Source organism: Pseudochaenichthys georgianus, chromosome 13, assembly GCF_902827115.2.
Source record: "Pseudochaenichthys georgianus chromosome 13, fPseGeo1.2, whole genome shotgun sequence".
Lineage (NCBI taxonomy): Eukaryota > Metazoa > Chordata > Actinopteri > Perciformes > Channichthyidae > Pseudochaenichthys > Pseudochaenichthys georgianus.
The window spans coordinates 19,293,748-19,412,436 of NC_047515.1; the positions used below are offsets into that span (position 1 = coordinate 19,293,748).

At 42.4% G+C, this 118,689-nt stretch overlaps 3 protein-coding genes across 3 annotated transcripts; 2 read left to right on the forward strand and 1 right to left on the reverse strand.

Annotated features, from left to right (window-relative positions):
* Window positions 1-6,380: 6,380 nt before the first annotated feature.
* On the forward strand, window positions 6,381-10,743 carry LOC117457311 (multidrug and toxin extrusion protein 1-like). Its single transcript, XM_034097309.2, has 17 exons — window positions 6,381-6,528; window positions 6,672-6,773; window positions 6,988-7,056; window positions 7,144-7,292; window positions 7,770-7,812; window positions 7,928-7,972; window positions 8,082-8,179; window positions 8,265-8,362; window positions 8,456-8,569; window positions 8,666-8,733; window positions 8,882-8,990; window positions 9,095-9,170; window positions 9,261-9,330; window positions 9,418-9,550; window positions 9,678-9,772; window positions 9,892-9,966; window positions 10,150-10,743. Exons 1-17 carry the CDS (start codon window positions 6,403-6,405, stop codon window positions 10,447-10,449), a joined length of 1,770 nt encoding a protein of 589 aa, XP_033953200.1. The 5' UTR covers window positions 6,381-6,402; the 3' UTR covers window positions 10,450-10,743.
* Window positions 10,744-15,950: 5,207 nt separating this feature from the next.
* Window positions 15,951-20,517, forward strand: LOC117457312 (multidrug and toxin extrusion protein 1-like). The gene is made up of 17 exons (XM_034097311.2): window positions 15,951-16,322; window positions 16,693-16,794; window positions 16,971-17,039; window positions 17,127-17,275; window positions 17,597-17,639; window positions 17,764-17,808; window positions 17,925-18,022; window positions 18,107-18,204; window positions 18,320-18,433; window positions 18,523-18,590; window positions 18,743-18,851; window positions 18,936-19,011; window positions 19,102-19,171; window positions 19,345-19,477; window positions 19,565-19,659; window positions 19,767-19,859; window positions 20,033-20,517. Exons 1-17 carry the CDS (start codon window positions 16,215-16,217, stop codon window positions 20,330-20,332), a joined length of 1,770 nt encoding a protein of 589 aa, XP_033953202.1. The 5' UTR covers window positions 15,951-16,214; the 3' UTR covers window positions 20,333-20,517.
* On the reverse strand, window positions 20,507-53,206 carry LOC117457313 (multidrug and toxin extrusion protein 1-like). Its single transcript, XM_034097313.1, has 17 exons — window positions 52,989-53,206; window positions 43,885-43,986; window positions 43,726-43,794; window positions 43,493-43,641; window positions 41,876-41,918; window positions 28,752-28,796; window positions 27,590-27,687; window positions 27,401-27,498; window positions 24,837-24,950; window positions 24,684-24,751; window positions 24,463-24,571; window positions 24,103-24,178; window positions 22,632-22,701; window positions 22,383-22,515; window positions 22,165-22,259; window positions 22,027-22,069; window positions 20,507-21,051 (listed from the first exon to the last, which is right to left on the reverse strand). The coding sequence occupies exons 1-17, from the start codon at window positions 53,118-53,120 to the stop codon at window positions 20,831-20,833; spliced, it is 1,665 nt and encodes a 554-aa protein (XP_033953204.1). The 5' UTR covers window positions 53,121-53,206; the 3' UTR covers window positions 20,507-20,830.
* Window positions 53,207-118,689: the final 65,483 nt, after the last annotated feature.

Below are 118,689 nucleotides of genomic sequence, written 5' to 3' on the forward strand. Positions count from 1 at the left end.
TCCATACCACTTTTTGTCCATGGCCCCAAATACATCCTGAAAAAGAAGGAAACCCTACTGTTGATGAATTTCTTGTTTGCTAATGCAAAATTAGCGATCTGGAAAAGTAGGAAGAACCAACTTGCTGGAGTGGGATGGACGGATGCAGTGCTCTGTCTGAGGGGGCTGGTGGCAGCGCGTCTGAGGGTGGAGCATGCGTACTATACGCTGATCAATCACCTGCAGGGGTTTCTGGATGTGTGGGCTGTGGGGCGGGTTCTGTGCTCGCTGGGGGAGAATGACTCTCTCATATTGAAGTTTTAAAGGATAGGTGTAGTTTTTGTTTTTAAAGTGTGTAAAAGAGGATGTTTTTAAATGGGTAAAACGCTTTTCAAATGATATTTATTTGGTAGTCATGAAAATCTGTTTATTTATTTGATTGTGTAATGTTTTAGTTTTGTTCCGACTCTGTTGCAGGGTGGGTGTATGTTTAAAACAAATGCAAATAAAATTTGTTTTAAAAATCAAAATCTTCTTCTTCTTCTTCTTCTCTACCTTCAGCAGTCCACAGCAACCCAGCTTCTGCTTACCTTCCTCCTCTAGCAGCTAACCCCGTAGCAACAGCACCTCACCCAGTAACCCAAGGGGCCATGCTACATGCTAACCCATTAGCCGACTCTTACCCAGTACCTTCTTTCCCAACTGGTCTTTCCTTTCCCCCCATCCCTTCCCCCATGTTTTTCCTCCCCGTGCAACCAGCTACACTCTAGCCACAGCAACACCACCCATCCGCTGTCTGTGTCTGACATGTCGCAGCTCATGTCAACCTTTCTCTCATCCCTGTGCTCACAGGCTTCACAAAGATCCCCTTGCATATACATCCCTTCATCCCTCCATCCCTTCTTCTTCTCTACCTTCAGTGACCCTCGCAGTGAGCAGACGCTCCGGTCTCTCTCTCTCTGACCCTCGCAGCGAGCAGACGCTCCGGTCTTTCCCTCTGACCCTCGCAGTGAGTAGACGCTCCGGTCTCTCTCGCTCTGACCCTCGCAGCGAGTAGACGCTCCGGTCTCTCTCTCTGACCCTCGCAGTGAGCAGACGCTCCGGTCTTTCTCTCTGACCCTCGCAGCGAGTAGACGCTCCGTTCTCTCTCTCTCTCTGACCCTCGCAGCGAGCAGACGCTCCGGTCTCTCTCGCTCTGACCCTCACAGCGAGCAGACGCTCCGGTATTTCTCTCTGACCCTCGCAGTGAGCAGACGCTCCGGTCTCTCCCTCTCTGAACCTCACAGCGAGTAGACGCTCCGGTCTTTCTCTCTGACACTCGCAGCGAGTAGACGCTCCGGTCTCTCTCTCTCTGATCCTCGCAGTGAGCAGACGCTCCGGTCTCTCTCTCTGACCCTTGCAGTGAGTAGACGCTCCGGTCTCTCTCGCTCTGACCCTCGCAGCGAGTAGACGCTCCGGTCTATCTCGCTCTGACCCTCGCAGTGAGTAGACGCTCCGGTTTCTCTCTCTGACCCTCGCAGTGAGCAGACGCTCCGGTCTTTCTCTCTGACCCTCGCTGCGAGTAGACGCTCCGGTCTTTCTCTCTGACCCTCGCAGTGAGCAGACGCTCCGGTCTCTCCCTCTCTGACCCTCACAGCGAGTAGACGCTCCGGTCTTTCTCTCTGACCCTCGCAGTGAGCAGACGCTCCGGTCTCTCCCTCTCTGACCCTCACAGCGAGTAGACGCTCTGGTCTTTCTCTCTGACCCTCACAGCGAGTAGACGCTCCGGTCTTTCTCTCTGACCCTCGCAGTGAGCAGACGCTCCGGTCTCTCCCTCTCTGACCCTCACAGCGAGTAGACGCTCCGGTCTTTCTCTCTGACCCTCACAGTGAGTAAACGCTCCGGTCTTTCTCTCTGATCCTCGCAGTGAGCAGACGCTCCGGTCTCTCTCTCTGACCCTTGCAGTGAGCAGACGCTCCGGTCTTTCTCTCTGACCCTCGCAGCGAGCAGACGCTCCGGTCTCTCTCTCTGACTCTTGCAGTGAGCAGACGCTCCGGTCTTTCTCTCTCTGATCCTCGCAGTGAGCAGATGCTCCGGTCTTTCTCTCTGACCCTTGCAGTGAGCAGACGTTCCGGTCTCTCTCTCTGACCCTCGCAGTGAGCAGACGCTCCGGTCTTTCTCTCTGACCCTCGCAGCGAGTAGACGCTCCGGTCTCTCTCGCTCTGACCCTCGCAGCGAGCAGACGCTCCGGTCTTTCTCTCTGACCCTCGCAGTGAGCAGACGCTCCGGTCTCTCCCTCTCTGACCCTCACAGCGAGTAGACGCTCCGGTCTTTCTCTCTGACCCTCGCAGTGAGCAGATGCTCCGTTCTTTCTCTCTGACCATCGCAGCGAGTAGACGCTCCGGTCTCTCTCTCTCTGACCCTCGCAGTGAGCAGACGCTCCGGTCTCTCTCTCTGACCCTTGCAGCTAGCAGACGCTCCGGTCTTTCTCTCTGACCCTCGCAGTGAGTAGACGCTCCGGTCTCTCTCGCTCTGACCCTCGCAGCGAGTAGACGCTCCGGTCTCTCTCTCTCTGACCCTCGCAGCGAGTAGACGCTCCGGTCTCTCTCTCTGACCCTCGCAGCGAGTAGACGCTCCGGTCTCTCTCTCTCTGACCCTCGCAGCGAGCAGACGCTACGGTCTCTCTCTCTCTGACCCTCGCCGCGAGTAGACGCTCCGGTCTCTCTCTCAGGAAAAACAATACAAATAATCAAATAAACGTCGCTAGCCAAGCCGCCGGCCGCATCAAGCAGTTCAACCAGGGAACATACCGGGGCGCTCCGGACTCCGAGCGTTACTGCCGCTTCTTTGCATCACACGCATCCCTCTCTAGCCAATTATGCGGAGCCCCCTCCCACCCGGTCTTAGCATGCTTAGTCAGCTCTCCACCATCTCAAACACCTCACTCACTTTCCTCTCCATCACGCAACGCCTCAGACTTTAACCGTCTATCACCCGCAGGGTGGCAGGATGGTGTGCAACAATTTCAATGACCTAGGCTGCTCTTTTTCTTGCTGCCGCCTCATGCACATCTGCTCTTTCTGCGGCGGCGCTCATGCCATAAGCATCTGCCCTCACAACCCAACTACATCAGCAGATTGACTAGCACGGCACCTCAGGCCATTCGATAGTCCCCAAACAACCACAGACTCCCATATGTGCTCCATCTTCTCAACGACTTTTTCACGGTCACTCCACCATCCTCACCCCCCTGTCACGGGCTGAGCACACTCATACAAATATTTCGCAGACCTTGGCATTCCTCTGTCTGAAGAGAAAACCTCAGGGCCTACAACCTCCATTGAGTTTCTAGGCATCACCCTGGACTTAATGTCTTTCCAGGCTTCTCTATCCTCAGAGAAAGTACAGCGCATCACCCTCCTCTTGTCAAACTACTTACAGGCAGACAGATGCACGAAACGGCAGCTGTTAGCCCTCCACGGCAAACGACTCATATTCACACTCCGGAGTAAAACGGATCAGCTGGGAATTTCTTTCCCCATCCACATCTTCCGCCTGAACTCGTATCCCAGCCATACGAGCCACTAACCAAATACCTCAGCGCAAGGTACGATGCATACGCAACGCCTCAACACCCACTCTTTCTCACCGAAACAGGGAAAACGGCCACACGTTTCTGGTTCCAGAAACACTTCCACAACGTCTTGCTTAATTTGGGGATATGCTCAGAATACTATTCGAGCCATTCCTTCCGCATTGGCGCAGCGTCCACAGCAGCTAGACCAGGCATCTCTTATCCAACCATCTAGGCCCTCGGCCGCTCGTCATCCCAAGCGTATCACGCTTACATCCGCAACAATCTCAATGATCTCAGACACGCACACGCTTAAGTCAGCTGCTTTAATCCGACTCTTTTGCGGGCCCGTAATCAGCCCACGCAGATCATGCCGGAGACGGAACCCCCACTCTGAGTCTCCCACTGAACGGACCACAGCTCATCCTCCCAGATCATCCCTTCACCCCCCTCATATCATTCACATGTTACTTCAATAAACTTACAAACATCACACTGTTGTGGCGTGGTTCCGGCTAGTGAAATGAGGTTACATTGTTAACATAGGTTCAGGAGCATGGCCACGCCTAAAACTCCACCTCGAACCACAGCCACCCCTATTTATATCCGGCAAAACTTCCGGCCACTGCTTGTCTCCATCCTTTCAACCCACCCTCCCTCTCCCTTCTACCCATACAGTTCCCCTTCCGACTCACACCGAGCGATACATCCATCCATCCATCCCTTCTTCCCTCCCTCAACATCCCTACATCCCTACAGCTCCCCATCCCTACATCCCTCATCCCTTCTTCTCAACATCCCTTCATCCCTACATCCCTCATCCCTACATCCCTCATCCCAATATCCCTCACCCCTTCACCCCTCATCCCTACATCCCTCATCCCTTCATCCCTCATCCCTACATCCCTTCATCCCTTCATCCCAACATCCCTCATCCCAACATCCCTCATCCCTACATCCCTCATCCCTACATCCCTACATCCCTCCATCCCTCATCCCTTCATCCCAACATCCTCTGCCCGTCAACATTTATATGTAAACTGTGCATATTTATATACTGTATATACTAACATTTTAATTCCAGGTATTGTCTGGGGGCCCGTAATCAGCCAACGCAGATCATGCCGGAGACGGAACCCCCACTCTGAGTCTCCCACTGCACGGACCACAGCTCGTCCTCCCAGATCATCCCTTCACCCCCCTCATATCATTCACATGTTACTTCAATAAACTTACAAACATCACACTGTTGTGGCGTGGTTCTTGCTAGTGAACGTATCTCAAATAAATGAACAATATATCATATCAAGATATAAATGAACATCAAAAGATTCCAAAGTATACAAGAAAACAACTCTGAGAAAGAATAGTGAGAGTGAGAAGATGAAGCTATGAGAGGGAAGCAGAGATACGAGGTGCCATCCGATGGACTGAGAAAACACAAAGGCAAGAGCAGTGTTACGGAAAATAGCAAGTGACAGATGCAAATCACTGGCGCTGCAGCACATGGTATTTGTCATTGCAACAGGCTGATTGATTCAGCCAACTTAAAGCCCAGGAGGCTGTGGGGTGTCACACTGAGGGGGGCCTCACAGACAACGCGCAGGGAACAGAAATGTCACGTTAGGCTTCCCTGTTAGCAGAGATGCATTAACAGCCAGAAGTCACTCACCTTTTGCATCGTTTCACAGATCATTATTATTGTTGCACCATCATTATGCCAAAAACTAAATGTTTTGGAAAAGTGTGATCATACATTTAAAATCTAAATCATCAATTTCTGCTCTCACAACGTTGAATAGCCAGTCTCATGAAAGAGGGGTGTAACGACTTTCCAGTGTGACCTAAACAGTTGGTCTGAGTCTTCTTGTAACACTGTATACCAAGGATTGAAGGGTTCATCCTAAAGTTGTGTATGGAAATCAGGGATGCACCACAGAGATTCATCAAACCAGCACGAAAGCTGAATCACCAAAAGCAGAATCCCCTACACTTTAGACTAGAGCATCATTGTATGTTGCCCACAGTCTATTATTTGTAGAGCACTTCTAGAAAGCCTGAGTTATAATCAACAAAAGTCTACTGTAATCTTATTTCCACACACTTATTTGAGGCACAACAGTCAAGTGCAAACATGTTTTCTAGAAAAAAGGAATTCTACATCCACTGATACATGCAATCACTCTGCCACAGAAGGCTAGTTGAATGTTTTGTTGTGCCTGATATCAGCAGTGGCTGCATCTCATTTCAGATTGAGCCAGAGCTCTGAATGGTTAACCTTTACTGCGCTCCAGTAGGATGCATAACCATATGACGTGTTAATGTTTTATATCCCTACTTTAATGAACATGTCAACCTGAATTGATGGAGACGGATTGGCCAGATTTTTACTTCTTAAAATTAAACCTGTGCCAGTCATTTATATGCAAGGGAGGCTCTTGAATATTCAGACTCTCACACCTTCTGTCTGTTCACAAATAATATTTGACAACACTGAGGTAGAACAAAGGCAGATTATGGTTATTTAATATGCTTCCCACAAGTGCATCTGTGGCCATGTAATCATTCACTCAAACACAAACACAAAAGGACATTCTAACTGCATTTTAATTTGAGATATAATTGTGTATGTCATTTAGGTGCGTCCCTTGAATCCACCTTGTGGAGTTGTGCCTTGTGGGTCATAAAAGGAACTCTGTAAGTATTGTAATTATTTTATTTTTGCCTTATATGTTACCATGTCTAACCAACACGTGCATTCGTGAAACCAACCACAAGCAACCTAATGAGTTACTATTTAAAGGTTTTGAAATACTTTGTACAACATTGATGAATTCTGTCCCTGGAGAGCATCAAGACAAGTCTGGACAATGTCCAGCCGTGCAGACATGGAGGGGTCCAGTGACAAGCTGTTCTGCTGCAGGTGGGTGCGCTACAGGATTCCTCTGGCCCACAGAGAGGAACTGTACCACATCCTGAGGATGATAGGGCCTCTGGTAAGGATTCATTTAAGTTTTGGTTTGAAATGTAAGGAAATAGCTAATGTTTCTTAGTTTAAAAAAAAGCTGAAGCATGGCTTTCAAACAATGTGAGCTAGTAACTGCAACAAGTGAACCATTGTCGATGTTTGTCTTTCTAGCTGCTCTCTCGAATCCTCAACTACCTGTTGCCATTTGTGGTTACAATGTTCTGTGGGCGTCTGGGAAATGAAGTGATGGCTGGCTATGGATTAGCTTGTGCTGTAAGTGGTCAATTATATGCTCCACAGACTTAATGAAATGTCTAATTTCAAGGTAGAAATTTGAAATTTTAGAACTACAAACAAAATATAGATCTTACAATCCTCTCCAAACCTGATGATTTAATCAATATGTTTTATAGTTACTTGTATAATAATAATATTGGTTACATAAGAATCCTCAAGTGTAAGACTCATTCCAGTATGTTAATTTCAGACCATTAATGTCACCACTGCAGCAACAGGAACTGGTCTGGGGCTGGCGTGTGACACTTTGGTGTCTCAGGTTTGCCCAATGAATATTTTCCTCCAGACGTGAACTGTTTATTACACCCTTTTCTAAAATGTTTAACATGGTCTGTTCTGTTTGCAGACATTTGGTGGTAAGAATCTGCGTCGGGTGGGAGTGATCCTGCAGCGGGGTATCATCATCCTGCTGTTGTTCTGTCTGCCCTGCTGGGGTCTGCTCATTAATGCTCAGGCCATCCTATTGTGCATGGGCCAGAGCCCTGAAGTGACCAGGTAACTAACAGCACCAAACACATGGAAAACTCATTTCCAACACAAGACCCTTTCCTGTAGTGTGTTATATATGTGCTTCTTGCATGTAAATGGTCAGAAGCTGCCAAGATCCCAAAGTGCAGGCCAGAGGGAGTTTGTTTTCTGCAATCCCCCGCCTCCTAGCCTCCATTGGATTCCTTTGTTTTATTCCATAGCATAATGACATCACTATGTAACTCGTGCTTCTGTCGAGTGGTGCAGTGATCACGTATTTTGGAAGGCCAGACCCGAAAGTTAGCATGGCAAGGTATTCTTCGACAAAAAGCATTGGCCATTAGATTTCCGCATATTGAACAACAAACTTCGTGGCCAACACACATTTAGGATACTTACACGTTATGTTAAGCAGGATAATCTCAACATATTAACACCACTTTGTGATTTCTGAAGCATTTAGAGTCTTTGTCTCTTCACTGTCTCTACACTTTTTGATTTCAGAATAGCCCAGCTGTATATTACAGCCTTTCTTCCTGCCGTACCAGTGAGTTGTAATTTTCACCTTTATGAGCAAACTACATACAAATCACTGATGTAGGGATACTGTTATCCTTCAAATCTGTCAAAAGAGCTTACAAATATATTTTGTTTTCTTATAGGCAATGTTTCTCCATCAGCTTCAGGTGTCTTATTTGCAGAACCAGGTGCGCCAATGTTATTTGATTTAAAAAAATGAAAACATGTTGTTATTTAATGTAATTACGGAAGGGAAAGGTATAAGTGCTCCTCATCATCTGCTGTTTGTGTACTCAGGGTATAATATTGCCACAAATGTACACTGCTGCTTTGGCAAACATAGCAAACCTGGTGACAAACTACATCTTCATTTACTGGCTGGATCTGGGTGTAAGGTAAGTGTCCTCACATATTTCAGTTTGAATCAATTTCAACAATCAAACACACTGATATCACCTTGTCTGTGTGCATGTCTTACAGCGGATCTGCAGCAGCCAATGCTCTGTCTCAGATTTACATCTGTGGATTTCTGTTTGCTTACATTCGCTGGAAGAAGCTCCATGTAGAAACATGGGGAGGTGCGGATTTCATTTTCATGATTTCCCCATGCATCACTCTGTACACTCTATCTTTTCCCCTCTTGATATCTCAGTCTCTCTCTCCCCCTGCAGGCTGGTCTGTAGAATCGCTGCACGAGTGGGGCTCCTACATGAAACTGGCTGTTCCCAGTACAATGATGACATGTTTCGAGTGGTGGGTTTATGAGTTTGGTGGATTCTTTGCAGGTAATGCAAATATATTAATAACTGCTTTGAACCTATTATTTGAGAAGTAAACAGTGATATTTCATCAAAGCCTTTGTCTTTGTTTCTTTTGATCAGGAATGCTGGGTGAAGACGAGCTGGCAGCCCAACATGTTGTGAATATGGTGGCTTTCATCACCTACATGGTACTAACTACAACTCATTAAGATGTATAAAGCATTATATTCTTATTGTAAAGGTACTCATAAACTAACGTTTTTTTTTATCTTTTGAGCACTCTCAATGGCCCACTGTTTTGTGTTCATACTTTCTGATTCCTAAATGAATCCATAGTTCCCTCTAGGTATTCAAGCTGCAGCATGCGCCCGAGTGGGAAATGCCCTCGGTGCGGGAGACACTGCCAGGGCCATCCTCACCAGCAAGATCTCTTTCGCTCTTTCAGGTCAGTTATTAAAATGTTCTGTTGTTGAAGCCTATATTGGTAAATAGCCTTTCATTTCTTCAACATTTGACTGTTTGACAGATTTCACTGCCCCTCTTTTCCAGCAAGCATCGCAGTTGTTGAAGGTATTGTGCTCGGCTCTACTAAAACAGTGATTGGCTACATCTTTACCTCTGATGAGTGAGAACTGCACTCACTATTCAATAACTACATTATAGTTGATAGAGTAAATCTGCTGCATGAAAGATACAATCTCAATTATCGTTTCAGGAAGATCATAGGTCTTGTTTCACATTTGATGGATGCTTACTGTTTCCTTCAATTCTTTGATGGTCTTGTGGTAAGTCTACAAGCCTGCACAATAGTAGTATGATGCCAAAATAAGTCATATATGTGAAACATGAAATGTTGTTTTTCCGCATCCTAGTGTGTGTGCACAGGCGTCTTCTTGGGTACGGGAAGACAGATGATACCAGCTGTGGCCAACTTCATTGGATACTACCTTATAGGACTTTCACTGAGCGTCACTCTAATGTTTGTTGCGAAATTAGGAATTTTAGGTAATCATAATAAATTATTGTTGTTTGTTATTAACACAATCATCCATGACAAATAATAACATGGGTATTAATAGCAGGTTATTATAAATGAAGCCTTTTGTGCACTAAGTCTTATTTTTCTCTCCAGGTTTTTGGCTAGGACTGCTCATTTGTGTTGTCATACAATCCACATTCTACATTATTGTCATCTCTAAGTTCAACTGGAAGCGGATGACAGAGGAGGTATGCAATTGACCAATGATAAATAATAATTAGCTGTCAAGACATGCAAAAGTTGTTTTAGTTCTACAGCATCAGCTGCCAAGACAAATTGGCAGTTATGTTCTTCATCTTTTCTTCAGGCTGTGAAACGAGCTCAAAAAAAGGCACACATTACAATACCGGATCTGTCAGACAACGGAACGAGTAATGGAAACGTAAGTTAGGCCTACGTTTTATTCTTTAACTACCAACCTAAATGTTTTGCTATTAACTATTTCCTATAGGACAGTGAAATCCAAGAAACCAAATATCTGATAATCTCTCTTTAAATCTCACTGTGCTTGTTCTCTATGCAACTCAATTAAATAAAAAACAACGGGCAATGTCTTTCTCCAAAGTCAGTGGACGGCTATGTGTCTGTGAGCTCCGGTTGCCATGACGGGAACACAGAGACAGAGAGGGGACATGTGGTCCAGCAGCTGAAGGGTGGACGTCTCTCCGCTACACAGCTGATCCTCAGACGAAGCCCCGTTATGTTTGCGGCAGTTTCACTTCTGGCTGTGGGAGCAAGCGTGCACTTCCTGGTGCCTTTGCCAGATATGCTGCATTCAGAGGCCAACTTTACTTTGGACTGGACCAATACGACATATACCCCTGATGAAATGTTCTCCACTGCACTGGTCCCAATAGAAGGCTAACCCTAAGATCCTATCATACAATCATTGTTTGTGCATAATGTCATAAAGCATTAAAACTCATTATCTGTGAGAAAATCGACTAAAATAGTGGCAGATTTTATGAAAAATGCAGTAAGTGAAAGGTTGAACTAATATTTTGATTCAAGAGATACAATAATTATTTGAAAATAGCAGTAAACATTTGTTACAGTCCTTCTTCCTTTTATCTGCAAGTGAACAAGGTTTAAATTGATCTTTAGACCATCCCTCTTGTCATGGCAAAAATAAAAGTGGTGTTTGTTGAAATGTTAACAATGTTGTTGAATAATTAAGTTTCAGTATTTATTTACCCTTGGAGTAAAATAAGTCGAAGTAACATACTGTAATGTTCCACAGGAGTCAGAGACAGGAGTGTAGTTCTTTGGTTTAATAACTCACTGGGAACAGGGCAGAGAACGTTCAATACATGCAGAACAGGTCACAACTTCATCAGCAGCACTACTAAACTCTTTAACTTCCAACTCCAAGAGTGGGGTCAACGTCATACGCTGGCCAGCCCTCCCCCTCTGCTCCCCCAACCACAGACCTGCACACTGACCAGCATTACTGAGCACCTCTGTGATTGGCTGAGAGATGGGAGATGGTAGACTGACACACAGAGCACCCTATACAGGTTATATACAGGGTGGTTACAATACTGTAAGTGTTCCCATCTTAATACTAAATGCTTATATTGTACTGATGGTGGGTGAAAATCAACCCGATATCAAGGCAAGACGTGAACATGTGATGATTTACCATGGGAGACGTGAAGATGTCACGATTTCGTCCCTTCAAACGTGACAGTTACACGGTATTGTTAACCCATGTTAACCATTGGAGAAATAACCGGAAATGCCAAGTAAATGCTACCCCGACGGTCGGTTGTTATTGTCAATATTAATATAATAATGATTTATTTTGTAATAGCCACACTCGATTACGCCAATTTTCTTGTTACCCCAGCTGGTCGACACCTCTTTTAGCAGAAACAAAGGCTACATTGATCCACGTCACGTTTTCAGTTTTGGCGGCAGTTCTTCCTGTTTGTCTAGAAGTCTTCTCAGCAGGGCTCTATAAATAGAGAACTACGGCAGATATGTAATATTTAATGCAGCCGAACCGTGTATTACAATGCTGTTATGTGATGACTTTCAAAGAGAAAAGCAAGCACACTCGGAATAAAGTTTTATTTTGTTTTTAAAAAACGTTTTCAGATTTCACATCACATAAATCCCAAATCCCAGCATGCATTGCGGCTAAACCATCCAATCATCGAGCTGAGGATCTTGCCTACGTCAGTTTCCGGTTTCATTTATCACCGATGTATTTTGTTATACACACATTCCTTCACATTTACATTTTAATTTGCATTAAAGTATTTCGTGAGGCCTTCTAACATGTTTTTAAATATAACTACGGTTGTAGTTGAAGAGTTTGTAAATTAACATGAACCGAAGCTGTTGCCTGGCAACTCAATCGCACAACGTCACGTCCGTTAATTCCACATCCACACGCATGGATTAACATTGATTTAATACATTAATTTAGCCTTTGTTTCTGCTAAAAGAGGTGTCGACCAGCTGGGGCAACAAGAAAATTGGCGTAATCGAGTGTGAATATTAAAAAATAAATCATTATTATATTAATATTGACAATAACAACCGACCGTCGGGGTAGCATTTGCTTGGCATTTCCGGTTATTTCTCCAATGGTTAACATGGGTTAACAATACCGTGTAACTGTCACGTTTGAAGGGACGCAATCGTGACATCTTCACGTCTCCCAGCATGGTAAATCGTCACATGTTCACGTCTTGCCGTGATATCGGGTTGGTGAAAATACTTGTTTGCAATTTAGATTCAATTATGACTTATCAGAGCTTTGGGTGATATTGTTGTGGCAGCTTAAATAATATTTCCCCGGTTATTCTTAGGTTATGTTGCAAAATCCACAAACACAGTATTTGTCTTACATATCTTTAAAGCATGCACGCATGACGCCCCTTTATATGAGAGCCCTATTTGCTACATACAGACTTATAAATACAACAAAAAACAAATAAAACAGCTCCTTGCTATAACCACATTCCAGAAGCAGGTTCTCCCAAGCAGGAAATCACATCACCCTCCACAGCAGGGAATCTAACAAATGGGTGACCTGAGGACTGAGGGTCGGTTCCTGCTTTTCCCATACTACAGAAGTCCTGTCTCACACATACGACCAAAGTTAATGATTATCTGCAGTGTAATAAATGCATTATATCTTACAGGTTACCACATATTTACCAATGATAAGAATAAGAGCCTCATTGAATCTCATGACTGGCCTGTTTTCAGAGCAGATAAATGCAAGTGCTGGCCTAAAGTAGGTTGGTTTAGCATAAGTGGCTACACAAAGTATGTTATTAAGCTAATTTTAAGAGCAACAAAAGCCTCAAATTCAAATTGGCTCAGAGCTAGCTGGAATTTCAGGACAACAAAGACTAGAGCAACTGGTTACCTTCAACATAATCAAAACAGCACAGCAAAGACAACATCATTTGATAACAGAACTGTCTATGAGTATAGGCGTAGCCCTCTAAGGCTATCGCTATTGGGTAATCCGCTGCGCACCCATATTTTATACTATATTTTTAGAATATAGTTGTAATATAGTCAAGACAAAACATGCTTATGACATGCTCAAAAACTGATATTTCTTAAATCTGTATTCAAATGTAGTTCCCTCTGTCAGCAATGTATCAACAACTACACACACATTTCTATCAGTATTTCTCTGTGTTGTGGTTGACATGATGATGACTGTTAGAGGGAGAGGCTGAGCATCACCATGAAATGTGAAAATTTACTTGATTAACTTGGTGCGCTGAGAACTGCGCACAAGCCGAGCTCATAAGCCGAGGCCCCCTGCACAATGTGAGGCCCCATGGGACGGCCCTGCATAGCACCAAGTCTCACGGCATTTCGTGTTATAGTCACGAAATGTATTTAATCTATTGATTCGTGTTCACCAACACAATTTTTGCATTTTTTTTGTGTCACACAGAACGATTTTAAAAACAATGTATTTATATTGGTAGTATGTTTCGTGCCTGCACCACGTCTTTTTGTCCGGTCGGGTCTTGGAATACCGGAAGCTGTGGGGTTCATAAAAACATTTTCTTACTCAATATCTTACCCTGATCCTAACCCTATCCCTTTTATTTTAAACTGTATAATGTCTGAGTTTTTTTGCCGTCCGCGAAGAAAAGAAATGGGGCTCAGAGCCTCAGAATACTGAAATCTGTATTTTTTGTCATCCTTTTTTCCTTCTAATTTGTTTTTATTTGGTGCAGGCACGAAACATACTACCAATATAAATACATTGCTTTTAAAATCGTTCTGGGACACGAAGAAAATGGCAAAATCGTGTTGGTATACACAAATCAATAGATGAATTTCGTGACTACATCACGAAATGCTGTGAGACTGTGATAGCACAGCATTAGCACAGCCACGAAACATGGCTTAGCAAACGGTTGTGAACTTGTGACAATCTGATAATTACTGGATCCCAAAGAAGAGACTGGCACATGTAAGGATCTTTAGGAGTTTAATAGAAAAATGCAAACAAAAAGGATGGCAGTAAAGGAGGGGAGCTGGCTGTTAGTAGAAAGAGTCTCCAGTGAGCAGAGAGAGTCGTCCAAGAAAAAACACTAGAGGATCTGGAGACACAGGGCTTAGGGCTGCAGAGAGGCCCTCTGGATCGTCCAACAACATGTAATTATCTGGCAGATTCGTCGAGTGAGGACCGGGCTTTTATGGAGCAGGTTGATGAGGTGAGTGGAAACAGGTTTGCCTTATCTGTAGCCAGGTGATTGCCAACCACACCCACTGCCACACACACAAGTCCTGCAGAGAAGGAGAACACAGAAGTGATGGGGGAGAGAGCAAACACAAAGGAAAAAACGCAACAAAAGCAATGCAGAGATATAATATTACTAAGATAATTTAATTGTTGATTTTCCGTTTGTATTCATGGTTTTGAAAAGCCATCCTGCCATGTTGCAGATGTCCCAGAGGCCATGTTTGTAGTCTTCTCTTGTTAACCATTATGATTCAATAGGAAATTATATTCATCTGGATTTGTGAAGAATAATATGAGTCGACAGGAGGGTGAGAGTTAGTGGGGCAATGATTCTCAACATGACAACCATACGTTTTCCACATTTTAATTTCTTGCATAAAACAATATTATAAGAACAACAGGGCAAAGTATGGAGATGCACTTATAGTATTCCATCTTGGATTCACTTTGCACTGGGGTTTTATTTCCTTCGAATTGATTGTTTGTGTTGTAAAATGATGATACATTTTCCTTGTACTATTGTAACTCTGTACATCCCTAAATATAAGTCACTGTTGAGATCTCCATCAAAAATATTTTTTCAAAACGTTTTACGATTGAATGAACTAGCACGTCCTTCCTTTCCCCCTCTTGAGCCACATTCCACCGTTCATTGTCATTCTTTTCCTGCAGTTTTTTTATCCTATCCAAGTCACCTCCCTCCTGAATAGATCATTACCCTCCAACTGCATTACCTTCGCTGCCCTCCTTCTTACCGGTTCTCACGCCTTTAATAAATCAATTCACAATAATCCTTTTTCCATTTACACCTGTTTGCTATTTGGTCAAAGTTGCAATTTGACTGTTGCTTCTTGCCATAAGCTTTTGAGTTATCTTGTAACATGGAACTGTGGGACTGCCTTCTTGGTTTTGAACTTTACCCGACTTGTTTCTCTGTGAGCTTTGGTATCTTCTACTTTAATCAATACACTGGTCCCATCAGCCTGAGTCATTCATACGCATTGACAATGAATCATTTAACTCTAACACTCTGTCATCCATTATCATTCATAACCACTTGTGCTATTTTGTTGCCAAAAATAAAATTAAAAGAAAGTAAATTAAAAAGAAAGATTAAAATGAAAGTGTGGGGTTTTAAAAGTTGACCATGTAAAGTTTAATATAGCTCCTCATGTTCCAAAAATGTAATTATTTTTAAAAGTATTCATGTAAGCGCCACGTCAAGGAAAACCATATACATAAAGGGCTGGGTGGACCATCCTTATTATACTTTAGTTTATGTTCAAATGCAGTCTCCACTTTGTCCAATACTAAACAAATTAATCAAAACAGTCCGAAAGAAATGTCTCCTAAATGTCTTTTTTTACAATCCCTGTCAAACACTTTTCTTGAGCATAAAGTTTGGTCACAGCATTTATTAAATGAAACTATTATCTCTAATCCCATACTTCATTTATGTTATGAGTTTCATTTCAATTAACTTTTAGACATTTACAAAACACGTGAAAAGAATGAATGATCACATCATCACAATCAATGCCAACCGTCTATAGTCTGCCATTGTGTACATGTTTAATCTTTGGAGTAATGGTAAACCTGAGCCGTGAATCATTGACCCAAACCATGTTGTAGGCAGTGCATTACTTTTGATTTGTTTAACCAAGATCAAAACATTCTTGCTTTCAAGTCTTTGTCTTTGTTGCGACTGCAAGCTTTGTTCTGGTTTTTCACAATCAGCGTTGTTTCAGCTGGTGTTGGCTTGATTCCAGAGCAGCTGTGACAGCAACAAATATTTCTGTCCTCTCCAACATCCTGGAGGGCCACGAAGACAAGACAAGACAAGACGGACAGAAGAGACAGATAATCCAGGAGAAGGACCTGCAATACTGCCAGCAGACATGGAGGGGTCCAGTGACAGGAATTTAATCTGCAGGTGGGTGCACCGCAGGGTTCCTGCGGCCCACAGAGAGGAACTGTACCACATCCTGAGGATGACAGGGCCTCTGGTAAGGCACTGTTTTCATACCTTTTTCTGTCGCTAAGGGATTGAGGCTGTTATTGCTAAAATGTTGATGAAAAGATTGATGAGCATTTTTACTTTGCCAAAGAATAGTTTAAAATGTCAGGCAAACAGCTCTGAGACTGAGGAGCAGAAATCAATTGGCCTGAAACATTGTTGGCAGGTTTTACACAGAGGCTGCGAGGTGGCTGCAAGATGCCAAAGATTTGTCAGTTTGTTTTGTCATTTGTCAAGCGCGGCCTGAGAGTCATGCTAATTAATTGCAACTTGTATTTACTGAAATGTACCATAGTATCATCTGTGAGCTAGTACTGTAACTGCATCAAGTGAACCATTGTCAATGTTTGTCTTTCTAGCTGCTCTCTCGAATCCTCAAATACCTGTTGCCATTTGTGGTTACAATTTTCTCTGGGCGTCTGGGAAATGAAGTGATGGCTGGCTATGGATTAGCTTGTGCTGTAAGTGCTAATCATGCTTGATTTGTGCAAGTTATCAAGAGAATAAGAAAATGATGATTCAATCAATAGTATTTGTAGTATTTTTACTTGTATGATTCATATTAATATTGCTTGCATCTGAGTCTTTGAGTGTACAAAAGACTCATTCAATCAAGTATGTTTCATATTCATTTCAGACCATTAATGTCACCACTGCAGCAACAGGAACTGGTCTGGGGCTGGCGTGTGACACTTTGGTGTCTCAGGTTTGCCCAATGAATATTTTCCTCCAGACGCCAACTGTTTATTACACCCTTTTCTAAAATGTTTAACATGGTCTGTTCTGTTTGCAGACATTTGGTGGTAAGAATCTGCGTCGGGTGGGAGTGATCCTGCAGCGGGGCATCATCATCCTGCTGTTGTTCTGTCTGCCCTGCTGGGGTCTGCTCATTAATGCTCAGGCCATCCTATTGTGCATGGGCCAGAGCACTGAAGTGACCAGGTAACTAACAGCACCAAACATGAAGTGATACTATTGCTATTGGTGGGGGAAGGTTTAAACCCCCATTCACTGGAATCAGTTTTCCAAATGTTAAACAAATGACCAATTGTATGAAGTATATATCACAGTTTAATTGCAAAACATATTTAAAGGTTTTAAAATGTGTCTTTAAAGCTGTATTATTGATCTTTGGCCACAAGGAAACAGGATAACACTATCATCCTAATGGTGGCAGGATATCAAATAGATTGAATGATATTGATCAGTGTCATTGATTGATAAGTGCCTGTTTGTTTTTTAATTAAAATATCTTGATTTCAGAATAGCCCAAGTGTATATTACAAGCTTCCTTCCTGCAGTACCAGTAAGTCTTACCTTTTCTCTAACCTTTCAGCTGAATATTACACACGTTTCCATTATTTTCCAGTTTTTTCAGCTCCATAAGCTGTAAAATAAATAAGAAACAACTTAATCATGTTTCTCTGTAGGCAATGTTTCTACAACTTCTTCAAGTGTCTTACCTGCAGAACCAGGTGCATTTATGTTCTAAACCATGTATGATGTTTCAGTTTATAAAACCGTAGTAAATCTTTTTCAATATGATTCAATAAGTGTTCCTCATTGCATCATCTGCTGTTTGTGTACTCAGGGTATAATACTACCACAAATGTACGCTGCTGCTATGGCAAACATAGCAAACTTGGTGACAAACTACATCTTAATATACTGGCTGGATCTGGGTGTAGGGTAAGTGTCCTCACATATTTCAGTTTGAATCTGATGTCAACTATAACACACTGATATCACCTTGTCTGTGTGCATGTCTTACAGCGGATCTGCAGCAGCCAATGCTCTGTCTCAGATTTACATATGTGGATTTCTGTTTGCTTACATTCGCTGGAAGAAGCTCCATGTAAAAACATGGGGAGGTGAGGGACAGTTATATTTGGAAGATAGTTGTGGTGACCTTACGATCTCATGGAACAATTTGTTGATCTTCCAAGTTTTTTCCCTGTTCACAACTATGTCTCTCTCCCCCTGCAGGCTGGTCTGTAGAATCGCTGCAGCACTGGGGCTCCTTCATGAAACTGGCCATTCCCAGTACAATGATGAAGTGCTTTGAGTGGTGGCTTTATGAGTTTGGTGGATTCTTTGCAGGTAACACAACTAATATATATTAGTAAGACATTTGATTTTATGAAACTAGATTACATTCTTAAATCGTGATTCTTGTCTCTGATAATCAGGAATGCTGGGTGAAGACCAGCTGGCAGCCCAACATGCTGTGATAATGGTGGCTTACATCACCTACATGGTACTAACCACAACTCAGAGCATTATATTCTTACTTTTAAACTTTCTGTAAACATATTTGATCTCAAAGAATGTTCAATTTGAGTCAGCGTACTTCCAAAGACTCTAAAGAGCCGACTCTTTTTAACACTTTTTCTTTAAATAAATCCATAGTTCCCTCTAGGTATTCAAGCTGCAGCATGCGCCCGAGTGGGAAATGCCCTTGGTGCGGGAGACACTGCCAGGGCCCTCCTCACCAGCAAGATCTCTTTCGCTTTTGCAGGTCAGTTATAAAAAATGTTGTTAATCTGTATTTCATTTCTTTAACATTTTACATTTGACAGATTTCACTGCCCCTCTTTTCCAGCAAGCATCGCAGTTGTTGAAGGTGTTGTGCTCGGCTCTACTAAAACAGTGATTGGCTACATCTTTACCTCTGATGAGTGAGAACTGCACTCACTATTCAATAACTACATTATAGTTGATAGAGTAAATCTGCTGCATGAAAGATACAATCTCAATTATCGTTTCAGGAAGATCATAGGTCTGGTTTCGCACTTGATGAATGCTTACTGTTTCCTTCAGTTATTTGATGGTATTGTGGTGAGTCGACCATTTTTTGTTAGTTAAGCATACATAGTATATTACCAGATTATATTTGCATTGTGCGAGCATAACCAGGCAAATATAATTTATTTGAGCTATCCCGAAAATACAATATCTCGGCCAATGGAGAGACTGCTTAATAATTTGAGATATTTTTATTTACATCCTAGTGTGTGTGCACAGGCATCTTCTTGGGAACAGGCAAACAGAAGATTCCTGCTGTGGCCAACTTCCTTGGATACTACGGCATAGCACTTCCAATCGGCATTACTTTGACCTTTGTTGCAAAAATGGGAATAATTGGTAATTACATGAAGTGACCTTTTACTTACTAAAAAAACATTCACTTGAAACCTTCTCTTCCCATAACAGACACATTTTTCTTTGCAGGTTTTTGGCTGGGACTATTAATTTGTGTCGTTTTATTATCCACCTTCTACACCATTGTCATCTTCAAGCTCAACTGGAAGACAATTACAGAGGAGGCACGTTCAGTAGCGTCTCATGATTTGGACTTACTTACACATTTTGCATTTAAAACCTATTGTAAGGTTTTGAGAGATGTAAAGTTGTTGTTTGTATTTGTTTGCAGGCTGTGGAGCGAGCACAGAAAAACACTCCCATGACTTTATTAAGCACGGATGCCCAGTTAGACACTGCGGGTGACAACACTGATTACCAGAGAGTGAGTAATGTGAATGTAAAGTGGCCAAACCCAACAATTAATCTATATTTATTTTCAAAGCCTGCTTCCTCTTGTTATCAATTGACATATTTGCTATCTTTGGCTAGTTTGACACTGCTCGCCATCTATATGACTCAACCAAGTAAAATAACGGGCAATGTCTTTCTCCAAAGTCAGTGGACGGCTACATGTCTGTGAGCTCCGGTTGCCATGACGGGAACACAGAGACAGAGAGGGGACATGTGGTCCAGCAGCTGAAGGGTGGACGTCTCTCCACTACACAGCTGATCCTCAGACGAGGCCCCGTTATGTTTGCGGCAGTTTCACTTCTGGCTGTGGGAGCAAGCGTGCACTTCCTGGTGCCTTTGCCAGATATGCTGCATTCAGAGGCCAACTTTACTTTGGACTGGACCAATACGACATATACCCCTGATGAAATGTTCTCCACTGCACTGGTCCCAATAGAAGGATAACCATAAGATCATTAATCACTAAATCATTGTTCCCACTCGATGTCATAAAATATTATGAATTCTTGGCAATGGATGAAATAATATTTTCCTTTACGCAATTAAATTATTAATGGATAATTACATATTTATGTTACATCTGCACTTGTGTCTCCAAAAGTCCAAATAAAATGTTGATTCCAAGAATACCACAAAACTTTATTTATTAAATACAAATGTTTTGGCAATGTCTGTAGTTTGACTTAATTTATTTGACAGAATGTGTTTGTGAGAGGATTCACTAGAGACCGTAGCAGATGCAAAGGGTCATCTAGTAAAATAATGACTCAAGAGTTATGTATTGCATTCATTACTTTCTGCCCGCCTGCACCTGTGACTGTCTTCTGCATGTTCTTCTTTGGCGATACAGTACAAACATCCGCATCAGACGGTGCAGCAGTGCCTTAGGGGTTACCTCGAATACGTCGAGTTGATGAATAGAATAGAAGACTTTGCTCACAATCATGTAACCAAGTTATTGATCAGCAGGTTAATAAGGATTCCAGCATTCAGGATGAATAGCATGACAGCCAGAACCAGGCCTCTGCGCAGAAGCAGAGTTCTGAGAGACAACTCCTCCTCCCCCGGACTCACTGCGGCGCCCGCCGCCTCGAGGTCCACCAGCTCCACGGTGTCTGTTCCTGCACTGTCCTGTGAGTCCCCTGGATCCTCTGGTTGTGGACCTGGACGTACAACATATAAACATATATAAACTTTCTAACTTAGAAAAATATTTCATCTGACATTTTGTGTTTTACGTTCAACTCTTCCTATTTTGCGTTAACATTTGATGCAAGATTCTAGTTTTTATTGATTCCTAACTTAGTTTAATACGTTACAGCAGGGGTGTCCAAACTACGGAGCGGGGGCCAAATGCGGCCTGCGGACCATTTTGAATCTGCCCTCAGCAAATAAAAAAAGTATAATGAAATATGGCCCACAAATGAAACTTGTGCTTGTCTTATATTGTACTTCTTAAATATAAATGTAAACATATATTACACAGTAGTATTCATGTGTTAATAAGACCACTTTTCAAATACATTCAGTCAATTAAAGTTGGAAACATTTTCTAACATATCTTAGTTGATAAGAAAAAAGCCCATTGACTTATTTACATAACAAGCTTGAAATACACCCTTCCTATTTATCCTTATTATAATCACTCTGAGGCTTCTGTTGTAAGGGATGATATGCCAACACTCACAAGCATCATTTAGCTACATTTGATTGATTTTGCTAACTTATAACTGAACTTATGAGGCAATATAGTCTAGTGAGTGGCCCAGCCCTTCGTATATTTTTCTGTACATGTATGTGGCCCTCGGTGAAAAAAGTTTGGACACCCCTGCGTTACAGTAACTTCTATTGAGATGACAGCAGCATGTTTAATATATGGGATTCGTCATTTCACAGCTAATTGCTGAAGATTAATTATCTATATAGGGCTGACTCTATTTAACAATTGTTAAATAGTTAAAGTCATATATGAAGCATTGCTAAATGACCTAAACTATATAAATACTGTGTATATATACTAGGTATATTGTTGAAGATGTCCCCTGCACCTGTCACTTTGAGCATGTTTCAACATTTTTCTCAAGCCATTTCAAGAACAGTAGACAGGGAGACTCTAGCAGTGTTGTGTGGAGTCTTACTTGTGTCTGTAGAGCTCCCAACCACTCCTGCTCTGAGTTGAGCCTGCAAGAAAACAATGTATGAATGTTTATTCATAAATACCTTTTACAATGCGAAGATTTATTAGACTCTGAATGTGAAGACTCTTAATTCCTTACCTCTGTTGTAATTGTATTCCAGTTCATTCTTAACAAATAAGAAGATAGGAATATGACCTGCAGAAAGCCACAGGTAAGAAGGCCTATCCATAGTCCTGAGGGAATAAAGCATTTCTCACACTTAAAAAAAGACACCGGTTTAAAAACTTTAAAAGAACCAGTTAGCATCATTGTGGCAACAAAAAGCTGAAGGCTCAAAAACATGCTGTACATCTTACCAATGATTCCCAATTTGGCTGCAAACATCAGTGGCACACCAATGGGAAAACCGACACCATAAAATCCCAAAATGTTACAAATGGCTCCAATCTTCTGTTTACCTGCTCCTCTTAAAATGCCTCCCAAGGAAGCCTAGCCACGCACACAGAATGAAGAGATGGTGAGACAGGAAAGAAAGCACCTGGTATTTTGCAAAGGCAATCTATAGGTGTATCATAAAATATTGTTTGCATTTCCGTAATACTTACTGATAGTGCATCTATGATCATGAATGGAGCATATATAGACAAAACATCAGTAACCCTTTGCCGGATTTGTCTGAAAGAAGTGAGACTCAAATGTTCAGTGTGTGGGAGGTAAAAATGACATCATGAGTTGAATATATTTTAGATACAATTTGAACTCTTATTCTAATGTAGTATTTTGCCAAATGTATGACATTTCTGTCAGGATTCTCTTGATATTTCACGTTTTTAGTTTTGTATGTTCTTGGTTTGGGTTTATTTTGCTGTTCGGTTCTCCCTGTCATGTTTTCCTCCTTGTCTGATCCCTCTCTCTGTGTTTTTCCTCCTGTCATTAGTTTACCTGGTGTGTCTAATTGTCTGATTGTGTTCACCTGTCGCCCTTGTGTTTCTCCTCCCCTGCCCGGCTGTTTCTCGTCTTGTGATTACCCCTCCCTGTCTTGTCTTTTCCTGTGTTCAGTGTTGGTTCGTCTTTTGTTTGTGAATGAGTTCACCGATGAGAGTTCTGTTTTGTCCAAGTTATTTTTATTTATCCTTGAAATAAAGGCATTCTTCAGCGTTATCTGCATCTGGGTCCCATTTGCTTCACTCACCGTAACAATTTCCTTAACATCAGTTTCCTCAAAATGTTTTTTTTCTAGAATCCGAGCCATAAATCTCTTCTTCAGTAGCTGTACATACAACAAGCTTATATTCTGAAGATTTTTAAAGAGGGGTTTCTACCATAGGTTTCTATAATGAATAGCCTGATTTAACATTTTATTCTTAAAGATGGTGAACAATGATTTTTTTAAACTGGCTTTCATAAGAAGAGATATCCAAACATGTTCTCTGTAATATGGAGTGGTGGAAATAGTTCTCAGTTCCTTTACTTACTGTCGTCTTAAAATACTCAAGTAAAAATCCTGAAATTAAGTATTGAAGTATTATTATTAAAGTACTTTGTGTTTTAAAGGTAAAAACACATACTCTCTTTTACAGTGTTGTAGAATAATATGATTCTTATAAATGTCAAATCATATTAATAATGTAGTTTGGCAAAGTGGAGCCAATTTTAGAATAAAAAATAGACGTGTTGTATCAAGTGTTTTAATACATCTAGTAGAGTAAAAAGTACAATATTTGCCTCTGAAATGTAGTAGAGTAAAAGCATAGCATTAAATGAAAATACTCAAGCAAAGTATGATAGCATAAAAATAACTATTTTAAACCTTTCAATTCAGTTGTGGTGTCATAGTGATAATGAGCAAAACATTTCCTTCAAGTTAATATTTAAAGGAATATGTAGACAAAGTTCACTGTTTTCTTTGTAGAGAATAGATGATATACTGTAATAGTGAAAGGTCATTTAGGAGACCGATTATCTCCCTCATACAAAAGTTTACTCTGTGTTTGTTAACATAACACCCCGAGTTATTTTTTAAACAAAAGTAAAGAATATGGTTGTGGTTGCAAAGGTTTTTGTTTTTTTACTCACTCATCATCTGAAAAGACATATGACATCTGACCCTTCAAGCTGCCAAGGAGAATTGACCAACATATAGACATGGACCCTGTGTTAAAGAGTAACACACCTTATTTTCCACAGGTTTCATCATTTTAAAGAAAGTTTATTTTCTGTAAATATACTGAGAATCTTGTGACAATAATTAGCTCTGCTAGCCATTTGAAAACGTTTTGGCTCAAGGCATGCTATTCCAGGTCAAAGGCAACCTTGTAGTATTTCTTTAGTGAAATAACAGTTCTAAATATAAATTATTCTACAATTATCTTGACTTAAAATACATTTGTATAAGATATTATAAACCACATTAATAGTTTTGAAGAGCATACTGACCTGCACAGAATAATGTCAGTTTAGCAGACAGTTTAGCCTGCTCTGTGTCTCCGCCTCCCAGCGCTTGTCCAACTCTTACATTGCCAGCTATACTGAAACCCAAAGGGAACTAATAACAAAATACTACGTTAAAATGCTGTGACACTGCGTGTAAAAATTGGTCATTCATTTGACACCATAACCGTTTATGCAGATTCAGTCATTTTTAGAGGACAGATTACCATATATGCAATATTTGCCAGTTGGTACACAATTGATTGAGCCCCAAGCTCCAGCTCACTTATTAGACCTGTGAATGACAAACAGACGTTAGATTTCTTACTAACTTTAGTTCACACAAATGCTTTAAACCACAAAGTGGACTGTAGCATTACCTGCCAAAAGGCTTCCAATCTCATACGACCACCACTCAACACACGTCATGACCATGCTGGGGATGGCCAAGTACATGTATGAGCCCCAGTCCTGCAGGCACTCTTTGGTCCAGCCTGTTTGGAAGAATAACAAATCAATAAATAATTCAATCTCTCAATCATTTCATCTTTGAGTCGGTCTGATCAACTATGATATAAATTATCTTAACTTCCGATAAAAAATGTAAAAGCAAATAATTAATTAGGAAAAAACAGCAAGACACAGTAAAGGGTTCCTTTGCAGTATGCAGAAAGGCTGAAATATTAAATAAAACAGAGAGAATATGGGGAAATTGATACTTCTCTTCATAAATTAAAGAACGTAACCACACTATCCTTCACTTTATTGACGTTCTTTTATTTTTACAATATGTCAATAACTGTCACAAGATGCTTCTGAAACAACATATTGCACATACAGCCTTGAATCTGTCTCTTAATATAGTAGGAAGTGTTATGTTGTCTTGGAGGACTTCTATCATAATTCGATGTTTGCTTTCCATATATTGTAACAGTCAAATAAGAAATGCAATAATCATTATTATTTCCAAACTATGTATAATCTCAACACTTTGTTTCTTCTGAGCTACAATCCTGAGATTTCTTCAACCCTGGAATGATCCATTAGCATCTGCTAATGATTTGTTGGGCCTCTTATATGTCCTGATCGGTTTATTTTCTGTTTTATTTTTGAGTAGTCACAGTCTGTCAGTTTCCTGTTTGACTTTGAAAGGTGTTCCCCTCCTCTCTCATGTCTGTATTTGCTTCCTGTCTCTGTGTTTTACCTCCTGTTTGATTGTCTGATTGTGTTCACCTGATTGTGTTGCCCCTGAGTTTCACTTGCCCTCTCCAGCTGTGTCTTGTCTTGTGTATTTAGTCTTGCTTTCCCTTGTGTTCCTTGTCAGTTCGTCGTCGTTTTTCGTGTGGTTTGGTTGTCATTTTCTGGATTTCCATGGTCTGCCCTCCCGTGTCTCCCGAGTGTTCCCGTTTAGTTCTTTCTTTCTTTGTTTCTTTTCTTTTTGTTCCACCTCGCCTGCTCCTGCCATTTTTTTGTAAGTACAGCTTTCATTTAATAAACGTAGCTTTGTGTTCCTGTCCTTACAGTATATCTGCCTCCCCTGTGTGTTCTGCATTTGGGTCCGCACTCTTGCCAAACCCTGTCAGTCTATAGAGGCTTCTCAATACTCAAATTTCCCCTCCTCGACTCCCCTCCTCGACTCCCCTCCTCGAGACTTAGTCCCGCCCACAGGAGATGCGAGCGGAGGACCGAGGAGGGGAACCGGGGAAAGAGGAGGGGAAGCAGCAGACGTTTAAAGAAATGAGAACTCCTCTCCTCTGAGCGGTCATATTAAAGCGACGTCCGTTCATTATTACGTGGCAACAGCTGCATCAGCTGTCGAGTGTTTTGTCATATTTTATAATCTCTGTTAGATCAGCTGAACATTGTTCCCCCACATATTTACCTTGAATTCATTGAGAGTGCGGTATAATGAGACAATAACAGGCTACAGATGCGGACACACACACACAAATATATTTATATAAATATATGCAATTTAAAGTATGAGAGCACTCTCATAATAACGTAACACAATCAGAGACTGGATATATCCCCCCCCCCCCCCCTCTCTCTCTGGTCGCTGAAATGGGGAATTGAAATTACGGGCCAAAAGTTGTATTTGCAAGTATTAAAAGTAAGCAGAGGACACCAAACCAACTGAGACCTGTCTGTCCGCCGCATCTGCGCACACACTGTACCACACACACACCTACACACTGTACAGGACATACCTACACACTGTACCACACACACACACACACACACACACACACACACACACACACACACACACACACACACACACACACACACACACACACACACACACACACACACACACACACACACACACACACACACACACACACACACACACACACACACACACACACACACACACTGTACCATACACACCTAAGCTCCTAAAGCATAATCAGGCTACAGCCGTTGTGTATTTTAGTATGTGAAGCACTAAATGTTCTTAGAAAAATATCGACTCTTTGTTTGTATATATCTACTAAACTAAAGCAAATAAAGAGAGTAGGTCTGTTATACTGAGTGATATTTATTTTACACACTGCTCTGCTTTCTGCAGGACCTCACAGCTGTTCTCACTGTAAACATCGCGTTGCGATGAGAGCAGTTTCTAAAATAATATCCAGGGGATGCATGCAGAGCTGTCATTGGCTGAGATAAGTCCGGCCGTGTGTCACGCCTCCACCGTTCCCGGAAATGCATCCGCGGAGGAGCCGTGGAGGAACCATCAGTGTATCCTCGGTTATAGCTCCTCCAGAGAGCCTCCTCGACGCTCGATCCTCGGTCCTCGGTGTGCATTTAGAGAAATGAGACGTCCTTCAAAATGGCGCGCTGAAATTCATTTCCGGGTCACTACCGGAGGACCGAGGAGTCGAGGAGTCGAGGAGGGGAAATTTGAGTATTGAGAAGCCTCTTATGTGTTACTCACCTCCCCAGGTGGGCTTATGAAGACCTTTCCAAATGATATAAGCAAACAGAGTTGTAGCCATGCAGTATTGGGATATGGCGTTGGCAGCAGCAGAACCACTGTAAAGAGTATTTCATAGCAAAATATTGGTTTTGTGGAAGAAAAAAAGCAATATTGGCATTACTAAACAAGTCAATAGGCAATACTCACGCTATTCCCTGATGTAATACAAAGATGAAGATATACTGGATGACAGCATTGAGAATGTTGACTATAAGACCTGTGATTACCGGCGGCCATATGATGCTCTGAGAGAAGAGCCACATATAATATAAATGACATAGTCTTGTTAGACATTGGCAAAGTGAGAACACAAAGATTACTACAGGAGAAGGGTTGTCCTACACTGAGTCATCATCCCATCACAGAAGTATGATTAACAAATGATACCTTGTACCTGATAAAGAGCATTTGTAACTTTTAAATGTAAAGGGACCATTTTATAGCGTTGTTGAGTCCTTGAGATGCAGAATGTACAGGTTTTGAACTCAGCACCTGGACAGGAAAGATGTGAATTTGATTTACCAAAGTCAATAAATGCAAAACAAAACCTTGGTCCAAATGTAGATTTGATACACATTCATTTGCCCTGACCTCATTTTCATCATAATTCGGACGCTGACCTCTAATATCACATTAACTTGCAACCTGGTGCAACTCTGTATTACTGCAATAGAAGTCTGACGAATAGCATTTCAGCTAATATCCTTGTAGTGGCCAATTGTCCAAAGAAAATCCATGTTCAAAGGCCACTTAGTCTAGGAGGCGAGCTCGAGTATTGACTCGCGTATATTCAAAAAATCAGATACCTTGCTCATTCCATTCAGGTGCTTTATTGAGAGGTTCAATAGATCAGCTGGCGGCCCACTGCTGACGTGCAACATTTGTACGTATTTTAAACAAATAAACAAACAAAATCCATTGGTCATACGGATGTGTGCGGTCAAAAACTTTTTCCAACTGCCTCTCTAGACTTCCTGCTGTGTCATGCTGGCAGCGTCATTTATACCTGAGCACGCCCCTACTATTGCTTTGTATAAATAATAACAAAATATAAACTAGAGCTGTCCATAAGCAAGATGACACGTTACAAAAACAGTATAATAATAATTCATAGTTATTCAGCTCATTTAAGTTAAATGAAAGAATATTCAATTGGCTCACAAAACCATAATCATTACCATAAAATAATGTGCCTAAATGGCTCTTACAATCCTTTTTGGATACATTTTGGCTTTATGACTTCTCTTTCATGTAATCAGCCTGTCTTGTTCTTAATTCATCTCATCAGATAGTTATCTAATGAACTTACCTGGTTTTGCAGATAACTTGTTTGTAATGCATACATGAATGTAGCCTACAACAAAGAAGGAAATATCTCAATTATATATTTGGACACACACGCACACACACACACACACACACACACACACACACACGCACACACACGCACACGCACACGCACACACACACTGAACAAAAATATAAATGCAACACTTTTGTTTTTGCTCCCATTTTTCATGAGATGAACTCAAAGATCTAAAACATTTTCTATATACACAAAATAACCATTTATCTCAAATATTGTTCACAAATCTGAACAAATCTGTGATAGTGAGCACTTCTCCTTTGCCGAGATAATCCATCCCACCTCACAGGTGTGGCATATCAAGATGCTGATTAGACAGCATGATTATTGCACAGGTGTGCCTTAGGCTGGCCACAATAAAAGGCCACTCTGAAATGTTCAGTTTTATCACACAGCACAATGCCACAGATGTTGCAAGTTTTGAGGGAGCATGCAATTGGCATGCTGACAGCAGGAATGTCCACCAGAGCTGTTGCCCGTGAATTGAATGTTCATTTCTCTACCATAAGCCGTCTCCAAAGGCGTTTCAGAGAATTTGGCAGTACATCCAACCGGCCTTACAACCGCAGACCACGTGTAACCACACCAGCCCAGGACCTCCACATCCAGCATGTTCACCTCCAAGATCGTCTGAGACCAGCCACTCGGACAGCTGCTGCAACAATCGGTTTGTATAACCAAAGAATTTCTGCACAAACTGTCAGAAACCATCTCAGGGAAGCTCATCTGCATGCTCGTCGTCCTCATCGGGGTCTCGACCTGACTCCGGTTCGTCGTCGTAACCGACTTGAGTGGGCAAATGCTCACATTCGATGGCGTCTGGCACGTTGGAGAGGTGTTCTCTTCACGGATGAATCCCGGTTTTCACTGTTCAGGGCAGATGGCAGACAGCGTGTGTGGCGTCGTGTGGGTGAGCGGTTTTCTGATGTCAATGTTGTGAATCGAGTGACCCATGGTGGTGGTGGGGTTATGGTATGGGCAGGCGTATGTTATGGACGATGAACACAGGTGCATTTTATTGATGGCATTGTGAATGCACAGAGATACCGTGACGAGATCCTGAGGCCCATTGTTGTGCCATTCATCCACGACCATCACCTCATTTTGCAGCATGATAATGCACGGCCCCATGTTGCAAGGATCTGTACACAATTCCTGGAGGCTGAAAACATCCCAGTTCTTGTATGGCCAGCATACTCACCGGACATGTCACCCATTGAGCATGTTTGGGATGCTCTGGATCGGAGTATACGACAGCGTGTTCCAGTTCCTGCCAATATCCAGCAACTTCGCACAGCCATTGAAGAGGAGTGGACCAACATTCCACAGGCCACAATCAACAACCTGATCAACTCTATGCGAAGGAGATGTGTTGCACTGCGTGAGGCAAATGGTGGTCACACCAGATACTGACTGGTTTTCGGACCCCCCCCAATAAAGCAAAACTGCACGTTTCAGAGTGGCCTTTTATTGTGGCCAGCCTAAGGCACACCTGTGCAATAATCATGCTGTCTAATCAGCATCTTGATATGCCACACCTGTGAGGTGGGATGGATTATCTCGGCAAAGGAGAAGTGCTCACTATCACAGATTTTTTCAGATTTGTGAACAATATTTGAGAGATGTGGATATTTTGTGTATATAGAAAATGTTTTAGATCTTTGAGTTCATCTCATGAAAAATGGGAGCAAAAACAAAAGTTTTCCGTTTATATTTTTGTTCAGTGTATATATATTAGGGTGGTCCTTCGTGAGAGGTACATTTTCGAATTCATTTATTTTAAGCTCCAACCACCGGAATTTGTTATCATAGTCAAGAAAACTCTCCTGGTGAATTGTATTCAGATTCCAACAGCATTTACCCCTCCCTCATCAACCTTGAAGTTTAGTAGCTGTGTGGCAGCCCAGCAGGAGCACTAAGTCGGACAATGTATTAAGATTAAGATTTTTGTTATAGTTTCCATCCATCCATCTTCTCCCGGGGGTAGCAGTTCCAGCAGAGAGCCCTAAACTTTCTTTTCCCTGGCGACATCAACCAGCTCTGACTGAGGGATCCCAAGGCGCTCCCAGGCCAGCGAAGAGATATAATCCCTCCACCTGGTCCTAGGTCTACCCCTTGGTCTCTTCCCAGCTGGACGTGCCTGGAACACCTCCCTAGGGAGGCACCCAGGTGGCATCCTAACTAGGTGCCCGAACCACCTCAACTGGCTCCTTTCGACGCGAAGGAGGAGCGGCTCAACTCCGAGTCCCTCCCTGATGACCGAACTTCTCACCTTATCCCTAAGGGAGACACCAGCCACCCTGCGGAGAAAACCCATCTCGGCCGCTTGTATCCGCGATCTCGTTCTTTCGGTCATGACCATAGGTGAGGGTAGGAACGAAAATGGCCCGGTAGACAGAGAGCTTTGCCTTCTGGCTCAGCTCCCTTTTCGTCACAACGGTGCGGTAAAGCGACTGCAGTACCGCTCCCGCTGCTCCGATTCTCCGGCCCATCTCACGCTCCATTGTTCCCTCACTCGAGAACAAGACCCCGAGATACTTGAACTCCTTCACTTGGGGTAAGGACTCATTCCCTACTTGGAGTGGACAGTCCATCGGTTTCCTGCTGAGAACCATGGCCTCAGATTTGGAGGTGCTGATCCTCATCCCAGCCGCTTCACACTCGGTTGCGAACCGATCCAGTGAGTGCTGAAGGTCGCAGACCGATGAAGCCATTAGAACCACATCATCTGCAAAAAGCAGTGGTGCAATCCTTAGTCCACCGAACTGCAGACCCCCTCCCCCATGACTATGCCTCGAAATCCGATCCATGTATATTACAAACAGGATTGGTGACAAAGCGCAGCCCTGGCGGAGGCCAACCCTCACCGGAAATGGGTCCGACTTACTGCCGAGGACCCGGACACAGCTCTCGCTTTGAGAGTACAGAGATTGGATGGCCCTGAGTAGAGACCCCCTCACCCCATACTCCCGCAGCACCTCCCACAGTAACTCCCTGGGAACTCGGTCATACGCCTTCTCCAAGTCTACAAAACACATGTAGACCGGATAAGCGTACTTCCAGGCCCCCTCCAGGATCCTTGCGAGTAAAAAGCTGATCCGTCGTTCCACGACCAGGATGGAATCCGCATTGTTCCTCCTCAATCTGAGGTTCGACAATCGGCCTGACCCTCCTTTCGAGTACCTTAGAGTAAACTTTCCCGGGGAGGCTGAGTAGTGTGATGCCTCTGTAATTGGCACACACCCTCTGATCTCCCTTTTTAAAAAGGGGAACCACCACCCCGGTCTGCCACTCCTTCGGTACTGTTTCCGACTTCCACGCAACGTTGATGAGACGTGTCAAACATGACAGTCCCTCAACACCCAGAGCCTTCAGAATTTCCGGGCGGATCTCATCCGCCCCCGGGGCTTTGCCACTGTGGAGTTGTTTGACAACCTCAGTGACCTCCCCCCGGGAGATTGGTGTTGATCCCCCGTCATACTCCAGCTCTGCCTCTAACATAGAGGGCGGAGTTGTCGGGTTCAGGAGTTCCTCAAAGTGTTCCTTCCAACGCCCTAACACTCCATCAGTTGAGGTCAACAACGTCCCATCCTTACTGTACACAGCTTGGATGGTTCCCTGCTTCCCCCTCCTGAGATGTCGGACAGTTTTCCAGAACAGCTTTGGTGCCGCCCGAAAGTCCTTCTCCATGTCTTCTCCGAACTTCTCCCACACCCGCTGCTTTGCCTCGGCCACGGATGAGGCTGCTGCCCTTCGGGCCTGTCGGTACCTTGCAACTGCCTCGGGAGTCCCCCGGGATAACAAATCCCTGAAGGCCTCCTTTTTCAGTGTTATAGTTTAATACATTTAATTGTGTAATGAGGTAACCATTTATACAACTACATTGCACTGATTTGTCCACTCATTGCACTGATTTGTCTTATGTTGTCGTTATTCATTATTCACTGTTTTGTCTTGTCTGCACTTGTGAAAAAATTGTTTCCACTGTCGCACTTTTAATGCCACACTATGTTCCTATTTGTATTCATTGCAAAGATGGTATTCAACGGTATCTGAATCTAAATAAAACACTGTATGTTGCTGTGTGTTAAAAGCTAACATTTTGGGAATAAATGGCACTTGTTTTCAAGGATTGATTTTATTGATTTTCATTTTTTATTTTCATTTGAATCCTTATAAACTATATTTATTCCCAGATAAAAAGTGTCTCTCTGGGATCCTCTGGGTGAAACTTCAAGGTCGATACATACCCATACACCCAGACCCACTGGCAGAGGAGGTGGCACTGGTCTCCTGCTCTCTCCCAAATGGAGCTTTTCCCTCTTCAAGCTACCTAACTTCACTCCTTCCACCTTTGAATTCCATGCCGTCACAGTAACCCATCCTATACAATTAACCATTGTTGTTCTCTACCGTCCACCAGGCGCCTTGGGGGACTTCTTGGAGGAATTAGATCATCTCCTCTCACACATCCCTGAAACTGGTCCTCCCGCTATACTTCTCGGAGACTTCAACCTCCAGACGGGGAAGATAGACGGACTAACATCTCTGTTAACCGCCTTTGCTTTCTTACTGTCTCCGTCCCCACCAACTCATAAAGCTGGCAATGTCCTTGATCTCATATTCTCAAGGAACTGCGCTACTATCTAACCTATCTGTAAACCCGCTCCACACATCCGATCACTTCTTCATTTCATTCTCTCTACCCCTTTCCAAACATAACAAACTAATCTCTTCTCATCCTGCACCTGTCCGCCGTAACCTTTGTTCCCTCTCCCCCTCTACCTTTGCCTCATCGGTGCTCTCAGCTCTCCCTTCCTCTGACTCGTTCAAATTGCTGCCTCCAAACTCTGCTGCAGAAACTCTCCTCTCTACTCTCTCATCCTCTCTGCACTCTCTCTGTCCTCTCACATCTCGGCAGGCTCGTCAGTCCCCTCCTGCTCCCTGGCTAAATGATGCACTGCGTGCTAATAGAACCGTCTTTCGGGCAGCAGAGCGGAAATGGTGGAAATCCAAACACCGTGACGACCTCCTAACCTATCAGGCTCTCCTCTCCTCTTTCTCTGCTTCGATCTCTCAGGCAAAAAGCACTTTCTTTCAAGATAAGATCCAATCTTCCTATTCCAATCCCAAAAAACTATTTTCCATCTTCTCCTCCCTCCTGGACCCCCCCCAAAGCCCCTTCCCCCTCCTCCCTTCTATCAATCGACTTTGTTAACCACTTTGAAAAAAAGGTTGATGATATTCGCTCTTCTTTTTCTGACTCACCTCTACTCACCGCTGGGTCACCAGACCCTCCTTTCACCCACACACTGACCTCCTTTTCCCCTCTCTCTCCAAGTGAGGTTCTTACCCTCATTACCTCTGCCCGCCCTACCACCTGTCCTCTGGACCCTATCCCTTCAAACCTCCTTCAGACTATCGCTCCTGATATTCTACCGTTTCTCACCCATTTCATCAACACTTCTCTAACTTCTGGTCACTTTCCAAACAGTCTCAAGGAGGCAAGAGTAAACCTTCTCCTAAAGAAACCCACTCTCAACCTGTCAGATGTTATAAACTACAGGCCTGTCTCTCTCCTCCCGTTCCTGTCTAAAATACTTGAACGTGCTGTCTTTAAACAACTCTCCTGCTATCTCCATCAGAACAACCTTCTGGATCCGCACCAGTCTGGTTTCAAGGCAGGTCACTCCACAGAAACTGCCCTCCTTGCTGTCACTGAGGAACTGCACACTGCTAAAGCAGCCTCCCTCTCCTCTGTCATCATCCTTTTGGACCTGTCTGCTGCATTCGACACGGTGAACCATCAGATCCTCCTTCGCACTCTCCAAGAACTTGGAGTTTCAGGCTCTGCACTTTCCCTCCTCACCTCATACCTCAAAGACCGCACCTACAGGGTTACTTGGAGAGGGTCCGAGTCCGACCCTTGTCAATTAACTACAGGGGTCCCTCAGGGCTCTGTTCTTGGTTCCCTCCTCTTCTCCTTGTACACAAACTCGCTCGGATCAGTCATTAGCCCGCATGGTTTTTCATACCACTGCTACGCTGACGACACCCAATTAATTCTGTCCTTTCCCCGCTCAGAGACCCAGGTCATCGCACGCATCTCTGCTTGTCTAGCTGACATCTCTCAGTGGGTCTGATCATCACCTCAAGCTCAACCTTGACAAGACTGAACTGCTTTTCCTTCCGGGAAAAGATTGTCCCACTCTTGACCTAACAATCAACATTGGCACCTCTGTTGTTTCCCCGACTCAGACTGCAAGGAATCTGGGTGTGACCCTAGATAACAAACTGTCCTTCACTGCAAACATAGCTGCTACAACCCGCTGCTGCAGATACACGCTTTACAACATCAGGAGGATGCGTCCCCAGCTGACCCAGAAAGCGACGCAGGTTCTGGTCTAGGCTCTCGTCATCTCACGCCTAGACTACTGCAACTCCCTCCTGGCTGGTCTACCTGCATGTGCCATCCGACCTCTGCAGCTCATCCAGAATGCAGCTGCTCGCCTGGTCTTCAACCGTCCTAAATTCTCTCACACCACGCCGCTCCTCCGCTCCCTCCACTGGCTTCCGATAACTTCTAGAATCCACTTCAAGACAATGGTACTTGCGTACCATGCTGCGAATGGATCTGGCCCTTCCTACATCCAGGACATGGTTAAACCGTACACCCCAGCACGTGCACTCCGCTCTGCATCAACCAAACGGCTCGCTGCACCATCGCTGCGAAGGGGACCCAAGTTCCCATCAGCAAAAACACGTGGGTTTGCTATCCTAGCTCCAAAATGGTGGAATGAGCTCCCCATTGACATCAGGACAGCAGATAGCTTACACACCTTCCGGCGCAGACTGAAAACTCATCTCTTTCGACTCCACTTCGAGCGATAGAACTATTAACAAAGCACTTATATACTAATAAAGGGCTGGCTTATCTAAAGCCAGTTGAGTAGCACTTGAAATCAGGGTTCTTACACCTTTTCCAAAGTCAAATTCAAGCACTTTTCAAGCATTTTCAAGGTGCATTTTCCAGCTTTTCAAGCATCTTACAGCTGTTGTAAATTACATATTTATATACACATACTCAAATGATTATTTCCCTACCTCACATTAAATCAGATGTTCTTTATGCTATAAACAACCACATGTGTGTTTCGTGATAGCATTCTACACGAGGATGAAAAATTAAAGAAAAGAAAACTAAGTTTAATATTTCAAAATTAGTGATCTGTACGTAGACTGGGCCTCCCATATAACCTGGCTGAGCCGATATACAACAATCAGCCAAATAACTTTTCAATACATTATTGATTAATTGTTGAGGTACTTTTAGGTTGGTAGTGAACGCAAGTCAGAGGTACATGGTGTACTTCTACTCCACTGCAGTTCAGAGGTACATGGTGTACTTCTACTTCTCTACAGTTCAGAGGTACATGGTGTACCTCTACTCCTCTACAGTTCAGAGGTACATGGTGTACTTCTACTGCACAACAGTTCAGAGGTACATGGTGTACTTCTACTCCACTACAGTTCAGAGGTACATGGTGTACTTCTACTGCACTACATGTATTTAACACCTTTAGTTACTTCACAGATGTGGATGAATGATGTGAAATATAATCAAGTGTTGAATCAGACTTTAGTTCCACCTGGAGTAAATCCACAAGCTCCCCTGCAGTCTACAAAGTCATTCAGACTAGCTGCACCTTCACCAGCTCTGAGAACACTTTCATGATCAATCATTATAAAACATATCATATATATTATTCTGAAATGGACCAATCTGCACAATCACTACTTTTACTGTCGCTACTTTCACTATATTTTGATGAGAATACTTTTCTACTTTCACTTGAGGAACATTTTGAATGCAGGACTTTTACTGTAACAGAGTATTCCTACACTCTGGTACTTCTACTTTTACTAAGTACAAGATCTGAGTACTTCTACTTTTACTCAAGTACAAGATCTGAGTACTTCTACTTTTACTAAGTACAAGATCTGAGTACTTCTACTTTTACTCAAGTACAAGATCTGAGTACTTCTACTTTTACTCAAGAACAAGATCTGAGTACTTCTACTTTTACTCAAGTACACGATCTGAGTACTTCTACTTTTACTCAAGTACAAGATCTGAGTACTTCTACTTTTACTAAGTACAATATCTGAGTACTTATAATTTCACTACAAGATCTGAGTACTTCTACTTTTACTCAAGTACAATATCTGAGTACTTCTACTTTTACTCAAACACTATCTGAGTACTTGTACTTTTACTCAAGTACAACATCTGAGTACTTATTCCACCTCTGGTAGCGTATTAGCCTGAATTGTAGCCACAAAATCACGCAGAGACTCACAATGGTAACAAGTGGAAAATAATATTTACAAATGTGTCCAATGATTTTAGGTAATGTTGACTACTCAAGACTCCTGACTTATACATCTTCAAAGGAAGACTGTGTTCATTCTACAATTACATGGGATTAAAACAAAATGTAGTTTTACTTTACAAATGTAACATGCAACGTTAGCCTAATCTAAAATGCTCTTCTACGGCGTACCTTTCATGTTGCTCGTCAGCGCAGACTCTCGCATCGTTATTTGTTGCAAACTTTGCTGTAGCGGAGGCCTGTATCCACCTGCTCCACCTGTCGTGCTCTACGGTGCCAAGGACGTTTTACCACGGGGATATCGCTGAGAGACCGGAGCGCCTCTATGCCTCGAGCTGGTCCTGCTTCGCCTATCCTGCTGTAGGCCTACTGAGCAGGTTCTGCACCGGGGATATCGCGAGGAGAACGGAGCGCCTCCACATTTCGAGCCTGCTTGCACGCCTATCCGGATGCTCTGCTGGTCTGGGAAAATGGCCCATATCGGGATTCTGCTGTGCCTGTTAACTGTTTTGGACTATGAGAAGATCTCTAGTCATTCTGAGAAGACTACTGGATTCAGGTCTGTTCTGCCACCTGCAGTGGGCATCCCCTGCAAAGGTTCGGATGTGTTACACAAACAATTACCGGTTGCCTTGTCACAGACAATCTGCTCGACAAAATATGTTTGTCTTTTTTATTTTCCTGCGATGATGGTTCTTCAGGACTGCTTCTTAAGCTCTAATCACACTCTCGCAAACTTTTCCGGTGTTTCTAAATTAGATGACAATGTATGTGTGTCATTTAAGAGGAAAAGATGCCTGGTTTTTTTGTTGTTATTACTGTCAGGAAATGTACAACCTAACCCTGGTCCGCCCAGTAGTAATAGTCAGATCGCTACTCCTGCTGATTTTAAAGCTAGGTCTGGGTTGGGTTTCATCCACTTGAATGTGCGCAGTCTGTTAGGTAAACTAGATTTTGTCCGTATCTGGGCAAAATCGACTGACGCTGACGTCATTGTCTTATATGAAACATGGCTAAATAAGTCTATTTTGGCCTCTGACATTGCCTTAAATGGTTTTAATGTGTATCGTACCAACCGGCCTAATAAAGGTGGTGGCGTTGCAATTTATGTTAAGAATAAGTTCAGTGTAACCACATTAATTTCCAAATCGATCAGTAAGCAATTTGAATTGTTAGCCTTAAATATAGAAGTGGCAAAGGGTCAACAGGTCATGGTGGTGGGCTGCTACAGACCCCCCTCAGCTGTCAAAGACTCCTTGTCTTCACTAGCAAATCTTTTATCACAACTAGACTACAAGGAAATAGTGCTACTTGGAGATTTTAACTGGGACTGGTTAACTGCAGTGTCAGAGGATTTTAAAAACCTTTGTATCTCTTTAAATGTTACTCAGATTGTGGACAGTCCTACTCGCCCAAATATTAAGTCCCCTAATAAATCCTCCCTAATTGATCTCATTTTAACTAATGTTCCCCATAAATATTCTTCTGTGGGAGTATTTGCAAATGATCTGAGCGATCACGGTGTTGTAGCCACAATTAGGGACACTAAGGTCCAAAAGGTTAAACCTCGCATTATCATCAAGAGAGACATAAAACATTTTGTGGAGCAGGGTTTTGTGCATGATCTGTTTGATTTTGATTGGGGTAAAATCGATCTGTGTGCTGATGTTGAAACCGCATGGTCTTATTTTTATCTTGGTTTTATGGAGATCATTGATAGACATGCACCCCTGCGTACATTTAGAGTAAAGGGACGAGACAATCCTTGGTTTTCTGCTGAGCTGTCTAGTCTCCTTCATGAGAGAAACAAGGCCTGGGCAAAGGCTAGGAAATCAGGCTCAGAGATAGAATGGCTGCATTTTAGGCAGCTAAGGAATAGCTTCACTTCAAATGTAAAAAGTGCAAAGTCGAAGTACTATTTGTCAGTTACCACAGAAAACCTAAATAATCCTAGGAAATTTTGGAAAGCAATAAAATCGATATCAACCGGTGAGATCCGTAATGAGCTACCTCCGTGCCTTACCACAGCATCTGGCCCTATATCGGACAGGGCTACTATGCTAAATTGCTTTAATGAGCATTTTGTGTCCTGTGGTTCTCTATTTGATTCTGTCACTAACTCTGCTTCTGTAAACACCACAGTCTGTGACTCTGAACAACGTGGTCTGGAAAACCCTTTCAGTTTTACCCCTTTTACTGTTGATGTTGTTCATGAAGCCTTATCTAAGCTAGATCCTAGGAAACCAGCTGGCCCGGACAACTTAGAACCTTTCTTTTTAAAGATAGCTGCAGACTTTATTGCTCCACCTCTTACTTCTCTTTTTAACCTCTCCCTCAGCACAAATACAATTCCAAAAGTATGGAAGTCTGCTTATGTCTTGCCTTTACTGAAAGGAGGGGAGGCAACTATTTTAAATAACTATAGGCCAATCTCTAAATTGTCAGTTCTGGCTAAGGTTCTTGAACGCCTAGTGAGTGAACAGGTAAAGGAGTTTTTATGTACAAATGACATCCTGTCTAAACATCAGTCAGGATTCAGAAAGAAACACAGCACCATCACTGCCACAATGAAAGTGGTGAATGACATTACTAGTATTTTAGATAATAAGCAGAGTTGTGCAGCTCTGTTTATTGACCTTTCCAAAGCATTTGACACTGTTGATCATCGCATCTTAAAGCAGAGGCTACTCAGTATTGGCCTATCCAGCCTTGCAGTGGGGTGGTTTGTGAAGTACCTCTCTGAAAGGTCCCAATGTGTTCATTTTGATGGACTGTCTTCTGAGTGGTTAAACATTTCTAATGGTGTACCACAAGGTTCTGTTTTAGGACCACTTTTATTCTCCATATATATTAACAGCGTAGGTGAGAATGTGGATGAAGCTACTTTACATTTTTATGCGGATGATACTGTGGTGTATTGTGCAGGTCCCACCATTAAGGAGGCTGTTGTTAAATTACAGGCTGTTTTTAACACTATTCAGACTCAGTTCTCTGAACTAAAGCTTCTTTTAAATGTGGATAAAACCAAGGTAATGCTCTTTTCAAAAGCAAAAAAGACACCAGAGCCTGTTTTAGATATTGTAACTACGCAAGGAACAAAACTTGAAGTTGTTGCCTGTTACAAATACCTTGGTATCTGGCTTGATGATTGTCTCTCTTTTAAACTTCATGTCAATAACCTGCTAAAAAAACTGAGGGTTAGGCTAGGGTTCTTTTTCAGAAACAAGTCCTGTTTCTTGCTTGAGGCCAGGAAAAGGCTAGTCACTGTGACCTTTTTACCTGTGCTGGACTATGGGGATCTGGTCTATATGAATGCACCTGCCAATTGCCTGGTCAAGTTAGATGCTGCGTATCACAGTGCACTGAGATTTGTGACAAACTGTAAAGCATTAACCCATCACTGTACCCTGTATGCAAGGGCTGGTTTGCTTTCACTAACTGTACGGAGGCTCAGTCACTGATACATTTTTATATACAAAGCCATGCTAGGGAAACTTCCATCTTATATCTGCTCCCTGATCTCACGGAGAATTGTAAGTGGCTACTGCCTGAGATCGAATGCTGTGGTTTTATTAAATGTGCCAACTGCTAGGACTGTCTTAGGGAAGACAGCTTTTAGATGCGCAGCTCCTCTGTCTTGGAATAGTCTGCAAATTAAATGGAAACTGAACAATCTGGTGCCACTAAATGTTTTTAAAGCTCGGTTGGATGCTAGTCAATCAGAAGCTATTGGTACCTGTTTATGTGGATAATTATGTAAATGATGCTGGATGATGTCCTTTTGTTGTTCTGTTTATGCTTTTATGTTTCATGTGAACTACTTGAACAGGTCTCCCTTGGAAAAGAGATCAATGATCTCAATGGGATTTTATCTGTATAAATAAAGGTTTGAAATGAAATGAAATGAGGAGGCTACTCGTGGGCTTGACCCTACTCTTAGCCATGGCTTGTATTGGTCTTCTGCTAGCCAACGCTCGTTGAAACGGCAACCTCCTGGCACACTGTCATCTATCACTCTCATCAGAATGCCCAGGTCACACGTAACACAAACACTTGCAGGTCGCGCGCATAGCGCGGGAAGGCCGCAGCGGAGCTGTTTTATGTAGGAAGCAATTCTTTTCTTTTAATCTAAAAAGCGAACTATTCAGTCAGACAGCAATTTTTTGTAAAAGTAAAGCATTTACATTTTCAAGCACTTTATCTCAATTTCAAGCACCATTCCCAAAATTCAAGCACTTTCCCAACCTTGAAAACAGCATGTCAAATTTCAAGCATTTTCAAGGATTTCAAGCACCCGTACGAACCCTGTGAAATGTTTTTGCTCTATGAAGCCTGATGTACTTATATGATTCTGTTTTCTTCAAGTTTGTATTTTGTTGGTCGAACGCACTTATTGTAAGTCGCTTTGGATAAAAGCGTCAGCTAAATGTAATGTAATGTAATGTCGATGAGGGAGGGGTAAATGTTGATTGCGGAAAGAATTCACCAGGAGAGTTTTCTCGACTAATAGAATGAATTCTGGGGGTTGGAGCTTAGACTTTCCGACTTTCAATTTTAAGGACCACCCTAATATATATAATATATATATTATATATATATATATATATATATAGAAAAATGTTATTTTTGAATGCAGACAGGATAGGTTTATACTAAGAGGTTAGAAATACTCACAGGAAGAGCTGGCAAAAAGATCTTCACATACAACTGGGACACCCTAGAAAAAAATCTTATTTCAATATCAACATTAAATATACTTTGAAATATACAGTGGAGAAAATAAGTATTTCATCGCTTGCTGATTTTGTAAGTTTACCCACTTACAAAGAAATGAAAAGTCTATAATTGTAATGGTAGGTTTATTTGACTAATGAGAGAGAGAATATCAAAAGAAAATCCAGAAATTGACATTATATAAAAGATGTATTTGTATTTAACTGTGGGAAGTAAGTATTTGATCCCCTTGCAACAAACAAGAATTATGAATCCCACAGACCGGTTACATAAGTCCTGTTTCTTTTTAAAATGTACTGTTAATATCAAATTGTTACCTGTATAAAAGACACCTGTCCACAGAATCAATCAATCAGATTCCAACCTCTCCACCATGGGCAAGACTAAAGAGCTGTCTAAGGACCTCAGGGACAAGATTGACCCTGAGGTCCGCACCCTCTGATGACTGCACAAGGCTGGAATGGGCTACAAGACCTTCAGAAAGCAGCTTGGTGAGAAGGAGACAACTGTTGGTGCGATTATTCGGAAATGGAAGAAAGACAAAATGAGCATCAATCGCCCTCAGTCGGGTGACACAATATATCGCCCCATGGGGTATCAATGATCATGAGAAAGGTGAGGGATCAGCCAAGAACTACACGGGAGGAACTTGTTAATGATCTCAAGGCAGCTGGGACCACAGTCACCAAGAAAACTATTGGTAACACACTACTGGGACGGGTGGCGCAGTGGTCTGTGCGTTTGATCATCAGATCAAGGGGGTGTTGGGGAACTCCAGTTCGAAACCCGCTCCCGCCCCACTGCGTCAGGCCGTTGTGTCCTTGGGCAAGACACTTCACCCGAATTTGCTCCTGTGGGTATTGTCCACAGTAGATGACCATGATCTGTATGTGTAATGTGTATTTGTAAAGGGCTTTGAGAGTCTTTGATAAAGCGCTATAATAAATATAAGGATTATTATTATTATTACACCATAATGCAGCGCCTGCAAGGCGGAAGAGAGATGCTGACTATAACCTCCAGAACACCACCCCCACTGTCAAGCATGGAGGTGGAAACATTATGCTTTGGGGAGGTTTCTCTGCTAAGGGGACAGGACGACTTCACTGCATCGAGGAGAGGATGTACGTGTACCGGAAAAATATTGGCTGATAGCCTCCTTCCGTCAGCCAGGACACTGAAAATGGGTCATGGATGGGTCTTCCAGTAGGACAATAAACCTAAACTACAAGACCTCTGCCCAACAAGGGTGTCTACTGTACACCAAGTACTAAGACATGTTTTGCATGGGGATCAAATACTTATTTCTCACAGTTAAATGCAAATCAATTTGTATCTTTTATATAATGTCAATTTCTGGATTTTCTTTTTTATATTCTCTCTCTCATTAGTAAAAGAAAACTATAACATTATAGACTATTAATGTCTTTGTAAGTGGGCAAACTAACAAAATCTGCAGGGCATCAAAAACGTATTTCCTCCACTGTATACTCTTTTCTTACAATAAATAAAGAACAAGAAGAATAAAACAACAAACTAAAGCAGTTCACAGCTTACCTGGCTACCTCTGGCTCTTGTTTGACAGCCAAAAGAAGGGCCTCTGTGTTGATGAGAATTGCCCAACATGGGAAACAAGCCAGTAACAAAATGAGGATTGCCCTCTGAAGAATGACTCCAATCCTCAGAAGGTTTTGGCTCCCATAAGTCTAAAAACAGAAAGTATTTTAATTGTTCAGTCGATACTTATCACACCTGATGAAAAATATTATATGTCAGGCTAAAGCTCATACCTGAGAAATCAAAGTATCACATGCTGAAGCCAAACCGCTTCCAACAGATATACCTATAACATTAATAACCTGAGGATTTAACCAAAACATTAGTGGATGATTTCGGTTTTATTTATTGGTTTACCTTTCACTGGAAAAACATTACTGTACTGTACTTACTGATGTAGCCAAAGACACCCCTGCCAGCTCCACCGTACCCAGATGGCCACAGAAAATAGCACTTACAAAACCCAATGTATAAGCCATAAGATGGGACAAGACCTGTTGAGAAAAATAAAAATTAATCAAAAGTAACTAAGACAACAAACACATACTCAGTGTAGTAGTTTACACTGTTGAAGTGAACTGTGAAGACCACTGAGACAAATGTAACATTTGTGATATTGGGCTATATAAATAAACATTGATTGATTGATTGATTGTTGGGGAGTGTTTCAGCTACCTTCAACTTTGAGTAAGTTAAATTACCTTTTTGCCTGCAAACTATTTTGGGCCTTTTTAAATAAATGTTTTACTACATTTTACCATCGAGCCTATTATTTAGTCCATGGGTCTTCAACAGGTGGACTGTGACTATAGGGCATCCTCAGAGTTAGCTACTGTAAAGAAGCTAACTCTTTTTAAATCGTATTCCCTGTGTTGTGGTACGTGTGAGCAGTGTTATACAGTATGTGGTGTTTGCTGGTATCCTCAAACGATGTCAGACTTGCTGTTGAAGACATCATATTTCCATTTCGTATAGTGGGCAACACCACTCAAAACACCAGAGCAGAGGACATAAATGATCATGTGACATTTTCCAGCAGTGCTGATAAAATGAATATCAGTGAAACCCTGGACAGGTCTTTTAGTTAGGGTTGCCAACCGTCCCGTATTAGCCGGGACGCCCCGTATTTGAGCCAAAAGGGGCGTGTCCCGTACGGGACCATGTTTGTCCCGGACTCCCGTGTAAAGGGAAAAATAAAAAATATTTTTCTGTTTGCGCGCAATGCAGTGGCCCTTTCTCATTTCATCAAATCCCCCTCCTCGATCCCTCTGTCCTCTGGTAGTGACCCGGAAATGAATTTCAGCGCGCCATGTTGAAGGACATCTCATTTCTCTAAATGCACTTCGAGGACCGAGGATCGAGCGTCGAGGAGGCTCTCTGGAGGAGCTATAACCGAGGATACACTGATGGGTCCTCCACGGTCCTCCACGGCTCCTTCGTGGATGTATTTCCGGGAACAGAGATGTGACGCACGGCCGGACTTATCTCAGCCAATGACAGCTCTGCATGCATCCCCTGGATATTATTTTATTAACTGCTTTCATCGCGACGCAATGTTTACAGTGAGAACAGCTGTGAGGTCCGTGCAGAAAGCAGAGCAGTGTGTATAATATATATCACTCAGTATAACAGGCCTACTCTTTTTATTTGCTTTAGTTTAGTAGATATCTACAAAGAGTCGATATTTAAAAAAAATTCTAAAACCATTTAGTGCTTCACATAATAAAATACACAACGGCTGTAGCCTGTTTTAGGAACTGTATGTGCGTGTGTGTGTGGTGTGTGTGTGGTACAGTGTGTAAGTGTGTGTGGTACAGTCAGTGTGTAGGTGTGTGTGGTACAGCGTGTAGGTGTGTGTGTTGTACAGTGCGTGGATGCAGCGGACAGACAGGTCTCAGTTGGTTTGGTGTCCTCTGCTTACTTTTAATACTTGTAAATAAAACTTTTGGCCCGTAATTTATTTTCCTCATTGTAGCGACCAGAGAGGGGGGGGGGGGGGGTATATTCAGTCTCCGATAGTGTTACGTTATTATGAGAGTGCTCTGTTTGATTCTGAAATTGTATATATTTATATAAATATATATGTGTGTGTGTGTGTCCGCATCTGTAGCCTGTTATTGCAACACACTCTCACTCCCTAAGCGTCCAATAGCGACGTTTGGTCAGTGTCCGTGGCGTCCAATTGTGACGCTCCTAGGCTCCTTCAGCGTCATAAAGAGACGCAAATAGCTTTCAACTGATTGCAATGTATTCCCATCTGCGTCGGGATTTGAAGCTCATGGAAGCACGGCATTCGTTTATGTCGGCTGCCCTTAAAGGTAATGTGAGCGTCCATTCCCAGGAGTAAAGGATGGCAGAAGACACTACACTACCCAGAATCCCCAGCTATCGTTTGGACTACACCATGTGCTCTTGATAAACCCCGTGATAGTCCTTAAGCTCTGTGATTGGAGAGTGTGCTCCGAGGGTTAAGCCGATTCTCGAACAGCACTTGAAATGGGATGGAACCACGGCAGACTGTCCAAAACTGGATTTGAACGGGTCCACCGCGTCAGAAGAGCTTTATTTAACAGCTGGTCTTATGTGTGTGACCCCTGTGATAATATTACATTACATTAATTGATAAGCCTGAAACAAGGTCAAGGTTCAGAGGCACATTGTGCAAATATGGCAGTAGCCATCGATCAGCTTAAGATAAGATATACTTTATTGATCCCAAGTTGGAACATTTGCGTTACATCAGCATTTGTAACAGTTAAATATGCAGTTGTGTTTATTTGAAAATCATTTAGTATAATCACATAAATTCTGTGTTTTATATTCAACAATTCTGTGTTCTTTATTTATTGATTGTTCAATACCTGACAAGGCCGGAGATGAAATATCTACATACATCTATAAGAGTATAATACATTATGTATAATATCAGTTAAAATAAGTGCTTCAACATAGTTAAAATTGCTGGAGGTATGCACACATATTGATAGATGTCTTGTAATGCACTATTGAGGAACCTGCAACCCAAGTTTTTCATTCAGTGCAGAACTACACCACAGTTGTGTAGGCCTATATGATATGTCAATAAACCTTAGAAAATCTTGAAATCTTGAAAGGGATGTGCAAAATAGTCATTACATACAGTCTTTAATTAACAATTAGTAGAGAATAACGAGTAATGAATATACTTTATAGGGATCGTATTAATATCTAATAATAAAAATATTGAAATTCAATAACATGCTTTAACCACCAGGTGTCCATTTATATCAACTGTGCACCTTTATGGTGTAAATACAGCCTATCTACCAATTGGATCAAATATAAAAGTGAGCCGAATTAGTGTTGATACTGCAAGGAGACGCATTGTGTGAAAAGAAATGTAAGATGTTGTTTAATGGCTGATATATTTATGATCCACGTCAAGTTTTCAGTTCCTCATGTTTGTCTTCTCATCAGGGCTCTATAAATACAGAACTACGGCAGATATGTAATATGTAATGCAGCCGAACCGTCTATTACAATGCCGTTATGTGATGACTTTCAAAGAGAAAGCAAGCACACTCGGAATAAGGTATTATTATTATTTCGGTCTGTTTCCGGTATTTGTTAATGACGGTGTGCTGTGAGATTTGAGACTGGAATTGCACAGGGGGGAAATAACGTAGGCTATCTTTAGATGCGGATTTTGTTAAACTAATATGTTTAGGCTGTGGACCAACACTATACATTGACGGGGAAGGGGGTAGCAATAAAGATAACACCATTAAACAGTTACACAACGTAACAGAAATAATATCGATAGCAGCGTCCCTAGCAACCACCTTGGTAACAATGAAAACGTCGCGATTTCCTGAAGTAATCTTCGTAATAACTAGCAAACTAAAGATCATGTACATCCACTGCACACATAATCTGAAATAACAACTCATATTTCTCGCATCAAATGACATCAAAACGCATTTTAATGGCCAAACTAACTTTAAAATAGGCATTTTACAACTAGAATAAAACGAAGTTTGGCCATGTTTTCTTTTTCTGCAGGGAGACATTGAAGATCACGTGACATAGACGCCAGCCATCGGAATGAATGGTGAAAAAAACGGGGTTTGTCAAACAGAGCACATGGTGTAGGCCAAACGATAGCTGGGGATTCTGGGTAGTGTAGTGTCTTCTGCCATCCTTACTCAGAAAACATATTTGTTTCTCCGAATCGAAGGGGAAAAATACAAAAGCATTGTTCACAATTTAAACCAATCAATGTTGTGTAATTAACAAGGATAATCTGGTGTTTTTTAGTCGATGAGTAGTGCAGATATCACTGTAAAATCAATCGACAGTAAGAGGAGTACTTACTTCCGGGTGTAAAATTCTCAGTTATCCAATGGGAATGGATGCTCACATTGCCTTTAAGGGCGGGCCGGCATAAACGAATGCCGTGCTTCCATGAGCGTCAAATCCCGACGCAGATGGGAATACATTGCAATCAGTTTGAAAGCTATTTGCGTCCCTTTATGACGCTGAAGGAGCCTAGGAGCGTCACAATTGGACGCCACGGACACTGACCAAACGTCGCTATTGGACGCTTAGGGAGTGAGAGTGTGTTGGTTATTGTCTCATTATACCGCACTGTGAATGAATCAAAGTAATATAGAAGTGGTCATGAACACATCTGTCCATCAGACAGAGGGCTGCTGTGCCTCTTGTCATCATTAATGGACGTCTCTTTAAAATGACCGCTCAGAGGAGAGGAGTTCTCATTTCTCTAACCGCCTGCTGCTTCCCCTCCTCTCTCCTCGGTTCCCCTCCTCGGCTCCTCCGCTCGCATCTCCTGTGGGCGGGGACTAAGTATCGCGGATAGGAGTCGAGGAGGGGAGTCGAGGAGGGGAGTTAGAGAAATGAGAAAGGGCCAGTGTGTCTGGCTGCGTGCCTGTGTGTTTTGTGTGCTGTATGCGAAGGGCGCTAGGACCGCGGCATCATTGTTTGTGTGGCATGTCAGCCTGTTCAGTTGTGTGGGGAAATGAGCGCTGCCGGTGGAGGAGGTGATAATGAAAGAGGAGAAGAGAGAGAGGATATGGTTCTGGGCCCTGGCCCTTCTAAAAAGAAAAGACTTACAACAAAACAGTGGTAAGAAAAACACAGTTGGGTAAAGCCCGTGAGTGGAGATCTGTCTCGGGTCTTCTGCGTGTGTGTGAGAGAGAGTCAGTCAGCTGATTGATGGGAAAATGCTGGGAAAATGGTTGGTTGAAGGATAACATTAAGTCTAATAACGATGTACCATGCATGTTCACTTCATGTATACTTTGCATTACTTAATACCATTTTTCAAATATTTTATTTTTTAACATTTGGACAAAATAGCCAATTGTACATCGAGGTGCCCAGATGTCCCTAGTGCCCACCTATCCGATTTGAACATGCTGATGTACAATGTGATGTAGTAGCCCTAATGCAGCTGTAAACCATTGTGTTTGTATTGTGTTGTAGGTATGCATTCTTTCACACACACATACGGGTATTGGGCCGAGTGCGACACCGTACTTCCGGTATCCGCCATTTCACGCGAGGTGCAAGCAGAATATCATAGTCAATATGATATATGACCTTAATCAATATCTAGTCAACTCTAAAATACCACATATATGCAATCGCATGATAATATTATTGTGACAAGTGGGGTATTCACCTGGTGTTTCCAGAAATTAGACGTAGATGCAGCCAAAATCGACGAAGGTCACTTTCAAGGTTCGTTTTTCCATACATCTGCAGGCAGTCTTGTAAGGGCAATCCGACAACCCACACAGCTCTAGTTTACGATGTTAACGACCTAGAGCACACCCCTCAAATCCAGAGATGTAATCCGAAGACATGCAGCGATTTCTTCGGTCGTTAATTCAGAAAAAAAATCTAGTGCGCTCTGCCTGGCTACTTTAGATAGCTGTTTATATCAACACATCCTCACTCCCAGGTCGGCCTATGTTGACGTTATGTCAAGTCCCCTGCCGGCTTTTTCCAACGCAATGGGGGGGGGCCTTAGCGTCCATTTTCAACGCAAGGGGGGGGGGCCTTAGCGTCCATTTTTCAACGCAAGGGGGGGGGCCTTAGCGTCCATTTTCAGCTTTCCGGGATGTCCATGTGCTTCTATGGACGCTCATGGAAGCACGGCATTTGTTTGTGTCGACTGCCCTTAAAGGCAATGTGAGCGTCCATTCTCATTGGATAGCGGAGAATTGTACACCCGGAAGTAAATATTCCCCTTACTGACGATTGATTTTACAGTGATATCTGCACTACTCATCGACTAAAATACACCAGATTATCCTTGTTAATTACACAACATTGATTGGTTTAAATTGTGTGCAATGCTTTTGTATTTTTCCCCTTCGATTCGGAGAAAACAAATCTTTTTTTCGGGGGGGGGGGGGGCAGAAGACACTACACTACCCAGAATCCCCAGCTATCATTTCTCCCTGCAGAAAAAGAAAACATGGCCGAACTTCGTTTTATTCTGGGTGTAAAATGCCTATTTTAAAGTTAGTTTGGCCATTAAAATGCGTTTTGATGTCATTTGATGCGAGGAAATATGAGTTGTTATTTCAGATTATGTGTGCAGTGGATGTACATGATCTTTAGTTTGCTAGTTATTACGAAGATTACTTCAGGAAATTGCGTCCAACGTTTTCATTGTTCCAAGGTGGTTGCTAGGGACGCTGCTATCGATATTATTTCTGTTATGTTGTGTAACTGTTTAATGGTGTGTTATCTTTATTGCTACCCCCTTCCCCGTCAATGTATAGTGTTGGTCCACAGCGCAAACATATTAGTTTAACAAAATCCGCATCTAAAGATACGTTATTTCCCCCTGTGCAATTCCAGTCTCACATCTCACAGCACATCGTCATTAACAAATACCGGAAACAGACCGAAAACATTTAAAACAAATAAAATAATACCTTATTCCGAGTGTGCTTGCTTTTCTCTTTGAAAGTCATCACATAACGGCATTGTAATACACGGTTCGGCTGCATTAAATATTACATATCTGCCGTAGTTCTGTATTTATAGAGCCCTGATGAGAAGACAAACATGAGGAACTGAAAACGTGACGTGGATCATAAATATATCAGCCATTAAACAACATCTTACATTTCTTTTCACACAATACGTCTCCTTGACGTATCAACACTAATTCGGCTCACTTTTATATTTGATCCAATTGGTAGATAGGCTGTATTTACACCATAAAGGTGCACAGATGATATAAAGAGACACCTGGTGGTTAAAGCATGTTATTGAATTTCATTATTTTTATTATTAGATATTAATAAAGTATATTCATTACTCGTTATTCTCTACTAATAGTTAATTAAAGACTGTATATAATGACTATTTTGCACATCCCGTTCAAGATTTCAAGATGTTCTAAGGTTTATTGACATATCATATAGGCCTACACAACTATGGTGTAGTTCTGCACTGAATGAAAAACTTGGGTCGCAGGTTCCTCAACAGTGCATTACAAGACATATATCAATATGTGTGCATACCTCCAGCAATGTTAACTATGTTGAAGCACTTATTTTAACTGATATTATACATAATGTATTATACTCTTATGATGTATGCAGATATTTCATCTCCGGCCTTGAACAATCAATAAATAAATAAAGAACACAGAATTGTTAAATATAAAACACAGAATTTGTGTGATTATACTAAATGATTTTCAAATAAACACCACTGCATATTTAACTGTTACACATGCTGATGTAACGCAAATGTTCCAACTTGGGATCAATAAAGTATATCTTATCTTAAGCTTATCGATGGCTACTGCCATATTTGCAAAATGTGCCTCTGAACCTTGACAAGTGCATGTTTCAGGCTTATCAATTAATGTAATGTAATGTAATGTTATCAATTAACAACAGGAGGGGTCACAAACATAAGTCCAGCTGTTAAATAAAGCTCTTCTGACCTTAGCTGGCGTGTGGGTATATATATTAATACTGCCCATTATGGGCACCAGCAATTTTCACCCATTTATTAATTATATGTTTTTAAATGTGAGTGTTTCCTGTCCCCTAAACCTCCAGGGATGTACACAGTTTAATACTGGCAACTTCTTATTATGGGGAAATACGAAAACGTCTTTTAAAACTACAACTCCCAGTAGAGACGTGCCATAGAGAACATGTTGCGAAACAGAATAGCCAGCATGTGTAGTTCTGGGGACGGGGGTGGGGGAGGGGGGGACGCGGTGGACCCGTTCAAATCCAGTTTTGAACAGTCTGCCGTGGTTCCATCCCATTTCAAGTGCTGTTCGAGGCTTGGTAACCCTCGGAGCACACTCTCCAATCACAGAGCTTGAGGACTATCACGGGGTTTGTCAAACAGAGCACATGGTGTAGTCCAAACGATAGCAGGGGATTCTGGGTAGTGTAGTGTCTTCATTGCCTTTAAGGGCAGTTGACACAAACGAATGCCGTGCTTCCATGAGCGTCCATAGAAGCACATGAACATCCCGGAAAGCTGAAAATTGACGCTAAGGGCCCCCCCCTTGCATTGAAAATGGACGCTAAGGCCCCCCCCTTGCGTTGAAAATGGACGCTAAGGGCCCCCCCCCCTTGCGTTGGAAAAAGCCGGCAGGGGACTTGACATAACGTCAACATAGGCCGACCTGGGAGTGAGGATGTGTTGTTTATATTAGCACCTCCAGGATATTAGCACCTCCAGGAAAATGGCGTATTTATATATATATATGACGCGCGTTGCATTGTGGGTAGCTCGTGACGTCACTGTGTGTGAAAGAATAGTTTTCTATGCATTTTGAGGGTTTTGGGGGGTTTGACCCCCAAAAACATTTTCGAACCCTCGGGGCTGGCTCCCCCAAAATAATTAAATAACATAACCCTAACCCGAAATAAAGTAACACAAAAAAGTAACTAAATCCCTCAGAAACCCGAAAATCTTCGTGCGCACGCCCGCGGGGGACACATGCATATATCCCGTTTCGCCATTTCTGGAAGTTGGCAACCCTACTTTTAGTCAATGTTACAATAGACTTGCACTTAATTACACAACTTGGAACTACTTTCAGTTTGTATGTGTGCATTTGTAATATATTGACAGATTGAATTTCCCTTTGTGGCATTAATAAAGTATTTGTTCTTCTGTCTACTTCTTAACTGTCAGTAGTGCTGCCGGCTCAAAGTGTGCTAGTGAATTGTCCGACCGGCCCACTTCGGTATACGGCTACCGGCCCACCGGGGAAACTCCCGGTATTCCGAATGGCCAGTCCGCCCCTGACCACACATAATAATAAGATATGAGCCTATTTGTTCAATGTTAACATGGCCTGTCTACACAACACACATTTAATTAATAATAGTCCAATTAAACTAATGTTACTTTTGATTGTTTTATTTAGTACATTATTTAGAATAGATCATCATGGACATTGTCTGTAGGTAGGCCTACATATATACAGGCTACTCACCACTGGTCCGGCCAGCGTGCACAACTCTTTTATTTCTGTCTTGAAACCAACAGGGGCCAACATGCGGATCCGTTTTAATACAAAGCAGTCCCTCCATGAAGACAGAGGGGATCTCTGAGTGTTGCTCTCCATGATTCAGTATTGCTCCGTCTATACTCAGTGTGATGCTGTCAGGGCCCCTCGGCTCAGTCAAAGAGAAGGTGTGAACGCTGCAATAAACAATCACGTGAAAGTAAGTTAGTCACTTCCTGGTGGTGAAAAGGTCATATTTCAATGGGGAAACCGTATGCCGCCTCACCGATATCCCCATGACAGCAAATCTATTAGGTTTCAGTTTCACCAAGACTTCGGTACATTTTCCCAGAAAAATAAGCTATAATCGAATCTTATCATTATATATCAATTTTTAAAAAACGGTTCATTAAATGTTCCGTTTTGTATTGAAGAATGAAGAAAAGCAGTTAGCCTAAGTGGACCAGAATTAAAAAAAATAATAATTCAAAATAATTTTTCAAAATAAAGACACGAGGATTATAATGGCAATGCTGTAAATGTGTAAAAATTCTATCTGGGAAAATGTAAATCTAACAGAGAACGGCAAAATCAAGCTGCTGACTAAATACATCCATGCTCAAACTTTAGAAATGCTATCGCTTTATTTATGTTTTAATACAAAATAAAACAGTAGCCTATATCAACATTTAATTCTCAGAGCCTGAAATTCAGCTTCAGTTATTACTATAGTTTAAATATTTTGAGCAGGTTTGCAGCATGACTTGACTTTGTTGGACGCAAATATAATGACACTACATTTAAATAGCGTGTCCGCAAAAACTAATTAGGAGTAGGCCTAATATTATTATTATTGTTATGAATTATTTTCGAAACAGGATACCTAAATTATATCTTACATTTTTACATTTTAACTTGAAATGATACCATAGTAGAGCTACTTAGCCTATATAAAATTGCATATATCAACTCTGATAGACAATTTATCCCACAGAGCGATGGAAACTTGATTATTTGGCATTAAATACTCAATAAACCAGAGACGTTGATGTTGGTGCTGTTATGTACCAACAGATGGAGCCATTTCCCAACAACACATTCAATCTGACCATACCATAGTTCTTCAAGTTCAAGTTCTCAGTGCTTTCCAAAGTCTTTTAGAAACATATCACATCACAGATAAAATAAATTATTCATCACCAAACCTCTTAACTGAAGATGGCTGGTCCTTATTCACATCATGTAATAGGCCTATTTCCAAATCGCCTTTTTTTAATTATTATTATTGAATTTGTATTAGTTGTTTTATCTACTACTTAGCCCTAATACGTAATTTTAGCTCTACAATGTTGTTGAAAGACTTGTTAGATTCATAAGGCGTTACAAATAACTTGACTTTTGTTAATGATTTACCAGGGTAACTAATGAGTTACTGGCCTTATTAGACTCATTTAGAATAAGGTCGATTAAATAACTCCTAAATTAATACCTGTAAGTTAGTAAAATTAACAAATGTAAGTACAAAATATATTTGTAACGTTTTTTTTCTATTAAAGGATGCTACATTTTTCAGAAATCATGACATTCATACCCTTAAATTAAGATATAACGGGTTATTAGATAAGATAATTGAGTTTGTGTGTGCCTCCTTAAATTGTTATATTAGAGGTCTGACAAAAGCTATTGTTGTGGCTGGCCTCAAAAAGTATCCAATGGATTTTATTCTCTTTGCCATTAAAACCCCAATTATCAAATTCCAGGATGGTTTGATTTATTATAAGAATAATTAAAGGCATATTAATGTCACTATAGAGTAAGCATCTTACAATGTATCTAATTCAAATATTTAAAAGAAATGTACAAGATAATGATGTGTTTTATTTATTCCCTAACAGGACATGTTCATGTTCATACACAATCTTGATGACCGAGTAAGGTTAAAAATACACCCCGACATCAAGTGCAGCCATGACTGTCATTTATTTTGGCTACAGGAGCATGAAAACGATCTTAAAAATATATTTCACAATAATCTTTAAGAGGAAAATTGCTCTGTTTGTTTGTTACATCAAATAATTCCAACAGCATGTGATCCTTTACTGTGGTTCTTAAGGAAAGGAATTATGGGATAAAGTCACACGCTCTATGGTCACCAAAATGTGCTTTTTTGACATACAAGAGAAAAAACAGGCAGCATCTTTGAACCAGCTGACTGTTTAAAGTCAATTTGAGGCTTAATTAAGCAGGCATTTACATGAAAACAGTCTCTTGACAACCTTAAAAGAGGGACACAATAGCAGGGTTGCATTTCTTAGCCTCTTATTACGTATCAAAATGTCCTTTTTAGGGAAGTGAATGGTTGTGAAGAACAACATGATCTGTGGTCAAAACAGCTCGACGAGTCATCCCTCACCCTGTTTTTGAGCGTGTGTAACATGCAAAACAAGTGTCCGAAAGGAGAATATGCTCTATAAGGTGAAGTTTATGAGTGCATATCCCTGGCAATGAATACCATGGAGAAAACAGCAGTGTTGGGCAAGTTACTTCCAAAATGTAATATATTACATATGACTTATTACTCTCTTTTGAAAGTAATAAGTTACATTACAAAATTACTGTCTCTGAAATGTAATGAGTTACATGTACTTAGTACTTTTCTAGTTACTTTCACCAAAATAACCGCAAAGAATGGCTAGGTATTTTAAATGCTAAAATGTAGTTAGTGCAGCTCATTATGCAGTCCAATGAAGGGCAATGTGGTTATAGCATAACAACTGTGTTAGGCCCTAAGGCTACTAACAACTTGTATTACACCGGGTTAGTTGAATACTCGATTCTGATTGTAAATTCTTAACATGTGACATGTTGTTAACACAGTACAGACCACTGTCAAGGACTATAATGAAGGTTGCTAAGGAGGATCAAGAAAGAGAAAAGAAAAGAGGTTAAAAGACGGAGCGCTGGACGTCAGATAAATCACCAGAAGAAGGCAGACAGGAAGTAAACACTAACAGGACACGGAATGGGCTCTGTAGTGTGTTTAGTTTATGGCCATACAGGCCCGGTTCCAGAACAAAATTACTCAGGGTGCCTCTGAGGTTACAGGGGGCGCAGCAGTAGTAGGTTTACATGAGCAATAGTGGCCGGCAACAGCAATGAAAAATAGCATTGCTGGTCCCCAATGAACAGATTATGGCATTTGTTATGTTTTGAAACCAAGCAAGTGAGAACATTTCAAGTGAGTTAAAAGTGCAATCCTGAAATATCTCATATAGTCCAAAGTGGACTATGGCAAAGAAAAGCACAAAAGCTTCAAAACTGTGCTGATAAAACAAATGAGGTTGAATTTGTGACCTGGAGATCATTTCAGCTGCAACATTAGCTTGTTGATAAGCTTGGGATATGAGATATCTTTATAGCCATTCGTGGTGAAGGCATCTGTGCTATTGTATGCATTATTTTTGACCCAACATTTCTACAGGCATGGCAGAATATGGCCCTATTTTCACATATTCTAGCCCTTGTCTATTTGTATACCACGAGCTGCAAAATGACCACCTAACCCCACTGTACAGGCGGGTACTTGTTTAGATATACCTGGGCAGGCTCTGTTTTGCCGTGGTATCCTGGCTGGCACCTGCGGGCCGCAGAGGGGCTGCGTAGTTTCGGGCAACGAAGAGTGCTGCTATGTTAGTAACATTGTTAAAAAACACAAACACCATTTAATTTCGGTTAAAATGTGTTTGTAACTGCGTTACTGAGCATTGTAACGGGTAATATATTACCCACTATTTCATTAGTAATTGCGTTACATTACTTCGTTACACGCAAAAAGTAATATATTACTGTAACTCCGTTACTTTTGTAACGCGTTACACCCAACACTGGAAAACAGTAAACATGAAATTACTCTGACAGAAAATGTATTGGGTGCAGTCTTTAGATGACAGTGATACCTGACTGCTCACTGAATCAGAAATGTTTGGATATGCTTGACCTGGATTAACCTGCTAAAAGAGTCATGGAAAATGATATGTTGAAGGTGTTGTAAAGTATTTGGCTACAAATAAATTGTTTTGGATTATGCATTGTTTAAACACAATATAACCCGAAATAATGAAAACTCTGAATGATATTTAAATGGTGACAAAGGCCACTATTTAGCGTGGTCAGTATGAATGTGCCTCGACCTGAAGAGTGTAAAGAAAGGCCCTCTGTCCTCTTGTTTTGGCCTGGCTCTTGTCCGCAGTTTAATTGGATACATTGCTAACTGAAACCATACCTACTCAGAAGACTTTAAGTACAAGGCAGAATTGATTGTATCAAACAGGCTGCGTATTGTCCTTGTGTGTAACTGTGAAGGACCAGGAGAAAAACCAGGAGTGCAGGTTGAGGTGCAAAAATACGGATTTTATTGACCCAATATATGTACAGTTTTAAGATGGGTAATAAAATCCAGGCTGTCCTCCTACAAAAAACGACCATATAGGTCGATTGTTCAGCAGCTAAATACGACCCAGACTCACGTTTTAAAGTGTAGCACCTCTAGTGGTCGTGTAAGAAACAACATGCTCCTGTCGATTGCAAACGCTCCGGAGGGTCGTTTATTCACAAATAACCCTCTCTGGAAAATCCTAAATTGTGGAATAGTTTGGCCATTAAAATGCTTTTTTATTAGATTTCTAGCGAGAAGTGTATATTGTACTTTTATAATCTACGTCCAGTGGATGTGTAGGATCTACAGTTTGATAGATATACGAAGATGATTTGAGGTCTCGCCAGGAGAACGTGTACTGTATATGGGGCAACTTCCATGTAAAGTTAGCGTGGGTGAAAACAGTATTTCCGGTCTCGAAGTTTTCATAATAAAACCGGAAGTATTCCCCACAATGTCAAATGATTACACAGTGATATCTCCATTACTCATCCACTCAAAAACATCAGTTTATCCTTGTTAATTACACAATATTGATTGGTTTAAATTGTGTACAATGCTTTTGTGTTTTTAACCTTCGATTCGGCGAAAACAAATTGTTTTTTTCGGAGTTTAGACAGAGTTTCCGAAGACACTACACTACCCAGAATCCCCAGCTATCGTTTGGGACTACAACATCCGCCTTGCTTTACAAACCCCGTGATTAGCCCTCAAGCTCTGTGATTGGATATTGGAGTGGCAGTGCGACAAGAGAGGCTTCTCAATTCTTAAATGTCCCCTCCTCGACTCCCCTCCTCGACTCCCCTCCTCGAGACTTAGTCCCGCCCACAGGAGACGCGAGCGGAGGACCGAGGAGGGGAAGCGAGGAGAGAGAAGGGGAAGCAGCAGACGTTTAAATAAATGAGAACTCCTCTCCTCTGAGCGGTCATATTAAAGCGACGTCCGTTCATTATTACGTGGCAACAGCTGCATCAGCTGTCGAGTGTTTTGTCATATTTTATAATCTCTGTTAGATCAGCTGAACATTGTTCCCCCACATATTTACTTTGAATTCATTGAGAGTGCGGTATAATGAGACAATAACAGGCTACAGATGCGGACACACACACAAATATATTTATATAAATATATGCAATTTAAAGTATGAGAGCACTCTCATAATAACAACACAATCAGAGACTGGATATACCCCCCCTCTCTCTGGTCGCTGAAATGAGGAATTGAAATTACGGGCCAAAAGTTGTATTTGCAAGTATTAAAAGTAAGCAGAGGACACCAAACCAACTGAGACCTGTCTGTCCGCCGCATCTGCGTACTGTACAACACACACATACACACTGTACAACACGCACCGACACTGTACCACACACACCTACAGCTCCTAAAGCATCAGGCTACAGCCGATGTGTATTTTATTATGTGAAGCACTAAATGGTCTTAGAAAAATATCGACTCTTTGTAGATATCTACTAAACTAAAGCAAATAAAGAGAGTAGGTCTGTTATACTGAGTGATATATATTTTACACACTGCTCTGCTTTCTGCACGGGCCTCACAGCTGTTCTCACTGTAAACATCGCGTTGCGATGAGAGCAGTTTCTAAAATAATATCCAGGGGATGCATGCAGAGCTGTCATTGGCTGAGATAAGTCCGGCCGTGCGTCACGCCTCCACCGTTCCCGGAAATGCATCCGCGGAGGAGCCGTGGAGGAACCATCAGTGTATCCTCGGTTATAGCTCCTCCAGAGAGCCTCCTCGACGCTCGATCCTCGGTCCTCGGTGTGCATTTAGAGAAATGTGACGTCCTTCAAAATGGCACGCTGAAATTCATTTCCGGGTCACTACCGGAGGACCGAGGATTCGAGGAGTTGAGGAAGGGAAATTTGAGTATTGAGAAGCCTCTAAGGTTACGCTGTCAAACAGCTCTTTGAAATGGAATGGAACCACGCCAGACTATCCAAAACTGGACTTGGACGGGTCCAGCCCGGCCCTCCCCCCCCAGAATTACACTTGCTGGCTATTGTGTGTTTCGCAACATGTTCTATGGCACGTCTCTACTGGGAAATGTAGTTTTAAAAGACGTTTTCGTATTTCCCACAATTAGAAGTTGCCAGTATTAAACTGTATACATCCCTGGAGGTTTAGGGGATACGAAACACATTGGTGTTATCAAATTTAAAACATATAATTAATACATGGGTGAAAATTGCTTGTGTCCATAATGGGCAGCATTAATACCCAACCCAGTCTCACGGCATTTCGTGTTCACCAACACGATTTTTAATCTATTGATTCGTGTTCACCAACACGATTTGCCCCTTTTTTTCGTGTTTCACAGCACGATTTTAAAAGCAATGTATTTCTACTGCCTGCAGCACGTCTTTTTCTCCGGTCGGGTCGTGGGAGACCGGAAGCTGTGTGGTTCATAAAAACATGTTCTTACTCAATATCAAGCCACAATTATTGCTTTTATTTTAAATCGTATAATTTCGGACTTTTGTTGCCGTCTGTGAGGAAAATAAATGGGGCTCAGAGCCTCAGGATACTGAAATCTGTATTTTAAATATTTTTTTCCTTCTAATTTGTTATTCTTTTCAAAATAACACACTGTTATCTACTCACCAATAACACACAATTATCCTTGCTTTTATTTATTGGTTTAATTCCATTATCTCGGGCTTTTTTGGTGTCCGTCAGGAACTGAATTTCAAAATAAAAATAACCGGAAACAGACGTAGGCCTATAAGGGACATTTCGAGCATCATTGCGATTGTCAACATTTCTGAGTTTAGGATGGCCGAAGACACTACACTACCCATAATCCCCAGCTATCGTTTAGGACTACAGTTCCGTAAGGTTGCAGAGCGTCAAACAGCTGTGTGAAATGTAACGAAACCACGCCAGACTATCCAAAACTGGAATCAAACACCCCCCCAGAACTACACATGCTGTCTATTGTGTTTCGCAAAATGTTCTACGGGACGTCTCTACTGAACGTTTTCGTTATTCCCACAATTAGAAGTTGCCAGTATTAAACACATTGGTGTTATCAAATGTAAAACATATAATTAATAATGGGTGAAAATCGCTTGTGTCCATAATGCGCAGCATTATACCCACATGACAGCTCATTGCTACTTTGTAATTCTACTCCACTACAATTCAGAGGTTAACCTGGTATTTTTACTCCACTGCATTTATTTGAGTTACTTTGCAGATTCTGATTAATGATGTGAAATATAAACAACCCTTAAATCAGACTTTAGTTACACCTGAGTAAAATTCAGGGAAGGTGATTGTCAAGTGCCAACAATCAGGAGAGATATTTGATAGTTGGTGCTTGAGAAGACTAAACATGTATCTGCAATTGACATGAATGGAAACAAGTAATAAAGTATATTCATTACTCGTTATTCTCTACTAATAGTTAATTAAAGACTGTATATTATGGCTATTTTGCACATCCCTTTCAAGATCTTCAAAGGTTTATTGACATATCATACACAACTACGGTGTAGTTATGCAATGAATGAAAAACTTGGGTCACAGGTTCCTCAACAGTGCATTACAAGACATCTATCAATATGTGTGTACCTCCACCATTAAACTGTCATATTCTGCATATTTCTTATTCTATCTACATACATAAGAGTGTGAGAGAAACTTCTGCTCAGCAATGTTGATGGAAGGAATGGAGGCTGGAGTCCGCTTTATATCAAACACCTGAGTTTATTGAGAGCCACGGCCGGGAGCATTGGCAGGGTTCTCACACGACTTCATCATGTGATTCCCCAGCCAACACTGAAGATTACACAGAAACACAGCGCAAATCTACACAGATAATCAAGGAGGAGCCTCTATTTCGCGCGTCTTCTGATCGATAATTACAAACACATGGATTCAGAGACAAAGACAGTCTGTTAAAGTCCTCTGGCAGTTAGTCACAGTCCCCCAACAGGAAAGCGGAACCTTTAACCCTTTAACCTTTAAACCTTTAAACCCCTGCTCTAAGTTATGGCAGACCTATGTGAAACACAAAATGCTTTTTGGTACAAACACTTAAACAAAATATTTCCCTCACAAAGAGTATAATTAATGTGTATAATATCAGTTAAAATAAGTGCTTCAACATAGTTAACATTGCAGGAAAGCAATATATTAGACGTTAAGTACTTTGTCAGGCTTAATATTTATCTGTAGATAGATACCCCCAAATACCTTAATCTGTTATTTAATGTTTAAATAAAGGTTAATCCGTTTTTCTGTTTTGCACCTCCTCCTATTAATATCTTTGTACATCCTGCACTAAACTGTTTTATTGTAGAGATCACTTATAGTATCTTCTTGATTTATATATTCTATATTTCTATATTTATACTTTCCCCCTATGAAAGTATGTACTCTTAATATTTTTTTAATCAAATATAACACATAAAAACAATAATTCAATAACGTGCTTTAACCACTAGGAGGTGCACACAAGGTACACACAGCCATAATAACTTTGTATTATTAGTGTGTATGTACAACATCTGAAGATGTATAGTTTTTGCATGCTTTCACATCATTTTACAGCATATTGCTATACTATTTCAGACTCAGTATTTACGTTCTTACATTCAACGAAAATCAGTAATATCTTTAAAAACTACAGTCCTTTTCTATCAGCTGTGCACCGTTATGGTGTAAATATAACCTATCTATGAATTAGATCAAATGTAAAAGTCAGCCGAATTAGTGTTGATACTGCAAGGAGACGTATCGTGTGAGGAGAAATTGAAGATGTTGTTTAATTGTTGATATATTTATGATCCACGTCAAGTATTCAGTTTCGGCGGCATTTCTTCCAGTTTTTCCAAAGGTCTTCTCATCAGGGCTCTCTAAATAAAGAACTACGGAAGATCTGTAATATGTAATGCAGCCGAACCGTGTATTACAATGCCGTTATGATGACTTTCAAAGAGAAAAGCAAGAGCACTCGGAATTAAGTATTATTTTATTCTTTTAAAATGTTTTCCGGATTTCATATAATATAAACACCAAATCCCAGCATGCATTGCGGCTAACACATCCAATCAGCGAGCTTAAAACCATAGCTGAGGATCTTGGGTAATCGCTCGAAATGCCTACGTCTGTTTCCGGTTATCTTTATTTTGAAATTCAGTTCCTGACGGACGCCAAAAAAGCCCGAGATTATGGAATTAAACCAATAAATAAAAGCAAGGATAATTGTGTTATTGGTAAGTAAATAACAGTGTGTTATTTTGAAAAGAATAACAAATTAGAAGGAAAAAAAATTAAGATAAAAAAATACAGATTTCAGTATCCTGAGGCTATGAGCCCCATTTATTTTCCTCACAGACGACAACAAAAGTCCGAAATTATACGATTTAAAATAAAAGCAATAACTGTGGCTTGACATTGAGTAAGAACATGTTTTTATGAACCACACAGCTTCCGGTCTTCCTCGACCGGAGAAAAAGACGTGCTGCAGCCTGCAGGCACGAAACACATTACCAGTAGAAATACATTGCTTTTAAAATCGTGCTGTGCAACACGAAAAAAAGGGGCAAATCGTGTTGGTGAACACGAATCAATAGATTAAAAGTCGTGTTGGTGAACACGAAATGCCGTGAGACTGGGTTGTAATACCACATGACAGCTAAGGTCAGAAGAGCTTTATTTAACAGCTGGTCTTATGTCTGTGACCCCTCCTGTTGTTAATGGATAAGCCTGAAACATGCACTTGTCAAGGTTCAGATGCACATTTAGCAAATATGGCAGTAGCCATCGATCATCTTAAGATAAGATACTTTATTGATCCCAAGTTGGGAAATGTTTGTGTTACAGCAGCATGTACTACTTTGTTCTACTCCACTACAATTCAGAGGTTAACCTGGTATTTTTACTCTACTACATTTATTTTTGTTACTTTGCAGATTCTGATTAATGATGTGAAATATCGACGGACCAGACCCGGGCGGCAGAAGCTGGCTTTGGGGACGTGGAACGTCACCTCTCTGGGGGGGAAGGATCGGAGCTTGTGCGGGAGGTGGAGCGGTACCAGTTGGATCTGGTTGGGCTCACCTCTACGCACAGCGTCGGCTCTGGAACCTTACTTCTGGATAGGGGTTGGACTCTATTCTTCTCCGGAGTTGCTCAAGGTGTAGTATTCGGCCTTCTTGGAGACCCTGGAAAGAGTCCTGTATGGGGCTCCTGAAGGGGACTCCTTAGTCTTGCTGGGAGACTTCAACGCACATGTGGGCAATGATGGAGACACTTGGAGGGGCGTGATTGGGAGGAACGGCCCCCCTGATCTGAATCAGTGGTGGTTTGTTACTGGACTTCTGTGCTAGTCATGGATTGGCCATAACAAACACCATGTTCGAACATAAGGATGCTCATAAGTGTACGTGGTACCAGAGCACCCTATGCAGAAGGTCCATGATCGATTTCGTTATCGTATCATCGGACCTGAGGCTGTATGTTTTCGACACTCGGGTAAAGAGAGGGGCGGAGTTGTCAACTGATCACCATCTGGTGGTGAGTTGGGTCGAGTGGCGGGGGAAGCTTCTGGATAGACCTGGTAAGCCCAAACGTGTAGTTCGGGTGAACTGGGAGCGTCTGGAGGAGGCCCAAGTTCAGGAGGCCTTCAACTCGCACCTCCGGCGGAGCTTTTCGGGCATTCCTGTGGAGGTTGGGGACATTGAACCAGAGTGGTCGGTGTTCAAAGCCTCTATTGCCGAAGCCGCGGTGGGGAGCTGTGGTCTCAAGGTCCTAGGTGCCTCAAGGGGCGGTAACCCTCGAACCTCCTGGTGGACACCGGTGGTCAGGGAAGCCGTCCGACTGAAGAAGGAGGCCTTCAGGGATTTGTTATCCCGGGGGACTCCCGAGGCAGTTGCAAGGTACCGACAGGCCCGAAGGGCAGCAGCCTCATCCGTGGCCGAGGCAAAGCAGCGGGTGGGAGAAGTTTGGAGAAGACATGGAGAAGGACTTTCGGGCGGCACCAAAGTTGTTCTGGAAAACTGTCCGACACCTCAGGAGGGGGAAGCAGGGAACCATCCAAGCTGTGTACAGTAAGGATGGGACGTTGTTGACCTCAACTGATGGAGTGTTGGGGCGTTGGAAGGAACACTTTGAGGAACTCCTGAACCCGACAACTCCGCCCTCTATGTTAGAGGCAGAGCGGAGTATGACGGGGGATCAACACCAATCTCCCGGTGGGAGGTCACTGAGGTCGTTAAACAACTCCACAGTGGCAAAGCCCCGGGGGTGGATGAGATCCGCCCGGAAATGCTGAAGGCTCTGGGTGTTGAGGGACTGTCATGGTTGACACGTCTCATCAACGTTGCGTGGAAGTCGGAAACAGTACCGAAGGAGTGGCAGACCGGGGTGGTGGTCCCCCTTTTCAAAAAGGGGGATCAGAGGGTGTGTGCCAATTACAGAGGCATCACACTACTCACCAGCCCCCGGGGAAGTTTACTCCAAGGTACTTGAAAGGAGGGTCAGGCCGATTGTCGAACCTCAGATTGAGGAGGAACAATGCGGATTCCGTCCTGGTCGTGGAACGACGGATCAGCTTTTTACTCTCGCAAGGATCCTGGAGGGGGCCTGGGAGTACGCTTATCCGGTCTACATGTGTTTTGTAGACTTGGAGAAGGCGTATGACCGGGTTCCCAGGGAGTTACTGTGGGAGTGCTGCGGGAGTATGGGGTGAGGGGGTCTCTACTCAGGGCCATCCAATCTCTGTACTCCCAAAGCGAGAGCTGTGTCCGGGTCCTCGGCAGTAAGTCGGACCCATTTCCTGTGAGGGTTGGCCTCCACCAGGGCTGCACTTTGTCACCAATCCTGTTTGTAATATACATGGATCGGATTTCGAGGCGTAGTCGTGGGGGGGGGGGTCTGCAGTTCGGTGGACTAAGGATTGCACCACTGCTTTTTGCAGATGATGTGGTTCTGATGGCTTCATCGGTCTGCGACCTTCAGCACTCACTGGATCGGTTCGCAACCGAGTGTGAAGCGGCTGGGATGAGGATCAGCACCTCCAAATCTGAGGCCATGGTTCTCAGCAGGAGACCGATGGACTGTTCACTCCAAGTAGGGAATGAGTCCTTACCCCAAGTGAAGGAGTTCAAGTATCTCGGGGTCTTGTTCTCGAGTGAGGGAACAATGGAGCGTGAGATGGGCCGGAGAATCGGAGCAGCGGGAGCGGTACTGCAGTCGCTTTACCGCACCGTTGTGACGAAAAGGGAGCTGAGCCAGAAGGCAAAGCTCTCTGTCTACCGGGCCATTTTCGTTCCTACCCTCACCTATGGTCATGAAGGATGGGTCATGACCGAAAGAACGAGATCGCGGATACAAGCGGCCGAGATGGGTTTCCTCCGCCGGGTGGCTGGTGTCTCCCTTAGAGATAAGGTGAGAAGTTCGGTCATCAGGGAGGGACTCGGAGTTGAGCCGCTCCTCCTTCGCGTCGAAAGAAGCCAGTTGAGGTGGTTCGGGCACCTAGTTAGGATGCCACCTGGGCGCCTCCCTAGGGAGGTGTTCCAGGCACGTCCAGCTGGGAAGAGACCAAGGGGTAGACCTAGGACCAGGTGGAGGGATTATATCTCTTCGCTGGCCTGGGAGCGCCTTGGGATCCCCCAGTCAGAGCTGGTTGATGTCGCCAGGGAAAAGAAAGTTTGCGGCTCTCTGCTGGAACTGCTACCCCCGCGACCCGACCACGGATAAGCGGGAGAAGATGGATGGATGCATGGATGTGAAATATAAACAACCCTTAAATCAGACTTTAGTTACACCTGAGTAAAATTCAGCCTTATCAGTTTGTTTGTTTTGCACATCCTCCTGTTAATATCTTTGGACGTCCTGCACTAAACTGTTTTATTGTAGAGATCACTACAGTATCTTCTTGATATTTTCCATTCTATATTTCTATCATTGACCCCTATTTGTATGTAGGCTACTCTTAATATTTAAATGTTTTCATCAAATATAACTTATTCTACAACTAAATTCAATAACGTGCTTTAACCACTAGGAGGTGCGGTTTAGACCAGTGGTCTAGTTAATAAAACATAATATCGTACATAATATGACTATACATTTTATTGTGAAATTAAAACAGAACGTTAAAGGAAAATACAGTTTCAGTCTCTCGATGTGAACTGTAACAGTCAACTGCATGAGGAGTTGGAAAGGTAGTTCAGAAAATCAGTAATATCTTTAAAAACTACAAAAAAGTCCCTTTCTATCAGCTGTGCACCGCTATGGTGTAAATACAGACTATCTACTAATTGAAAAATATAAAAGTCAGCCGAATTAGTGTTGATACTGCAAGGAGACGTATTGTGTGAAAAGAAATGGAAGATGTTGTTTCAAGCTCTGTGATTGGAGAGTGTGCTCCGAGGGTTAAGCCGATTCTCGAACAGCACTTGAAATGGGATGGAACCACGGCAGACTGTCCAAAACTGGATTTGAACGGGTCCACCGCGTCAGAAGAGCTTTATTTAACAGCTGGTCTTATGTGTGACCCCTGTGATAACATTACATTACATTAATTGATAAGCCTGAAACATGGTCAAGGTTCAGAGCCATATTTGCAAAATATGGCAGTAGCCATCGATCAGCTTAAGATAAGATATACTTTATTGATCCCAAGTTGGAACATTTGCGTTACATCAGCATGTGTAACAGTTAAATATGCAGTTGTGTTTATTTGAAAATCATTTAGTATAATCACACAAATTCTGTGTTTTATATTCAACAATTCTGTGTTCTTTATTTATTGATTGTTCAATACCTGACAAGGCCGGAGATGAAATATCTACATACATCTATAAGAGTATAATACATTATGTATAATATCAGTTAAAATAAGTGCTTCAACATAGTTAACATTGCTGGAGGTATGCACAATATTGATAGATGTCTTGTAATGCACTATTGAGGAACCTGCAACCCAAGTTTTTCATTCAGTGCAGAACTACACCACAGTTGTGTAGGCCTATATGATATGTCAATAAACCTTAGAAAATCTTGAAATCTTGAAAGGGATGTGCAAAATAGTCATTACATACAGTCTTTAATTAACAATTAGTAGAGAATAACGAGTAATGAATATACTTTATAGGGATCGTATTAATATCTAATAATAAAAATATGAAATTCAATAACATGCTTTAACCACCAGGTGTCCCTTTATATACTGTGCACCTTTATGGTGTAAATACAGCCTATCTACCAATTGGATCAAATATAAAAGTGAGCCGAATTAGTGTTGATACTGCAAGGAGACGCATTGTGTGAAAAGAAATGTAAGATGTTGTTTAATGGCTGATATATTTATGATCCACGTCACGTTTTCAGTTCCTCATGTTTGTCTTCTCATCAGGGCTCTATAAATACAGAACTACGGCAGATATGTAATATGTAATGCAGCCGAACCGTGTATTACAATGCCGTTATGTGATGACTTTCAAAGAGAAAAGCAAGCACACTCGGAATAAATTATTATTAAGGTCTGTTTCCGGTATTTGTTAATGACGGTGTGCTGTGAGATGTGAGACTGGAATTGCACAGGGGGAAATAACGTAGGCTATCTTTAGATGCGGATTTTGTTAAACTAATATGTTTAGGCTGTGGACCAACACTATACATTGACGGGGAAGGGGGTAGCAATAAAGATAACACCATTAAACAGTTACACAACATAACAGAAATAATATCGATAGCAGCGTCCCTAGCAACCACCTTGGTAACAATGAAAACGTCGCGATTTCCTGAAGTAATCTTCGTAATAACTAGCAAACTAAAGATCATGTACATCCACTGCACACATAATCTGAAATAACAACTCATATTTCTCGCATCAAATGACATCAAAACGCATTTTAATGGCCAAACTAACTTTAAAATAGGCATTTTACAACTAGAATAAAACGAAGTTTGGCCATGTTTTCTTTTTCTGCAGGGAGACATTTGAAGATCACGTGACATAGACGCCAGCCATCGGAATGAATGGTGAAAAAAACGGGGTTTGTCAAACAGAGCACATGGTGTAGCCAAACGATAGCTGGGGATTCTGGGTAGTGTAGTGTCTTCTGCCATCCTTACTCAGAAAACATATTTGTTTCTCCGAATCGAAGGGGAAAAATACAAAAGCATTGTTCACAATTTAAACCAATCAATGTTGTGTAATTAACAAGGATAATCTGGTGTTTTTTAGTCGATGAGTAGTGCAGATATCACTGTAAAATCAATCGACAGTAAGAGGAGTACTTACTTCCGGGTGTAAAATTCTCAGTTATCCAATGGGAATGGATGCTCACATTGCCTTTAAGGGCGGCCGGCATAAACGAATGCCGTGCTTCCATGAGCGTCAAATCCCGACGCAGATGGGAATACATTGCAATCAGTTGAAAGCTATTTGCGTCCCTTTATGACGCTGAAGGAGCCTAGGAGCGTCACAATTGGACGCCACGGACACTGACCAAACGTCGCTATTGGACGCTTAGGGAGTGAGAGTGTGTTGGTTATTGTCTCATTATACCGCACTGTGAATGAATCAAAGTAAATATAGAAGTGGTCATGAACACATCTGTCCATCAGACAGAGGGCTGCTGTGCCTCTTGTCATCATTAATGGACGTCTCTTTAAAATGACCGCTCAGAGGAGAGGAGTTCTCATTTCTCTAACCGCCTGCTGCTTCCCCTCCTCTCTCCTCGGTTCCCCTCCTCGGCTCCTCCGCTCGCATCTCCTGTGGGCGGGACTAAGTATCGAGGATAGGAGTCGAGGAGGGGAGTCGAGGAGGGGAGTTAGAGAAATGAGAAAGGGCCAGTGTGTCTGGCTGCGTGCCTGTGTGTTTGTGTGCTGTATGCGAAGGGCGCTAGGACCGCGGCATCATTGTTTGTGTGGCATGTCAGCCTGTTCAGTTGTGTGGGGAAATGAGCGCTGCCGGTGGAGGAGGTGATAATGAAAGAGGAGAAGAGAGAGAGGATATGGTTCTGGGCCCTGGCCCTTCTAAAAAGAAAAGACTTACAACAAAACAGTGGTAAGAAAAACACAGTTGGGTAAAGCCCGTGAGTGGAGATCTGTCTCGGGTCTTCTGCGTGTGTGTGAGAGAGAGTCAGTCAGCTGATTGATGGGAAAATGCTGGGAAAATGGTTGGTTGAAGGATAACATTAAGTCTAATAACGATGTACCATGCATGTTCACTTCATGTATACTTTGCATTACTTAATACCATTTTTCAAATATTTTATTTTTTAACATTTTGGACAAAATAGCCAATTGTACATCGAGGTGCCCAGATGTCCCTAGTGCCCACCTATCCGATTTGAACATGCTGATGTACAATGTGATGTAGTAGCCTAATGCAGCTGTAAAACCATTGTGTTTGTATTGTGTTGTAGGTATGCATTCTTTCACACACACATACGGGTATTGGGCCGAGTGCGACACCGTACTTCCGGTATCCGCCATTTCACGCGAGGTGCAAGCAGAATATCATAGTCAATATGATATATGACCTTAATCAATATCTAGTCAACTCTAAAATACCACATATATGCAATCGCATGATAATATTATTGTGACAAGTGGGGTATTCACCTGGTGTTTCCAGAAATTAGACGTAGATGCAGCCAAAATCGACGAAGGTCACTTTCAAGGTTCGTTTTTCCATACATCTGCAGGCAGTCTTGTAAGGGCAATCCGACAACCCACACAGCTCTAGTTTACGCTGTTAACGACCTAGAGCACACCCCTCAAATCCAGAGATGTAATCCGAAGACATGCAGCGATTTCTTCGGTCGTTAATTCAGAAAAAAAATCTAGTGCGCTCTGCCTGGCTACTTTAGATAGCTGTTTATATCAACACATCCTCACTCCCAGGTCGGCCTATGTTGACGTTATGTCAAGTCCCCTGCCGGCTTTTTCCAACGCAATGGGGGGGGGCCTTAGCGTCCATTTTCAACGCAAGGGGGGGGGGCCTTAGCGTCCATTTTCAACGCAAGGGGGGGGGCCTTAGCGTCCATTTTCAGCTTTCCGGGATGTCCATGTGCTTCTATGGACGCTCATGGAAGCACGGCATTTGTTTGTGTCGACTGCCCTTAAAGGCAATGTGAGCGTCCATTCTCATTGGATAGCGGAGAATTGTACACCCGGAAGTAAATATTCCCCTTACTGACGATTGATTTTACAGTGATATCTGCACTACTCATCGACTAAAATACACCAGATTATCCTTGTTAATTACACAACATTGATTGGTTTAAATTGTGTGCAATGCTTTTGTATTTTTCCCCTTCGATTCGAAGAAGAAACAAATCTTTTTTCGGGGGGGGGGGGGGGGGGGGCAGAACACAAACACTACACTACCCAGAATCCCCCAGCTATCATTTCTCCCTGCAGAAAAGAAAACATGGCCGAACTTCGTTTTATTCTGGGTGTAAAATGCCTATTTTAAAGTTAGTTTGGCCATTAAAATGCGTTTTGATGTCATTTGATGCGAGAAATATGAGTTGTTATTTCAGATTATGTGTGCAGTGGATGTACATGATCTTTAGTTTGCTAGTTATTACGAAGATTACTTCAGGAAATTGCGTCCAACGTTTTCATTGTTACCAAGGTGGTTGCTAGGGACGCTGCTATCGATATTATTTCTGTTATGTTGTGTAACTGTTTAATGGTGTTATCTTTATTGCTACCCCCTTCCCCGTCAATGTATAGTGTTGGTCCACAGCGCAAACATATTAGTTTAACAAAATCCGCATCTAAAGATACGTTATTTCCCCCTGTGCAATTCCAGTCTCACATCTCACAGCACATCGTCATTAACAAATACCGGAAACAGACCGAAAACATTTAAAACAAATAAAATAATACCTTATTCCGAGTGTGCTTGCTTTTCTCTTTGAAAGTCATCACATAACGGCATTGTAATACACGGTTCGGCTGCATTAAATATTACATATCTGCCGTAGTTCTGTATTTATAGAGCCCTGATGAGAAGACAAACATGAGGAACTGAAAACGTGACGTGGATCATAAATATATCAGCCATTAAACAACATCTTACATTTCTTTTCACACAATACGTCTCCTTGACGTATCAACACTAATTCGGCTCACTTTTATATTTGATCCAATTGGTAGATAGGCTGTATTTACACCATAAAGGTGCACAGATGATATAAAGAGACACCTGGTGGTTAAAGCATGTTATTGAATTTCATTATTTTTATTATTAGATATTAATAAAGTATATTCATTACTCGTTATTCTCTACTAATAGTTAATTAAAGACTGTATATAATGACTATTTTGCACATCCCGTTCAAGATTTCAAGATGTTCTAAGGTTTATTGACATATCATATAGGCCTACACAACTATGGTGTAGTTCTGCACTGAATGAAAAACTTGGGTCGCAGGTTCCTCAACAGTGCATTACAAGACATATATCAATATGTGTGCATACCTCCAGCAATGTTAACTATGTTTGAAGCACTTATTTTAACTGATATTATACATAATGTATTATACTCTTATGATGTATGCAGATTTCATCTCCGGCCTTGAACAATCAATAAATAAATAAAGAACACAGAATTGTTAATATAAAACACAGAATTTGTGTGATTATACTAAATGATTTTCAAATAAACACCACTGCATATTTAACTGTTACACATGCTGATGTAACGCAAATGTTCCAACTTGGGATCAATAAAGTATATCTTATCTTAAGCTTATCGATGGCTACTGCCATATTTGCAAAATGTGCCTCTGAACCTTGACAAGTGCATGTTTCAGGCTTATCAATTAATGTAATGTAATGTAATGTTATCAATTAACAACAGGAGGGGTCACAAACATAAGTCCAGCTGTTAAATAAAGCTCTTCTGACCTTAGCTGGCGTGTGGGTATATATATTAATACTGCCCATTATGGGCACCAGCAATTTTCACCCATTTATTAATTATATGTTTTAAATGTGAGTGTTTCCTGTCCCCTAAACCTCCAGGGATGTACACAGTTTAATACTGGCAACTTCTTATTATGGGAAATACGAAAACGTCTTTTAAAACTACAACTCCCAGTAGAGACGTGCCATAGAGAACATGTTGCGAAACAGAATAGCCAGCATGTGTAGTTCTGGGGACGGGGTGGGGGAGGGGGGGACGCGGTGGACCCGTTCAAATCCAGTTTTGAACAGTCTGCCGTGGTTCCATCCCATTTCAAGTGCTGTTCGAGGCTTGGTAACCCTCGGAGCACACTCTCCAATCACAGAGCTTGAGGACTATCACGGGGTTTGTCAAACAGAGCACATGGTGTAGTCCAAACGATAGCTGGGGATTCTGGGTAGTGTAGTGTCTTCATTGCCTTTAAGGGCAGTTGACACAAACGAATGCCGTGCTTCCATGAGCGTCCATAGAAGCACATGAACATCCCGGAAAGCTGAAAATTGACGCTAAGGGCCCCCCCCTTGCATTGAAAATGGACGCTAAGGCCCCCCCCTTGCGTTGAAAATGGACGCTAAGGCCCCCCCCCTTGCGTTGGAAAAAGCCGGCAGGGGACTTGACATAACGTCAACATAGGCCGACCTGGGAGTGAGGATGTGTTGTTTATATTAGCACCTCCAGGATATTAGCACCTCCAGGAAAATGGCGTATTTATATATATATATGACGCGCGTTGCATTGTGGGTAGCTCGTGACGTCACTGTGTGTGAAAGAATAGTTTTCTATGCATTTTGAGGGTTTTGGGGGGTTTGACCCCCAAAAACATTTTCGAACCCTCGGGGCTGGCTCCCCCAAAATAATTAAATAACATAACCCTAACCCGAAAAAAGTAACACAAAAAAGTAACTAAATCCCTCAGAAACCCGAAAATCTTCGTGCGCACGCCCGCGGGGGACACATGCATATATCCCGTTTCGCCATTTCTGGAAGTTGGCAACCCTACTTTTAGTCAATGTTACAATAGACTTGCACTTAATTACACAACTTGGAACTACTTTCAGTTTGTATGTGTGCATTTGTAATATATTGACAGATTGAATTTCCCTTTGTGGCATTAATAAAGTATTTGTTCTTCTGTCTACTTCTTAACTGTCAGTAGTGCTGCCGGCTCAAAGTGTGCTAGTGAATTGTCCGACCGGCCCACTTCGGTATACGGCTACCGGCCCACCGGGAAACTCCCGGTATTCCGAATGGCCAGTCCGCCCCTGACCACACATAATAATAAGATATGAGCCTATTTGTTCAATGTTAACATGGCCTGTCTACACAACACACATTTAATTAATAATAGTCCAATTAAACTAATGTTACTTTTGATTGTTTTATTTAGTACATTATTTAGAATAGATCATCATGGACATTGTCTGTAGGTAGGCCTACATATATACAGGCTACTCACCACTGGTCCGGCCAGCGTGCACAACTCTTTTATTTCTGTCTTGAAACCAACAGGGGCCAACATGCGGATCCGTTTTAATACAAAGCAGTCCCTCCATGAAGACAGAGGGGATCTCTGAGTGTTGCTCTCCATGATTCAGTATTGCTCCGTCTATACTCAGTGTGATGCTGTCAGGGCCCCTCGGCTCAGTCAAAGAGAAGGTGTGAACGCTGCAATAAACAATCACGTGAAAGTAAGTTAGTCACTTCCTGGTGGTGAAAAGGTCATATTTCAATGGGGAAACCGTATGCCGCCTCACCGATATCCCCATGACAGCAAATCTATTAGGTTTCAGTTTCACCAAGACTTCGGTACATTTTCCCAGAAAAATAAGCTTTAATCGAATCTTATCATTATATATCAATTTTTAAAAAACGGTTCATTAAATGTTCCGTTTTGTATTGAAGAATGAAGAAAAGCAGTTAGCCTAAGTGGACCAGAATTAAAAAAAATAATAATTCAAAATAATTTTCAAAATAAAAGACACGAGGATTATAATGGCAATGCTGTAAATGTTGTAAAAATTCTATCTGGGAAAATGTAAATCTAACAGAGAACGGCAAAATCAAGCTGCTGACTAAATACATCCATGCTCAAACTTTAGAAATGCTATCGCTTTATTTATGTTTTAATACAAAATAAAACAGTAGCCTATATCAACATTTAATTCTCAGAGCCTGAAATTCAGCTTCAGTTATTACTATAGTTTAAATATTTTGAGCAGGTTGCAGCATGACTTGACTTTGTTGGACGCAAATATAATGACACTACATTTAAATAGCGTGTCCGCAAAACTAATTAGGAGTAGGCCTAATATTATTATTATTGTTATGAATTATTTTCGAAACAGGATACCTAAATTATATCTTACATTTTTACATTTTAACTTGAAATGATACCATAGTAGAGCTACTTAGCCTATATAAAATTGCATATATCAACTCTGATAGACAATTTATCCCACAGAGCGATGGAAACTTGATTATTTGGCATTAAATACTCAATAAACCAGAGACGTTGATGTTGGTGCTGTTATGTACCAACAGATGGAGCCATTTCCCAACAACACATTCAATCTGACCATACCATAGTTCTTCAAGTTCAAGTGTCTCAGTGCTTTCCAAAGTCTTTAGAAACATATCACATCACAGATAAAATAAATTATTCATCACCAAACCTCTTAACTGAAGATGCTGGTCCTTATTCAATCATGTAATAGGCCTATTTCCAAATCGCCTTTTTTTAAATTATTATTATTGAATTTGTATTAGTTGTTTTATCTACTACTTAGCCCTAATACGTAATTTTAGCTCTACATGTTGTTGAAGACTTGTTAGATTCATAAGGCGTTACAAATAACTTGACTTTTGTTAATGATTTACAGGGTAACTAATGAGTTACTGGCCTTATTAGACTCATTTAGAATAAGGTCGATTAAATAACTCCTAAATTAATACCTGTAAGTTAGTAAAATTAACAAATGTAAGTACAAAATATATTTGTAACGTTTTTTTTCTATTAAAGGATGCTACATTTTTCAGAAATCATGACACTCATACCCTTAAATTAAGATATAACGGGTTATTAGATAAGATAATTGAGTTTGTGTGTGCCTCCTTAAATTGTTATATTAGAGGTCTGACAAAAGCTATTGTTGTGGCTGGCCTCAAAAAGTATCCAATGGATTTTATTCTCTTTGCCATTAAAACCCCAATTATCAAATTCCAGGATGGTTTGATTTATTATAAGAATAATTAAAGGCATATTAATGTCACTATAGAGTAAGCATCTTACAATGTATCTAATTCAAATATTTAAAAGAAAATGTACAAGTAATGATGTGTTTTTATTTTATTCCCTAACAGGACATGTTCATGTTCATACACAATCTTGATGACCGAGTAAGGTTAAAAAAATACACCCCGACATCAAAGTGCAGCCATGACTGTTCATTATTTTGGCTTACAGGAGCATGAAAACGATCTTAAAATATATTTCACAATAATCTTTAAGAGGAAAATTGCTCTGTTTGTTTGTTACATCAAATAATTCCAACAGCATGTGATCCTTTACTGTGGTTCTTAAGGAAAGGAATTATGGGATAAAGTCACACGCTCTATGGTCACCAAAATGTGCTTTTTTGACATACAAGAGAAAAAACAGGCAAGCATCTTTGAACCAGCTGACTGTTAAAGTCAATTGAGGCTTAATTAAGCAGGATTTACATGAAAACAGTCTATTGACAACTTAAAAGAGGGGACACAATAGCAGGGTTGCATTTCTTTAGGCCTCTTATTACGTATCAAATGTCCTTTTAGGGAGTGAATGGTTGGTGAAGAAACAACATGATCTGTGGTCAAACAGCTCGACGAGTCATCCCTCACCCTGTTTTTGAGCGTGTGTAACATGCAAAACAAGTGTCCGAAAGGAGAATATGCTCTATAAGGTGAAGTTTTATGAGTGCATATCCTGGCATGAATACCATGGAGAAAACAGCAGTGTTTGGGCAAGTTACTTCCAAAATGTAATATATTACATATGACTTATTACTCTCTTTTGAAGTAATAAGTACATTACAAAATTACTGTCTCTGAAATGTAATGAGTTACATGTACTTAGTTACTTTTCTAGTTACTTTCACCAAAATAACCGCAAAAGAATGGCTAGGTATTTTAAATGCTAAAATGTAGTTTAGTGCAGCTCATTATGCATCCAATGAAGGGCAATGTGGTATAGCATAACAACTGTGTAGGCCCTTAAGGCTACTAACAACTTGTATTACACGGGTTAGTTGAATACTCGATTCTGATTGTAAATTCTTAACATGTGACATGTTGTTAACACAGTACAGACCACTGTCAAGGACTATAATGAAGGTTGCTAAGGAGGATCAAGAAAGAGAAAAGAAAAGAGGTTAAAAGACGGAGCGCTGGACGTCAGATAAATCACCAGAAGAAGGCAGACAGGAAGTAAACACTAACAGGACACGGAATGGGCTCTGTAGTGTGTTTAGTTTATGGCCATACAGGCCCGGTTCCAGAACAAAATTACTCAGGGTGCCTCTGAGGTTACAGGGGGCGCAGCAGTAGTAGGTTTACATGAGCAATAGTGGCCGGCAACAGCAATGAAAAAATAGCATTGCTGGTCCCCAATGAACAGATTATGGCATTTGTTATGTTTTGAAACCAAGCAAGTGAGAACATTTCAAGTGAGTTAAAAGTGCAATCCTGAAATATCTCATATAGTCCAAAGTGGACTATGGCAAAGAAAAGCACAAAAGCTTCAAAACTGTGCTGATAAAACAAATGAGGTTGATTTGTGACCTGGAGATCATTTCAGCTGCAAACATTAGCTTGTTGATAAGCTTGGGATATGAGATATCTTTATAGCCATTCGTGGTGAAGGCATCTGTGCTATTGTATGCATTATTTTTGACCCAACATTTCTACAGGCATGGCAGAATATGGCCCTATTTTCACATATTCTAGCCCTTGTCTATTTGTATACCACGAGCTGCAAAATGACCACCTAACCCCACTGTACAGGCGGGTACTTGTTTAGATATACCTGGGCAGGCTCTGTTTTGCCGTGGTATCCTGGCTGGCACCTGCGGGCCGCAGAGGGGCTGCGTAGTTTCGGGCAACGAAGAGTGCTGCTATGTTAGTACATTGTTAAAAAACAAAACACCATTTAATTTCGGGTTAAAATGTGTTGTAACTGCGTTACTGAGCATTGTAACGGGTAATATATTACCCACATTTCATTAGTAATGCGTTACATTACTTCGTTACAGCAAAAAGTAATATATTACTGTAACTCCGTTACTTTTGTAACGCGTTACACCCAACACTGGAAAACAGTAAACATGAAATTACTCTGACAGAAAATGTATTGGGTGCAGTCTTTAGATGACAGTGATACCTGACTGCTCACTGAATCAGAAATGTTTGGATATGCTTGACCTGGATTAACCTGCTAAAAGAGTCATGGAAAATGATATGTTGAAGGTGTTGTAAAGTATTTGGCTACAAATAAATTGTTTTGGATTATGCATTGTTTAAACACAATATAACCCGAAATAATGAAAACTCTGAATGATATTTAAATGGTGACAAAGGCCACTATTTAGCGTGGTCAGTATGAATGTGCCTCGACCTGAAGAGTGTAAAGAAAGGCCCTCTGTCCTCTTGTTTTGGCCTGGCTCTTGTCCGCAGTTTAATTGGATACATTGCTAACTGAAACCATACCTACTCAGAAGACTTTAAGTACAAGGCAGAATTGATTGTATCAAACAGGCTGCGTATTGTCCTTGTGTGTAACTGTGAAGGACCAGGAGAAAAACCAGGAGTGCAGGTTGAGGTGCAAAAATACGGATTTTATTGACCCAATATATGTACAGTTTTAAGATGGGTAATAAAATCCAGGCTGTCCTCCTACAAAAAACGACCATATAGGTCGATTGTTCAGCAGCTAAATACGACCCAGACTCACGTTTTAAAGTGTAGCACCTCTAGTGGTCGTGTAAGAAACAACATGCTCCTGTCGATTGCAAACGCTCCGGAGGGTCGTTTATTCACAAATAACCCTCTCTGGAAAATCCTAAATTGTGGAATAGTTTGGCCATTAAAATGCTTTTTTATTAGATTTCTAGCGAGAAGTGTATATTGTACTTTTATAATCTACGTCCAGTGGATGTGTAGGATCTACAGTTTGATAGATATACGAAGATGATTTGAGGTCTCGCCAGGAGAACGTGTACTGTATATGGGGCAACTTCCATGTAAAGTTAGCGTGGGTGAAAACAGTATTTCCGGTCTCGAAGTTTTCATAATAAAACCGGAAGTATTCCCCACAATGTCAAATGATTACACAGTGATATCTCCATTACTCATCCACTCAAAAACATCAGTTTATCCTTGTTAATTACACAATATTGATTGGTTTAAATTGTGTACAATGCTTTTGTGTTTTTAACCTTCGATTCGGAGAAACAAATTGTTTTTTCGGAGTTTAGACAGAGTTTCCGAAGACACTACACTACCCAGAATCCCCAGCTATCGTTTGGGACTACAACATCCGCCTTGCTTTACAAACCCCGTGATTAGCCCTCAAGCTCTGTGATTGGATATTGGAGTGGCAGTGCGACAAGAGAGGCTTCTCAATTCTTAAATGTCCCCTCCTCGACTCCCCTCCTCGACTCCCCTCCTCGAGACTTAGTCCCGCCCACAGGAGACGCGAGCGGAGGACCGAGGAGGGGAAGCGAGGAGAGAGAAGGGGAAGCAGCAGACGTTTAAATAAATGAGAACTCCTCTCCTCTGAGCGGTCATATTAAAGCGACGTCCGTTCATTATTACGTGGCAACAGCTGCATCAGCTGTCGAGTGTTTTGTCATATTTTATAATCTCTGTTAGATCAGCTGAACATTGTTCCCCCCACATATTTACTTTGAATTCATTGAGAGTGCGGTATAATGAGACAATAACAGGCTACAGATGCGGACACACACACAAATATATTTATATAAATATATGCAATTTAAAGTATGAGAGCACTCTCATAATAACAACACAATCAGAGACTGGATATACCCCCCCTCTCTCTGGTCGCTGAAATGAGGAATTGAAATTACGGGCCAAAAGTTGTATTTGCAAGTATTAAAAGTAAGCAGAGGACACCAAACCAACTGAGACCTGTCTGTCCGCCGCATCTGCGTACTGTACAACACACACATACACACTGTACAACACGCACCGACACTGTACCACACACACCTACAGCTCCTAAAGCATAATCAGGCTACAGCCGATGTGTATTTTATTATGTGAAGCACTAAATGGTCTTAGAAAAATATCGACTCTTTGTAGATATCTACTAAACTAAAGCAAATAAAGAGAGTAGGTCTGTTATACTGAGTGATATATATTTTACACACTGCTCTGCTTTCTGCACGGGCCTCACAGCTGTTCTCACTGTAAACATCGCGTTGCGATGAGAGCAGTTTCTAAAATAATATCCAGGGGATGCATGCAGAGCTGTCATTGGCTGAGATAAGTCCGGCCGTGCGTCACGCCTCCACCGTTCCCGGAAATGCATCCGCGGAGGAGCCGTGGAGGAACCATCAGTGTATCCTCGGTTATAGCTCCTCCAGAGAGCCTCCTCGACGCTCGATCCTCGGTCCTCGGTGTGCATTTAGAGAAATGTGACGTCCTTCAAAATGGCACGCTGAAATTCATTTCCGGGTCACTACCGGAGGACCGAGGATTCGAGGAGTTGAGGAAGGGAAATTTGAGTATTGAGAAGCCTCTAAGGTTACGCTGTCAAACAGCTCTTTGAAATGGAATGGAACCACGCCAGACTATCCAAAACTGGACTTGGACGGGTCCAGCCCGGCCCTCCCCCCCAGAATTACACTTGCTGGCTATTGTGTGTTTCGCAACATGTTCTATGGCACGTCTCTACTGGGAAATGTAGTTTTAAAAGACGTTTTCGTATTTCCCACAATTAGAAGTTGCCAGTATTAAACTGTATACATCCCTGGAGGTTTAGGGGATACGAAACACATTGGTGTTATCAAATTTAAAACATATAATTAATACATGGGTGAAAATTGCTTGTGTCCATAATGGGCAGCATTAATACCCAACCCAGTCTCACGGCATTTCGTGTTCACCAACACGATTTTTAATCTATTGATTCGTGTTCACCAACACGATTTGCCCCTTTTTTTCGTGTTTCACAGCACGATTTTAAAAGCAATGTATTTCTACTGCCTGCAGCACGTCTTTTTCTCCGGTCGGGTCGTGGGAGACCGGAAGCTGTGTGGTTCATAAAAACATGTTCTTACTCAATATCAAGCCACAATTATTCCTTTTATTTTAAATCGTATAATTTCGGACTTTTGTTGCCGTCTGTGAGGAAAATAAATGGGGCTCAGAGCCTCAGGATACTGAAATCTGTATTTTAAATAATTTTTTCCTTCTAATTTGTTATTCTTTTCAAAATAACACACTGTTATCTACTCACCAATAACACACAATTATCCTTGCTTTTATTTATTGGTTTAATTCCATTATCTCGGGCTTTTTTGGTGTCCGTCAGGAACTGAATTTCAAAATAAAAATAACCGGAAACAGACGTAGGCCTATAAGGGACATTTCGAGCATCATTGCGATTGTCAACATTTCTGAGTTTAGGATGGCCGAAGACACTACACTACCCATAATCCCCAGCTATCGTTTAGGACTACAGTTCCGTAAGGTTGCAGAGCGTCAAACAGCTGTGTGAAATGTAACGAAACCACGCCAGACTATCCAAAACTGGAATCAAACACCCCCCCAGAACTACACATGCTGTCTATTGTGTTTCGCAAAATGTTCTACGGGACGTCTCTACTGAACGTTTTCGTTATTCCCACAATTAGAAGTTGCCAGTATTAAACACATTGGTGTTATCAAATGTAAAACATATAATTAATAATGGGTGAAAATCGCTTGTGTCCATAATGCGCAGCATTATACCCACATGACAGCTCATTGCTACTTTGTAATTCTACTCCACTACAATTCAGAGGTTAACCTGGTATTTTTACTCCACTGCATTTATTTGAGTTACTTTGCAGATTCTGATTAATGATGTGAAATATAAACAACCCTTAAATCAGACTTTAGTTACACCTGAGTAAAATTCAGGGAAGGTGATTGTCAAGTGCCAACAATCAGGAGAGATATTTGATAGTTGGTGCTTGAGAAGACTAAACATGTATCTGCAATTGACATGAATGGAAACAAGTAATAAAGTATATTCATTACTCGTTATTCTCTACTAATAGTTAATTAAAGACTGTATATTATGGCTATTTTGCACATCCCTTTCAAGATCTTCAAAGGTTTATTGACATATCATACACAACTACGGTGTAGTTATGCAATGAATGAAAAACTTGGGTCACAGGTTCCTCAACAGTGCATTACAAGACATCTATCAATATGTGTGTACCTCCACCATTAAACTGTCATATTCTGCATATTTCTTATTCTATCTACATACATAAGAGTGTGAGAGAAACTTCTGCTCAGCAATGTTGATGGAAGGAATGGAGGCTGGAGTCCGCTTTATATCAAACACCTGAGTTTATTGAGAGCCACGGCCGGGAGCATTGGCAGGGTTCTCACACGACTTCATCATGTGATTCCCCAGCCAACACTGAAGATTACACAGAAACACAGCGCAAATCTACACAGATAATCAAGGAGGAGCCTCTATTTCGCGCGTCTTCTGATCGATAATTACAAACACATGGATTCAGAGACAAAGACAGTCTGTTAAAGTCCTCTGGCAGTTAGTCACAGTCCCCCAACAGGAAAGCGGAACCTTTAACCCTTTAACCTTTAAACCTTTAAACCCCTGCTCTAAGTTATGGCAGACCTATGTGAAACACAAAATGCTTTTTGGTACAAACACTTAAACAAAATATTTCCCTCACAAAGAGTATAATTAATGTGTATAATATCAGTTAAAATAAGTGCTTCAACATAGTTAACATTGCAGGAAAGCAATATATTAGACGTTAAGTACTTTGTCAGGCTTAATATTTATCTGTAGATAGATACCCCCAAATACCTTAATCTGTTATTTAATGTTTAAATAAAGGTTAATCCGTTTTTCTGTTTTGCACCTCCTCCTATTAATATCTTTGTACATCCTGCACTAAACTGTTTTATTGTAGAGATCACTTATAGTATCTTCTTGATTTATATATTCTATATTTCTATATTTATACTTTCCCCCTATGAAAGTATGTACTCTTAATATTTTTTTAATCAAATATAACACATAAAAACAATAATTCAATAACGTGCTTTAACCACTAGGAGGTGCACACAAGGTACACACAGCCATAATAACTTTGTATTATTAGTGTGTATGTACAACATCTGAAGATGTATAGTTTTATGCATGCTTTCACATCATTTTACAGCATATTGCTATACTATTTCAGACTCAGTATTTACGTTCTTACATTCAACGAAAATCAGTAATATCTTTAAAAACTACAGTCCTTTTCTATCAGCTGTGCACCGTTATGGTGTAAATATAACCTATCTATGAATTAGATCAAATGTAAAAGTCAGCCGAATTAGTGTTGATACTGCAAGGAGACGTATCGTGTGAGGAGAAATTGAAGATGTTGTTTAATTGTTGATATATTTATGATCCACGTCAAGTATTCAGTTTCGGCGGCATTTCTTCCAGTTTTTCCAAAGGTCTTCTCATCAGGGCTCTCTAAATAAAGAACTACGGAAGATCTGTAATATGTAATGCAGCCGAACCGTGTATTACAATGCCGTTATGTGATGACTTTCAAAGAGAAAAGCAAGAGCACTCGGAATTAAGTATTATTTTATTCTTTTAAAATGTTTTCCGGATTTCATATAATATAAACACCAAATCCCAGCATGCATTGCGGCTAACACATCCAATCAGCGAGCTTAAAACCATAGCTGAGGATCTTGGGTAATCGCTCGAAATGCCTACGTCTGTTTCCGGTTATCTTTATTTTGAAATTCAGTTCCTGACGGACGCCAAAAAAGCCCGAGATTATGGAATTAAACCAATAAATAAAAGCAAGGATAATTGTGTGTTATTGGTAAGTAAATAACAGTGTGTTATTTTGAAAAGAATAACAAATTAGAAGGAAAAAAAGATTAAGATTAAAAAATACAGATTTCAGTATCCTGAGGCTATGAGCCCCATTTATTTTCCTCACAGACGACAACAAAAGTCCGAAATTATACGATTTAAAATAAAAGCAATAACTGTGGCTTGACATTGAGTAAGAACATGTTTTTATGAACCACACAGCTTCCGGTCTTCCTCGACCGGAGAAAAAGACGTGCTGCAGCCTGCAGGCACGAAACACATTACCAGTAGAAATACATTGCTTTTAAAATCGTGCTGTGCAACACGAAAAAAAGGGGCAAATCGTGTTGGTGAACACGAATCAATAGATTAAAAGTCGTGTTGGTGAACACGAAATGCCGTGAGACTGGGTTGTAATACCACATGACAGCTAAGGTCAGAAGAGCTTTATTTAACAGCTGGTCTTATGTCTGTGACCCCTCCTGTTGTTAATGGATAAGCCTGAAACATGCACTTGTCAAGGTTCAGATGCACATTTAGCAAATATGGCAGTAGCCATCGATCATCTTAAGATAAGATACTTTATTGATCCCAAGTTGGGAAATGTTTGTGTTACAGCAGCATGTACTACTTTGTTCTACTCCACTACAATTCAGAGGTTAACCTGGTATTTTTACTCTACTACATTTATTTTTGTTACTTTGCAGATTCTGATTAATGATGTGAAATATCGACGGACCAGACCCGGGCGGCAGAAGCTGGCTTTGGGGACGTGGAACGTCACCTCTCTGGGGGGGAAGGAGCCGGAGCTTGTGCGGGAGGTGGAGCGGTACCAGTTGGATCTGGTTGGGCTCACCTCTACGCACAGCGTCGGCTCTGGAACCTTACTTCTGGATAGGGGTTGGACTCTATTCTTCTCCGGAGTTGCTCAAGGTGTAGTATTCGGCCTTCTTGGAGACCCTGGAAAGAGTCCTGTATGGGGCTCCTGAAGGGGACTCCTTAGTCTTGCTGGGAGACTTCAACGCACATGTGGGCAATGATGGAGACACTTGGAGGGGCGTGATTGGGAGGAACGGCCCCCCTGATCTGAACCAGAGTGGTGGTTTGTTACTGGACTTCTGTGCTAGTCATGGATTGGCCATAACAAACACCATGTTCGAACATAAGGATGCTCATAAGTGTACGTGGTACCAGAGCACCCTAGGCAGAAGGTCCATGATCGATTTCGTTATCGTATCATCGGACCTGAGGCTGTATGTTTTCGACACTCGGGTAAAGAGAGGGGCGGAGTTGTCAACTGATCACCATCTGGTGGTGAGTTGGGTCGAGTGGCGGGGGAAGCTTCTGGATAGACCTGGTAAGCCCAAACGTGTAGTTCGGGTGAACTGGGAGCGTCTGGAGGAGGCCCAAGTTCAGGAGGCCTTCAACTCGCACCTCCGGCGGAGCTTTTCGGGCATTCCTGTGGAGGTTGGGGACATTGAACCAGAGTGGTCGGTGTTCAAAGCCTCTATTGCCGAAGCCGCGGTGGGGAGCTGTGGTCTCAAGGTCCTAGGTGCCTCAAGGGGCGGTAACCCTCGAACCTCCTGGTGGACACCGGTGGTCAGGGAAGCCGTCCGACTGAAGAAGGAGGCCTTCAGGGATTTGTTATCCCGGGGGACTCCCGAGGCAGTTGCAAGGTACCGACAGGCCCGAAGGGCAGCAGCCTCATCCGTGGCCGAGGCAAAGCAGCGGGTGTGGGAGAAGTTTGGAGAAGACATGGAGAAGGACTTTCGGGCGGCACCAAAGTTGTTCTGGAAAACTGTCCGACACCTCAGGAGGGGGAAGCAGGGAACCATCCAAGCTGTGTACAGTAAGGATGGGACGTTGTTGACCTCAACTGATGGAGTGTTGGGGCGTTGGAAGGAACACTTTGAGGAACTCCTGAACCCGACAACTCCGCCCTCTATGTTAGAGGCAGAGCTGGAGTATGACGGGGGATCAACACCAATCTCCCGGTGGGAGGTCACTGAGGTCGTTAAACAACTCCACAGTGGCAAAGCCCCGGGGGTGGATGAGATCCGCCCGGAAATGCTGAAGGCTCTGGGTGTTGAGGGACTGTCATGGTTGACACGTCTCATCAACGTTGCGTGGAAGTCGGAAACAGTACCGAAGGAGTGGCAGACCGGGGTGGTGGTCCCCCTTTTCAAAAAGGGGGATCAGAGGGTGTGTGCCAATTACAGAGGCATCACACTACTCAGCCTCCCCGGGGAAGTTTACTCCAAGGTACTTGAAAGGAGGGTCAGGCCGATTGTCGAACCTCAGATTGAGGAGGAACAATGCGGATTCCGTCCTGGTCGTGGAACGACGGATCAGCTTTTTACTCTCGCAAGGATCCTGGAGGGGGCCTGGGAGTACGCTTATCCGGTCTACATGTGTTTTGTAGACTTGGAGAAGGCGTATGACCGGGTTCCCAGGGAGTTACTGTGGGAGGTGCTGCGGGAGTATGGGGTGAGGGGGTCTCTACTCAGGGCCATCCAATCTCTGTACTCCCAAAGCGAGAGCTGTGTCCGGGTCCTCGGCAGTAAGTCGGACCCATTTCCTGTGAGGGTTGGCCTCCACCAGGGCTGCACTTTGTCACCAATCCTGTTTGTAATATACATGGATCGGATTTCGAGGCGTAGTCGTGGGGGGGGGGGTCTGCAGTTCGGTGGACTAAGGATTGCACCACTGCTTTTTGCAGATGATGTGGTTCTGATGGCTTCATCGGTCTGCGACCTTCAGCACTCACTGGATCGGTTCGCAACCGAGTGTGAAGCGGCTGGGATGAGGATCAGCACCTCCAAATCTGAGGCCATGGTTCTCAGCAGGAAACCGATGGACTGTTCACTCCAAGTAGGGAATGAGTCCTTACCCCAAGTGAAGGAGTTCAAGTATCTCGGGGTCTTGTTCTCGAGTGAGGGAACAATGGAGCGTGAGATGGGCCGGAGAATCGGAGCAGCGGGAGCGGTACTGCAGTCGCTTTACCGCACCGTTGTGACGAAAAGGGAGCTGAGCCAGAAGGCAAAGCTCTCTGTCTACCGGGCCATTTTCGTTCCTACCCTCACCTATGGTCATGAAGGATGGGTCATGACCGAAAGAACGAGATCGCGGATACAAGCGGCCGAGATGGGTTTCCTCCGCCGGGTGGCTGGTGTCTCCCTTAGAGATAAGGTGAGAAGTTCGGTCATCAGGGAGGGACTCGGAGTTGAGCCGCTCCTCCTTCGCGTCGAAAGAAGCCAGTTGAGGTGGTTCGGGCACCTAGTTAGGATGCCACCTGGGCGCCTCCCTAGGGAGGTGTTCCAGGCACGTCCAGCTGGGAAGAGACCAAGGGGTAGACCTAGGACCAGGTGGAGGGATTATATCTCTTCGCTGGCCTGGGAGCGCCTTGGGATCCCCCAGTCAGAGCTGGTTGATGTCGCCAGGGAAAAGAAAGTTTGCGGCTCTCTGCTGGAACTGCTACCCCCGCGACCCGACCACGGATAAGCGGGAGAAGATGGATGGATGCATGGATGTGAAATATAAACAACCCTTAAATCAGACTTTAGTTACACCTGAGTAAAATTCAGCCTTATCAGTTTGTTTGTTTTGCACATCCTCCTGTTAATATCTTTGGACGTCCTGCACTAAACTGTTTTATTGTAGAGATCACTACAGTATCTTCTTGATATTTTCCATTCTATATTTCTATCATTGACCCCTATTTTGTATGTAGGCTACTCTTAATATTTAAATGTTTTCATCAAATATAACTTATTCTACAACTAAATTCAATAACGTGCTTTAACCACTAGGAGGTGCGGTTTAGACCAGTGGTCTAGTTAATAAAACATAATATCGTACATAATATGACTATACATTTTATTGTGAAATTAAAACAGAACGTTAAAGGAAAATACAGTTTCAGTCTCTCGATGTGAACTGTAACAGTCAACTGCATGAGGAGTTGGAAAGGTAGTTCAGAAAATCAGTAATATCTTTAAAAACTACAAAAAAGTCCCTTTCTATCAGCTGTGCACCGCTATGGTGTAAATACAGACTATCTACTAATTGAATCAAATATAAAAGTCAGCCGAATTAGTGTTGATACTGCAAGGAGACGTATTGTGTGAAAAGAAATGGAAGATGTTGTTTAATTGTTGATATATTTATGGTCCACGTCACGTATTCAGTTTTGGCGGCATCTCTTCCAGTTTGTCAAAAGGTCTTCTGATCAGGGCTCTATAAATACATAGCTAGGGCAGATATGTAATATTTAATGCAGCCGAACCGTGTATTGCAATGCCGTTATGTGATGACTTTCAAAGAGAAAAGCAAGAACACTCGGAATAAAGTATTATTATTATTTTTTTAATGTTTTCCGATTTCATATCACATAAACACCATATCCCGACGTGCATTGCGGCGTGATTTTAGCCTATCAAAACCTCTGGAAACAGAAATGTGTCTCTCAGAATCGAAAGAGAAAAACCTATGGGAAAAACACAAAAGCATTGTACAGAATTTAAACCAATTAATGTCATATAATTAACTAGGATAAACTGATGTTTTTTAGTGGATGAGTAGTGCAGATATCACTGTTAAATCATTTGATCATTGGTTTTATTATGAAAACGGCGAGACCGGAAATACTGTTTTCAACCCGTAACTTTACATAGAAGCTTGCCGCATATACACGTTCTCCTGACGAAACCTCAAATCATCTTCGTAATATCTATCAAACTATAGATCCTACATATCGACTGGACGTGGATTCTAAAAGTACAATATATACTTCTCGCTAGAAATCTAATCATAAAGCGTTTTAATGGCCAAACTATCCTACAATTTAGGATTTTACAGAGAGGGTTATTTGTGAATAAACAACCCTCTGTAACGTTTGCATTGAACGGGAGCACCAGAGGCCGACAATTTTAAAACGTAATTATAGGTCTTATTATGCGCTTGAACAAACAACATATTTGGTCGTAATAAGGGCTTAAACAATCGACCCATTTGGTCGTATGAGTTGGAGGACTTGTTGATAAAATCAATTAGGTTAAAACAAAAAGGTGGAGATATCAACAGACACAATCTAGCATGTAAACGCATAAGCAGAACGTCACAAAAATGGGTGACATCCTGTGTGCTCTTCTGTCCAAGAGCAACTCACATACCACCCCTTATCTCCACACTGCAGGAATTTATAGCACTACTGGTCAGTCCATTATTGCATGCAGGGGAAAGAGGCTCTAAAAAGGGGTGGCTTAAATGGAGTGGCCTCTTCAAACACCCCTCAGGGTTTGAGAGGAATGGTGTAGTCCAATTAGCTGACACATCTATAAAGGCAGGTGTTTTCCATAGTGATGGTGAGATGAAGCCTTATGAAGCTTTGAAGCTTTCCAGCCAATTGGTTCGCAAAAGGGTTCATCTCATGAGGCTTCATCATGGGCTTCATTTGAACACAAACCCCCCTGTTGGTCAAAGTGTGTAAAACAGGCAGATTGGACATCTCAACAGTGTGCTCTCTCATACAGAGTTCCCATTGAGTAAAGCTTTAGAATAACTCTAAACAACGAACATTAAATTATATGTTCATGTTAACAATATTGTATTTATTCCAGTTTAATGATTGTGATTGAAAAGCCTAAGGAGGCTGATAAACATTGCAAAGAGGGATTTGTATTCCTTAATAATATTCGTAAACTTAACCATGTTGTAGCCTGAGAAAGGCTAAACCATATCAAAGAATACATTTATTAACTACATTATCTCATTTAGCTGTAGCTTTTATAAACAAAAATAAGTACGTATTGTTCAGTCGTTGAACCAGGGACCCTGCGATCGTGAGTAAACTGCTTTCCAGCTGAGCCACAGCACACACACTAAAACTCCCTGAAAACACAGCAACATATTTATTCCTGTATTTATTCATTTATTTATTCATGTTTTTATTCCTACATGTATTTATGCTTGTATCTATTTATACTTATGACATGTTCCGACCTCAGTGAGGGTCTGAGCTCTCTTGATTCCATCGTGTCACCGGGCCCGGGTGCAGGAGGGGTAATATGGTTCTTATTATAGATCCATGGGTATGAGCGTTGTGGTTCAACGGTTCAACCGATCTGAATCGCTTCCTGAAGCAGTCACGTGGTATCGACAGGCAGCGAGGCTTCGTTTGTCATCGATGACATCACTGGCCCAAAACGATACAAGCCTCGAAACATGCTTCACAAAAAGCTTCGGGGATTACTCGACACACGCTCCGAAGCTTTGGTGCAATACGTAACATCACTAGTTTTCCATCACCTCAGCCTTTTGCCAGGAGCAAGGTGAGCTGTAAGACACTGACAATAGGATTACACACAACACAAACCACAATATATATTTTAATTAATGTGTCTGTGTAATATAAACAAAATCATAACCTTTACGATGTGTGTTCGTTTGTGAGGCTTGTTGCCCTCACACATTCCCCTCCTTCTGGAATCACGCCATGAGAGTGTGATAGGAAGTCCGCAGTAGTGTTGTCCCGGCCAGGAATATGCTGGATGGTGAAGTTATATGGCTGCATTGCCAGGTACCATCGGGTGATGCGGCTGTTGGCATCCTTCATCCCTGCCATCCACTTCAGGGCTTTATGATCCGTTTGTAGGATGAACTCTCTTCCCAGGAGGTAGTACTTGAGAGAGTCTAGGGCCCATTTCACTGCCAGGCACTCTTTCTCAACAGTTGAGTAGCGCGTCTCCCTTGGGAACAGCTTCCTGCTGATATAGGCCACGGGGTGAAGGTCATTGGGCTCTCCCTGCAAAAGCACCGCTCCCAAACCTCTGTCTGAAGCATCCGTTTGCAATATGAAGTCTTTAGCAAAATCAGGACTACACAAAACAGGGTTCTTACTCAGTGCATCCTTGAGGTCGTTAAAACTAGACTCCGCCTCCTCACTCCACTGCAGCAAAGTTGGGCCCATCCGCTTAGTCATATCTGTTAAAACAGCCGCATGAGAGGAGTAGTTAGGCACAAACCGACTGTACCAACCTGACATTCCCAGGAATGACTTCAGCTGGGTCTTTGTCTGCGGAGGCTGACAGAACTGGATGGCTTGTAGTTTGTGGGTCTGGGGTTTGATAACTCCGTTGCCAATAATAAAACCAAGATATTCTGTCTCAGTCCTGCAAAACTGGCACTTTGAGTGGTTGACAGTCAATCCAGCCTCCTTTAGACGTCCAAAGTTCTCCTCTTCTTCCAAGGGTTTGGCCTGCTTTAGATAAGGAGTTAGACTAGCATCCTCTTGCTGCATTTTCTGAATGTCAATAGGCATTTTAAATCCCAAAGGTTGTGGTGGATTCGGTTCAACGGACACATTTACTGTAGTATTTTGGAACTTTTCCTCTCTTCTCTGTCTACGTGTCTTATGGTTTTTCCCAGGCTTAGCTTCAATATCCTCATTATAGAAAGGCAGCTCACTGAGAGGTTGAATAGACAATTCGGTCTCCTTGACTTTTGACCTTGTGAGTGCGACATTACAGACCTTACTTGGATGCAAAAGGTCAAGAAGAACAGGAAGGTCGTCACCAAGCACCACCGGATAGGGAAGACGATCAGCCACTCCAACATTCAGAAGGTAACTCTGGCCCCTCACTTTAAGATAAACATCTGCTGTGGGATAAGGTTTTTCATCACCATGTACACAGCAAATAGGCACAGTGTCAATCATATTTACATCATGTGGAGAAATTAAATGAACTGTCTGTGAACAAGTGTCTGGCTTCTGCCACTGTCAATTAGGGCCTTTAACTCACAGCCATTTACTTCAACCATGGTCTCTCTCTGTGGCTGTTGTGGCTCATCCTTTGGCTCCCGGTGACCTCTGGGCATATAGCACATCTGGGTTAATTTTACAGGATTTTTGGGACAAACAGGTTTAGTGTGTCCCTCTTCACCACACAAGTAACAAATGAGTCTCCTGAAGGGTTTAACATTTGAGTTCACCTCTGTTGGTTTCTCCCTTATAGGAGCCTTACCCCATGTTGAGTCCAACCTCTGTGTTGGTCGAGACATACCTTGCCCTTTGGGGTCCCTAGATGTCTTCCAAGCAGTGAAGCTCCATGGCTGCTTCTTCCGCCTGGCAGCAACAAACACATCAGCCAGGTCAGCAGCATCTGCAGCCGTTTTAGGGTTGTGCTCCCTAATCCAAACCTGTAGCTCTGGGGAAAACATTCTCAGATACTGTTCAAGGACAATAATTTCTCCAATTTCCCGAACAGTTTTCCCTTTTGGCTGAACCCACTTCCCATAAAGTTCTTTTAAACGGACATAAAGTTCTTTCGGGCTCTCCTGTGGTTCAACCTCATTACTGCGAAACCTTTGTCTGTAGGTTTCTGGATTTATATCATATTTTCTAAGAATAGCTCTTTTTACTTCCTCATAGTCTAGACTAGAGCATCATCCACATCCATATGAACATATGCACTTCTGGCTTTACCAGTTTGATACAGAAAAGGTGGAAGGGCTTCAAAAAGCCTTTCCATACACAATGTGCTCTCAAAAGGTAGAGGAGTCACAACAAAGTTAAAACATACCTTATAAAGTTCATAAAACATTGTTGTGTTTTTGCTTTTTCGAGGAGATGGGTTACCAGAGGTGTTCTGTGCATGAAACCCCAGCCAAGAGAACAACGTGCAGGTTCACTTTCCCTACTGCAGCCTTACATGTATATATAGCCAATAATGGAGGCCCTGATGCGTGAGGATGTGTTTTAATTGGATAATGAGTGGGTGGGTGGTTATGTAATATCATAATTTCAGTTAAAATAAGTGCTTCCACATAGTTAACATTGCAGGAAAGCAATATATTAGACATTAAGTACTTTGTCAGGCTTAATATTTATCTGTAGATAGATACCCCCAAAGCTTTTTTCTTATTTGAAAGAAGACCTTAACCTAATGTATTCTTTAATGTGTTAATAAAGGTTAATTAGTTTGTCTGTTTTGCACATCCTCGTATTAATATCTTTGTACATCCAGCACTAAACTGTTTTATTGTAGAGATCACGTATCTTCTTGATTTTTTATATTCTATATTTCTATCATTGACCTTCTACTTTCCCCCTATGAAAGTACTCTTAATATTTTTTTCATCAAATAACATTATTAAACAAAAATAACATTATTCAACAAAAATAATTCAATAACATGCTTTAACCACTAGGCGGTGCACACAAGGTACACGCAGCATACTAATAATAACTTTGTATTATTGTTGTGCACCGCCAAAAGTGTTAGTCAGTCATGTTTCATGTTGTTATTTTTGTATTATTTTTCACTTCTCGTTTGGTTTTGTCACATCTCATTGCTATGGGCTCAGAACAGTCTCATAATACACACATGCGCACAGAAGGATTCACACTTGTATTTCATGATCCGCAAAAGGATTCACACTTGTATTTCCGGATCCACACTTGTGTTTTTCAATGCACACACAAATGTATTCCGTTTCATATACATGTAAATAAAATCCAAATACAGAAAGAAGTTTTACATGTGTATTTTTGATCCTCACATATTTGTTTTCCGTTTAAAACCTCTGAACCTGCAAACACAAACAGCTTTCTGTGCACGGATTGCTGTGCATTCGTGTGTGGGTTTTTTGAGACTCCCCTGACGCTCAGCCGATTCGTACTTGTAATTATTTCTATCTATAGCCAATCAGATGTCTCCTCAATTCTAAGCCAATCACATGAGCGCGACCCCACAAGGGTAGATTTCTTGCGTTCATGACGTAGCACTTCATGTATGCATTTTGCGCAGTCCGGAGCTGACAGCTCCATGGAGCCTGCCTGCAGGCGCTAATCTCAGGACACCCTCCACTCTCAGTACAGCGCCACTTACCGAACAGGAAATGCACACAAATACAAGCCTTTATATTATTAAGGTACAGCGCCACTTTCCAAACCATTGATGAATGCTTGTGTACACAAAAACAGCAGGCAAAACCGTTTTAAATGTGTGTTTCCTGTATGGCGAATACAGCTGCTTTATTTATGTCTGTATGAAGTTGTTGTGAGTGTGGAGGGAGCAGCTACAGGTTAGCTTAGCCTGATCGATCAGTGCACTACGAAGCCAGTGCTAGACAGTGAACTGTCAACGGGGGGGAGCCCCGCCGGTCATTATCGGCCGATATTCACTCTTAATAGTTTGATCGGTGCTCTCTATAAAGGCCGATCAGGAGAGCTGGATCTGATCGAAATGGACATAAACGCGAGTGAAGTATAACTGGACGCAAGAGAGAGATCAGATCAGCTGCTGAGTCTGATGGAGACACGCTGCTCTGCATGATCACCTGATGCTCCGCCCTCTGTTAAGCGAGCTGACCGGACTGCGCAAAATGCGTATATGAAGTAATCTTACCCTCGTGGGGGCGCGCTCATGTGATTGGCTTAGAATGAAGGAGACATCTGATTGGCTATAGATAGAAAGAATTACAAGTACGAATCGGCTGACCGTCAGGGGAGTCTCAAAAAACCCACACACGAATGCAAAGCGATCCGTGCACAGAAAGCTGTTTGTGTTTGCAGGTTCAGGGGATTAGTATGGATCCGGAAATACAAGTTTGAATCCTTCTGTGTGCATGTGTGTATTATGAGACTGTTCTGAGCCCATAGATTTTAGGTTCCTTGACTCCCTTTCCTAATGTGTTCTCCCGCGCTCATCAGCGTCAGCCCCGCCCCTGATTGTTTTCACGTGTCTTGTTGTTGAGTGTTTAAATCTCCCAGTCTACCAGTGTTCAGTGTCAGTTCGTCTTGTCCTGTCCTCATGCCAGAACTCTGCTCATCAACGGTTGCTCTTTTTGTTACATGCCTTATTCATGCTCCTGAAACTTATTGTAAGTTTGTTCCTCACGTTGTGAGTGATTTTTTGTTGTGCCTTTGTGAAACCTATTTTTGTTCGCCTCGTGAAGAGTGCCGTTATCTTTTTTGAATATCCTTTTTGACAAATAAAGTATATTACTTTTACTTTATCGCTGGCTCCCGGGTCGTGCATTTGAGTTCTTTTTTCCATAGTGTATCCAAGTTCGTAACAATTATTAGTGTAGGACACTTATGTATGTATAACATCTGAAGATGTGTAGTTTACAAGTTTTATTCATGTTTTTACAGGATATTGCTATACTATTTCTCATGTTTTACTTCTACACATTAATATCTGATTTGTAAAACATCACAGACATAAAGGTATATCCGTCATTTAATGGTAAGCTATTGAAATTGTGATTCCATAGATGTGTCTCCCATCACCCAAATCCCCTGACTATTCTCTCAACTCAGTATTTACATTCTTATATTCAAAGAAAATCAGTAATATCTTTAAAAACTACAAGTCCTTTTCTATCAGCTGTGCACCGTTATGGTGTAAATATAACCTATCTACCAATTGGATGAAATATAAAAGTCAGCCAAATTACTATTGATACTGCAAGGAGACGTATTTTGTGAAAAGAAATGCAAGATGTTGTTTAATTGTTGATATATTTATGATCCACGTCACGTGTTCAGTTTTGGCAGCAGTTCTCCTGTTTGTCCAGAAGTCTTCTCATCAGGGCTCTATAAATAGAGAACTACGGCAGATGTGTAATATTTAATGCAGCCGAACCGTGTATTACAATGCCGTTATGTGATGACTTCCAAAGAGAAAAGCAAGAACACTCGGAATAAAGTATTTTTAAAAAAACATGTTTTCGGATATCATATCGCATTAACATCATATCCCAACATGCATCGCGGCTAAAACATCCAATCAACGAGCTGAGGATCTTGGGTAATCTGTTCAGTGGGTGGTTTGTGGTGTGTATCACTCGAAATGTCCCTGATAGGCCTACGTCTGTTTCCGGTGACTTTATTTTGTAACATAAGGACAACAGTTCCACACCGGAGTTGCCCAAAACAATCATTTATTTTATCCAACACAGTGGTTACAACCAACAATAAAACAGAACAGAGGAGCGGTGTCCTGTTGCACCGAGCAGGGCAGCTGAGAGAAAGCGAGAGCCTGTTCTGCAGCCCTCTTATATCCTGGAATCAAGTGCCACAGGTGAGTCCCATCATTGCTGATTACAACAAACACACAGGTTACAGGTTACATAAAAGAAGTGTCCCCAAGACACTGAAACATCCAAACCAATAACAGAGCTTATACTTACAGCTAATACATGAAACAAAGCTTACCCGGGTGTAAATGTTACCCTAGTTTACCACTGCCTACTTTCCACATTCACCAACTCAGCAACCCGGCACCCTGGAAGCAATTAAAGAGCAGGAAAACCCTGGAAAAAAGATGTGAAAACAGGAACAAAACCACCTTAAGGTACTGCTCTCGACAAAGCATCAGCCATCACATTTTCGGAACCTTTGAGATGTCGGATGTCCAAATGGAAAGGCTGTAGAAATAGGGACCATCTCATTAACCGCTAGTTTGGGTACTGCAAAGACTGTAGAAAGGTCAGGGGATTGTGATCTGTGTATATCACTATTGGCCTATAACCACTCCCTATATTTTTTAATTTTTTTTAATTTATCCTTTATTTATCCAGGAATGTCCCATTGAGATACAAGATCTCTTCTTCCAGGGAGTCCTGACCAACACGGCACACAACAAGTTTCAACATAAAACAAAGGCATTAAACAAAAAAAACATACAATTCAAATATAAATACAGAAGGCCATTTGTGCAGTGGCAAGAAACATAATCACATCAGCAATAGCATCAGGTAAAACAGTTACATGTTTCATGAAGGGCTAATCGTAGCATACCTTTAAAAGCATTTACAGTAGGAAGTGCCTCTAGACAAAGTTTTACTTGCAGCGTATTCCATAAAAGGGAGCATAGTGGGAGAATGCAGCTTTACCAAGCTCTGACTGCATCAAAGGAACATTTAAAAGCATCCCATTTGCTGCTCGTCTAGTATTAAAAAAGCAAGTATAAAATGACAGAAGTCTGGAGATATATAAGGGCAGCTTACCTAGCAATGACTTAAGGATAAAAATCAACATGTGTGATTGTCTTCTTTGGTACAGAGAGGACCATCCTAAGGACTGATACAAAGTGCAGTGGTGGGTGCGAGAGCCTGCACCCGTTACAAAACGTATAGCAGTATGGTACGCAGAGTCCAGCTTTTTAAGCAGGGAGGAAGAAGCATGCATATAGATCACATCGCCATAGTCTAATACAGACAGAAAGGAACTCTGCACAATTCTCTTCCTGGCTTCAGACGGGAAACATTTCCTTAAACGAAAGAAAAAGCCCAGTTTAGGTCTAAGTTTTCTCAGTAGGTTCCCAATATGAACATCAAAGGCCATCTTTTCATCAATCCATATGCCCAGATATTTGTAGGATGCTACTTTGTCAAGGCATGTCCCTTCCAGTGTAAGAATCGGAGGGACAGCTGTATTAGCTCGAGAGCGAGAGAAGGTCATGTACTTGGTCTTTTTTGCATTAAGGACCAGTCTTAGCCTTAGCAAGGAGTGTTGCAGTGTATTAAAAGCATCCTGTAGAAGCTCTATAGCCTGAGTTAAAGAGGAAGCCACTGTATAAACAACTGTATCATCGGCGTATAAATGAAACCGTGCTGGGTTTATCCCATTTCCTAGTTCATTTATAAAGATGGAGAATAAGACAGGGGCCAAAATAGAGCCTTGTGGAACACCTTTGTTTATAGTAAGAGCAGCTGAGGTATAATCTTCTACTGAGACACACTGAGTTCTTTCAGATAGATAGTTTTTAAACCAGCTCAAAGCCATTTTGCCAAGACCTATGCAGCCAAGCCTCTGCAGTAGCAATGCATGATCCACAGAATCAAAAGCTTTAGACAGATCAACAAACAATGCTGCACAGTGTTTTTTCTTGTCTAGTGCTTCAATGATGTCATTTGAGACTAGCATAGCCGCTGAAGTAGTACTATGGCCTGATCTGAAGCCGGACTGAGACTCGCTAAGAATATTATGGTCAGTTAGAAACTTTTTCAGTTGTTCGTTTACAAGAGATTCAAAGACTTTGGCCATTACAGACAGTCTGGAAATAGGGCGATAATTATTTAGGTCAGAGGGGTCTCCGCCCTTTAACAAGGGGAGAACCATGGCCGACTTCCATGAGCTAGGTAATTCACCAGCATAAAGACTGATATACACTTCGAAGTGCTGCAATGCCCAGATCAATGCCAGTGCCTCCTTCTCTACAATTGAGTAGTTCAACTGGTAGGAGTTAAACTTGCGTGAGAAGTAACTGACCGGGAGCTCCATACCAGAGGCATCTTGCTGTAATAACACGGCACCGGCACCCGTATTACATGCATCCACTTTAAGATGAAAAGGTTCCTCAAGACGCGGGGCTCTCAGCACTGGAGCGCCAATTAGAAGATCCTTAACACTAGAACCGCCAGAGGTCGCTGTATACCTATATCCGCCAACGGGTAAAGTGTACCCGCTATTGATTTCCAAGGTACAATGTACCATACAGAACGGTGAGTTTTGATCGCACAGGGATGACATGTATACCAATATAATCTGTGGACTCTCAGCTTTTCATATTATGTGACCCGCTCTATCAAAATCAGTCGGAAGTCGCAACGGCTCATTTCAGAGTAAACGTGGATTTACGTAAACAACTATTTTTTTCAGGGTTCGGGTGTTTTGTTTGATTTTAAACAAACAAAGTCTTGGCTTTCAGAATATGAAACTTTTATTTCCAAAATCACACGATAAATACATTTTTGAAGCTTGTAAAGGGACGAAGACAGGCACCTCTCACTCGCAATCTGCTCTTCCAGCAGCGCCGCCCCCCCTCCCTCCGGCTGACATTATGAACGTAAGAGTATAGTAATCATAGATAACACGGCAGGGTCAGTTACAGTTTGTTTTCATCTGATTTAAATTAAACAAAGTCTTGGCTTTCAGAATATTAAACTTGTTTCGGCAAATTCAGATGATAAATATAACTTTGAAGCTTCGGCATAATTACAAGCGGAGAACGGAGTAACTTGACAGCAGGCAGCAGCAGGCACAACAACAGCCGGTGTTTCTCGTGAGGGTTTTCTCTGGGAAACAAACACAATACACACAAACGCAAAAATACACAAACACACACACACGTATACACATACACACACACACACACTCGCGAGCTTCCCCTCCAAATGAAAATATCTTCCCTCCGTAGTATTTTGATCATTTTGATCGCAAAATCAATAGCGCGAGGAGCGCTGCATTTCTATGAAGTAAATATTACCCGCTGGCGGAAATAGGTATAAATATCAATTTTTTTGGCGATTTTTTCAATCTGACTTCATATTGACAATTTTTAACAACACAGGGTGTTACATAACACACTTTCAGGAAAAGTCACGGACTGGGAGACGTTAATATTTTATTGAAAAAAAGTTACATACAATAAAAAAACAGCTGCGGGTAAAATTTACCCGTTGGCGGTTCTAGTGTTAACGTCCTTGAAAGCCTTCTGACACTGAACTGACCAGTTAAACTTCATCCTTGGACTTATCAGGTCAGTCAAGGGAGCAACAACCGAGGAGAAGTTTTCACAAAAACAACGGTAATAACCTACCATGCCAAGAAAACGAGCCAACTCCTTCCTGGTGTTAGGCGGAGGAAACGTTGGGTTACGTATTGTAACCCTTGTGATTTTAGCACAGGCGGAGCCCTCTACTGGACTCTATGGGTACTACCTTACCCTCATTTCATTTCATTTCATTTCAAACCTTTATTTAACCAGATTGGTCCCATTGAGATCATAGATCTCTTTTTCAAGGGAGACCTGCAGCATATAGGTTCCACATGAAACATAAAACAATAAAGGACATTATACATTATATTTACAGGATACATAGTTATAGACATTTACAAGTGCCCATTGTATCAGCAAGCATTTCATTTAGCCTAGCTTTAAAAACATGCAGAGGAATGAGATTGCTCAGTTTCAATTCTTGCTGAAGATTGTTCCAAGCAAGTGGAGCTGCGCACATAAAAGCTGACTTACCTAAGACAGTCCTTGCTCTTGGCACATCTAACAAGACTACATAATGTGACCTCAGACAATAGCTGCTTGCAACTCTCTGTGTTATCAGAGAGCAGATATAATACGGGAGTTTACCCAACATAGCTTTATAAATAAAAGTGTACCAGTGACTGAGCCTCCGTACAGAGAGTGATGGTAAACCTGCCTTGGTATACAGTGTACAGTGATGTGTAAGCGCTTTACAATTTGTGACAAATCTCAGAGCACTGTGATACGCAGCATCCAATTTGCTCAGGTAATTGGCAGGTGCATTCATATACAACAAATCCCCATAGTCCAGCACAGGTAAAAAGGTCACAGTGACTAGCCTTTTCCTGGCCTCAAGCGAGAAGCAGGACTTGTTTCTGTAGAAGAAACCTAGCCTAACCCTCAGTTTTTTAAGCAGGTTATTGACATGAAGTTTAAAAGAGAGACAATCATCAAGCCAGATACCAAGGTATTTGTAACAGGCAACAACTTCAAGTTTTGTTCCTTGCGTAGTTACAATATCTAAAACAGGCTCTGGTGTCTTTTTAGCTTTTGAAAAGAGCATTACCTTGGTTTTATCCACATTTAAAAGAAGCTTTAATTCAGAGAGCTGAGTCTGAATAGTGTTAAAAACAGCTTGTAATTTAACAACAGCCTCTTTAATGGAGGGACCTGCACAATACATCACAGTATCATCTGCATAAAAATGTAAAGTAGCTTCATCCACATTATCACCTACACTGTTAATATATATGGAGAATAAAAGTGGTCCTAAAACAGAACCTTGTGGTACACCATTAGAAATGTTTAACCATTCAGAAGACAGTCCATCAAAATGAACACATTGGGACCTTTCAGAGAGGTAGTTTACAAACCACCCCACTGCATTGCTGGATATGCCTATACTGAGTAGCCTCTGCTTTAAAATGCGATGATCAACGGTGTCAAATGCTTTGGAAAGGTCAATAAACAGAGCTGCACAACTCTGCTTATTATCTAAAATAGTAGTAATGTCATTTACCACTTTCATTGTCGCAGTGATGGTGCTGTGTTTCTTTCTGAATCCTGACTGATGTTTAGACAGGATATCATTTATACATAAAAACTCCTTTACTTGTTCACTCACAAGTCGTTCGAGCACCTTAGCCAGAACTGACAATTTAGAGATTGGCCTATAGTTGCCTCCCCTCCTTTCAGTAAAGCCAAGACATAAGCAGACTTCCATACTTTTGGAATTGTGTTCGTGCTGAGGGAGAGGTTAAAAAGAGAAGTAAGAGGTAGAGCAATAAAATCTGCAGCTATCTTTAAAAGAAAGGTTCTACGTTGTCCGGGCCAGCCGGTTTCCTAGGATCTAACTTGGATAATGCTTCATGAACAATACCAATAGTTAAAGGATTAAAACTGAAAGGGTTTTCCAGACCACATTGTTCAGAGTCAAGGATTGGAGCATTCACAGGAGCCACACAGCCAAACAGAGAGCCACAAGACACAAAATGCTCATTAAAGCAATTTAGCATAGTAGCCCTGTCTGATATAGTGCCAGATGCTGTGGTAAGGCACGGAGGTAGCTCATTTGGGATATCACCAGTGGAAATCGATTTTATGGCTTTCCAAAATGTCCTAGGGTTATTCAGGTTTTCTGTGGTAACTGACAAATAGTACTTTGATTTAGCACTTTTTATTTGAGATGTGAAGCTATTTCTTAGCTGCCTAAAACGTAGCCATTCTACCTCTGAGCCTGATTTCCTAGCCTTAGCCCAAGCATTATTTCTCTCATGAAGGAGACTGGACAGCTTAGCAGAAAACCAGGGATTGTTTCGTCCCTTCACTCTAAATGTACGCAGAGGTGCATGTCTATCTATCATTTTCATAAAACCAAGATAAAAATAAGACCATGCAGTTTCTACATCAGCACACAAATTGATTTTACCCCAATCAAAAGCAAACAGATCATGTAAAAAACCCTGCTCCACAAAGTGTTTTTTGTCTCTCTTTGTGATGATACATGGTTTAACCTTTTGGACCTTAGTGTCCCTAATTGTGGCTACAACACAGTGGTCACTCACATCATTAGCAAATACTCCCACAGATGAGTATTTATGTGGAACATTTGTTAGAATTAGATAAATTAAGGAGGATTTATTTGGGGACTTAATATTTGGGCGAGTAGGACTGTCTATAATCTGGATAAAATTCAAAGAGGTACACAGGTTTTTAAAATCCTCTGACACAGAAGTTAACCAGTCCCAATTAAAATCACCAAGCAGCACTATTTCCTTGTAGGAAAGTTGTGATAACAGTTTTGCCAATGACGATAAAGAGTCCTTGACAGCCGAGGGGGCCCTGTAGCAGCCCACCACCATGACCTGTTGACCCTTTGTTACCTCAATATTCACGGCTAAAAATTCTAGCTGTTTACTAACAGATTTGGAAACCATATTAGTTACACAAAACTTATTTTTCACATAAATGGCAACGCCACCACCTTTTTTAGGCCGGTCAGTATGATATACACTGTAACCATTTATGTATATGTCAGAGGCCAAAATGGATTTATCTAGCCACGTTTCTGATAAAACAATGACATCAGCATCAGTCGAACTCGCCCAAATACGGACAAAATCTAATTTAGGTAACAGACTACGCACATTTAAATGAATTAAACCTAGCCCAGATCTAGATATAAAATCAGCAGGAGTGGCTATTTGACTAATACTGCTAGGTGGACCTGGATTTGGCTGTACATTTCCTGATAGTAACAACAATATAAATACCAAGCACCTTTTCCTCTTAATCAACACACATACATTGTCAGCTGTTCTAGAGTCACCAGCAAACTTCGCGAAAGTGAGATTAGAGTTTAAAAAACAATTCTGAAGGACCATCGTGGCAGGCATGTGAGAAAGACAAACATTTTCCGAAATGAATGTCCGCGACAGTGCAACCAGCAATTGTTTGTGCAACACCTCCGAAACTGTACCGGGGATGTCCACTGCGGGCGGCAGAACATACCCGAATCCAGTAGATTTTTCAGGACTTGTCCAGCACAGCCAAGAAAAGGCACAGCAGAAACACGACACCCGCCATTCTCCCAGTCCAGCACAACAGCATCCACGCTGTTCCCGGAGCAAGATGGAACCAGGCCTCAGCTACAGCAGTACAGCAGAGTAGAGAAGGTAATCCCACCGCGTTACACCGGCTATTTAATCCACTTTACATCTCCGCCGGTAGCACAGGCGCGGAGAGGAGCGGCGATACGCGGTGTGAGGAGCGGCGAGAGGAGCGGCAAGAGGAGCCCCACATTCTCCTTTAACCCGGGTGTAACCGAGGAGAAATCTGGGCTGTGGCTGACAGAGCACACCCTGCTGCGCTTACCTCGCAGAAGGTGTGCTCAAAAAACAGTGCCGGGCGACCCCCCCCCCCCCACAGACGGATGGGGAGAGCCCCCTCGGCCCTGAATGGGCTTACTACGCGCCTACCTCCCTGAATCCCTAAGGATAACCGGGAGAGCGCCAGAGCCCATGCCCCACACTCAAACACTGACCCCGTGCAGAGTGTGTGGACTAAAGTGTGGAGGGCTACCCCCCCTCCGGCCTCTCGGCAGGAGGAGAGCAGCCCTCCAGCCCTGTAAGGGCCCAGCGTGCCCTTCGCCCATCCCGGGACCCTCAGAGGGCCCGAGAACAGCGAAGGCGCATTACGTCCGGGAGGGGGTCAGATGCCAACTGACCCACAACCCCCCCCCCCCCCCCCCCCTGTGTTGCCCCCGCAAGCACAGACGAGGAGAAAGAGCCCGACATGTCCAAGAGATAAAACCTTATGAAGGGGCCTGGCGTCGACCAAGACGCCGCTGTGCATATATCCTCCACACTCACACCGTTGAATAAGGCTGTCGACGCAGCCACAGCCCGTGTGGAGTTGGCACGAACCCCCGTGGGGCAGGCTCTCCCTGCCTGTCCGTAGGCATGTGCAATGCACTCGCAGAGCCAGCCTGCCAGGCGTTTCTTGGACAGAGCTTTCCCGTTCACCCCACCCCCGAAGTACACGAACAGCTGTTCGGTGCGTCTAAGGGCAGCTGTGCGCTCCACATAACATGCTAGCGCACGCACCGGGCAGAGGAGGTGCAGTTTAGCTTCCCTGTCCCCACCATGGGGGGGAAGACTAAAACCCCCTAACTGAATAGCCCTTGACCTGAACGCACTCCTTAGGCTCTTGGGCACAAAGGAGGGGTTCGGTCTGAGTGTTGCGCCGCTCCGGTCACCCCGAATCCGTAAACAGCTCGGGTGCACCGACAGAGCAGTTAACTCGGACACTCTTTTGGCTGACGTTAAGGCAAGAAGCAAAGCTGTTTTCCACGACAATGCTTTCAGAGAGGAGAGCTCCAGAGGCTCAAACGGCCCCGAGGCCAGAGCCTCGAGCACTAGGGGCAGGTCCCACTGTTGGGTGGAGGCGTGCACTACTGGGCGCAGCCTCCTGACCCCCTGTAAAAACCGCGACATCAGTGGTTGATTAAAGGCTGACCTGCCGCCAAATCCCTCATGGCAGGACGAGATGGCTGCTGCATACACCTTCACTGTTGAATGTGCAAGCCCTCTGTCCACCAATAACTGTAACAAGGATAAAATAGAGCCTAACTCACAAGATAGGGGCTCTATTCTCCACTCCTCACACCATCGCTGGAATCCTAGCCACTTTGGCCTGTGGTGGATCCAGCTCTAGCTGCCTGGATAGACTGAATAACACTGTCAGACAGAATAACACTGTCAGACAATCCACCCTGTCTCAGCCTGTTCCTCTCAGGAGCCAAGCCTGGAGAGGACGGCCGAGAGTGGGTAACGCCCCGATTGCACCGGCCTCTTGAGACATCGCCCCCCAGAACTGGGGAACCGCCCAGGGCTGGCCCACCTTCATCTGTGTCATCTCTGAGTACCACGGCGCCCCAACGCGGTCCGGAGCCACTAGGATGACTGACAGACGTTCTCGCCTCACTCTCCTCAGGAGAGGGAGAATGAGACGCAGCGGTGGAAAGGCGTATAGCAGCTTCCTTGGCCATGGCTCGTGTGCAAACGCGTCCACCCCCAAGGGTGGGTCGTCGCTCCGAGCCACGGAGAACCACAGGGCACAGTGGCTGTTTCGCCGGCTGGCGAACAGATCCACTTCCGCTCTCCCGAACTGGGCCCAGATCTGCTTCACCACCTTCGGGTGAAGCACCCACTCGCCTGGCAGGGGGCCGCCCCTTGACATGAGGTCGGCCCCTCTGTTCTCCAGTCCCGGGATATGGAGGGCTCTCAGAGATAACACCACCTCTGAAGCCCATAACCACAGTTCCTCCGCTGTGGTCAACAAGGCGGCAGATCGGACTCCGCCCTGCTTGTTGATATAAGCCACTGTGGTGCTGTTGTCGCTCCTGACCATTACATGTCTCCCCTGAATTAGGGGCCTGAAATGCTGGAGGACTAACACTACCGCCCGTAGCTCTAGGAGGTTGCTGTGTCGAGACTCTGTTGGAGCCCAGCGCCCACCTATAGCCCTCTTCAGGCAGGTCCCTCCCCATCCTGTTCTGGATGCATCCGTGAACACTGTGATGTAGGAGGTCACCCGTCCCAGTGACACCTCCGGAGGTGATCCGGGGACCCCCAAAACCGGAGGTTGCCCTCCACTGAGGGGGGGATGGTCACCAGCCGCCGCCGCCTGTGCCTCTTGGGATCCAAGCGCAGGCTGGAGAACCACCTCTGCAGGCGGAGTATATGTAGTAACCCTAACGGGACCACCATGTGAGCAGCCGCCATGAGCCCCAGTGTCTGCATGACAGTAAAAGCTGTCACTGTCGCCCCCTGTCGCAGACTGCGTACCCCCTGAAAAAGGGACGCACGTCTGCTCTCTGACAGGGTGGCGCGCGATGCGCCTGCATCGAGCACCACACCCAAATACAACGCCCGTTGGTGAGGTATGGGGGTGCTCTTTTTCCAATTGATCGCAAAGCCCAATTTGGTCAGATGTGTGATCAATTGTGCTGTGCAAAACATTGCCTGTTCCCGTGACCCAGCCATGACTATGAGGTCGTCTATGTAAAAGAAAACTCTCATGCCGTGTGCGCGCAGCGGTTGAAGTGCTGTGGCCACACATTTGCTGAATGTGCGTGGGGATAGGGAATAGCCAAACGGCAGCCTGTTGTACTCGTAGGCTATTCTCTGGAAGGCAAAACGCAGATACTTTCTGTGCTCTGGAGCAATTTCTACATGAAAGTACGCGTCTTTCAGGTCGATGGTGGTGAACCAATCGCCTGGCTGCACAAGCCCCAGTAACTGTTTCACAGTCAACATACAGAATTTCCTGCGGGAAATGTGGTCGATTCAGGCCGCGGAGATCTAGAATAGGTCTGAATTCCCCTGTCTTCTTGAGAACCAGGAAGTACATGGAATAAATACCCTCTGTGGGCCGCAGCTATAAAGCTGTGGTATTCTCTGGCGACCCGTCCCGCCGCAAAACTCCCCGTGAAGGGAAGATTCGCCCATGGAGGGTCGACACAGAAAGGGCCGATTATTTACTGAGGACCCTGAATGCACCGCTGCACGCTCATGTGTGAGTGCGCGCTCCCCTATAATGCCGGCGTCAGAAGTTGAACAATGTTCAACTTCTGACGCCGGAGACGCCGGAGTAGCCAGCGCCAGCCAATCAAATCCCGTTTCGGAAAATCTGACAGCTCAAGCCGTAGCCAATCAAACCGCGTCTAAGCTGGGAGAGATATCCCGCCGTTCATTTCTATATTTCAAAAAAAGTAGGAGGAGAAACTAATTATCGCTGTAGCAAATCACCCGGTTTTGTATGACCAGACCCTCTTCACCTACCGGGATACAAACCAGAGGAACCAGGCATGGAGGGAGGTGGCAGAGACAGTGGGTGAAACTGGTAGGTTTTCGCCTGTTTGGGGAGTTTATATATATATTGCTCCCATAAAATCCCTGGGGGTTTTTGCTTTGTATGTCGGGGGCGGGAGATGCATGTGATTGGTTGTTGGTCGCGTTGCTTGAATAAAATCCCCAAGCTACAGACACGCCCAGCTCCAAGCTTTTTTTGAAGCTGTAGTGTGGACGCTCCGTTATAGGAGTAGTGCGTTCTACTAAGGCCCCTGAACGCACCGCCACGCGCTCTTCTGTGAGTGCGGGCGCTGCCATAATGCAACTCTTACCACTCTGGTAAATTGCATTAATTGGAGTCTTAGCCCCAGGCTTAGTGTGTTCCCTAACGGTACGTCAACACAGCAGCTTTAGACAAATCTTCCACCGCTTCCAACGCTTCTCTGCCCATTGACTTTGAATGGGGATGACGTCACTTTTCCTCGCTTTTGTTATGCTGTGTTCGTTATTCTCGCGTCCAGGTAAGAAGCTTAAAAAGGAGACTAAATGGAGTCTCTGTGAAGGTTCAAAATTGGTACTTTAATTAATAAAAAGCGCGGTAATGTTACAAGCAGGATATTGTTCAGTCAGGAGAGAAAATCTGCAGCTTCCTCTCCCCTGGTGCTGGCCGTGCAGAAGAGAGCTTACAAGCCTTCGTCCTTCCCGCTTGCTGGCTGTTCGCTCCTCCTCTCTGGGAGCTGTAGTGACGTAGGGGACTTCCCCCCTGGTTCTTCTGTGTCCGATATCGCGTTAAACAGAGGATTTCGACATTTTACATTCATTGCTTACTTCCACATGCCTTTTCTCCTCCTTATCTCCTTCATAACTTTATATGTAATACATGTTAACGGCGTCAATAGCCACTTTAATGATACTAATGGGCGGTAGTCCCGGATGTCGTCATGACGGCTTTTCAGAATAAAAGCTTGGTATTGAGAACTTCCGGGTTTTTCCAGAATAAAATAGCATTTAAACTGACGGTATGTTTAAGGTACATTATGCCATAAAACATTGATTTTAATTTCTAACAGTCCCTCCTTACACACCTAAAAGGTGTGTATAATACTGAAATCAATGAGTTCTTCATCTGAACTCTGCATAGTACATAACTCATATTAAAAACATATAATCAAAATGGAATGGTTCAATAGCCTCAACTTTACAAAAATACAAAAAAGACTTTGACTGTGCTTAAACATAAAAGTTTTCCCTTGTGCATAACTTCTAGTGTTAACATTCAATATAATTCTTCAAAATGGCAGCAATGGCTTGGTATTGGAACATTTCTTCCTCCCTCCTTTCACAGAAACCTTTCCCATTCCACGCTCAGTGTTAAGGCACTTGTTTTTACAAAGTGAAAAGAAACAAACCATTTTAAAATAGCAATGATTTATAAAACATGAGATCTACCATATTAGAATAGTATAAAATAATAAAGAATAAATAAACTATCTTGGAATAAATGGATTCACTCCATTTTAGCATGCTCACTTCTTCACATGATTTCATAATTTAAAGTATCACATCAGCTGGACATTCATTGAACAATCTCATCAATATCTGTATATGGGGGTGGGTCGTCCTGTTCTGCTAGCATTTGTAACCGTCTCCTCATGAGAAATGTACCCTCCCTCCTTTCATACCATTTAAGGTATGAAAGTAATATGTTCTCTAGAAGAGGCCGTCGTGATCAATCAATCAATGCTGTGAAAAAGTCCCTGAAATGGTGTGAAAACCGGTGGAATATCACTAACGCATTACACTAATTTATTTTCAATTCTGGTCTACTTAAATAACTATGCTGACCCCCTTTAACAGTGTGTGGAACCTTGGGTGCCCGAGCATGTGATAATTACTCCCTCCTTTAACAAGGACTTTAAAAACAGAAGTCATTTTGGTTTGTAGTTCAATTCGGGAATGTTCACTCATGGCAGATATGTTTCTCCTTTTAAATAACATCTCTAAATGTCAGGTCATCACTGATTAAATGGATGAGCATTAGGAGGTGGTGGCACTTGTCTTTTAAAACTCATACTCTGGTGCCGTGCGCTCCCTCTGAAGCTGCAAGTAAGATTTAAAACATCAGCAGGGTGGGTTGAGCGACCCCTTCTCCCTGAACGATATTTGTTGTCGAAAATATGCACCATTAAAATGAGTGATCCAAGGCACCTCATGTATTACTCCCAATTATACTAGTTTTTCAAAATTAAAATTTGCAATCGCTCTTTGCCTAGTGTCTTTTTAAAACTCTACATCTTGGACGACAAACAAATGTTGTTTCCACCTTATCAGTTCTCCTATGGTAATATCCATGCTACAATGGAGACATCAATACTCTAGATTGGAATACTTTCTTTGGCTTGGTTCTAGATCTACCTTTAACATTTTCCATTCAAATAAAAATTTGTCTGCTTTCTATATTGTAACAAATTAAATCTTCCCCAAATTCTCACATGAATAAGAATCTCTATAAGAATAATTTGTTTATATGATGAAAAGATTGAATAATATGTTCTACCCTCAGTGTGTTTTTAGGATTATTTTCTAATAAGTGTGTTTATGTGTAAACTCACTCACTCCCGTGTTCCTTCTCTCCCCCTCTGGTCGTCTAGCCACGACCCCCTCAGGTTCTGCTGGACCATGCCAACTCCTCCGTCCTGTCCTCTCCTCTGTCCTGCCTTCTCCTTAGTCCATCCGCTCTTGGATCCTCCCGCTGTAACTCTTTTCAGTGGCCCAACTGCTTTGCATTTCATCTCCTCCTTTTCAGTCTCTACGCTGTTGAATGGAGGGCGTATTCCGCTCTCATGTCCCACACTCTGCTCTTGTGCCAAATCTCGTGGCTCAGTTTGGTCCTGATTGAGGGACCGATGAGAGTTTGCCTCTTTGTCAGCATGCTGGTTTGGTTCTGGATGCCTCAGGTGGAGATGGTTCTGGATGCCTCAGGTGGAGATGGTTCTGGATGCCTCAGGTCGTTTTTGGTTCAGCTCGGGTTCTCTGTCTGTTCGATGGAGGAGGAGGAGGAGGAGGAGGAGTCTCCTGTGGTGAGGTCATTTGTCTGAAGATGGGGTCGTAGCAGTCTGACAGGCAGAGAGAGAGAGAGAGAGAGAGAGAGAGAGAGAGAGAGAGAGAGAGAGAGAGAGAGAGAGAGAGAGAGAGAGAGAGAGAGAGAGCTCGGGACGCATCACCTATAGCTAATTCTAACACACTGAGGTAAAATATATCCAATCCTTTCCACTCTATTTTCCTAATCTTACTATCTGTCTTAGATGTTAAATGTCATCTAAACCCAATTAATGTCTACTAATGGTTGTTCCATATCCCTAAACATTGCTTTCACCCACTGTAACATGGCTACTCCAAATAACTCTTTCAGGAAACCATTTTCTTCTATAAATTAAAAATACCTCCATGTTTCAAGCTCCACATATTTCACACACAATAAAATTACGTCCCCATATTTTCTCCATTACTTTAAATCTCACTGTTATTTAGAACATAAGTAACTTTTGTGACTGGACATATCTGCAATGTCGCCACAATCTGCTGGGGAATTTTGTTCATAGAATTTGTACGTACAAACTGTACTTGTGGGTTAGTAGCCTGTTTCTACTGTAATCATTTTCAATAATTGTGCTCAGGTCACCGGTCGGTTGTCCATAAACTTAACAGGGGGTGTTTCTGATACAGACTAAAACATGGATCCAGTGTATTTGGAGATTCCCCTAATCTGTAAATCCCCATCACTTACATATTCCAATCACTTAAACCCATCTCATCATTTGATACAAGAACTGCATATATGGGGGGTGAATCATCTTGATTGTAACCGCCTCATCTTTGTGACAGAGTATTTCTAACTCCTCCTCTTGTTGCTCAGCTGATCTTTTGGCTCTGGGGATAAGTGAAAGTCTCTGAAACACAGCTAGAGTTTTGTTAGTGATGTGGGCATTCTCTATGAGTGAACTAATGGATCCATGTCTTACTTGATATTGTACTCCCCATCCAACCAAAAAGGTGCCAAGTGTAATGAGCACAATCAACAATGCTATTCTAACTCTTATCCCTAGGGGACCCCACAATTGGTTTGGCTTTGTTCTTGACATCATCTCTATTTTCTCCATGGTTGTGTCAGTTACAGAATTTAAATAATGAGTACTATAATAACATATACGAAAATTGGACTCTTTTTCAGATGTAAAACAAAAAATAGGTTTTCACTTTAGTATATAATCTATAAAAATCTAAAGACAATTTTTCTTTTGAGCTGTTTCTATCTTTATCTCATTTCTATTTATTGTTTTGTTTTGCTCTGCCAAATCAGTCCTAACTCCCAATAATGTTCTGGAAGTTGCCAGTGAAGGGTGACAATGTGTGAGGTGGTGTCAATTTGCTCCTTTTTATTTACCTTTAAACCGGAGCGCGTGTGAAGTTCATTACAACTTCTCACTGTTCCGTCCACCGGGATCAGCTCACTGTCTTTTGTGAACTTTCACCCTCACCCAATCACCTGGCCGAACAGGAGTCTCTTCTGGTGTCTTGTCTGGTATCTCTGTAGCTTTGCTAGCCTGTGTAGACAAAACTTGGATAATATTACTCAGAGTTCTGACATATTCATCACTTCTATTCATCTAATATCTAAAACTGGACCACTCCCTCCCTGGAGGAGGCCCAAGCTTCGGCATACCTTTTGTCGCTATGAGACCTATTATTTACTACATGTTATTATTCATTAACTACAACGTCGCTGAAATCAACATGTCTGTATAATCATGACACTCCCTCCTTTGAGCATAACATGCTGAATCAATATTGCAATGATTACCCTATTCTGAACAGGACATGTAAAACCCATAACGTTGCACAAAATAAATATAACTTCTCCGTGTACCCATAAGGTGTACAAAATATATCATATGATGTATGGCTTTCTGATGGTATACAAACATATTCACTAAAATCTGCCATTAGCACAACAAATTGTTTACTTGTTTCAGGAATGGCTTTTGTCCTGGTATTATGCATCAGTGTTGCTGCGAAAAACAATACCCCTGGTGTCGCTAATGCGTCTCAATAATTCTAGGATTAGAGGATTGTTTGATACTGCTGAACAAAGATATGATAAAATAATATTTCTCCAAACTAGAGGGAAAATACAAACTATTCTCACAGAGGGTGACATGCATGGAGGGCTGGTGCCCTTCACTCAAAATGAGATATTGCCTTACGCACTACATTATAAGTCAGTAAAGTTACTCAAGAATAAATAAATAGAAACTGATTCTTGAAACTGTTGTAAAAACCCTACAACTTCTTCATCCAAGCTCTCAATCAGTGTTATGTTATTTAGTTTGCAGCTCATTGCCTTAAAACAGATACTTCCGACCGATTATAAAATTGTGTTTATGAGAACAAATGTAATCTGACTCCAAAAATCACATAATTTTTTACTAAAAAACTACACATCCACTAACAATAAATGAAGTTCCCCTTTAAACACAGCCCCGGTCTTCTGACGGGGTCTATCTATGTACTGGCTGGAGAATGTTGGGCCAGTCTCTGTCGCTCTGTCACTGTTCTCCCGCTAACAGTCACTCTCTAGTTCTGCTGGGTTCTTGTTGACTTCTTCACTGGTTTGAGACAAGCAACCCTATCGGACACCTCCCTTTGTAGCCAGACTTCACCACAGCAGAATCGAGTTTCTGTTTTTAGGTCTCAACAGTTCCACGTCTGGTGTATCGCCGCCCCTTGAACTGCAGTCGGTGTAAACAGGAGGTAAGGATCCTCCGTCTTGGGCGAGTACTAGGTTTCCGTCTTCATATTTTTGGGTGGAAACCCGTCGTCTTGAGCTCACTAGCTGTGTGGACACAATAGTTTTCTGTGTAGGGGAACAACATCACTCGTAATCTCTTTCCTTCTCATAATTACAAAAATAGTCTGCTAAATGTTCTACTATATTTTATGCGTTATGTGTAAATGCAATATGCTACTCACTATCTTGTTTTACATTAAACTTCTCCCTCCTGTGGTGACAGATGTGGCTCAATGTAGCTGGATTTCAAAATACCCTTGTGCTGAAGATGCATCACCTGGTGGTCTGGTCCTCTGAGCTTCCTCATTGTTGTGGTTGATACCAGGGTGTCAGTGGCATTTGGGTCATGTTTGGCACCCCTGTTCGTCTTTGACATCTCTGGAACCCCCTGCCTCTGTCGTCATCATGGAAACCTCCCCGGGGTATCTGCATGGAGGGCCGTTGTTTGGTGCAATGTTCTGCGGACACTCTCTGGACCAATGTGTCAGCTGACCACATTTGTAGCAGCCTTCATCTGTTCTTCGTCTTGATCGTGGCTCTCCTCCTCTGCCACTTTGTCTTCCTCGGAATTGTTGATTCTGCACCTGAATTCTCTGGAAGTTTCCCCTCCCTTCTCCTTGTCTTGTTCCTACAAGCTACGGTGTCTTTTGTTTTTTCTGCTATGTCTTCCCTCACTGGCAGGTCTGCTACTCGGACCACATTTATGCTGTGTGCCAATAGGCTGGCATATTCCAGATGGAGTATCAGACTTGTAACTCTTATAAATCTTTCTTCAGCTTCCCTCCATATAGTTAGCTGTTGTAGGCATTGTTCATGCTCATAGTCGAGTACTGCTCTTCTATGGGCTTTTGTTGGTCCAGGTTGATCATCTGCTGTAATCAGTCCTCTTGTTTGCCACCGTTCCAACAGTTTCTCTATTTGGTTCCATGTCCTCTGTCTTTTAATTGAAAAGGTTAAAGCATCTGATCTGATTTTTACCCTTTCCTTAATATCTGCAGTTGAGCCTGACTCTGCTTCAGGTCTCAACTTAGTCTCTTTCGGTGACATGCTCTCTTCCTATTCGAATGAATATTATTAAGTTATCAAAGATTGAAACACTAATCATCTGACTAGCACCTTCGTTCCTGATAAATAATATCCTATGTCACCCGAACTTAACTTTAAATCTGGGGGGGTTTTAGTTGTTAAAAGTTTTTTTTTTTTTTTTCTGAGAACGTTTTTTAGAAAATATGAATAAAGTAAATTAAAAATAAAAATTATGCAAATAAAAAAAAAATCTGAAATGTTAAACAAAAATGGTACAGTGTATCGTTTTGACTTTGAGATATGAACATCTAAATCTTGTGTACAGTCAATCAATTGGTGTTTGAATATTCTACAGTGTAGTTTGAAAGTCTATTATGAAAGTTTCTTATAATTAGAAACCACTTTGTAATTCTATCCTGGCGATTTGTGCATGTGTTCATTCATAACACTTAAAATCAAGAATAATTCTGTATTACTAACAGAGTGCGCGGTTGTAATTTCCAGCTCAATCCACTAGGGATAGCTGTTGCAAAACTGACCTCTTTTTAACAAGAAGTAGCTTATTTCCTTAAAAATGGGAAGAAAATTAGAATATGGTTAAACAACACAGCCCACAACCGCCAAAACACATTTGCAAACTGGTTCAACAACACAGCCCACAACCGCCAAAACACATTTGCAAACAAGAATATTCAAATGAAAAACGCCAATACACACTTGTAAACAAGAATATCTCAAATAAACCGAAGCAGAAATACTTCCAAAACCAGACTCCTACAAATACCAAACTTCCCACACTCCGTCCACACTCACAACAACATCATACAAACATAAATAAAGCAGCGACTGTATTCACCATGACATAGACAGTCTGTGGTTTGTACATGTTTAACTTTTGTCCAGTTTCTGAACAGATATGAGGAGCTGTGAGCTCTGAGTGTGTGCTAACAGCTAACGGCTGATGTGTTGGGCTAATCACGAAGCGTCATTTCTTGACTGGCAGCAAAAACAACCAATCACAGCAGTGCTTCTCTGGCTGCTCTGTCAAATCACAAACAAGAAGTGTTCTCCCTAAGGAATACCCTTTCCGTCCAATGTGAAATGCTGTGGCGTTTTCTGAAATGCTGTTGCGTTTTCTGAAATGCTGTGGCGTTTTGTGAAATGCTGTGGCGTTTTGTGAAATGCTGCGGCGTTTTGTGAAACGCTGTGGCGTTTTGTGAAATGCTGTGGCGTTTTGTGAAACGCTGTGGCGTTTTGTGAAATGCTGTTGTGTTTTGTGAAATGCTGTGGTGTCTTGCACTTCAGGGCCAAATCACCCGGTTCTTTACGACCAGACTATTTAACGGGATACAAACCGGAGGAACCAGGCATGGAGGGAGGTGGCATAGACAGTGGGTGAAACTGGTAGGTTTTCGTCTGTTTGGGGAGTTTGTTTATATATATATATATATATATATTGCTCGCATAAAATCCCCGGGTTTTTTTGCTTTGTATGTCGGGGGCGGGAGATTCTGCTCGTAAAAAATCCCCAAGCTGTCAGACACGCCCAGCTCCAATATTTTCAAGATTTTTGAAAAGCTGCTGTGTGGACGTAATAAGCCGGCCATAATGCCTCTGTACACGTACGATAGCTTTGCTTGCGTTTTATCACTCTCATCTGCGCACTCCCACTAGCCTCCACTCTTACAGGAGCTACGGCTGGGGCAGCGAGTGGGGAATCTGTACAGACATCATGTGTAAGTGTAGCATTGTGGAAACAAAGGACACTTAGGGTGCGTTCACACCTGCCTTGTATAGTCCGGTTGAATCAAACCCTGGTGCGTTTAGCCGCTTGGTGCGGTTCATTTGGGTCGTTGTGAACGCAGTCCGAGACCTCTTAAGTGAACTAAACAACCGGACTCTGGTCCGCTAAAATAGGTGGTCTCGGAGCGCTTGCTTGCGAACTCTGGAGCGGTGCATTGCTGGTGTGAACGCAGTCCGCACCAAAACATAGGAAGCGCATTATGTACGTGTCACAAGAACGCGGATATCTTCAAATCTTTAGCGAAAGAGTCTTTCAAGACATCCGCGGTTGTTTAGTTAAAGAGTAAAGCAGAATTAAGTGTTGAACAGTATCGTGTAAAGTAAAAATTCTCCGTCAGCTACATAAAAGTTAGAACACCTGTCGTCGGTGAAACGCCCCTCCTCTGCAGGACGTCTCTCATGGATAAACAGGAAAAGAACACCGACAGGCTGATCAGGAGCCCGACGTGAAGCGGAGGGATCTAGATCGGCATGAAGGTGTTCTTTTCCCCATAATGACCGCGCTGCTGCACATTATGCCGCTTATTACATGGCCACATTCTCAACAAAGTAACGACATGACTCACAATATTAATTGAAATGCTTTTGTGGATTTAGAAAATTATTTTATTGATTTAAAAAATAATTGTATTTAAATGTACATGCATCCGTTAAAAAAAATAGTCCGTTGTTACTGTTTGAACTAACGTAGCAACGGCAGGAACTGCTTCGATAGCGTTTTTGAGGAGCTTTTTCATTACAGATTTGAAAAAATCGTTGCTTGCTTTAATAGTAGCACAATTCATTATGTCAAACCTTGGGAAGTATCTAGATATCCCTGCCCTAATGCCAAAGTAACTGGCAACTGAATATGTGTCGCCGTCTGACCTATGTCTGGACCGCTGCGTAAAAAGGAGGGTTTCTGCCCGTTACTTCTCCGCTGTTTTCTTGTCGCTCTTGTCTCGTCAGTTAGTTTCAGCCAAACTGTATACAGTTAAATCGAACGGACTTCTTTGTGCAGATGTGAGCGTCCTTAACAACGGTCAATAAATCCTTGACAGCGGTCTGTCTGTTCTGGATTAAAAACGTGTCACGTGTTTTGAATTGACCAATCAGAATCGAGTATTCAACAAAGCCATGTAATAATGTTTTTTAACGGACGTTTTTTGATTATATAATCATGTCTGTTGATCGCCAGACTAACAGCAGCATGAGAATAACCTGCCGAAAGTGCCGATGCTCCATGGCGGAGGCTCCGCTAGAAATTTCCGGGATTTGCGTTTGTACCCCCTTAATGTCTGACCAATGGTTGAACAGCATTTCCGTGCACATGACTTGTGTTTAAAGTTTATAGTCCCTTTGAGTTTTTGCCAGTGTGAACGCAAACCGAACCTTCTGAAAAATGAAACAATGTAACAAACTGTGGTCTGGTGCGCACCAGAGAGCGGACTATTAGGTGTGAACACACCCTTAGACTTGGATACAGATCAACCTTTTCTTTATTTTTAAAAGTTTTCATGGGAATCTGTGCATCAAATAGGGAGGAGGCGGGATTCACCCTTCCGTCCCGGGCGAAGAGTTTTTCTCCCCCCGCCAGTCAGCTCGGGGCAGACGGCGCACCCCACCCGGCGCACCCCACCCGGCCGCTCTCTGCTGCTGAGGAGCATGCCGAGGTCGGGCAGCCCGTCCTCGTGGCTGCCGATATGCCGGTACCACGGGATGGGCCGTAGAGGTGGAGGGCGCCGCAGCCACGGGACGCCCGTGCCGGCGCCTCTCCCTCCGCTTCATTGTTGCGCTGCGCTCCCTCGCCTGCATGGAAATGCGTGGAGGAGCGCATAGCGGGGCCGGAGGAGGGGCCAGCGGTAGCATCCGGCTAAGCTGGACCCTTTCCTCCTCCAGGCGGCTGAAGCGCTGGGTGACCGAGGAGATCGACCCAAAGAGCCCCTCCGTGGACACGGGGGCTCCGAGGAGATCTTCTCGGTCCTTCTTAGATAGGGCAGTGAGTCCCAACCACACGTGACGATCTTGCTCGATCTTAGTGCTGCATTTGATACTATCGACCATGATATCCTATTGCAAAGACTAGAGCACTTAGTTGGCATACAGGGAACTGCTTTAGGCTGGTTTAGGTCCTATCTGAACGCTCTCAGTTTGTACGTGTTAACGATGAATCTTCCACGCAAACCAAAGTTAGCCATGGAGTGCCACAGGGCTCAGTGCTCGGACCTATTTTGTTCACATTATATATGCTTCCGTTAGGCAATATTATAAGGAATCATTCTGTAAACTTTCATTGTTATGCGGATGATACTCAACTATATTTATCAATCAAGCCTGATGAAATTAATCATCTAAATAAAATTCAAGACTGCCTTAAGGACTTAAAAACGTGGATGACCTTAAACTTTTTGATGTTAAACACGACCAAAACTGAAGTTATTGTACTTGGCCCGAAGAATCTACGAAACAAATTATCTAAAGACATACTAACTATGGATGGCATTCATTTGGCCTCCAGTGAGACTGTAAGGAATCTTGGTGTTATATTTGATCAGGATTTATCCTTTAACGCCCACATAAAATCAATTTCAAGGACCGCCTACTTCCATCTACGTAACATTGCAAAAATCAGGCATATCTTGCCTCAAAACGATGCAGAGAAACTAGTCCATGCATTTGTTACTTCTAGGCTGGATTATTGTAACTCTTTATTATCAGGGAGTACCAAGAAGTCAATCAAGTCGCTTCAGCTGATTCAAAATGCTGCGGCTCGTGTACTAACCAGAGTTAGGAAAAGGGACCACATTACTCCTGTTCTGGCTGCCTTACACTGGCTCCCTATAGAACACAGGATAGAATTTAAAATTCTTCTTCTCGCCTACAAAGCCCTTAATGGGCAGGCGCCATCTTACCTTAAAGAACTCATTATACCCTACTGTCCTACTAGGGCATTGCGTTCCAAGAATTCAGGGTTGTTGGTTGTTCCTAGAATCTTTAAAAGTACAATGGGAGCCAGAGCCTTTTCTTATCAAGCTCCACATTTGTGGAATCAGCTTCCAGTTTGTGTTCGGGCGGCAGACACCCTATCCGTTTTTAAGAGTGCGCTTAAGACCTTCCTTTTTGATAAAGCTTATAGTTAGGGCTGATTAGATTCAGCCCCTAGTTTTGCTGATATAGGCTTAGTTTGTCGGGGGACATCTTACTTCTTCCTTCTCTCTGTCTATACCCGTGTACACTCATGTTCCGATTAACCCAGCTTCCCCAAATGTCTTTCTTTTTGGTGTCTATATACGCTGGGATCCGGAGTCATGGATGATCCTGCGGTCCTGTGTCCTGGATCGCGAGCGCTGGATCTTGAGTCGTGGCTGTGGTCCTGGATCATAGGTCCTGGATGGATATCCTCGTGGATTCATCTTCCTATTATACACACATGCATTTCCAAACATTTGGACTACCTATGTTGCAAATGTATTATCTTTTCAATTTACACACGGCATCTATTGCACGTCTGTCCGTCCTGGGAGAGGGATCCCTCCTCTGTTGCTCTCCCTGAGGTTTCTCCCATTTTTCCCTTTAAACTGGGTTTTCTTTGGAAGTTTTTC

Excerpts from the sequence above, each read along its gene's own strand:
- LOC117457311 (XM_034097309.2), top strand. The coding sequence starts at position 6,403 with ATGTCCAGCCGTGCAGACATGGAGGGGTCCAGTGACAAGCTGTTCTGC. Across the intron at positions 6,529-6,671 it reads TGAGGATGATAGGGCCTCTG|CTGCTCTCTCGAATCCTCAA; the intron begins GTAAGGATTCAT and ends TTGTCTTTCTAG. Across the intron at positions 7,813-7,927 it reads CCTTTCTTCCTGCCGTACCA|GCAATGTTTCTCCATCAGCT; the intron begins GTGAGTTGTAAT and ends GTTTTCTTATAG.
- LOC117457312 (XM_034097311.2), top strand. The coding sequence starts at position 16,215 with ATGGAGGGGTCCAGTGACAGGAATTTAATCTGCAGGTGGGTGCACCGC. Across the intron at positions 16,323-16,692 it reads TGAGGATGACAGGGCCTCTG|CTGCTCTCTCGAATCCTCAA; the intron begins GTAAGGCACTGT and ends TTGTCTTTCTAG. Across the intron at positions 19,660-19,766 it reads GGAAGACAATTACAGAGGAG|GCTGTGGAGCGAGCACAGAA; the intron begins GCACGTTCAGTA and ends ATTTGTTTGCAG.
- LOC117457313 (XM_034097313.1), bottom strand. The coding sequence starts at position 53,120 with ATGGAGAGCAACACTCAGAGATCCCCTCTGTCTTCATGGAGGGACTGC. Across the intron at positions 28,797-41,875 it reads TCTTTTTGCCAGCTCTTCCT|GCTACATTCATGTATGCATT; the intron begins GTGAGTATTTCT and ends TCTTTGTTGTAG. Across the intron at positions 27,499-27,589 it reads GTATTACATCAGGGAATAGC|TGGTTCTGCTGCTGCCAACG; the intron begins GTGAGTATTGCC and ends TACTCTTTACAG.